The sequence below is a fragment of the Schistocerca americana genome, chromosome 4, assembly GCF_021461395.2.
Source record: "Schistocerca americana isolate TAMUIC-IGC-003095 chromosome 4, iqSchAmer2.1, whole genome shotgun sequence".
Taxonomy (NCBI): Eukaryota; Metazoa; Arthropoda; class Insecta; order Orthoptera; family Acrididae; genus Schistocerca; species Schistocerca americana.
Window position 1 is genome coordinate 149827294 of NC_060122.1, and position 144179 is coordinate 149971472.

The 144179-nt window shown below is 39.9% G+C and overlaps 1 protein-coding gene across 1 annotated transcript; it reads right to left on the minus strand.

The window, feature by feature from the left end:
- Positions 1-11906: 11906 nt before the first annotated feature.
- Positions 11907-87678, minus strand: LOC124613314 (odorant receptor 43a-like). Its single transcript, XM_047142010.1, has 5 exons — positions 86879-87678; positions 52707-52806; positions 43996-44097; positions 18461-18616; positions 11907-11963 (listed from the first exon to the last, which is right to left on the minus strand). Exons 1-5 carry the CDS (start codon positions 87676-87678, stop codon positions 11907-11909), a joined length of 1215 nt encoding a protein of 404 aa, XP_046997966.1.
- Positions 87679-144179: the final 56501 nt, after the last annotated feature.

Consider the following 144179-nt stretch of genomic DNA (forward strand, 5'->3'; position numbering starts at 1 on the left):
ATTTGACGTATTTTGTGAATATTGTTCACCTTCGTTAGAATCATTTATCTGTTCACTGTGTAAATTTTGCAAATCAGGCGTGTCAAACCGGACAGCGTTCATTGTAATGGAACGTGCCGTGTCATCAATTGTTACATTTACGGTGGACATAATTGAATTTGTTTGCTCATCATTAGGATCTATATCATTACTAGTGATCAGCACACACTGATTGTCTGTAATTTGGGGATTATCACTATTACACTGAGTGTCGCAGGTATTATCGGTCAAATTATTCGAGTCGGCTATTTCACTCATTGCACATCGCGATGTACTGTTAACAGTTTTTCGCGGCATTTTTCACAAATCAAAATTAAGCACAAACTGAAACAAAGACGAAGCAAAAATGGAACAAACACAATTACAACAAAGAGCAATAAATTGCCGATGATCTGTGAAAGAAAGAGTGGCAAATTAGTAAATGCGTTGCGCCAGATGCAAACTACATTAAGTAAATAAGAGCAGATATATAACTGACTATCTCTCAGAAATTCGCAAAGAAATACGATCCTGGCCAGTTGTCGCCAAGTGTAACCTCCCCACAAAAATTTATTCACATTTAGTGTAACCCCAAAACAGAAAAATTCCCAAACTTCTCAACAGTAAAAATTATAATTATGTCGTTCACATTCAGTGTAACGTCCCAACAAAAAAATAAATTCAGTAACCTGGTAATAATACAGTATAACTAACCTCTCAATTAAATTGTCGTTGACTTATAACTTTTCAATAGTTGACTGTGAATTTAACCTGGTAAATTTTGGACGTCAGCAGTGCTGCGTCATGGCCCTGAAAGATCATTCTGAATAAAAAAAAGAAAAATTCTTACCTCAATGAAGTCGCCGGATAACGCATATATATCTGCTCTTACAATAAATTTTTCTGGCACAGCCCTGTGCAATGCTGGCCGATAGATTTGTCATTTACGAAAGGAAACAACTGATTTTTCTTTTGTAATAATTGGGAAGATCATGGATTGGAGAAATTAGTAAATTCTTTAAATTGAAATGAATGGTTGTTAAAAGTTACTTTTTATGAGAAAGATTATTATTAGGAGATTTTTAAAACACTTACATGGGACTTGAGATAACAATACTACATATGCGCGAGGCTACTTTTTACTACATATGCTCAGGCTTCAGCATCGCTGCACCACGACCGGCCCAGCCAACACGATACACCAGACCAGACCAGGCTGCTCGCTAGCGACAACTTACTCCTACAGCTACACAGTTCCTACTGCAGTCAACACTGCTCTCTGGTCTGAGATTCTCTTATACCTTACATATCGCAGGCAGCGCGTGAGCAATACATCGAAATTACATCTGCTCGGACCTCTTACAACAGGATTCCCAGTACACAAAGAATCGACATAAGAGCAAAGAAAAGTCAAAAATTACGCTCATAATGTATCCTGTCCGATTACTCTGATACCTTGTTTTAGGAAAGTGTCTTGTAAGGACCAGCAGTAGTCGAACAACATTGCGGTATTTAATAAAACTTTTATGTTTGAGAAATGCTTTAGTGTAACATTTCTCCATGTTCGTTACTAGTGGTGACAAGGGTACCTGGGTAGAAGTCGAAACGATCATTCAAGAAATTTACTTTTTATGACATATTATATCCCATAAGGTGGTCTGATCTGAGTAGTTGTTTCACAATATCACCACAGTTCTCTGCCCTATGGGTTCATAAATATGGAGAGCAGACAGAAATATCATCATTTTATTTTGGTAAAGTGTAGATAACATCGTGTTCAACACTACAAGGTTTTGGTCCCCTATTAGTGAGAAAATATCTGTACCGTTTCGTCTGCTGCCCAGCACCTATGCTGTTGCATGAACATTGAAATCTCTGGGAATTAAATAAGATTGTTAGATTTGTAAGAAGGTTTTCAGCAAGATGGCATTTGATATAAGTGATATCGATGGGGCATTATGTGACACAGTCTTAAATGAGGCACCTGGTAATTAACTTTATGTGCACGACCACGAGCTGTGATGGTAATAGTTACATTCAAAATACAGTGAGTTGCTGGTATGCAGTAGTTTCAGGGAAGGATATTTGAGGAGTGGTACTACGCTTTCCACCATTCCAGTCATCTGGAATTTTAATGTATCTGGAGAATCTAATCTAGGAGATCGGCTTTGACTATTCTTTTTCAGTCATCAAATCGCCGTATGAATGGAATTTATGTTCATCACACTATCTGAGGCAAATAAACATCTCAGTATGAGGAATTATAATTTGCAGAAGTCAGTTGCAAGATGGAGTTACGAAATCGTCTTGCCAGAGATGAGCTGTGGATGGAAGAAATGTGTCCACAAGATTAGTTATAAATATTGTTGAATACTTACTTTAATTTGAAATACCTGAACAATTTCATGTATACACAATAAAAAAACACGAGGACACGTTTTAATAATAGACTTCAATAAATGAATGACTACAGAAGAGACTAATCAACTAAAAATTGGTTCTACTGCTCGTTCTCAATTATTGTTTTGAACATGCAAAATATTCATTTTATTCAAAATGTTCAAAAGTATGTGAAATCTTATGGGACTTAACTGCTAAGGTCATCAGTCCCTAAGTTTACACACTACTTAACCTAAATTATCCTAAGGACAAACACACACACCCATGCCCGAGGGAGGACTCGAACCTTCGCTGGGACCAGCCGCACAGTCCATGACTGCAGCGCCTAAGACCACTCGGCTAATCCAGCGCAGCCCATTTTACTGGTATACAAAGCAAAACTTAATTTTTTATGGTAAGGTTACACGCTTGACATAGATTGTGCAGAATGTATGCTTTTTAAAACGATTTCAGCATTATAATTAACCTAATTAAGAAGAGTGCAATAAAATAAAAAGTTAATTCATAACTGGTTATCTATAGTTTCTCCAAAAGTTTCTAAAGGATACTTATATTCAGTTTTGAACAACAATCGGAATAACATCATCATTAAAGATGCACCTTAATGGGAGTCAAACGTTCCAAAACTTTTGATGAAACTGGAAGACATATGTTGCTCAACTTCACGAACACCTAAGTTCATCAACTTCTCCTTTTGCCATGGTTAGTGGTTTAGGAAACCTAGAATTCAACATAACCTATTTTGTATAGTTCCAATTATTAAAGCCTTATCATACAATTTTCTTATAATTTCCTGGGCAACTCCTTATTTAGGTAGAGAGTTGTGATTGGCTTAAGTTGAGTAGTGAGATTAATAAGTAATGTCCATCCACAGTAACCTTGTAGACACATTTTCAAGCAGTTAAGCTTTCTAATTGCAACTTGACAATATACATATTCACTAAATACATTTGTCAAAAACAATTTGCTAAAAATAGGAAACACTGGAATACCCACAGCTACAACTAGAAGAAGAAATAAATTACATGCACTACTCATAGCTAAAATAGTTAGGAACTCAGAAACTTCAATATGCAATACAAAAACCTTGGGCGTTTCTCTTATAACATAAAATCTCCAACAGGTGGGAAAACACATTTTAAATAAATTTTCAAGTAATTGTTTCTGGGTAATTACTTCTACTCTGTAAACATATGTTTCTTTAATGTATTTCATTCATTGGTAATATGCATAGTACACCAGCAAAATATGTTTGCTTTGTTGTTAAATCTGTTTCACTTGTGATGTGAACAGTGACAAAGACCAGTAATTAAATTGAAACTACAGTGCTGTTTCGTATCCTGTAAATAGCCAGCATGCATCCAGATGTACAAACAAACTGTACACAAATAGCCTACATAATGATTCAGTCCACATAATTCAATACAAATTATGAAACTTATCTATGGAAAATGTAATTAACTGACTACAACATACTTTAATTCAGGAAGAAGCTATGTTGAAAGATATAAGGTACTGATTAAATGAGCAGCCATATGTCCTTTGGACCATGTTGATTTGTGCAGAATTGATGACAGATCTCGTTATTTATGGCGTTTACGTTACACATGGAGTCTCATGTGTACACCATAAAATAAGTGCCACTCTAGCAACAGATGTCCAGTCAGCTTACCAAGGATGCAAACATTTTCAGAAGAGTCATACAAAGTGCTAAATGGTTTGAGACAGGTTAAATCTGACCACCGCATGTAACTTCCAATATTGTGTAGTGTTGGAAAGAACAAAGTACACAAGTAATACAGAACACAATATGCATAAATATTTCTTATTTGTGATTTATCTTTTTAATTCCAACAATGCTTGCTAGATTTTCATCGGTATTTTTTCAGTTTTGATTATTTCTCAGTAATTTTTCTTTTGTTTTCACTTATAATTCAGCAAGCAGAGAAACTAATAATGGCAATCAATAATAAGTATGTGTAAAGCAGTGTTCTGTTATTGCCATTAAATTCACATCGTTTTCAGAAAAAGCCAAGAGTTTAGTACAAGTCATATTTACTGAAATGGTGAACATTCCTATTCTCACATCTTGTGAGCAAGTGTTAAACCGCAAAATAAGTAACAAAAATTTCAAATTGAAAGAAATAAGAGAGGGATCTTTTCTAATTTCTTCTGAACATGAAGTGTTGCTAAAATTGTTACTGTAATTATGTTTGTGTAAAATGTCCAGTGATCTATAGTAGGGACACTTGCAAAATTACTTGGATCTAGTTATGTCGAAAGTTCTAACAAAGTTTAGTTCACTGTCAAAAATTGAGACCACACACATTAGTTCAGAACAGATTTTGGTTGGTAATAGTTATATTTCATAATGCGTTATGATGGTGCAGACTGGATTCGAACTTCTATATAAATCTAAATTGATGAATAGGAAAGCTGTGAACTTATTAGGATGAAATTTTCACTCTACGGCGGAGTGTATGCTGATATGAAACTTACTGGCAGATTGAAACTACTGTATGTGCCGGACCGAGACTCGAGCTCGGGAACTCTGCTTTTGTCAAGTGCTCTACCAACTATTTTTTTTTAATTTTTTATATTTTGGTCGTTGTATCTGTTCGGAGCGGACGTTCCTTGACGCTTGTTTAAATACAGTGTTGGGCCATTCACTCAGTTTTTTTATTGCAGTAGGCAGCTCACCCTCTGACCGAACACACTGAGCTACCATGCTGTCAGCAATTAAGCTAACCACAGAAGTTGTTCTGCGAACCTTGCAGAAGTAGCACTCTTGGAAGAAAGTATATTGCAGAGACATGGCTTAGCCAAAGCCTGGGAGATGTGTCCAGAACGAGTTTTTCACTCTGCAACGGAGTGCATGCTGATATGAAGTTTGGAAGGTGCAAGACGAAGTACTGGCAGAATTGAAGCTGAGAGGAAAGGTCGTCAGCCGTGCTTGCTTGGGGAGCTCTCTTGGTAGAGCACTTACCTACGAAAGGCGAAGGTCTCGGTTTCGAGTCTCGATCCGGCTCACAGTTTTAATCTGTCAGGAAGTTTCAGTGAATTTATTTTTTACACATGGAATGAATAAATAGAAAGATTTGTGAATTCAGATTGAGTTTATTTTTTTCGGTTAAGAACCCTAAAACTGTTTGCTCAAAATGCAAGTTAGGTATTATTTTTATTATTGTTCTAACGGTGATCGTTTCAGCGCACTACTTTCCAAAAAGTCAAAAACGCAGTCCCATGATGTCCTTACACAATAGTTGAATCGTCCGGGGCTGAGAGCAGTGTCGAATTCTTCAGCGTCCCAAGGAAGGGATACTTCATTAACGCATTTTATGCACTTCCTGAGGCGTCTGGTGTCGATTTCGTGTGGCAGTGTCTCTGAAACGCTTTCCTCTGCCATCCATAAGGAAACCGCGTGAACGCTGGGCGTCGCGGTTCTGACTACCTCACAGAGGCGTCAAAAGAAGAGATGAAATGTGGGTGAGAGGGGGTGTGGCTACCTTCCCATCTTGTGATTCGTCCACGATGGAACTGGGCAGAATTGCGATGAAACTTGGTGCCAATGTGACACCACTAACCAACCTTACACCCCACACGAACTTCTGAGCTCTGGCCTTTTTTTTTTCGCCATATTTCGACACTCTGCCTTTTAAAGCGTCGCCGAGCGCGAGGCTGACGTCGCAGAGCTCCACGCTTTTGCACCACTGCAGAGGAAGGCTGCAGGCATCTTGGAGTCGAATTTCAAACTTACGCGTCGCAATGGGAGAAATGCCATAGTATATCGAGAGGTTGTAACAATGTAAAATTGTAATGAAATGAAATGCAGGAGGATTTGCTACGAATTGGCGCATGGTGCAGGGAATGGCAATTGAATCTCAATGTAGACAAGTGTAATGTGCTGCGAATACATAGGAAGAAACATCCTTTATCATTTAGCTACATTATAGTAGGTCAGCAACTGGAAGCAGTTAATTCCATAAATTATGTGGGAGTAGGCATTAGGAGTGATTTAGTATGGAATGACCATATAAAATTTATCGTCAGTAAAGCAGATGCCAGACTGAGATTCATTGGAAGAATCCTAAGGAAATGCAGTCCGAAAACAAAGGAAGTAGGTTACAGTACACTTGTTCGGCCACTGCTTGAATACTGCTCACCGGTGTGGGATCCGTACCAGGTAGTGTTAATAGAAGAGATAGAGAAGATCCAACGGAGAGCAGCGCGCTCCGTTACAGGATGATTTAGTAATCGCGAAAGCGTTACGGAGACGACAGACGAACTCCAGTGGAAGACTCTGCAAGAGAGACGCTCAGTAGCTCGGTACGGGCTTTTGTTGAAGTTTCGAGAACATACCTTCACCGAGGAGTCAAGCAATATATTGCTCCCTCCAATGTATATCTCGTGAAGGGACCATGAGAATAAAGTCAGAGAGATTAGAGCCCACACAGAGGCATATCGACAATCTTTCTTTCCACGAACAATACGAGGGAGAACCGACAGAGGTACTCAAGGTACCCTCCACCACACACCGTCAGGTGGCTTGTGGAGTATGGATGTAGATGTAGATGCAGATTCCCTCAAGGTAACTTTCAGCTATTCATGAAAAATCTTGAGGCATTGTTGAGCTACCTGTCAGACAAAAAGAAGCAGTTAGTGGTTTGTAGTGATTTTAATGTAGATTTCTTCAAAGATACGGATAGGAAAAATGAGCTAGAATCTTTGTTTGGTTGTTTCAATCTAGTATCTGTTGTAAATTTTCCAACTCATGTGCAGCAGAATAGTGGGTCACTTATCGATAACATTTTCATAGACAGTGCTCAGGCAGAAACACTTTATGTGTACCCAGTTGTTAATGGGCTACCTGATCTGATGCACAGTTAATGGAAATAACACATATAGCACCTTACAGGATTCAGGAAGGTTCATACAAGGCAGGAAGGCTTATTAATGCGAACAGGATACAGAGCTTTAAGTGCAGCCTAGAAGAGGTAGAATGGGATGAAGTACACACAGAAAATGATGCTGATGCCGAACTCAATTTATTCCACCGTAAATTTGTCTCAATATTTGAGAGTTGCTTTCCTGAGACGTTATCCAAAAACGCCATTACAAAGTCAAGTAAGCCATGGGTTACTAAGGCAATTAAAATATCATGAAAGAGGAAGAGGAAAATATATGGACAGACCAGAATAAGTCAAGATCCGACGTTACTTGCTAACTACAAAAGATACTGTAATATTTTAAAGAAAGTCATTAAGAAGTTGAGAAGCTTATGTGTTCTGACAGAAATTATAATGTGGATGATAAGATTCAAACTGTATGGAATATTGTCAAATGGGAGACAGGGCAGCCTGACAGTGGACAGCATACCATAGCAATAAAGCTAAATGATTATATTGTGAGTGATAATTCACAAGTTGCAAGTATTTTTAACAATCACTTTCTGAATGTAGTAGCAAAAATAGGGTTAAATGGCTCAATTGAAGAAGTAAAAAAGTGTATTAAAAATGTGATTCCCCAGGGCTTTAGGCCCTTAGAAACAGCACCAACATCCCCCACTGAAATTAAGGGAATTATAGATATACTGAAAAACAAGAGCTCGTGTGGTGTTGATGGAGTCTCTAACACGATTTTGAAGTAGGGTCCTTAGCGATGTATGTAATGCTTTGCTCGCACAGGAAATTTTTCCGGACACATTGCAATACGCAATTGTCAAACCTCTTCATAAGAAAGGGGACAAGAGTGACTTAAATAATTATAGACCAATCTTATTGCTGACTTCATTTTCTAAAATATTGTAAAACGTTATGTATTCAAGGGTTGTCTCACATTTAAGTGAAAATAATTTACTCAGCATGCCACAGTTCTGATTCCAGAAGGGTTACTCTATTGAGAATGCTATCTACACATATACCCATCAAATAGTACAAGCCCTAAATAACAAATTATCGCCAGTTGGTATTTTTTGTGATCTCTCCAAGGCATTTGACTATGTGAATCATGTCACACTCTCAGAAAAACTCAGGTTTTATGGAATTCAAGGCTATACACACATCTGGTTTGAATCATACCTAATGGACAGAAAGCAAAAAGTTGTGCTGAATAGCACAAATAATGATGGGAGGGTGGTAAATTCTACTGAATGGGGAGTTATCACAAAGGGAGTCCCACAGGGTTCAATATTAGGTCCTCGTATGTTCCTTATTCACGTCAATGACCTCCCACTTAACGTTCAGCAAGCTGAACTAGTACTTTTTGCAGATGACACGACTGTTATAATAAATCCCATTCCAGAAAAAGCAGCTGAAGATATTGGTAAGGATGTCTTTCAAAGAATTATTAAGTGGTTCTCAGAAAATGGACGCTCCCTTAATTTGGAAAAAAACTCACTATATGTAGTTCTGTACACTGAATAGAGTGATACTGACAATTGATGTAGCATATGAACAGGGCTCAGTTAACAGGGTAGATTTCTCCAAATTTCTGGGTGTTCACATTGATGACAACTTGAACTGGAAGAAGCATATTACTAAGCTTCTCAAACAACTAAGTTCACCTTCTTTCACTGTTCGTATAATCGCTAGTCTTGGTAACAAACAGATCAGCCTCCTAACGTACTTTGCGTATTTTCACTCAATAATGTCTTACGGAATACTTTTCCAGGGTAACTCACCACTTAGACATAAAGTATTGATTGCACAAAGGAGAGCAGTGAGAATAATTAGTGGTTTTCACCCAAGGACGTCATGTAGGCAAATTTCCAAGGAGTCAGGTATCTTAACTGCACCATCAGAGTACATATATTCGCTAATGAAATTCGTTACAAATAATCCATCTCAATTTGCGAAGAACAGTGATGTTCATACATACAACACTAGAGGGAAAAATGACCTTTCCTATTCGTTATTGAAGCTGTCAGTTGCTCAAAAAGGAGTACATTATTCAGCAACAAAAATCTTTGATCATTTGCCCAACAACACAAAGTGTCTGGCAGGTAGCAGATCAAGTTTTAAATCTAGGTTAAAATCATTTCTTTCGGACAACTCCTTCTACTCCATGGACGAGTTTCTGTTTCAGAAATGGTAAAAAAAAAAAAAATGTACCTCTCAATGTAGTTGCATGTGTAGAACTAAAATTTCAATAATATTAATATTAGCACTATTCATGCGTGTATATGTTCTTGTAATCTGACTTATTCCACATCATATCGATAAAATAATCGGGAAAAAGATCTACGGAACATAACATAACTAAAAGTAAAACTAGTGTCGAGTTGCCGACCAAGAGGAACTGTTTCGATAGATCGATTAAAATCGAACATACCGAAAGCGTCTCCAGCTGTCGTGAACAGCACGTTGACGCCAGCTGATAATGAATTTCAAAGTCGGAAATTATATTTGCTGAACCAGATAGAAATGTACCAAACTCTTTTCTTAAACAGACTTTAGATTTTTAAGCGGTTCGCGTACCCCTGCATCCCTTCTGAAAAAGTGCCCTGATTAAATAATTTCAATTATGTAGTGATTAACGCATAAAGTTGATCTTGGGCACTAACTGGTGACAGCAGGCATGGGAGAAACCGTGCCGTTTTGTGATAACACTAAGGTAAAGCTATCTTCAATTCGATGCTTCGTTTGGACATTGTTGTACTTAACGAGGTAGGTATATAATTTTTTGTCAGAAGTGAAAGAAGCGGCGAGGGCAGACTAAGGATTGAATCATAGATCTTCTGGGTTTGAGTCTTACACTTATCCTCATAGCTGCTGAACCACACTGTCATGAATTGTTTGGAAACATAATTTAATTTCACTTACTTGTAATTTCCGCACATCTGCTACAGAATAACGCTCTACCACCTGTAAACTCCAAATGAACCATTGCTGTGTATTTCGGGGCCACAGTTTGAGTTCGTGAATTGTGGTTTTATTCTTTGATTGGTGTCGATAAAATAAAGTCCGAATCCTCAGTTCAAAATACTGAGTCACAAATGTAGCTCGTGGATTTCATAAATGTAGAATGATGAATTAAATGGCCGCCGTTGATTCCAGTTCAATGGCCCCAAAGTTTACTTGCACTGTCCGGCTTTTCTATGTGCCACGTAAATGTTAATAATCCAAAAGATGTCTGCACAGTCCAGTATTGTCTTCTTAAACAACATACAAAAGACGCTCAAGACTGACATTCAAGTTGTTTATGCACTTTTGGCAACCATCATTTGGTCAGCATACAAAACAATTTAAAATGTTAGAGGTCTATCTGATCTACCACATTAACTCAAAGTAAAGTAAAGCTTTGTTTCTATAAAACGTAAATAAAGACATTCCTCTCCCCACGAGTATAAGGGACGTGATGTAACAAAATGAAGTATAAACATTCATTGAATAATAGACTTAAGCTGTGTAATTTATTTTGTGTTAGTATTAACTTAAAAGTGTTTCGTGTTGCATATTAGATAATAATACATGAGCCCAGTATTATTTCCGGACACTTGTCTCCCATCTCAGCAAACTGAAATAAGTGAAATTTTAACGACATTTAAAATGACTGAGAAATTATGTGTCAGCTTCACATCGTAAAGAAATTTTCATGCTGATTCCAAAATTGGTCTTAGGTTTTTAAGAGACTGTAATATTTCCGATCTTATGTAGAGTTTAATAATATGATGCGTATTCCAGTAATATTAATTCCACTGATCCATTTGAGTTACAGTTTTGTGTCTAAAACATGATATTGTGTCTTCCAGTATCTGCTGAATAAATATTACTTTTCAAAACAGTTTTGCAACTGAATCTGAATATTACACATCAGCTACCTTTGTAAATATGTGATACAATTTGGCATTGGTCTAATAAGTTGGTCCCCCACGAAACTTGTTATCCTATTATGGTCTTCAGTTGTTACAGGGCCACAGTTCATGATAGCAAAAAATGGGATAACGTATTAAAGTGATTACAACATACGAAATATGGATTTCTAGGGTAATCCTAAAATACAGTTTGGGGGGACTGTATGGTACCAGTGCGGTGCTGTTGTCACAAATATGTCTTATGTATAAACCAAAACTGGATTTAACTTAATACAAAGTTTGGGTTGGGTCAGAGAGTGTGTTTATAGGTGTCGTGATCGACTTTCGTTCTACAGTCGATAATCGATTACGACGATATGAATGTTAACTTTTGTTTGCTTATTCATTACAGACAATACTGGAACACTGACTTTATTGTTTTACTCTGTTACAGAATATGTGCAATAAAGAAAATTAAATCTAATTATGTAACGGTGGTGTTCTTGTAGAATTAAATGTAATTTGGTGATGTAGTGCTGCTGCAACAAATGAGTCATCATCGCATTTGCCATAAGAGCCGTGTCCGCTAGTGGAGAGCCGAGAGTGTCGAGCATCTTAAGGCCCCAGGACGAGCAGAGTGACGAACGAGGAAACAAGCGGTCCGTCGCTAGAGGTGATCAACTAGTGTTTTTTCTTCTCAGTGGTTGTTCACATTCTTCAGCACGGTGTAGTACGAGTAAGTCGCATTCACCAACTGTAAAAGAATCATAAAAAGATGTAGAGCTGAGAGTTAAATAACAACAGTTCGCTACAACTTATTTATGTATGATGAAAAAATTCGCGTTCGTAAGGACATTTGTACCTGCATACTTTCATACATACAGACGCATATAGAGTCAAAGCAGGGTCGTAAAGCAAACTCAACATCACATATTGGAAACAATTCCCATACTGAGGAGAGCGTTAGTTTTACACAAGATTCGGCCCATGTTAGTAAAACACTGTTTGGTGATAGCAAAAAAATTGTCCCTCACATTTCGGGAGACGTCGCAAAGCGCTGCAAAGCAGACAAACCAATTTGTTCACGTTTGGAGAACACAGTCATAAACTGAAAGAGCGCAAAAAGATGAATAAAACTCCCAATAGTTTGTATACTATGTTTAACAAAACACCTGCAACAAAACTGGAAAAAAATGCGCCACATTCCAACTTTTTCCGAAGCGAATGTACTAGAAAAAAACTCAGCAATCTGCTCACAATTAGAGAAATGTCCAAATAGATGTTCGAAGAGGTATAAACCCAAACGTTTCAGAAGAATTTTATAGTGAGGTGATTCTACGTGTGAAAGCGAACCGAAAATGTCCTATGAATATCTGTCCTATTTTCGATCATTAGGGAACTGGAAAGGGGGGAAAACTACACACATTCGTGAATGAATATGAAAAGAGGAGCGAATATTACTTACCGAAATGCTATGTAGGCGCTGTGGCGGACAGAATAATGGTGGGACAGATGAAATTGCTGACATGGGCCGCAAAATAACTACAGAAGTTCACAACGTGCGTAGGATAGTAATTACTCTCAAATAATTTTTCAAAAAGCGAGAAGCAAAATCCCAGAATAAAGAAAACTCTTCCTGACAACAGTAGGTCCAGAAGAACCGAAGAACAAAGAAAAATATAAAGAACTGTAAAACACGCGGGGGAAGTAACAAAGGAATACTTCATACGACAACACCCTTACAACATTTGGTGAATACAGTAAGAATAAACGGGTGACAGAACAGATTAGACCAGTGGTTTCCAACCTGATGTTGATTACCTCATGACACATAAAACGAAAATTGCTGAGGGATAAATTGGCTTTCGATCACGAAACTAAATAATCTTTGAAAGCCGTTCTGCTACCGCTAATTCGTGACACTGTAATACTAATTACAGAAGTTACCAAAAATACATTTTTTTTAAATACTAGCATTAACGTGAGACACAGTGCGGTGGAGATTACAGCTTGTGAAACAAATTTATAAACAAAATTTTCCTCACATAGTCATTCCACTACATACTTCTTACTATGCATCTGCAACAGTAAAATGGAAACTTATATATGACATATACTTAAATATCTCATTAAAATGCCTTTTCTGAGTTGTACATAGTACCCGCAACAGACTAGAAATTGCTTCCTTCTTCACTTCGCAACAACAGACAAACTAATTGACAGCGTAACAGAACAGTAGCTACGTAAAGGCTACTCCACTGGTGCAGGGCCAACACTGTATTATTATTATTATTATTATTATTATTAGGGGCAATCTTCAGACACAGGGCTCTCACAGCCGGAAGTTGTCCAATTTCTGCTAATTCAAAAAGAAGGAGTTCAACAATCAAAAGATTTTCAAGCAACAAGTTTAGTGCACGTATTTTAATTCGATTTATTTTAAATGGGAGTGCAGGGTGTGGGCGAAGCAAATGTCGTAGGTAGAGAAGTAGCGCACAGCAAACATATTTCGTAACAAGTGTCTACCCTCATTGGGGACAGTTTCTTTCTTCTCAGAGATGGCACTGTAAGTAGCAATCGCGATGCACTGAAATTTGCTTCATCGTTCTTTACAAAAGCGCTGTTAGGAATAACAAATATCAATTGTCTCATTGACACATTCGTTCGTGTTTTAATGAAACAGCTACAACCACTAAATATCATTTATCTTTCGTCATTGAGAAATGGAACTGCTCAGAGGAAGATTTTGTTGATGGTTGATAGTGGTGGTGGTATAGTGGGCAAGGGGAAGGAAGAGGGGGGGGGGGCGGTTACTAGCTAATATTTGATTGTACTAAGGGGTAATGGTCTCAGAAAGTTTCGGAACCGCTGGATTAGACCGAGCGAGGTGACGCAACGTTGAGAAGAGTGGACTCGCATTCGGGAGGACGACGGTTCATATTCCCGTCCGGTCACCTATGTGGTTTCACCTGATTCCCGAAATCACTCGAGGCAAATGCTGGGACGGTTCCTTTGAAAAAAGCACAGCCGGTTTCCTTCTCCATCCTTCCATAATCCGAGCATGTGTTCTAATAATGATCTCGACATCGAGAGGGCGTTAAATTCTAGTCTTCCTTTTGTTTTTAAATAAGAAGAGGTTTGGTTACCCAGTGGTACTGCACACTATGATAAAACAAGAGGGTACTAAAGCAAAGAAGTGCGAGAATTCAGTTAAGTTTTTTATGCGATCTTTGTTTGAACGCAAACTGTGACACATCGACAAAAGCAACTACAGGAACAGACGTTATGCCGTAAGAGTAAGCCTCTACAGTAATATCTCCCGCTGAAAATGAAATAGCTATGGCAAGACTTCGGGGCCTGGCAGAATACAAGCCCGGATTTCAACAGGTATTGAGAGACATTGTCGGAAAATTCATCACAAAATTTTACAGTGGTTGCCTTCTTCGAGAAAGAATACAAAATTCATAGGAAACGGTTGAGGTCACCATATGGAAGAAGTGTGACGTTGTGGAACTGTCATGAGGCAATTTCTACTTTAAAAAGAAGTGACAGGATGGGGAACTGACAATAGGCAATTCTTACTTTGAAAAGAAGTGAGAGGATGCGGCATTCACAACAGGTAATTTATAGGCTTAATCAGAATAGATTTAGAAAGGAAAAGTCAACGAAGAGCGCTACAAAGAGTGCCTTACGCTTCAGAGCTTCTATAGAGAAGTACATCGAGAGAGATGTGCTCTAACATCTGTAATGATCTCGACGTCAAGATGATGTTAAATTCTAATCTTCCTCTTTTTTAAAAAAAATCGTTGGGGCATTTGATAACATGTGATTGTCCTCCTTGTTATCGAGATGCCGAAGGTTCCTGTTTTTATCGTCTATAGGGTTACTGTTCTGGCAGAAAAGCAAAACGAACAGGCCCTGAAGAATAGTTTTCGAAAGAACTAATCAAAAATGTTTCACAAACCAGGAATGCACCTCATCCTGAACATCAAATTCACTGAACCTCGAATGTTTGATTACTGAGTACCATACACAGAGTTTGTTGCGTAAACATAGAAAATTAAGCAAGGAACACAGAAAAACACCTTTCGTTAGGATTTAATTGTATATCTCACGTAATTATGTACTTACGGCCTTCAATAGCATTAAATGTCCATTCTATATATGTAGAACTGTGTCACTGTAGCAAAATATACAGGTATAAAAATAATTATTGTTAAACGATTCACAGACGACCCTTTTGGCTACAGCAGAATGAAATCATTAGGAAATTGGTGTGCAGTGCTAAGAGACTTCAAGCTGATGGTGACTAGTGCAAGGAATGGCAACTAATCCTAGACTTAAATGAATGAAATATAACGTGAGTAACCAGACGGAAAAATTCGATTTTAGTGGAGTTGGCGATCAGTCACTTGCTCAGTCATACCAGTCAAGCACAGAGTTTCTGTCTCGAGTGACTGAAGGTAAACTTATATAAATCTATTCTTGAGGAAGGCAGGTTACAAGATCACATTTATTGTGCTATCGACTCGCTTGATATGTAGCCTATAGAACTATGCATTTTTGGCCTAAAAACTTGAAGTAATGGAAGAGCAAAAAAGAGGTAAGATACAAACTAAAGTACTGCTCTATTTGTCTCTTTAATTATTGAATCACCCTCGTACTACTACTGTTATTTGTCGATTGAGTAAAAATAATCATTCCGTACAGATTTAAAGCAATTTTTCACCTTAAGATTCCATGATAGGGTCATTTTTAAGAAAGTGATTCCGTCAGGCAATTAAAATTTGACATTGGGTCTTGTGGGGTGTGTGACGGAGCCTGGGCAGTTCCATCATTCCGGTACGATTTCACATCCACACACCGTGGGGTTTTGCAACCTTGCATCCAGTAACTGGCCTAAGACTCCAGGCAGCTGTGTGCTTACCATGGAGGTAAAAATAGGAGGAGTTGTCATGACGTCACAAACGTGAAGCCGACACCAGTGAAGATCCGCCATGTTAGCTACCCCAAAACATTCGCTTCTTCTGATTTGATTCCGTGTAGTCGTGAAGTGTTTTGATAAAAAAATGCCAGTTTGCGTCGCTTACGGGTGCACTAATCGTTCTGATTGTAGTCTAAAATTTAAACAAATCACATTTCATTCGCAAGTGGACTTATTTAAGCGCTATTTTATTATATATACTTGAAACTCTGATGCACTGTAAAGTTTTACAATATGGTTTTATTTCTGTGATTTGACTTTAGATTTCCTATCAATCCAACGCGAAGAGCTCTCTGGAGGTGAGCAATACACTTGGTTTTCATTGTTTGTTTATTCCCAAGTAACTTGAAAGTCCTGGCAAGAAATATCCTGGAAACTTGCACTAATGTTTTAAAATGCAATAATTTAATATAAAAGTAATGTAACTACATGTAGTTAATTAAATCTTCAGTAAAATGTGTAGAACACCTGTTACAGAGGTTAAATTATAAGTATTTAAAGGGTTACATATTTGTTAAAGCAAAGTTCCCTACCTAAGTCCAGGCTATTTAGATCATTACATTAATCACTGTGTTGTCGTGTTAGCCTGCAAATTGCTGTATCGAATACGCATTTAAGAACAGAAAAACGTTTGAAGTTACGTTCCTTATGCTGTGTTGATCACTAAAACAGTGTAACATTTACTACACAAAACAAATATCGCGTGCACACGACAAAAATAACGAACAAGAAGCAATTGTAAACACTCGTCTGCTAATGTTTTGGGGATCCAAGATGGCGGCAGGACCCGCCCACTGGCTTCAAAACAACATACATCCACCCACAGTCTAACATATCAGTCACGCCGCTTCGCCTCGACTTTGTTGCCTACCGCGCCAGCAGCGCCCCAGTCGGCCAGTAACTTAAACTGTGATTTCGGCGCGATCGTGAAAGCGAATAGTGGTTGTTTATTTTGATTTCTACAATGCTTTTTACAAGCGGGAGCGTTTCTAGCGCAATAAATGGCAACAGGAAGAAAACACCAGAGCTGTCTTTTTTTGGTTTCCTAAGGATCATGTTACTAAACTGTATCGTCAGGATTCACTTGCAAACTACATGTGTATTAATGATTAATGTTTCGTTTTAGGAGCAGAAAATGGCTAGTTGATAGCAGACGAGAAGACCTCATGAAAAAAGACCCAGTTTACCTGTATAATAATATTAGGTTTTGTTCGCTACATTTAGAACAAAACCAGTTCATGTACGCAGACAATAATAAACTCGTGTGGAATGCAGTACCCACACTGTTTGACATCCCAAATAAGCCACCTCAACTGACGATGAAGAGGAAACTGCCACAAAGATTCGACAATCCCTCTAAAGCTGTAAAACAGTCCTATGACACAGAAGCAGCCAGTTCAACTCTCCACTATCAGTGCCAAATTCGTGTGAATCGTCAACATAGACTGCTTTCACGATGAAGTGGTTAGATTAAGTGTAGTTAATCGTGTCTTACAAAAGCGTAAGGTTTGGTATGTATTTCATACACTTCTGTTGTTAGTCACTTAATTTTCTTTGCTTCCTTCGTGTAATGACATTATTTTGTTAGCACCTTGTTCACTGACAGATTGTTTGAAAATTATTCAAATATTTGGTTTTGCGTGAAACGTAATGTAACCAGCTCATTGTAATGTTTTCAACATATTTCTCCCACTATTTGGCAGTTGCTTGTCCCACTTAGAATAATATAAAGATGAAGGTCGTACTTGTGGCAACAAGCGACGACAATGACAAACACAGTAGGCCTACAGAACGGTAAATGGGCTTTAGATCGCTGTTGCATGTAGAGGTACATGTCTGTGCTTCTTAGGTGTGAATCTGTGTGTTTACATTCTTTTGATATCAACGTCGTAAGCTGCAGTTCTATCCAACGTCACAAGTATTTCTTCACGAATGTGTTGTAGCTTGCCACTCGATTCACTGTTTTTGTCCATACCTGCGCTTATTTTAGAATCATTTTTAGAAACATATATGCCTTCTGATACTACACAAACCGTTGGAGGCAGGAAAATAACTCAAATATTTCGTAAATTACGGAGGAAATGGATGCAAAAGAAACATTATGCTTACGACGCGTCTGGCGTTCACCTTAGTCACCGCTAGTGTCGCTCCATCTGTCAAACGGTAACAACTTTTACAGCTGTGAGTGTCGCGACTGCTACGTTAGACTGTGGTACAGCGTAAGTCTGTAGCGCCATCTCCCCTTATTCTACCCCCACGGTGCTTACCGACAGGAAGGTGGCCCTGTTGATGGGGAACATGCGGCCGGCGGTGAGCACCAGCGGCCTCTGGGCGCGGCACATTACCAGCAGCAGGGACCGCTGCAGTCGGCAGCCGCTCTCGGGCCACGCACAGCTGTACACCGCACTCGACACTGCCTCCCCCTGCGTACACGAAGCATTACGTGTAAACAGCCGGAAACACGAAGCTCTAGTCAGTGCCTCATTAACTGTCCAACACACCAAGTCCATGGTAAGAGTTTAAGACCCTTCACAGTTACATTTAAAAACGAATAGATTAAATAGATCCTATAGTATCTATTTATGATAAACTACTACATCCACATTTACATCTACATCTACATGACTGCTCTCCAATTCATACTTAAGTGCTTGGCAAAGGGTGCAGCGAACAGTCTTCACACCATTTCTCTACTGATTCACTGTCGAATAGCGAGCGGGAAGAACGAACTCTTAATTTTTTTCCCTGTGAGCTCTGATTTCTCTTGGCTTATTATGATGATCGATTCTCCTTATGTAGGGTGGCGTCAATAAAATGTTGTCGCACTCAGAGGACAAAAATGCCGATTGTAATTTCGTGAAAAGATCTCGGTGCGGCGAAAAACGCCTGTGTTTTGATGGTTGCCACCCCATCTCGCGCATCATATCCGTGAAACTCTCTCCCCTATTTCGCTATAATACATACCTTTTTTTATTAACTTGTCCGAGTTCCTCCGTCAGTTCTATCTGTTACGGATACCACAATGCAGAGTAGTAATCCAGAAGAGGACAGAGTAGTTTAGGCTGTCTCTTTAGCAGACCTGTGCGTCTTCTAAGTGTTCTGCCAATAAAACAAAATCTTTGGTTCGAATTGTCCACTACGTTATCTATGTGATTGTTCCAGTTTAAGTTGTAGGTAACTGTAATTCCTAAGTCTTTAGTTGAATTGACAGCTTTCAGAAATGTGTAATTTTTTGTAACCCAGATTTAACGGATATCTTTTGGCACTCACGTGGATGATCTCACACATTTCATTATTAAAAAGTCATTTGACACTTTTCGCATTCTACAGATATCTTGTCTAAATCATTTTGCAATTGGTTTTGTCCTTCTGATGACAGCACAAAAAATGGTTCAAATGGCTCTGAGCACTATGGGACTTAACTTCTAAGGTCATCAGTCCCCAGAACTTAGAACTACTTAAACCTAACTAACCTAACGACACCACACACATCCATGCCCGCGGCAGGATTCGAACCTGCGACCGTAGTGGTCGCTCGGTTCCAGACTGTAGCGCCTAGAACCGCTCGGTCACCCCGTTCGGCATGACATTACATGACGGTAAATGACAGCATCACCAATAAACAATTTAAGAGGGCTGCTGAGGCTGTCTCATAAATCATTTACGTAGGTAGGAACAACAAAGGCGTTATTAACGCTTTCTTGGGGAACAAAAGATAACAATTTTGCTTCAATCGATGGTTTTTCTCGCTAATTACCAAACGTGACCTTCCTGGCAGGAAATCACGAATTCACTCACGCAACTGAAGTGATACTCCAGAGACATTCAGCGGGTTACTCCTATTTTCTTTCTTGAGTATTGGTGCGATCTGCGCCAATTTCCAGTTTTCATGTACGGATCTTCTATCATGCTATCACTTGTATTTGTTGCTAACTATGGATATCAGTTAGTACAAAAGGAACCTGATCTATGTACAGTCTGGACTGGAAGTCTTATCTTTATTAATTATCAGAGGGACAAATTAGATAATTAATACAATTTGTATTTGAAGTGGAATATTGAAGAAAGTAAATGGGGCAGCCTGCAACATGAGTGGTTTACAAAGGAATGCTGAAATCCTTTTTTACTGATCTCAACATTATTTTCGTTGTCCTCAACTATCGTGAGGCACAGTTTGAATGATTAATTTATTTACTTACGTTCTGCTTTAGATTTAGAAATGTGTGATAGCAGACTCTTGTTGTGATTTGTTAATTTGACTGCCTTCTTTATTTTATGACAAATCAACAAAACTCTGCGCTCTGGTTTTTTTGCATGGTATGTACAATGTTTCTCGTGGAGACAGATATACAGTAAGAGGTATTCTAAAAGGAAAATTTAAAACATATGGTCGTTTTTCGACAGTTTTTCTTCAATAGAAGAAATAGCTTGATGCTGATGGACCAGCAGTATGATCTGTGTCAAAGGGTATATACTTCATTACTTTCAAATTGCAAAAAATAAAATGAAGTTTTAGATCTGACAGGTATTGCTGAGGGGCATTGTGTAGTCATGCAAATGATGATAATGAGAAGTTGGGTCATGAAGGTAACCCGGATCCTGTGTTATGAAGGAAGGAGAATCCATTATAGTCACAGTCATTTCAAATATGAGAATGCAAATTGTGAAAGCTTATCTAATTTTGACCATAATCATTTAGAATCTATTAGAAAGCTTATGTGTTCATAAATACATCAAATACTAGTCATCCTTGTGCTTAGTTAGAGCAATTTGATATTTCACTCCCACTAACATGGCCAGCTGCTCATAAGATTAGATTGATATGTGGTTGCTTGGGAGATAAGCATACCGTTCAAAGCACATTGTGGTTAATAATTATGAATTTTATGAGGAGTTTAGACATTTGTTCTTGTTTGCATATTGGTCTGAGGCAGCACAACGCAGAGTAAAACGCGGTATTCTAATCATACAAATTTTCAATCATTCCGTTGTGAATAAAACTGCATTTTTCTTTGAACATATGTAGCTGAAAAGTCAATTTGTGTACAGTCTCTACTATCCTGTTGTTTCGCATTTGTCTTAAAAAACATCTTTCACATTTACAACGAATTGTTCATGCTGACCGTGTTAAAGATGATGTAGAAGAATTTCATACTGCAAGAGTTAGAACATGATAGCAGTGATGAGAGTAGTCATTGAACGAATGATAATCAGTTGTCTTATCCTCATCTCAGGCTACAAAAGAGTCATAATTAAAATCCCAATTCACGCCATGATGGATGTGGAAGGGGTCGAGATATCAGCACAACATGCCTGATCGTATGAGATAACGGTTTTAGAAGAGGTAGAGATGGCTGGAATGGTAGACGATTTGGTCATAATGAAGGTAATAGTGGAAATGTCAGAGGCGGTCACTGGAATCATAGAAATTCAGGTCCGTATACTACGGAGATGCGTTCTACCGACCCATGGAACGATGTGTGTGCAGAGAGCCTTCAACCATGTGATTGACAAATGCTGTCCACACCTAACTTCGCTGCTGAAAATATGACAAACAGCAGCTGTGAACAAGTGAACATGCTGAACTTTGAAGATCTGAGAGAACTTTTGCTTAGTGAGGGTCAGAAAAATGCAAATTATTTGCTGAGTCCAGTGCTTCGAATATGTGTTAACTGAATTATTTTGACTTGTGTTCTGGATACGAGTAGTCCGGTTTCTGTGTAAGTAGATGAGCATTACAGAAGTGTAAAGGTGACCGGTTCTTCATTTAAGGTAACTAAGCTGAAAGGGGCAATTGTTGGAAAAGTGTACAGGTGAAGAGACATATGGGTACTGAATTTCGTTGTTAGGCGTGAAGACAATGCTAACTGCAAGCGATAATTTTTTTCTTTTCTTTCACTTCTGATTACCCTATGCATATATCTTTGGTGCTTCAGTCCATTTTCTTTTGTTTTATCCTGTAGTGTGAAATATGTCTTGCTTTATTTATGTTACAATACGAAGCTCTTACTAATATGTTTACTCTTATTTTTGAGTATGAAAAATTTCAGTTTTTCTTGACCTTCTTTGGTATATATTTTTTTAAATGCAACATATAAAGTTAAATGTGATGTGTAGAACTATGGTGCAAGAGTGATATCGATAGCTGCAGTCGAACACACAGAGTCAGAGTGTCTGCAGTGGGAAGTGAGCACGTGTATGTGTGTAACGTGTTAGTACCGCAGCCGATAAAAATGACACACAAAATATGCAGCCGAGCTCTTATGTTTCGGATGCGGTTTGTACTAGACATTGACGTGAACTTTATGAAAGAAAATGTTAAACTTTTTGAATACTGCGTGCTTCGTTGTGTTACAAACTGAAGCGACAATACACACGTGAGTGGACGGTGATTGTCGTCATTACAACCAAATTGTTCTGCAGCGAAGCGAGCTGCAGAATCTAATGTACTTTTCAAGGGTCTTGTTCCGCTTGCAACAGAATGGATTTCCGCTAGCATTTAATTGTTAACCGTCGCTACAGAAACCATTAAACTGTTTACTACATGTGAAACTGGTTTGCCAAACTGCGAATTCGCAAACATATTCGCTTGCTGGAAAGTGGATGAACTAAATTCTCGATTGGCGAGTTAAAGTGAATTTTTCACTGTTTCAATCCGTGTGTCATGCTGTTAAAAATTGTAGAGTGTGTGTCAAAAACGTTACTGGTGCGCAGTTTGATTGTAATCCAGACAGCATCAACAATTGCTACCGACCAACATATGCTGAAAGGGAAATGGAAGGATAGCGCTGTCGCCGATTGGATCACGTACCAGGTAAGAAACGGGTACATTTTATCGCCGAGGATCTAATTTAATTACGCTAACGACTTCACTTATCAACGCCTATGCACTGATAAGCTACAACGCAAAGTTTTCTGTCTACAAAGACTCAGAAATCAACTTAAAAACTTTCGATTGTAATTTCTTTCCTTTTGCGACGCACTTTTTCCCACCATTGCTCTTTCTATAAATAAATATATTTACAGGGAGAGTATTCATGAGTTGTTGACATTGTTTATCTTATTATTAGTCATCTCCATTACTATTTACCGTCTCCGATATTTATTTTGGAAGATATTGCCCGTATTTTACGTGTCTTTCGGATGGGTATGATTTTATGTGAGTATGCGTGAGTATGTTTACGCATTTAACAACGGTATATGATAAATTACGAGATTTGCGTCGTCTGGCATTAGCTTGCGGGCTCTAACCAGTTTAAGCAAGGCTTTTCGCTTTCATTTGGGAAAGGCGTGAAATCGGTGGATACTTTAAATCTGACAGTTGACCAACTACGAAAATGACGTTTACAGTCTGTGGATCGTCATATTACAGCATGACGGCGGGTCAACAGAAGCGTCCGATCTTACCCGTCGGCTTTGACCCGTGACGTAAGCGTGTTGTGGTGTGTGACGTCATTACGGCGCGGAGTTTGATTTGCGATTGTGGCGTGTTTGTAGATGTCTTGTTTTTGTTTGTCGTGCTCTCTGGTGGTGTGTTCATGGTTTTCGTTTGTTTCGTTTGTTTCGTGTGGTGGGGTCAGTTTTCTGTTGCTCAGGTGTTGGATTTGAAGCGGAATTTCTATTAGTGAGTTAATGGTTAATTTAATGCTCATTGCGTCCGATCTCACGCGTCGGCTTTGACCCGTGACGTAAGGGACCTACACATTGATCTGTAGCGTAGCCCTGAATACGAGGTTAGGTTGGGAGTTTTTTTTTGGAATGCGGCCGCGGCAGGGGCCGCCTATGATTCGAAAATATTGATTTGACACTAATGAACATGTATACGTAATATGAAGCAATTTGATGAACATATTGATCTGTAGCGTAGCCCACTTGAGGTTAGGTTGGGAGTTTTTTTTTGGAATGCGGCCGCGGCAGCGGCCGCCTATGATTCGAAAATATTGATTTGACACTAATGAAGCCTGTGGGGGGATGGGGGGGCACTGCAGACTTCCCCACCGCATAACGACACATGATGATCAAATTTTGAAAAAAAATGAAAAATTTTTTCCGTACCTGCTAAACTGCATAAGTGCCGATGTATGTAGGTGTAAGGGAAGCTTTCGTTTCTTAGTTTTCTATTGGGGGATGTGATCGGTAGGTTCTGTTGAGCTATATAGGTTAAGGGAAGTGTCCGATTATGGATAGGAATGTGTTTTTTGGTATTTGGTCAGTTTTGTGATGTTGATTTATTTCGTTGTTTTGCGTGGTTTTGAATGGCGGTCGGTGGCTACATTTCTGTATATTTAGTTTCTCCGCACCCAAAAACCCCTAATTTCCCACGCTTGTCCCGTTACAGTCATTAGGCTTTTTGTGAAACTTGTGTATTTCAGTGTTTACAATACGTATGCGATGTTTTTATATACGCCATATTGGAATTGTTTATAGTCGTTTCCGCGGTATTTGTGACGTCATGGGTCAAAGCCGACGGGTAAGATCGGACGCTTCTGTATTTCCAACTTAAAAACTTTCGATTGTAATTTCTTTCCTTTTGCGACGCACTTTTTCCCACCATTGCTCTTTCTATAAATAAATATATTTACAGGGAGAGTATTCATGAGTTGTTGACATTGTTTATCTTATTATTAGTCATCTCCATTACTATTTACCGTCTCCGATATTTATTTTGGAAGATATTGCCCGTATTTTACGTGTCTTTCGGATGGGTATGATTTTATGTGAGTATGCGTGAGTATGTTTACGCATTTAACAACGGTATATGATAAATTACGAGATTTGCGTCGTCTGGCATTAGCTTGCGGGCTCTAACCAGTTTAAGCAAGGCTTTTCGCTTTCATTTGGGAAAGGCGTGAAATCGGTGGATACTTTAAATCTGACAGTTGACCAACTACGAAAATGACGTTTACAGTCTGTGGATCGTCATATTACAGCATGACGGCTTATGAGTTATTTGTTTTTCGTAGTAATAACTGAGCAATATTACAGACTATTCCGCTATTGGTTGCAGTGATTACAGGACTTTGCTATACCCATACTTTTGGGGTTGATTACCAGATTCTGACATAGTTCACTTCAATACTTCGTTAATGAAACGGGTTATTTTGAGCCTAAAATAATCAAAATGCAGTTCATTACGTTTTCCCTAGTTAAATGTTCATATAAATTCACAGGAAAAAGTTCTCAAAGTAGATCTCTTAGAACAGGTTTCTTTATATATAGCTAGGGTTCGTGACAAGACTGGATAACACGTCACCCAGGGTTCGCGTTCGTGAGAACTTTGATGATTGAGGCGATTTTGGAGTTTTAATGAATGTGCATTTAGGGGGAAAAATCGAAACTATTGTCTTAAATTTCTCACCAGACCTTTGGTTTTTTTTTGTTTGTTTTTTGTCAAAGCCTGTTATGAGTGAGGGTAGTGCTAGTGCAATTCTATTACTAGATTGCCAACAAAATGTTTGTACTTTACAAGAAATATGGGAATAGGTTGGCTGAATTGAGAAGCCAGATGAAGAAGTGAAAGAAAATTTGACTAGCGTACTGCAATTCTATTCTCCTGTGTTTTCTGAACATTTGGTACACAGTTAATGAATGCTAAAGATTCTTTGTCAGGTTGTATCCCATACTATGAATTTATAAATCAGGGAATGGACTGAGAAAATGCTGCAGCGTTGTGTGACTGTATTCGTTCTCAGTTTGTATATTAATTGTGTGTTAGTGGTGCCTAAGAAGGGACATTATAGTTGTTTGGTGATTGATTCTAGAGAGATTAAAACAATTACTGTACCTGAGACTGATAGATCATAGGCAACAGATGAATTTTTGCAAAAATTTCACAGTATTAAATTTCTGTCTTTCATTAAATTGAAGCTGTTGGCAGATTGGGTTGCATCCTTTATGGTGAAAATTCACGCGATTCTCATTTTACGGCTTTTGCTATCCATTCAGCAAGTTACCAACCAGGAGAAATGGGACTGGCTGCGTTTATCAGACATTTGATGCTATTCCTCCAGCAGATTTAAGAAAGAAATTAGCCATCTACATTTATGATATGTTAATTGCTGAAGATAGCTGGGAAGCACATAAAGAGGGTTTCGACAGATTATCGAGTACTTTCAAAAATTATGATGTCACTGTGAATCTGGAAAAATCAGAGTTTGGTAGGAGACAAGTCAAATTTCTTGGACACCTTGCGACTGCATCAGGGATTCCACGTGATCGAAAGGAAACTGAGACAGACAAACAGAGACCAGGAAACAGATTACTGCACTCTTGCGATTAATTAACCTTTCTAAAAAATCATGTATTTGAATTCTTAGGCTACACCATGACTATTCGCAATGACTGATAAGATAATTCTTTGGGACTGGGACGTCCAAGCAAGGCAATATTTGAGACTGTGTAGTAGGCTCATTTGGAGTCTCCTCTTCTGTCACATCCTGACATAAGTAAAGATTCATGTCTAAGTTCAGATAATTTTAAGATGGGTCTTGGTATTGAATTTGCCCAAGAATTTGAGGTAGATGTAGTTATAAGGCGTCCTACTGTTGATTTTGTGAGCCAGATGCTCACAAAGTTTGAACTCAAATATTCAGTCACTGAGCTTGAAGCTGTATCTGTTGTATGGCATTTTCTCCAATTCATATGTCAAGTATTTGGTCAGATGACCAAGTTTGTGAGCCCAAAGTTGACTCATGGACGGTTAGCAAGGTGGGCACTACATTTACAAGACTTTAATTTCAGAGTTATGTATATTCCTGGTAAAGGTAACATGATTGGTGACACTCTTTCGAAATCTCCTCTAGGGCTGAGCCACTGACCCGTGGACGATCTTAAGAAAAATAATATCGGTGTCATGCGTTTGCAAAATGTAGCATTTGATCATTTCATTATGCATTCACTTGAGTATATTATAAAGTAGCACGATAAAGGCACATCATGGAAAGGGCGGAAGGAGACGTGGAGAAATCAAGACAGTGTTGTAATTAGGTAAATTTAATTATTTAAAGACGATACTGAGTTTAGGAAAAGAAGTGGAGATCATTCAAACTGTGTTTTTTGCATTCCTGACAAAATAGTCCACAAATTTCGTTGACCCATTCATTTGAGTAATGCACACTTTAAGTAAGGAGAAAAGCATTTGAAAGTTCTTGGCTTCATGCAAGCCTGCTCAAAAGGCAGAAGTGCCAACGGTGTCTCATCATGCAGCTTTATATATGATCATCCTGTCGAGACTGAGAGAACTTGCTGCAGTTGATTTGTTTGTTTGTCTTCCATGAAAAAGTCAAGGTCACTCATATTTTAGTTGCTGTTCAAATGACTCTAAGCACTATGGGACTTAACACCTGAGGTCATCAGTTCCCTAGACTTAGAACTAATTAGACCTAACTAACCTCAGGACATCACACACATCCATCCCCGAGGCAAGATTCTAACCTGCGACTGTAGCAGCAGCGCGGTTCCGGACTGAAGCGCCTAGAACTGCAAGGCTACAGTGGCTAGCTTAGTTGATGTGGATCTGACTTCCACCACTCACGTCACTGTGGAAAGCTACTAGTCAGTCAGTTGTATGAGCATTTCTGAGTGACTTTCTAAGTAAAGTTGATCATGTTAACGAGATAACCAAAGTAAATTTGACGATGTTGATAAAGTAAAAAAGTTAGTTTGAAGGTGTAAATGAACTGCCTGTGCTGGCGTAAGCTGGCCCCAGCACATCAGGCAGCAAAGAGGTTGCGAGAAGATCGATAGAAGCCAACGACAGACTCGCAGGAAACGTGCTGCCAATGCCCTCTCGGCCACCAGTATTTAGATCGCCAGCGCGGACTGGAGGGCCAGTCTGTTGCACCGAGTGAGTTCCAGTCTGTCATCCCGGAGCCACCGAGTTGGAGTTGCAGTTACAGCCTCTAGCTAGAATCAGGCAGCACATAGGGAGCAGAATAGTGTTCATCTCGGACTTGTACTTCACCAGTAGAGAGGCTAGCATGGACTATTGCAGAGAGCTTGTATCACAATGACTTTTAATCCAGTTTACATATGCATGCAGTTTGTGTTATGGAAGGAGGATACTGGTTACCAAACAGCATCCTCACCTTGCTCCCTTGGTACACGTCTATAGAGACAACGAGACAACATAAAACAGGCAACTGATTTGAAGTCTTTACCTCCGGTTTTAGTACTGAACAGTCAGCTTTCATTGGATAAGATATGGTCAAAATATATGGGTATAAGTGTTAATAAGATCACATAACCGATCCAGCAAATGGTACTTACTTGTACACAATTTTTCCTGTGTGTTTAGAACCATATAGAATGGAAAACGTGGTACACCCAAACGCAGTTGAGGCTGACACACTTAAAATAAAGAGTGTAAAGGAATGCTTCATATACATCACATCAGGAAGCTCAGGCAACAACAGAGTTATAGAGAATGATAATTTGTCTTAAATGAAAAGTTTTGAATTTTATTTATTTCCATATGAATTTTGAATAATGTTTTTTGATATTCACATGGCAGTAAGCCCAAAGCCCATGTAAACATTGTACCATGGGTGTTTAATCGCATGAGAATTTTCGTAGAAACTTAAGAAAGTGTTGGAAATGAAACTAGGATGGAAGTAAAGGATGAAAACCACGCAAAGGTGGTAAGATGTAAGTATAAGTAAACATATAAGTAAATAAAGAGAGAGAGAGAGACTGAGAGACAGATAGGTATGACAATGATTAAGATGCTATCATGTGAAGTTTTTCTTACGTACTAAGCAATATGTATGTGCATATATATCATTTTGTCATTTTGTATGTAAAATCTATACTTTTGTCAATAACTATTGTGCTGCGACTTTTTTAAAAATAATACATTACAGAAGAAAATGCTTGTACTAATTACTGGTGCTTTCTGGGAACAGAGAAGAGCTGCAGGATCCAACAATGACAGCTGTAAAAATGTATTCTGATCCAACTTTCGTTATGAGTGAAATGGTAGGTTAAAAGGAGAGTGGATACAATCTAGGCTAGATAGTATCAACTTTTGTGGTGACATCAGGTTTGACTAACATTTCAGATCATTCTACAGGCAGATAGCGATTCATGGGGACGATAGCCACCCAATGAATTAAAACAAGTGGGTTGTATCTGGTGCTGGAATTAGATAGCAGTACACGATTTAGTATTTTTGCAACATTGAAGTAATTGTGATTTATTTAAAATTTGTGTGGTAGTAATGAGCCATGTGTCATGGTTATAGGGTAGTTCAACGTCTCAAGGATCCATGAATTAACCATTTGTAACGTAAACTGTTTTGTGTAACATGATACTTTGAACCTATCATGAGTCTTGTTTATTTTGTTTCAATGTGAGGCTTATCTTAAGAGGTCCAACTTGTGAAATAAAGTGTGTAAATAAAATGTATCTATGTATATTTTCCATATGATGATGTCAAACTATTTCATCTGTGTGCTTTCATTTATCAAAGCAGGGGGTGGATGGCATGACTGAGACACTATCGCACTATGTATGGGCAGACTGACTGATTAGCTGTGGATGATGCCACCAAACTCTTTGGCCTTGCTGTAGAATATGGAGGACACTGAGTCTGCCTGTCAGACCTGAACCCAGTATGTAATGAGGTGCTAGCTGCATTATTAGCCTGAGCTGTGGAGGATATAGTCCTTTGTCCCTCCATAAGACTTCAGAAAGTATGCAGTGTCTACAGCATGTCGAGAACTGTTTCACATACAGAAACACGTACAACCATTACTGCATATCTAAAACAGGTCTGTTGGGAGTTTGTTATTTACATTTCTGGACTTTGTTTAAACTTTGGAAGTCTCAAATACAAGGCGATATTTTGAATCGGTTATTATTCTCGCGCAGTCTTTGGTCAGAGTAGCTGTCTTGTCATCGCTGTTTGGCAGAGAGGAGCGCGGGAGTTCTTTCGTTCGAGGAGAGATGAGTCAGGCGCCGAGAAGAGGACTCTTGGCATTGCAGACGTAAAGTTAAGTGCCTCTGTGTTTAAGTAAAACAGAGGAGAAAGAATCGATTAGCGATTTAGAATGGAATGAGATGTAACGAGATTAGAGGAATGAAGGTAATAGTTTTTTAGTTGTATTGCAGTCGCGCGTAGTTTCGAACCATTGTTGAATGAGATGTTCATATTAGGGAACTTCACATTTTTCGTAAAAGATTGAGTAATTTTCACTGTAAGCTGTTTTTCGTGTTTATTAATTATTTGTCTAACATTTATGGGAGTAAGAGATTGATTTCAGTGTTGCCCTTTGTCACTGTTAATGAGTGTTGTAACATGAATTTCATGCATATAATAATATATCAGCTAATCTGAAAACAATTAGTTAAACAAATATTTCACCTAAGAGCATTGTCCACATCCTTGATCCAAATCATTTTTATTTAAAGAGTGTTTCACTCAATGATGTGTATAAAAATGTTTACTTGTTGTCTGGAGCATTGCACTAAGCCCTCAGCATTATAGTTAGAAATTTGCAGCTGGCGCATGGAGAGAAGCAAGCACCGTGTTTGCAAGCAGTTATGTTATGATGTAAGATATATTCATTTCAGGATCAATTTGCTACAAAAATTATCAACGTATAGGGACCATTTCTTGAATAACATTATTAGACATATCATTAATGCACGGGAACCACTTTGTTTAATGAAAGAGATTAATAGTAAAGTTCAGGATTTAATCAGTTTGCACACTTTTTTTTAGAAAGATTACAATACAGGACCAAATTCACGTTGTATTGTTGCAGGCAGTAGTGGTACAGGGTACCCTCTGCCACATAGTGTACAGTGGCTTCCGGAGTGTCTGTGTATGTGTATATTTGCTTGCTCTCACTGTTGGAAACGCACAAAGTCACAGCAAAGTTACAACCAACCAACCAAACAAGCAAGTAAGAGTTCAAAAAATCAAACAAAAACAACATAACGTTAAAGGAAACTTTCACTTGGTGACAGCTCTGTTCGGTTCGGGCGTCGGGGAATCTTGGTGAATTTTGTGGTCAGACATGTGCACTGCTATGTGTAACATTTTGTTCGTAATAACTTTTTGCGCTTCACTTATAAATTAATCATTTGTGTTTTATTTCCCATATGAGTCAACATACTTACTTTTGACAATTTATCTTCTTGTGACTATTGTTCTTTATCGCGATGACGCGTTAAGATGGTAAACAGTAGTTCTCAGACCAGTAATGTTCAGCCATTAGCTACGTCAACAAAAAATAATACCGCGATTTCCGACGAATTATTGTATCCTATTTTAGAAAGTCAGACAAACTCGGCAATGCAAGATGTAGATTCTACCCTCACAGACGGGCTCGTTCCAACAAATATGCAAATGTTACCGAATTCAGATAGCAATGTGTTTGCAAGACTAAATATTTCTTTCGTGAGTGATGTATCTGTTTCACCTTTACAAGTTTTAGATTCCAGACAGGAGGAATCGGTAACAACACAGACATGCAAAGAAAGGTCACAACAGAAGCAGGCAGTGAGACTACTTATAAACAATACACTCATCACACTATGATTAACGGCAGTGCTTCACAGACCAATGATTTTCGAACTATGCTTGAGATTTTACTCGCAGAAAACAACCAAATTCTAGCGGCTTAACAACAAGAAAGTAATAAAATTTTAGCGACACGTCTTGATGCAAAACAGAAGGAAAGTAACAAAATTATAGCTAGTCAGGTATCAAGTCACATTGTCTAAAAACTACGAAAGCACAGGGAAACACTTGAGAATCAGCTACAAACCACATTGACACAAAATTAAATAACATTTCTCACTATGTGGACGCGTTTACGGAAAATCAGACACAGATGCAGTCTTTATTTTCGCAAGGAGTTGTTGAAGTAGATAATTAGTTAAAACATATTAAAGAAACAACGCACAGAGAGAAAGAGTTGCTTCTCAAGAAGATAAATAAAGTAGTTCCCAGCGCTACAGTCGCAGGCCACAACGTGAAAACAATCAAGCTTTAGGAACAGACAGTCATTTGGAATAGGAAATTAATGAAGTCATCAATGACACTACGACACAACTGCAATCTCTAACAGCACAAATATAAGACATTCCTGAGAAAGCTGAAAAATTAGAACACAGACTTTTCGGATTCGACGAATTCCATATCTCAACGTAATACACCTTGAAACACTCAGTACGAAAGCTTCGAGAGGTCTTCATCACATCACCAATAAAAAACCGTTCATTGATTTTCTTGTTTTCCCAATGATGTCAACATCACACCGATATATAACGGTCACGTTGTGGCCTCAGATATTTCATTTTCTTTTGACATCAACAGGTTGTACGTAGTTAGCAGTTACGTTTTTCTACATTTTTCTTCAATTTACGTGTATGTACACATAATATTAACAGTTCTTTTAGCACCATACAATACTATAAGTGTAAGCCATGTCGTATGTTTATTTTCACTGTGTCATTATTTTAATGAAAAAGATACAATGCTTGTTACAGGGCATATACAATGACCTGTTCTAAGGTAACTGACCCAGTTCTTTACAGTGCATCATTTTACAAGCACAGGCTACGTAAAATAAGACAGCAATGATGTTTTTTCTTTAAAAACAAATGCATCACAGAGGACAAAAGTAACTTGAGAAACAATAACATCGAATTTTGCGCGTCGTAATGCATTTTCGCTTACAGGCTGACGCATAAAAGTACGCAAAAATGGATTCCAGATATAAATCTATTTCTACAGTATAACATATACTGTAAAAAAAAATCGGAGGAGATATTTAATTTCAGCGCCTTACACTGAGATATACTAACACTGTGCCATAACCAGGGTTTCTTCATTGACTGTGAGAGTTTTACTACTGGTGTCGTATGTGAAGGGAAGACTTACAAGGATTTGTTATAGATGAAGTATTTAAAGCGATGATTTATGGCTTTTTATAGTGAGGATATGATGACACAATAAGAAGTAATGATCGTGAACCTTTTATGATTATTATGCAGACATTTATGATTCATGATATGAGATATGGAATATTGATGCTAGAGATTGTGTGATGATTTTACCCTTGGTGTATGCTTTGTTGATTGTGTTTTGGTGTGTTTCTCTGATCAGAAGTATTTCTGATGGTTTGCGATAAGGTGTTATCAAACGATAATGCAAGTCTATGAATTTACAGGAAGATAAATACTTCGTTTCAACAAGATGCATTTTTTTCTCCGTTTATAGCAACGTGAAGGACTGAAGACGCTTATTTCCATGTACTTGCTTGGATGAATTTGTGACTTTGCTTGCGCTAATGGATTTTTCCTCTTTCACAGGTTAACACAATTTTTCATCTTTTTTCAGCTATAGCTAACCGATTTCATTGGAAAGACATAATTTCTTTATTAATTCATTCTGTATGTTTATTACGCCTGTTCGTAGACATTAAGTTCTCTTCTTGATACCATTTGAATTTTGCATTTTGGGTAATTATAAGTAATTGGCACGAGCGTAGGTTAAGGCTGCGTTATAACTTTTTCATTCGCTTTGTATTTTGTGACTGACAGACGACAGACAAATGTAACAATTTTTTTTCGGTAGCAGCAAAATATTATGCACATTCGTTTCTTTTCCTTCCCTTTCCGCTGTATCCTTATACACGTTTACCCGAGCATAAAAAAAAACAGTCTGCAGAAATTGCAACACGAGTAATTCATTTATACCCATGTAAAAAGTAAGAAGACATAACAATGTTTGTTTGCCTGTGGCTATTTTCAGAATGCATCGTACATGTAATGATTAATATATTTTAATGTTTCTTTCCTCTCAAGGTACGTAACAGATTTCGATTATGATTATTCTCTTTGAGATGTCACTACCGACACATATGTACAAACTGTAATCTCGATGTTCATAAGAAATGTTTGTTATTCTTTGTCATGTAATTTGAAAGTTTGCTGTATGTAGTTTTAGATAAACGTCTGATAAACGCCTTATTTTTATTTTCTTTCACTGTATTGTAACAGAATATGTGTACTTTGTAAAAGCAGCACATTCATGAACTCACTTAGAGCAACTCTCTGCACTGTGGGAAAGTTCGGCGTATTTCGAACGTTTTCTTTACCCAGGCAAGCCACATCGATTATCATCATTTTAGATGACTCCACAGACTTTTGGTGAAAATGACGTGGCAGTACCTATTGTGAGTGGCCTGGCTCTGAGTAGACACTGGCTTTATTATGGACGTTTGCTACGTCCACGGAGTTTGTTCTTAGCCGCCCCGCAAACAGTCATGATACAACACTTTCACTTGATGAGTTATTACATCATTACAAGCGCTAAAAGACGCTTCAACATGTGCTAGATTGTGAACTATAATATACACTCAAGTCAACAGCTTCATGTAGAACAACTACGCAAAGACATTGCTTTGACACATTTTTGCTACAACTAAAAGACAGTGCAATCACAGTCAATCTCGCGAACTTTTGTGCAGAATAACTACAGAAATAATAACACCATGAATGTCATTTTTTCCCACAGTTGATGACTTCATAACTAATGCACACAAATGGAATGAAAATTTTCTTTAACTTGTGCATTATTCTTTCAATGGAAACGTAACATATTCTGAGTGCACCTGAGCAGCAATGTAAGCAACAGTTGTAACTGAAATGACTTCAGTTATGACAGCGAACCGATAGTGCTGTACTGACAAGTTACTCTGTAACTGCATTATATGATATGAAGATGGGCAGCTAGCCTGAAACCGGTCATTGAAAATAAAAAAAATAGCGATCAAAGACTGAAATGACTTTAGTTATTACAGCGAACCGATAGGTCTGTACTGACAAGTTACTCTGTAACTGCAATGTATGATCTGAAGATGGGCAGCTAGCCTGAAACCGGTCATTGAAAATAAAAAATAGCGATCAAAGACTGAAATGCCATATTTTTATTTAATTTATGTGCGACTGACCACAAGTTCTAAAAGCAAAAAGCCTTTCATGACTTTTTTCTAGTGCATATATGCATCTCACATGTATGTACTGTATAGTCTGTAATTTTTTTATGTTCCTCTATGATATATTGTACTACTTCCCAGCTTACTACTACTTTTGTGTAATATTGTATAGACGAATTTTGCAGTACAATCTTAGCCGTATGCGAGTAAGAACAGAACTGATTATGAAAACAATAACTGGATTCAAGCAGTGTGCAGTAGTTGGTCTTGACTGAAGTAGGGTTAGGCAATAGCTGATAGTACTGTCGATCTATCGATAATTTAAATCTGTTGACGACCTTATTGACTACGGACAGTGCATATCACTTTTTAATTGTGTGATTGAAAATAAAAAAATCTTCAAATTTTACTACGCGTCAACTAGGTCGTGTGTAGTTTCATTTAGGAAATAGGGAATTTGGGGGGGGGGGGGTCTGGACCTCCTGGACACACACCCCCACACCCCCCGTTTGGCTATGTTCTTACTCGCACTCCATGTGATTTCTGATTTCACCAAGCGAGGTGACGCAATGGTTAGCACATTGTGCCTGCATTCGAGAGGATGACGTTTGCTGCTCGTGAGTGAGAAGGTAGTAATATTCGATGTTCTTGCACCTGTCGTGATTTAGCCTGAAAGTTACATTTTTTATCTATTTACCAGGTTTCACTAGATTTTCCCGTCAGACAACCACGTCACGATTGGTAACAAGCGCCAGTTTCTAACTTCACTTACGCTATTTGGAGCATGTTGCTGTTTATGTCCAGAATCCTCTACCAGTTATTTTAGGATCAGGTATACATTTGACTTTAATGATTATGGCGGGGTGGTTGGAGAAGCTGATAGGGATGACGTCGTAACCATAAATGTCAGATCCAATTCAGCAAGCTGCTGAATCACATCTTACACGTGCAGACCTCCAAAGACAATGGTGTTTCCCCTGTTGCATCAGCTGCTCTTAAAATGCAATTTAGGTGCTTTGCGTCTCGATGCTGAATTTCGGCGCATGGTATATAACTTTGACGAAGTCCTAGATTGAGAATAATATGTTTCCTCGGCTTTAATATAGCACTTAAATGTGTGTGTAATACCGATGTCGTCTATGCTGGCGTCTACGCTAGGCCTGTAAGTTCCCTTTTTTTAATGGAGTATCCTACAGGTTGCGATATGTACAGCTGTCTGCTCACTTATTTTTAGTGGAGTATTGCTGTTTGGTACAGCATCCCTCCATTAGCAAATATTCTCTTAAAAAACTACAACCTTCTGTGACTTGCCCCCCCCCCCCCCATACTGAAATGCAATTTGCATACAGACAATAACCATTACTCTCTCAGAGCCAAGCATTCGTATGTGTAACATAGTTGTCCACCAAGAGATAGTCTAAAATACGGCCGTCCATCAAGGGGGATGGACGGGCGTATTTTAGGCTATCTCTTGGTGGTAACTGCTGTCTGGTATCGCATCCCCTCATTAACTAATGTTCTATTAAGATTATTGTCATCTACAACGTACACCCCCTCCCCCTTTCCTGATTTTGAAATGCAATGTCATTATGAAGAAATTTAAGTGCTCCGGCAGAGAATTGAAATCGAATGTAACATAGATTTTCACCATGAGATCTATAAATGAAATTTAGTACTGAAGAATAACTAGTGATATACTTGAGCAATGGAATCCGTTGCCTAACACAGCTTACATGCAAAATTCTTCGATTCTCTCTTTTCCGGTTTTGTCAGAGTCCATTATTCACTATCATATAATTCTGTGCTCTAGGAGTACATTCTCAGAAATTTCCTCCTGAAACTGTGGCCTATGTTTGATACTAGTAGACTTAGTTCGATCAGGAATGCCCTTATACCTGTGCTAGACTGTTCTTTATGCCATTTTTGCTTCTGCATTTATATATATACTCCATAAGCCACCTTACGGTGTGTGGCGGACAGCACTTTGTGTACCGGTGTCACTTCCCCCTTCTCCTGTTCTTATTTCACAGGAGAAACGATTTCTAATAAGTCTCTGTGTGGGTTCGAATCCCTCTAACTCCGTCATGTGTTGTTTTGCTTCCGTGGCAGCAGACTTACAGTACTTAACTTCAGCTACTCCGTAGTCTCTATGTTTGACGTTAAGTTTACCGTTAATCTCATTTCCGCTACTCCTCGTTACTTTCATTTTTCTCCGGTTGACTTTCAGTCCGTATTGTGCACTCATTGGACTTGTAATTCTTCACTTTCTCTGAGAATAGTTGTGTCGTCCGTTAATGTTACCATTTATATGCTGTTACTCTGAACTTTTGATCCCACTCTTGAACTTTCTAGGCAGATTCAAACCTCTACGAATCCTAAATTTCGCGACATCACCACACTGTTCAGCCCAAACAAAAATCATCTACATTAACCATATATGACAGTAGTATCTGTCAATGGCCGGGAAGCCGTATTTTAACTGTATATGACGGTAGTATCTGTTCCGAAAGAACAGTTACCGTTGATGACCATGCAGCTTTGCTAGAATGAAATGATAATTAAATGGACACCCTAGCTGCCAGTCGTGTTCCGGCACTCGGCCAGTGCACATCGCGCGGTGACGGGCGGTAGCGCGGGCCAGTGTTTACGTCGCGAGCAGTGCTGAGGTGGAGAACTGACCAGCGTGTGCGAGCGCTGTTAACGCTTGTTTCTGTATAACTGTTGTAAGTAAGATGTCGACAATTAATAGAGCGAACAGCGTTCAGTGTGTTTTCGATCGCGCAGCCTTGCGACCGACGGCGTTTGAAATTCATGAGTGGATCTTTGAGGATTTGAAATTGCCTGAATATATAGTCGACACGTTCCAGTTGGACTTTGTGCAGTACTCGTTATTTATCAAATTTATTTCGAGTGACACTTATGAGAAATTCGTTGAGGAGCATGTTGGTGTGAGACCATGCCGTCATAATGATGGCAGTATAAGTAATGTCCAAATCGTGCCTTCGGGATACGGAGTCAGAACCGTCAGTGTATTTAATGTGCCACCTGAGTGCCCTAATGAACTGATTGCACGTTCTCTGTCACTGTACGGCGCTGTTTTGTCAGTTACAAACGAAAAATGGTCGAGTGCATATCGCTACCAAGTTAACAGCGGGGTGCGAAGTGTACGTGTAGACTTAAAAAAGCATATACCTTCGTATGTTGCCATTGGCGGCTGTCGTGCACAGGTAACTTACATTGGACAACCCCCTACCTGTTCGATCTGCCATTCAACAGAAGATCTGCGGATGAACTGTACACGTCGACGTCCATTTCAACTTCCACGGGAACGTCCTGCAGACGGTAGTGAAAAGCTTGTTCCACTATTGAGTGAGGTAGTCGCGGGAACATGATATCGAGGCGGAGATACCAGTTCAGGTGGAATGCAGTGCCAAAGACATTCGCGGTAGGACGGACGTCGATTCGGCACCGTCATCCTCACCGGGGCAGTTACCGCTGGATACCAACGATGCGCAAGCCACCTCTGAAACTAAGCCGTGTGAGGTACAGGAGCGGGTGCAGATCAGTTTGCCTGAACCACCCCTATCGGTAGAGACTGCTGCAGACACGAAGAAAGGCCGCCGAAGGAGAAGCAAAGGGAATAGTAGCAGATGATTTGAGACCCGTACTCATGTCAGAAAGTGGCAGCGAGACTGAACCTCAATCTTCTTGCTCCGTGCGCTGCGAGGACACCGCGAGGCAAGAACGCGTTCGTGAACAAACCAAACACCTGAAGGCACTACTGAGCGCTGAGAGGGAACAGAGCACCGTAACGGCTAAGAGGAAGAGCGAGCAGAGCAGCGAGCAGCTGCAGCAGAGCTCCCACAGGAACTCGCTGACGTCAGTCGCAGCCCCGCGTGGTGGCCAGGCGGATGCGACCACGGTGACAGACTCAGCTGGCGGTGGCGGGCAGAGCGGCGCGCGCACCGCGAAGCACCCCGACAGCAATGAGCCGTGGTGGCAGCAGAACGAGGAGATGCAGCAGTAGCTGCTCTCGCGCATGGCCATCTCGCTGCGACCTTCCCCTCCGTGACCCGTTACTGGTTTTGACATTTCGTTTCGTACTCCAAACGTTACCAACGAGTTTGGTTCAAAGCCGGCGAGAAGGACGATCCAAAACTCAGAGCTCATTGTCCTCTGAACCATCATGTGTGACAGCCAAACCTACAACATTACCACACTTAACGTCAAACGTCAATAGAATTCAAAGTGCGGTGAAACTCCGTTCGCTAACTGATTTCTTGTATGGTACCAGCATTGACATTGCCCTCATACAGGAGATAGTCACAGTCTTAGAAGTGCCCGGTTACGTTCTTATTGATGACATCAATCTCCAGGATGCTGTAGGCATTGCGCGACGGTATACCCTTTACGGATGTGCAGCGGCTGCCCAGTGGTCGTGGCATTTCTCCGAGTGAATGGTGTGCAGATTGTTAACGTGTACGCCCCCTCAGGTAGCACTCATAAGAGAGATCGTTCAAAATTTTATAAAAACGAGGTTCCCATTCTTCTTAGCGCTTATCGTGCACATCTCATCCATGGTGGTGACTTCAATTGTGTGCTTAACGACAGAGACCAAACTCCTAACACGGACAGATGTATCGAACTTGAACATTTAATTCATGGCATGCGTCTTCACGCTACATGGGAACAACTGCACGGTGAACGGGTAGCGTACACCTTCGTAACCAGTCATTCTGCCAGTCGGCTGGATAGGATCTGTGTGTCCGATGCCCTCCAGCGACACACTGTGAACTGTGACATAGCTCCTGTCAACATCTCCGACCATTGTGCATATCAGTGTTACCTTAACCTACAACGTCAGCAAATTTACCGCGGGAAGGGCTACTGGAAATTGAATGTCAGCCTTCTGCAGGTATGGTCTCGCGGTTCTAGGCGCGCAGTCCGGAACCGCGCGACTGCTACGGTCGCAGGTTCGAATCCTGCCTCGGGCATGGGTGTGTGTGATGTCCTTAGGTTAGTTAGGTTTAAGTAGTTCTAAGTTCTAGGGGACTGATGACCACAGCTGTTAAGTCCCATAGTGCTCAGAGCCATTTGAACCATTTGAACCTTCTGCAGGATGCCCAACTTGAAGAGGAGGTGAACATAACGTGGCAACAGCTCCAGCGGCACCGACGTCGTTACTCTAGCGTTCTACAGTGGTGGATTCAGTGTGCTAAGCCTAAATTACGCCTCACCCTCATGAGCTACGCCCGACAAAAAAGCTTTTGGCAGAAACAGAGTATTGAATTTTATTATCGCTGTTTGAGAGAACTGTACAGTCGCACTAACAATCCTTCTCGCGATATCGACGTAAAGATCAAACGATATAAAGCGAAAATCACGGCGATACAACGTCAACGAATGCAAGGCATCATCGTGCGAGCCCACCCCAAGGACGTTGCCACCGAAGAACGGGCCTCTCTGTACCACATCCTGAGAACGATGTAACGGTGTAAAGCCATGTTGATTGAAGCCGTCATTGATGACGCTGAGAATACCATCACGAAGCAACATGACATCATCTCGCACGTCTACGACTATTATAGTCAACTTTACAAGAAGCAACCCGTTGATGAACACTCGTGCGACGATTTTCTTAGGACCTTGAGCTGTCGCTTGTCACAACAGGATAATGCAAAGCTGGAATCTGTTTTCACAGAGGACGAAATCCGACTGGCGGTCCACAGTGCAAAGAAAGGGAAATCACCAGGACCCGATGGTCTCAGCGCTGAGTTTTACCAGCGGTACTGGAACCTCCTCGGTCCGACACTCCTCGAGATAGCGAATGAACTCTGGCACCTGGAAGTCATACCCAAGGCATTTACGGAAGGTATCATCCTGCCCTTACCGAAAAAAGGGAACAGCAGGAAAGTCGAATACATGCGACCCATCACACTCCTGAATGCCGATTTCAAAATCGTCCCCAGATCGATTAAGCTAAGGATGCAAACCGTTATGTACAAGGTTTTAGGCAGTTACCAGTACAGTGCAGTGTCAGGCCGAAGTGCAATCTCAGCTGCCTGCGATTTGAGGGACATCATCTGTTCATATGCTAACACCAATGGACAGGGCGCTCTGATCTTTCTATATTTTGAGAAGGCTTATGACCGTGTACGTCATGATTTCCTCCTTAAAAGCATGAAGAAACTAGGATTTGGACCTCATCTCATAGAATTAATTCGCAAACTTACTACAAACTCCTCTTCACGGATTCTCATTAATGGCCATTTTACAAAAGAAGTTTCCATTGAGCAATTCATCCGCCAAAGATGTCCTCTGTCAATGATTTTGTACGCCATTGCAGTAGAGCCGCTACTGAACAACTTAGTGCATAGTGGGATCGGGCTTAGCGTCGAATCTGTCACTATCCCATGCATTGCGTATGCTGACGATATATGCGTAACTGTGTCATCATCGCAACAACTTCTGTCGGCAGAAACTCTTCTACAAACATTCACGTTTCTTTCAGGAGCATTACTCAATAGAACTAAAACCACAGCTTTGCAGATCGGTGGCGGTATCGGAGACATATCCCATGTTACCTGGTGCAAGGTAAAGGATTATCACACAACCCTCGGTGCTACCTTTGGGGCCAAACCAGACAAATTGCTGACGAAGAACTGGTCACACACGCTTAATAAATTACGTGCTGCTTTGATACTTCACTCCGACCGCGACTTGAACATACTACAGAAAGTTAAGACCATCGAGATCGCCATTACGAGCAAGATGAATTATTTGGCGCAAATTCTTCCAATCTTCGACCATCTAGCCAAGAGTATACAACAAGCGTTATGTTGGTTTCTTTTTAGGGGGCATATTTTTGAAGTTCAATTCGATACCTTAACCTTACCTTCGTCCGAAGGTGGCCTTAACCTCATTAAAGTACACAAAAAATGTGTCACCCTGCCCTTAAATCGCATCAGGAAGGAGTTTCGTACCAGGAGGACCAGTATCATCAGAAACCTTGTTCAGCGGTGGAAGCCTCATAGCTTTGACCCACCCGTTAATATCGCCGGCGTTCCACTTTCTTACCGACATGTGCGACTGTACTACATGGAAATGAGCTACATTCGACACAACATCGTCGATAACGGAAGCCTGACGAACAGGAAGCTTTATGATCTTCTCATGACAACAAATCACAGGAATCGTCTCGAAGAAAAACATCCACATACACATTGAAGTATAGTATGGCAGAATGTGCACAGCGACATGTTACCATCACGCGTCACAGCCGACTAGTATCTCACAGTCAACGATAAAGTAGCAACGAATGAAAAGCTACATAAAATAGGCCTTCATCCAACGCCCAACTGTGACGCATGCGGAAGAGTCGATACGCTTATTCATAGGTTCACGTGCGGACATGCAGAAGAAATTACAACATTTCTTCGTCAACGATTGTCAGTGATAGACCGTACGACGCCCGGTGGTATAGACCTTTAAGAGATCATTCAGCCACAAAAACTGAGATATCCACGAGCAAAAAACAACGCTGCAACGTGGATCATGGGCCACACAGCATCGTTTATTATGCAGATTAGGCATGCTATTTTCCTAGACTATTATTCTTACATAGAAATTGAACACTTTAAAATAAGCCAACATTGTGACTACAGGAGGATATTTGGAAATATGCTGAAAATCATAATTAACGGTTAAATGCTTCAAATACAATATTTTGGATAGCAAAGGTTGCCAGTTACCTGTATGTATGAATCCTATTTGCTTCCTGGGACTTTAGTTCTTGTCAGACTTTTAAGATACTATTCAGATGCTCACCAATGCAGAAGGCATTTATTCTTTCCCATTTTCGTCTTAACATTTTCCTTCTCTCGCAGAGCATCGGAGCAACTTCCCTTCAACAATTAAGTGATAGTCTTTTGAGCACCATAAAATTTCCTGTTTACTACTTCCTTAAAAAAAAAAAAAAAAAAAAAAAAAAAAAAAAAAAAACCTCAAGAAGACATTTCATTTCTTATATTGCGCAACGGCAGCCTAGAAATGATGTGTACTATGTTCATTCTATTCTCATTACAAATCGGAGCAAATGCTTATTTTCCCTTCCTTAAAAGAAAAGAAAAAAAGCTGCAAACAGGCGTTGATAAACTTCATTGGGGACATGGGGAGATCCCGGGTTCGAGTCCCAGTCGGGGCACACATTTTCAACATGTCCCCAATGAAGTATATCAACGCCTGTTTGCAGCTAGGGTGTCCATTTAATTATCACTTCATTCTAGCAAGGCTGCGTGGTCATCAACAGTAACTGTATTTACGGAACAGATACTACCGTCATATATAGTTAAAATACGGCTTCCCGGCCATTGACCTTCTTGTGCGAACGCACACACTATGCCCGAACTCGTACCGAACTTGGTAGATTAATCTGCCACGATTAATGAGTATGATGGGCAAACATCTATTAGGCGCACTACGAATATAGTGGTGTGGACATGTTGGGAGTGTGGGTCTCACGGGGAGCGTGCAAGGGATAAGTCCCTGCAGGCGCTCGATCCTCTGTGCCGTCTGTAGCTCAGATGGATAGAGCGTCTGCCATGTAAGCAGGAGATCCCGGGTTCGAGTCCCGGTCGGGGCACATGTTTTCAACATGTCCCAAATGAAGTGTATCAACGCCTGTTTGCAGCTAGGGTGTCCATTTAATTATCATTTCATCCACATTAAGCTTATACAGTCATACGATGAGATCTAATGTATGCAGGAGGTGTTGATGTTGACAACTGGATTACAACGCTTTTGCCAGAGTGGCCAGTCCCCTCCTGGGAGACTGTGCAGAAAGCCCCACTCACCTGGTCCTTGAGGTGGTGCGCTGTCGAGCAGTAGAGGTACAGCTGGATCCCCAACACTGGAAGAGCTGCCCAGCACTTCATGGCGGCTGCGTTGTCCGTGCTCTGCGGAAACACCAAACACACACTCGCCACACTATTTCTGTGCGAAAATCATTAAGGATTAACTAGGTCCTTCATTTAAAGCACAGCCTTCAGTATTCACTGAGTCCAAGGGCGTAAAAAGCTCTAAAACTGGATGGAGCTGTGAGGGGTACCTAGGGACTGGGAAAAGGCGCAGGTGATTCCCGTTTTCAAGCGTTTTATGATCCCGTGATATGGCGTTATGAATTCTGCAGACAGAGACATTGTGCAACTCAACTGTTCACACATGAGATCCAGAGCCTTTCAGACATGGGTGCCCAGGTTGATGACGTGTTCTTGATTTCAGCAAGGCGTTTGATACAGTTAAACACTACCGTTTACTGAACAAAATACGAGCTTACCGAAAGTCAGACCTGACTTTTGACTGGATCAGAGACTTCCTTGCTCAGAGAACTCAACACGTCGCTCTTAACGGAACGATTTCACAGTCTGTAAAGGTAATTTCAGGAGTACCCCAAGGAAGTGTGATAGGACCGTTACTGTTTAAAATGCATATAACATACGATCTAGTGGACGTCGGGCCTAGTGATCTAGTGGTAAGGCGCATGCTTGGAAACTGAGGGTTCGCGGAATGGAATCCCGGCCAGATCACGGAAATTTTCAGTCTGCCTTTAATTTAGCCTCATCTTACAACGATGTGATTAGTCACCAGGAACGATACGTGCCACAGATTCCATTTTAAACCGCAGGTCCGCTTTCCTCAGGAAAGATGCCAATTGAACTGGACGTCCCTGCCTACAGTCACAATATTCTGCACTGGTTGGACCATCCCAGAGGCAAGTCGCTCCCCTTGGACTCAGATGACGTGATGTAAAATGCTGTCAGTTTATAACAAAATCTTTGTGCCAAACACTTGATATAAATTTTCAGACAAAATTGTACCGAGAGTGATATTACACAGAGCAAATAAAATAAACAACCTTTAGGGATAATGAGGAATGTAAACTAATGATTAATTCACTTAACAAAGAACGTGAAACCTCCCCTTGGAAAAATTTATGAATTACTGTGCTGGTAAACCCCTTACGTTATTTGATTTTCAAACAGCTGAGCAAAACTGAACGTACTCAGACATTTCTCTCTTTACTTGTTCTGATCATCACTAAACTGACACACAACATTTTTAGCGCAACGCAATCTGACTTTCAATAATCCCTACAAAAGAATGGCCCTCACTAACAACAACCTATACCTTTCATGATTCAGGTAGCTCATAAAAATCTTCGTTACTCGAACTACTGCAATACAGCGAGCGCCAATACTGCCAGCTACATAAAAGATGCTAAATACTGAAGGCACTAACTTCTGATAGGCGTAGTTAGCAAATGAAAGATTTTGATAGAGAACAGACAATGTATTTACCTTAATAATATTCAAAAGTCATCACACACACACACACACATATATATATATATATATATCAGTTCATGATATACAGTATTACAAATTTACTCATTCTGATGGACACACGTCCAGATCGTCCGCTCTCAAAATTCTGCCATCTCTCTCCCCACATCCACCACTGCTGGCGGCTCACCTGCAACTGCGCAACGCTACGCACTGTTCACATCCAACTGTCCAACTCTACAATAGCAAATATTCCAACATTGCAAACCAGCCACAGACTTCACACAGCACAGTCAGTGATTTTCAGTTAGAGCGCTATGTGGCGAGTAACGAAGATTTTTGTGAGGTAAGCGATTCATGGAAGGTATAGGTTATTGTTAGTCAGGGCCATTGTTTTGTAGGGATTATTGAAAGTCAGATTGCGTTGCGCTAAAAATATTGTTTGTCAGTTCAGTGTCGATCAGAATAAGTAAAGAAAGAAATGTCTGAGTACGTTCAGTTCTACTCAGCTATTTGAAAATCAACTAACTCCAGAGGTTTATCAGCACAGTTATACATAAGGGGATGTTTCAAACAGAATAGTCATTGTACAAATCATTGACGAAAATAAACGACTCCCGACGTATTGGTCACAGGATACCGTCTCCTCCCTAAGAAGTAACCCAGTCTCCAACCGGAATCATAAAAGGAGTCGAGAACAGTGCTCTTGCGGAGGTATAGAGCCCATGTGTTCTCGTAGAGCTGTCCCAAGTGCTTCCCCAGAGGTGCCAAACCAGAACGCCCTCAACGAGCTGTCACCTCTCTCCACTCGCCACAGTTCGAATAAACTGTCCTTCGCCAATCGCAAGGCTCTGTTAATATCTGGTCAACGAAAATAACAAACTGCCTAACTCCCCTCCTAAGAAATGTTTTATCAACCAGCGAAAGGCTTGTGTTTCCGTAAGCACAGTTGCTAAAAATTAAGTGCAAAATTTCCACCCCCTTAAATATTTTTATTTTAGCCAATACACGATTCTCACACATCTGTAATTCTTAGAAAATGGTAGTTTTTTAGGGGCAGCCAATGGAGCTCTTTTTCTGTATTTTCCACGAGCTGAGAGGTCGTTCTCCCAGTGTAAAGGAGGCGCCTGGCTGACTGCACATCGCCTACACAAGGGGAGAAAATAAATTCTACAGCAAAGTCAGCTATTCATTTCCACGAAAAAATAGAGCTTTTTATCTGTTCTCTAGAAAGACTTCCGACCACAGCAAAAACTGTATAGCTGAACAGCTGTGGCTTGCAAGTTTTCATCGTGGTTCATAAACGTGCACTCAAAGATTGTGCCGACGCACTCTACATCTACATCTACATTGATACTCCGCAAGCCACCCAACGGTGTGTGGCGGAGGGCACTTTACGTGCCACTGTCATTTCCTCCCTTTCCTGTTCCAGTCGCGTATGGTTCGCGGGAAGAACGACTGTCTGAAAGCCTCCGTGCTCTCATGCTGTGCTGTTCACCATAATCGGAGGAAAAGTTTGTAACGGCTAACAACCCGGCATAAACAAAACAGACCGTGGGCTGTCTGCCCTGCACGCAGCACCCAGACCATTGGTGGCTCTTTTCTCAGAAACAGGGACGACCCTTTGAGGACTACAATGGAGTCGCCAAAATTCACCTGCCACTTCCTGGGCTCATTACATGGCTGAGAAATGCTTCTACAGAACAATCCAGCATGAAGTAGCTACCTAGTGTGGAGAGAGTTTTAAAGTGAGAAATGGTGACTTAATTGTTGCAATCACCGAGACTGCTCATAATAATAATTATTAATATATTTAATAGGTAGAAGAACGTCTCAGACGCGAACGCTGAATGAAAGAAATGAAATAAAAATGAGGCATTTCATCACTTCCAATATCGGCGAAAAACTACACAGGTGGTGTCGCACTGAGATAGAATGGTATAGCAACAACAAGGAACTTTTTTATTACAAGCCTCCAAACTTAACAAGAGAAGATGATCAGGAAAAATGGGAAGTAGTTCTTAGCCAAATTAACATTTTAGTTCGTGCACGCTTCACTCACTCAAATATGGCGATCATACACACTCATACCAAATGCTGATATATACTGATGAGTTTATTTCAGTTTGTAGAAATTGAAAAAAAAGGCGAAAACCAGCTCGTATGCTCCGCTCACGCCTTTTAAAAACGTTACTATATTTTTTTCTGAAACATAGCTCTCATTCGTACTTATACTTAACAAATTTGTATTTCTTATTAAGCCGCAAAAACTCTCTCTTTCACTTTAACGGCGGCGAACCTACCTTTAAGTCCATTCACTATTTCAATGATTAACAACCATTGCCACTCATATGTTCATTAAACAATTTAAATTTCTAACTAACATTCACTCTTCAACTCTGTAAAACAACATAATTATTTACGTGTCAGATTCAAAATGGGGAATTGGCAACAAACAACAGTGACTCAACTGCATGCGATCATTCCGCGCGAAACTCGAACGACTCTCTCGTATTCTGGCGCATGGCCTTCAGCGCTTGGCCCTTGTTGTACGAATAGGAAGGTAACTCCTCTGTTGGGAATAGCCGGGCTCAGCTCCGAAAGTTCCAGACAACCAGCGATACGTTAGGAGTATAGTTTACATCATAAAACTATCGATAGTAGTGCCGTTACAGTTCCTCTTACAGTCCATGGCTTTTGCAGTCATGATCTATTATCAATCTTTCCAAAATGAAATGATTTCGTATGCTGCATACTAATTATTGTATCATAAATTCTGGCAGCATTCGGCTCGATTTGCAGCTCGTGACGCACACCAGTGACTGGTTTGTTTAAACAGCGCATGAGCAATGACATTTTGTCGCCGCAGGATTTGAACAAGAAAGAGAAACACGTTTTCAGTCTGAGCGCGAAATTATGTCCATAGTGTTCATATGAATACGGAGAGTTGGGGAAACAACTCACTACCTATAAGGGGTGTAGGAGAAGTATTCCTCCTCTGAATCAGTGCTGACAACATAAACACGTTATTTACTGCTTACATATGTGCTCCGTAATGATCGCAAACGCAGGTAAAACGAAAATTACAGACTTGCGAAATGTGCCATTTCGAACAACGACAGCAGGGATCATAACTTGACGAACAGGGTAGTTTCTAGGCGTCGGTTCATGCACAAAGCTCTGTGGTGGTTGTTTGTTATTTTCATAAATGTGTTTCTGTGTGTACTAAGTTTGTTTGTAAGAAGTCTGGTATTAAAAATAGAATCGTTTCTGGACAACTATTTAAGTATGAAATTTTCACTCTACAGCTGAGGGTGCGCTGATATGAAACTTCCTGGCAGAATAAAACTGTGTGCCGGAACGAGACTCGAACTTCGGACCTTTGCCTTTCACGGGCAGTGCTCTACCAACTGAGACTCCCAAGCACGACTCACGCCCCGTAGAAGACGGGGTACTGGCGGAATTAAAGCTGTGAGGGCGAGGCGTGAGTCGTGCTTGGGGAGCTCAGTTGGTAGAGCACTTGCCCCGAAAGGCAAATGTCGCGAGTGCGAGTCTCGGTCCGGCACACAGTTTTAATCTGCCAGGAAGTTTCAACTATTTATGAATAGTGTTTGTGGATATTAACACGCTAATGACCTGCATGTGACAAAAAATTGCAAAGGTATTCGCACTAATTTGTCGACTGTGATTGCTTATCTCATTTCCTTACTTTATTTTTTCTATTCTTTTTCGTATTAATATTAGTAAATAATTACAGACTTGCGAAATGTTCTACGGATCGGAGCGTGGAATGTCAGATCCCTTAATCCGGCAGGTAGGTTAGAAAATTTAAAAAGGGAAATGGATAGGTTAAAGTTAGATATAGTGGGAATTAGTGCAGTTCGGTGGCAGGACGAACAAGACTTTTGGTCAGGTGAATACAGGGTTATAAATACAAAATCAAATAGGGGTAATGCAGGAGTAGGTTTAATAATGAATAAAAAAATAGGAGTGCGGGTAAGCTATTACCAACAACATAGTGAACGCATTATTGTAGCCAAGAAAGACACGAAGCCCATGCCTACTACAGTAGTAAAAGTTTATATGCCAACTAGCTCCGCAGATGATGAAGAAATTGATGAAATGTATGATGAGATAAAAGAAATTATTCAGGTAGTGAAGGGAGACGAAAATTTAATAGTCATGGGTGACTGGAATTCAAGAGTAGGAAAAGGGAGAGAAGGAAACATAGTGGGTGAATATGGATTGGGGCAGAGAAATGAAAGAGGAAGCCGTCTGGTAGAATTTTGCACAGAGCATAACTTAATCATAGCTAGCACTTGGTTCAAGAATCATAAAAGAAGGTTGTACACATGGGAGAATCCTGGAGATACTAGAAGGTATCAGATAGATTATATAATGGTAAGACAGAGATTTAGGAACCAGGTTTTAAATTGTAAGGCATTTCCAGGGGCAAATGTGGACTCTGACCACAACCTATTGGTTATGAACTGTAGATTACAACTGAAGAAACTGCAAAAAGGTGGGAATTTAAGGAGATGGTACCTGGATAAACTGACTAAACCAGAGGTTGTACAGAGTTTCAGGGAGAGCATAAGGGAACAATTGACAGGAATGGGGGAAAGAAATACAGTAGAAGAAAAATGGGTAGCTCTGAGGGATGAAGTAGTGAAGGCAGCAGAGGATCAAGTAGGTAAACAGACGAGGGCTAATAGAAATCCTTGGGTAACAGAAGAAATACTGAATTTAATTGATGAAAGGAGAAAGTATAAAAACGCATAAATGAAGCAGGCAAAAAGGAATATAAACGTCTCAAAAATGAGATCGACAGGAAGTGCAAAATGGCTAAGCAGGGATGGCTAGAGGACAAATGTAAGGATGTAGAGGCTTATCTCACTAGGGGTAAGATAGATACTGACTACAGGAAAATTAAAGAGACCTTTGGAGAAAAGAGAGCCACTTGTATGAATATCAAGAGCTCAGATGGAAACCCAGTTCTAAGCAAAGAAGAGAAAGCAGAAAGGTGGAAGGAGTATATAGAGGGTCTATATAAGGGCAATGTACTTGAGGACAATATTATGGAAATGGAAGGGGATGTAGAGGAAGATGAAATGGGAGATGCGATACTGCGTGAAGAGTTTGAGAGAGCACTGAAAGACCTGAGTCGAAACGAGGCCCCGGGAGTAGACAACATACCATTAGAACTACTGACGGCCTTGAGAGAGCCAGTCCTGACAAGACTCTACCATATGGTGAGCAAGATGTATGAGACAGGCGAAATACCCTCAGACTTCAAGAAGAATATAATAATTCCAATCCCAAAGAAAGCAGATGTTGACAGATGTGAAAATTACCGAACTATCAGTTTAATAAGTCATGGCTGCAAAATACTAACGCGAATTCTTTACAGACGAATGGACAAACTAGTAGAAGCCGACCTCGGCGAAGATCAGTTTGGATTCCGCAGAAATGTTTGAACACGTGAGGCAATACTGACCCTACGACTTATCTTAGAAGAAAGATTAAGGAAAGGCAAACCTACATTTCTAGCATTTGTAGACTTAGAGCAAGCTTTTGACAATGTTGACTGGAATACTCTCTTTCAAATTCTAAAGGTGGCAGGGGTAAAATACAGGGAGCGAAAGGCTATTTACAATTTGTACAGAAACCAGATGGCAGTTATAAGAGTCGAGGGGCATGAAAGGGAAGCAGCAGTTGGGAAAGGAGTGAGACAGGGTTGTAGCCTGTCCCCGATGTTATTCAATCTGTATATTGAGCAAGCAGAAAAGGAAACAAAAGAAAAATTCGGAGTAGGTATTAAAGTCGATGGAGAAGAAATAAAAACTTTGAGATTCGCCGATGACACTGTAACTCTGTCAGAGACAGCAAAGGACGTGGAAGAGCAGTTGAACGGAATGGACAGTGTCTTGAAAGGAGGGTATAAGATGAACATCAACAAAAGCAAAACGAGGATAATGGAGTTTAGTCGAATTAAGTCTGGTGTTGCTGAGGGAATTAGATTAGGAAATGAGACACTTAAAGTAGTTAAGGAGTTTTGCTATTTGGGGAGCAAAGTAACTGATGATGGTCGAAGTAGAGAGGATATAAAATGTAGACTGGCAATGGCAAGGAAAGCGTTTCTGAAGAAGAGAAATTTGTTAGCATCGAGTATAGATTTGAGTGTCAGGAAGTCGTTTCTGACAGTATTTGTATGGAGTGTAGCCATGTATGGAAGTGAAACATGGACGATAAATAGTTTGGACAAGAAGAGAATAGAAGCTTTCGAAATGTGGTGCTACAGAAGAATGCTGAAGATTAGATGGGTAGATCACATAACTAATGAGGAGGTATTGAATAGAATTGGGGAGAAGAGGAGTTTGTGGCACAATTTGACAAGAAGAAGGGAGCGGTTGGTAGGACACGTTCTGAGGCATCAAGGGATCACAAATTTAGCATTGGATGGCAGCGTGGAGGGTAAAAATCGTAGAGGGAGACCAAGAGATCAATACACTAAGCAGATTCAGAAGGATGTAGGTTGCAGTAAGTACTGGGAGATGAAGAAGCTTGCACAGGATAGAGTAGCATGGAGAGTTGCATCAAACCAGTCTCTGGACTGAAGACAACAACAACAACAAATAATTGTGGACGTATTAGAACGCTAACAATTGTTGAAACTGAAGGTAATTTATCATAATGAATTAGCTGCGACTAGTTGCTTTTATAGGCGTTTATTTTCCCATGGTAAATTTCAAGATGCTGGCGTCCCACTTCCAAATGTTTACATTTATTTACGAGTCGTGACCATTGTTTCTTTATGAACGTAATTGCTGAATTTTGGAACCCCCGGTTTTGTCACGGGCACTGCAGTTTTGACTTTACACACTGGGAGCGCTGCTGTTGCGTCACGTGACGAAACGGTCAGCGACGTTTGGTAAGTTTCTGTCAGGCGTATGGGTCACCAAAGGTTGCCCATGCCTGATTTAGGTAGTTTCACTGAAGTTTTGAACAAGGTATATGAAACTGCAAGTAGGCTACGTCCTGTATGTATTGTTACTTTCTTTCTGCGTTTTTTATTCACTTCTTTAGCCTCCTGTTACATTTTTTTCTTGGCAGTATAAAGACAACTGCTATTACAATCTGTGGTAGATACACGAATTTCAAAGCGTATGAGTAAATACAGTAGGCAGAAAAGTATGGAGACAGGTGGTGTGTTACATACGTACGTATGTGGCTGGGAAGAGCACCATGCAGGAGCTGACGGCGCCGACGGCGAGCTGCAGCATAGCCACGGGGCTCATCACGACGTTGAGGAAGCTCACCAGCCTGCAACAGGCGGGCACACGCGGCTCACCAGGGGCTGTGCTGGGCCACGGGGGGCTAGCAGGCGAGGCTGGACAGCGTCACATGGACACAGGCGCGTGGTACGGTGCGGGACCGCCGTTGACATCCGGTGCCTCTGTCGTTGGGGATGATACCTTTCAATACCGGCTCCTTGACCAGTGTTCAAGCTTTACATCTGAGCTTTTTGCTCTCTATCAGGCTGTTCAGTATATTCGCCGCCATCGTCATTCTCCCTATGAAATCTGCTCTGATTCTTTGAGCGCCATTCAGAGTCTCCGTGACCCATATTCGGACCACTCTCCCGCGCGACGATTTCAACGGTCCCTTCAGTCTCTAGCTGATACCGGCGCTCGTGTCCTTTTTTTGTGGATTTCCTGGCCACGTTGGGTGTACCTGGGAACGAAGCTGCTGATGCTGCGGCCAAGGCTGCTGTCCTCCTGCCTCGGACAGCTTCCTTTTGTGTCCCATCAAGTGATGTTAGTGGGGTTGTTTGTCGGCGCGTTTCATCATTGTGGCATGAGGCTTGGTCCTCTCTCCATGAAAATAAGTTAGGGCCATCAAACCGATCCCGACGGCTTAGACGGCCTCTTCACGGCGAGAGGCGGTCATTTTGGCCAAGTTGCGGATTGGGCATTGCCGATTTAGCCACCGCTACCTGTTGTCCGGTGACCCCTCCCCCCACCCCGCAGTGCACCTGTGGTCATCCATTGACGGTGCGCCATGTTTTATTGTCCTGTCCCCGTTTTATTCACTCTCGTATTGTCGTATGTCTGCCGTCTACCTTACAGGAGCTTTTAGCTAATGACGCTCGAGCAGCTGCTCGTGTCCTTCGTTTTATTACACTGACGGACTTGTCCAACAAGATCTAACTCTTTTATTTTGTTTCTCTGCGTCCTTGTAAGTACTTTCTGATGTTGTCCCCTTGCGTTTTTCTACGCTATTAGTGCACTAACGTTTGTGACTGGGCACTAATGACATTAGTAGTTGAGCGCCCTAAACAAAAGAAAAAAAAGCCGGAACTGAACCGCATAGGTGCTCGAACAGAGCTTGTACCATTCCTAATAAAGAGACCGTCCCTTTTATTGAGAACTTAAGATGCTACACTCTCCAAGGGTGAAAACTATTATTGCCACATCAGAATTATATTAGTTAGTCATTAACAACTCTTTTAGGCTAGTACTGATAGCCCTGTATGACTTTTATTTAGTTCGTGATTTATGTGTGTTGGGATGATCGACAATAGATACCAAACAGTGGTTGGCTGTGTAATGCAAATGTGCATTCACTTCACGTGTTTAAACCAAATATTATGCGTATTTATGCGATCGGAAATTCTCAGTAGCAGCCAGGCTACATGTACATTTAACAATTAAGCGTCAGCAAGGAGCATTAGTGATGAAATCATAGGCGGGAATGTTGTGCAACCTTAGTAGGGACCAGATCCGACTATTCGGAAGTAGGATATTACAATCTGAGACAGTGTTCCGAGACAAACTTCCGTCACAATGTTCGCAAACGTGACGTCAGATCCGCCTAGCAACAACGATCAGCCCATTGGCTGAACTGAAATATATATATATATATATATATATATATATATATATATATATAAAGTCAGAAAACGGGATTAATATGTGTGAAGGGTGGAATATAATGGCGTAGTCCAGAGCCGCCATATATATATATATATATATATATATATATATATATATATATATAGGGAACGAGAGAAGTGTCCCTATTGGCTGAGAGAGAAAGGTGGGGTGGTCTCTCTTGTCCTTCGGGAAGACAGGGAGAGTTAGTCGCGAGGAGCCACTCATAACGCACGGTCGAGTAACCGGGGCAGCTCTAAAAGAACGGTCGCGAGTGCACAATGCAGATGTTAAACAAGATATAAAGTGAAGTTATTAGTTATAAGAACGCCACGTGTCGTGGGCAGGGTCTATCATTATGTAAAGTCAGAAAACGGGATTAATGTGTGTAAAGGGTCGAATATAATGGCGTAGTCCAGAGCTGCCATATTCCAAATGCCTATTCTGTGACGTGTGTGACATAGCAATCTCTGTATTAAAACAAGTATAGTACAAACGTTGTTGACAATTAACAACTGGCATCCCTAAACACTCCAATTGAGCAGGATCACCACCTACATGGGACCTGGCGACTGAGCGCTACTTCTGTGCTACGAGGGACTTACCGAAGCAGCAAGACACCAGGTTAGTGATACCGCCCAGAGAAGCACTTCCTTCTCCCTACAATGCCAATGAGGGTGTTGTAGCTGGCTGATTCGGCGAAGGGGACCCAACAACGAGGTCATTGGTCCCATTGTGTTAGGGAAGGATGGGAAAGGAAGTCGGCCATGCCCTTTCAAAGGAACCATCCCGCCATTTTGCTGAAGCGATTTAGGGAAGTCACGGAAAGCCTAAATCAGGATGGCCGGACGCGGGTTTGAACCTTCGTTCTACCGAATGCGAGTCCACTGTGCTAACCAATGCACCACCTCGCTCGGTACCAAACAGTAATACTGTTCTGGTATAGAGGTATTGTCAATAATTGTCACTATTGGTAAATGCAGTTAATTCAGAAGTCAGAAATTTTTACCAACATGGCATTTTCCTTTGTAAGGGAGCCCTTTGTGGTGAGTTTGAATTCGGTATATGAATACACCACAGAGGCGGCAGAGGAGCGGTTCTGGCCGTTAGAAGAAATCAATCTAACGTAACCAAACAGCCTGCCAAAAGCTGTGCAAGTGGACAAAGTTCGATTGGCTACGAAAAGCAGAGTCCTCTGTGCTGTCATTGGATTTCTTCGAAACACAGCATTTTAACCCTTAACTCAATAACATTCGAAATGTGGTCTCTGGGACCCCTATGTTTAAACCGAGATTTAAGGAATAAGTCATTTGAAAATTTTAATTACATAAATTTATTTTTGTAATTCATTATGTGTTGTTTAAATACTCTTTGATGATTTTATTGCACTAAATAAAGCCAGCAGTATTTTACTTTTCATCACACAAAATTAAATACTTCTCAGTGTTTTTCCAAATATTACACATAAATGGACTGTTAAAGAACTGAATATCATACAGTGAAAAATTGTATAATCTCTGTAGCAAGTATACAGGGTGATTCACGAAGATATAAAAATATTTTAATATGTTATTCTAACAGCAAAACTAAAGGAAAAAGTTCATATAAATATAGGTCCGCAAATGTTTAGTTACGGAGTTACGGCTAATAAAAGTTTTTGCCTGAAATTTAGTCATTTCGCTAATATGAAGGCATCGCAAAACTGTATGAGGTTAAAGTAAAGTACGATTTCCATTTATTTGGTTGTTATTGATCAGGTGAATGTAATAAAATGTGTCCCAGACGCGTATCTGCAGTAGTTTTCCAGAAAATCCAAAGAAGCAAAGACGAGATTTCGTAAAATTTTTAATTTGTTAACTACTTGGCCCAATTTGTTTTTTAAATTCCAGATAATTGCACAAAGTTTTCAACAAAAGTTGTTACCATCACATTTGCCATAAATAAACACCATATCGGAATATTCCTCTGTCGTAAATTTGAAAGGCATCCCTATTTCATAAATAATCTACAAACTAAAACAGTTACTATGTGGTTTCACTTAAATACACTGTTGTTATTATGTTCTTTCACTGAACTATACAGAAAACTAACTTGTATAAAGGTTGTGAAATGACTGAAACAACTCACTAACTGTTGCCAACAATGACATAAACATTTCTATATTCTTAATGGAAAGTAAACAAATTTGCTTGTATAATAATCTTTGCTTCTCTGAATGTTCTGAAAAACTACTGCAGATACACATCTGGGACACGTTTTAGTAGATTTGGCAGACCAATAACAACAAAGTAAATAGGAATAGTGCTTTATTTTAGCCTCGTACAGTTTTGCGTTGGCTTCATATTAACGAAGTTCCTAGATTTCAGGCAAAATCTTTTATTAGCCGTAACTCCGTAACTAAACGTTTGCGGACCTATGTTTGTGAGGACTTTTTTCTTTAGTTTTACTTGTAGAATAACATATTAAAATATTAGCGTATCTTCGTGAATCACCCTGTATTTTCACACAAATTCCAGGCTTTATACATGCGAACAAAATTGCACTCGACAAGTGCAAAACGAAAGTCTGCAAAATTGAATTTCAGTCCTGGGATCTACGTTTCTCTTTACCATCAGGCGGAATGGGTTTGATTTTACCTAACACTAAGCATTTTATTGGCGAAACAGCATTGTCCTGAATTTCTGCCTCTGAATCATCCTCTTGTTCGCTAGCGGAGTTTTGATCTCTGGCTGTTGCAAGATTGTCGTCGTTCTCGTCTATTTCTTGATCTTTATCACTGACATCTTCCTCCATTCACCATCTAACAGTTTCATCAAACTTAGGATCGTCAAAGTCAACAAATTCCTTCAAACACATTTTGCACTATGCTGAAGAAAACAGGTACGCAGTTCGTGGGTGTGCTCTAGGCGATTCCAAAGCATGTCAACAACAAACACAAAAGGTGAAAATGCAACCGAGAGTAGCACTGTAGGGTTGGCAATTTAAGGAGAGCGGGGAGTGATGGTGGTTCAAATGTTCAAGCGTGTGTAAATTCCTAAGGGACCAAACTGCTTAGGTCATCGGTCCCTAGACTTACACACTACTTAAACTAACTTATGCTAAGAACAACACACACATCCAAGCCCGCGGGAGGACTCGAACCTCCGGCGAGAGGGGCCGCGCAATCCGTGACATGGCGCCTCAAACCGCACGGCCACTCAGCGCGGCAGCGGTGGTAGTGGTGGTGGTGGTGGTATGAGGGGGGGGGGGGGGTGTATTCAACTGTTCCTCTGGAACTGATCTTGGAGAGCAACTTTCAAAATTGTCGCACAGTCTGAGACAGGACACCTCTCGAGTTAATGGTTAAGTAACTTTCACAACTGCCTCACTGTGACTCTAATTCTTCTGCCCGAAAGACGTGTTTCCGTGGCTAGTACAGTATAGGCACCATGTTGACGCAGTTAACCGATTCCTACAAGCAACAGAAAGTCGATAAATGATCGGCAGTTAGTCGGAGAAACGATCAACGATATGGATGCCTGCTAATAGCAAGAATCAGATCACCCAGTATTAGGATGGAAATCCGTAGTAAGGATCGCACCTCCTGGCAGCCACTAAGGTAATCTGCCATATGACATCAATAGGCATTATCCCTGTCGCTCGCCCTGAATTACGCGTTTTATTTTTTCATTTTGTGTTCTCTGATTACTTACGTGTGTGGTTTGTTCTGATTGACAAGCGTTTTTCTCCCGGTCGAGTAATAACTATACTTTATCCGGACATTTTTGACACCTATTTCCGTACCTTTCTACCTTCTTCAACCGTGCAAGCGTTATTATTAATGGATTTTTGTGTCTTTATCAAAATACATAATATCTAATTGAGTCTGTTATCGACTCATATTTATGTAGAGCTGTGACACCCTTTTTCAGCGTTATCTATCGCCACTCCTGATCTACTCGACTATAGTAATGGAAATCAGTATAATGGCATGGATGTTTGCAGGAAATTTAATATTGTCGGTTGGAACAGTTGAGCACAATGTATATGCAACAGTCTGAGATCCAGTATACCAACAGATGCATTCAAATGGTGTTGCGTTTAATGTCTTTAATGCAGTACACAACAAGATATCGACGATTCAGCTGGTAGAGGGTGGAACTCCGTATAGAGGCACTCGGCTCTGTGTGGTGTTATTGTGTCTGTACGTGCCTTCCTGCAGATAGGAGAGAGACACCATTAGTGACAGTGCGTATTACGTACAGAATCCTCGATTGTGACACAGCCACGAGGAAAACGGTGTTATCGTATGATGAAAAAGCAAAAATGCGTGCGTAGAAGGAACTGGAACTCTGTAACTGCCAAACCGCCAAAAAGTGGAACCGTTCAAGTATAGTGATTCCTAATTTCGTTACATTCGTGCACCAAATGGACAGAATGAAAAATACGGGCAAAGTAGAAAATTATCTGAGGCATCATAATGGTTACTTTTACTTTTGCACAAAACAAGGACCACAAACCGATATTCTTTTCAGTTGCTGCTGATTTACAGCTGCCAGTAACTGTCAGACGTGTACGACAAATTTTGTCAAATGAAAACATCTTGTATTCAAGAAACGATTGCAGAAACCTGTTCTTACACCCAAAAGTAAACAGGCTAAATTGGAGTTTGCTAAAAATCATGTGTCATAGCTTTGAAAATGGGATAAAGCAGTCTTCGGTGATGAGAAGAAGTTTAATTTAGATGGTATGGATGAGTTTGAACATGATTGGCAGATCTGAGAATAGAGCAGCAGGTAAGATCGAGCAGAAATGTTTCTGGTGGAAGAGTAATGATCTGTGCAGCGTGCTGCACCAAACGTAAATCACATATTGCTTGGGTGAACAGTAGAATGAACTCTGATATGTGCACTGAGGTGATAGAGCGAGAATGGATAAGAATGTATGAGAATCTTGGGGACAAAAGTATAATGTTTCAGCAAGATAATTTATCTGTCCAGGTTTCCGCGCAAAAAAAAGTAGTTTTAAGATAAATACATTGATGGCTTGCACTCTCCTGCACGTAGCCTGGGAGGGCGTGTTTATCGCAATGGGAGGCAATTTTAGGCCTATGTGAGCTGAAAAGAGCGATACGAGCAGAGTATGGGGCAATTTCACTGCAAGAGCTACAAACAATAACGAAACCAATGCCGAAGAGAATTTTTGAAGTAATTAGGAAGAACGGAAGTTGAACAAAATACTAACAATTCAATAACATAACAGGATAGTGAGTGAGTTTATACCAGTTTCCATCCAGGAAATGTAAACGCCTTATTTTGTTTCTCGTGTTATGAAAGAAACTACGTAATTCCGTCATAAGTGTTTATGTCTTACATTCATTTACTACATCCACATCAAATTCGATACACGTTTGCTTATGACGTTGTGTATTACTTTCGTAGGAATCGTGCCTTTGTACTGATTTCCACTACCCTATGATTCTGAAGACATGGTCGAGAATTGCGCGTAGTAGGAGATGAAGTTGAAAACACGGTTTCATCTCTTCGCAGTCACTAACTGGATCAGAATATCTTAATCGTTTTGTCTTTCACATGTCGTTAAGGCCTCAATAATATCTAAATCCGATTATTGTGAAGTCCAGAATAGCTGCGTCATTACATACCCTTGATCATCAAACTGCTGTATGACACTGCTGTTCACCACATGTGTGTGTGTATGTGAGGGGGGTGCGAGAGGGGGGGGGGGGCGGGGGGCATTAGTGGACACCCAAATCCATAACTTCCATGGATGTACTTATGCTTGTAGACGTGTTTTGGCCAGAATTACAAAGCCACGGCTTCATTTGATGTCTGAGGTAATACTGTGGTTCGAGTAGCAAAGAAATACTTTACAAAATGTTTGTTTCTTTTGTTAACTTACAGCAAAAATAGAAACATATGCTTGAATCCCATCAGTGTTGCCATCATACGATTACTTAAAACATAAAGACAATTCCATCTCTGGAGACACACAGTACGTCACTTCCACCATCATGTGAGCCAGCTTCTTTAGTAATGGTAACTGGTTACGGCATTAACCCATATACCATAGTTACAACATATTTTTTAATGCAAATTACCTTCTGTAAAATTTCAGATTACGGTGATGGCCAAGTTTATACAGGATAGAGTGAATCACAACACAATTAGCCCTCGCATATTGTCGGTTCTATTAACATTCTAGACATGTTCATAATACGTCGATTGAACCCGGTTGACATGAGGATAGCAGAGCAACAAATATAAAAAACTAAAGCTTCTACAATAAAAATTTTTGAAAAGCCGGTCAAATGTTTTCTAAAATGATTTCTCTGAAATTCAGAAACAAAATAGATAATAGAAACACTTGACAACCCTTTGAATGACGCGAAATAATGTACAGCAGTTGAGATACTCATACTTTAGTGACGTAAGGGGACCTATAAGTAGAAAATTCCACCAGAAAAATATACTCCAACATTTTAAAATTCGAAGTTCAACGTTGAACTTTAAATTCTCAATCGGCATCTGATTTGCTGTACATGATTTCAAGCGTCAATCAAAGACGCGACAAATGATTCTCCGACTTATATCATGTCTTACTTTTTGACAAATCATTTCACAAAAATCACAGAAGTTTCGGTTTAACCCATGGTTTGATATTTTATGACACTTCATTCACATAGCTAGCAGCAGCTGTTAGTGAAATATTTTTCAAACAATTAAATCTGTTTTTGCAGAACTAGACTTCATGCTGGTCAATTTGATGCTAATTGTCCATTTCCCAACCCTCTTTTGGCCATGATAATTCGGACAAAACTTTATTGTGTTCTATTCCTTCGAAACACCAATTAATTTTTTGTTAACCACTGTGGTTAGTTTCAGCCAGTTCAATATTTTTTTGCAAAACTAGAGCTCAAGCTGGTTAGTTTATTACCCTGTTTGTCCATTTCCCACTCGACGTTTGGCAATGAAAATACGGAGCAAAATCCATTGCGTAATTTCTGGGGAGTCTTGTTTTCACTCCATTTAAACATTTGAACAAAAAGACCTAAGTAAAAGCAGAATAGAATGCTGTCGCTGTGTGTATGAAACTACTACATTTGATTTGGAGAATATAAATCTGAAATTTCACCAAGACAAAGCATCTTGTAGGTGAAACTAGTCGTCTGAATCAAGGTGTTTTTACCTCCTTCGACTGAGGTACATAAATTCCTTCAATAGACTTTTTTTTAATGGTGTCAAGAAATAAAGTCTACAATGATCTCGTATCAAGCTTTCCCACAAGCCCTATTATGTCACAGCGAAAAAGAGGTGGTTCTACATCTACATTTATTCTCCGCAAGCCACCCAACGGTGTGTGGCGGAGGGCACTTTACGTGCCACTGTCATTACCTCCCTTTCCTGTTCCAGTCGCGTATGGTTCGCGGGAAGAACGACTGTCTGAAAGCCTCCGTGCGCGCTCGAATCTCTCTAATTTTACATTCGTGCTCTCCTCGGGAGGTATAAGTAGGGGGAAGCAATATATTCGATACCTCATCCAGAAACGCACCCTCTCGAAACCTAGCGAGCAAGCTACACCGCGATGCAGAGCGCTCTCTTGCAGAGTCTGCCAATTGAGTTTGTTAAACATCTCCGTAACGCTATCACGGTTACCAAATAACCCTGTGACGAAACGCGCCGCACTTCTTTGGATCTTCTCTATCTCCTCCGTCAACCCGATCTGGTACGGATCCCATCCTAATTACAGTAAATGTTAATAATGTCAGTGACACTTCGAGCCCGGATTTTTATGTAATTATATTTCCTTTCCCTCACTCTTAGCACGTGTAAAATGTAACCGTTCAAGAATTACGCTGCCTACGTTGATGTATGTTGTTTTCCCATTACGTATTTTTACATAGGTGATAACTACACATTTTAACATATTATAATTTTGTGGCATAAAAATTTAATTTTATCGCATTTCTATTGTTCATTTTTTTTGGACTCTCTGTAGGCCGCCCCTTAGGTACATATTCGAATGCGACATACCACAAAAGTTGAAGACTAACCATTTCAGAATTAGGGAGTGAGCGCACAAAGAAAAATTTGGCGTGTAGTATTTCTTAAGAGTTCATGACTGTTTGTGTTCAAGATGTCCCTTGTGGCATCAAAATTATCATCTAAATTAAGATACTGGTTTAAGATGGACGTTGCTTGCACTACTGACAGAGAGATTGTCCAGATCGAGAGTACAGTAGGCAAATCTGGTATTAAGTGCCAAATTCGGTAACACACACATAGAACACAGCAGAGTAATCGTCCAAGAAGCAGATGTTATTGATGCTGATCTAAGCTACCCCGAACTCTACAATGAATTTTTCCATATGTGCTCAGCGGGGGGCTATGGTTGCTACCAATATTCTATTGTACAAAATACTCGTACATACTACACGCAACAGATTCCTAATGAATCGATATTAAAGAAATATTATTGAGATTTTTGTTGCTAGGAAGTTCTGAAAAGTGTGCGGCGCTATATAAATTACCACAGCATAGAGATAGCCGACAAAAGAACTGAAGTATGTGGACATTTCATAGGCAGTCTCATTGTTGGCAAACTCGACGGAGAAGAACCCTCGAAGCTGTTACTGATTTCCTGTAAAGTGTTGGAACGTATGAATCACTAATTCGCTTTCTAAATGACAGTCTTATAGTGCTTTCACCTGACTATTCCATGCACTGCGACGTATCGCCGAAGTGCGCAGCAGCTACGCAGAAGTAAATAAAATAAGTTTCCCAAAATCCTCCATCGTGCGTCGCTCTATAGAAAGCTCCTGACGAGCCTAACATTGTCGACTGAGCGTGTCCTAAGGAGGTATATGGTACATAAAGCTGTTGGTTTCAGTAATGAATATTTTCTAGCCAGGAAACGAGTGTTTATTTAATTTCCCAGAGAATCTTCAGTTTCAGTAAGAGAGGCACAAAATTATATCCCAGAACATAAAAATCGAAAATGCTCTGTCGTTTAATCATAGCAGTTTCAATCTCTTGCCAGCAACGTTAAGGAATTAGAATCTACCTGACTGACCATGTAAAAAATCGTTAGAAATTGTTCAGAGTGTGAAATAGAATCTGACATTAGAGATGATATGGAGGGTAATGAATACGTTTGACAATGTTTTGGCAAGAAATCCAGTTTACTCGACTCCTGCTGCTATCGCAAATATTCTCAGAGGGAGAGAAGAAGACGTTACAGTGGACATCTCTGCAGAAATATTTCATCCGATAACGTCTGCACTATCAGTGTGCTGTAATGTAGAGGGATCATTTTCCTCCTACAAAAACATTATTTATGATCAGTGAAATTCTATGACTTTAGAGAATTTGTAGAAGTGCCTGGTTGTTTATTGCGCTTCATAATGAAAGGTAAGGTAGGATACCTTAGTAATTTTATTGAAGATGGACATTTAAGTAAATAGATGGAACCGAAATTAATTTTCTTTTATTAGTGTAGTGTAGACTTCCAAAACAAGCAATAAAGAAACGTAAAACGTACCTTCTTAATGCAGTCTTCGTGTTTCTGATACGTTTAACTGCATATTAAGATCATTTAGTAGACATCTATGTAAGTCAGTTGAACTTTTCGTTTTATATTAAATATTTAATAAAATATTTCAATATATTACGTTTTCTTACATATTTTATGCATTTCATTATATATATATATATAATACTTAAACTTTTGCAACTTGAGATGGCCCCAATGCAAAGCGAGTGGTAATAGGACAATGAGACTTCGTCCAAACTTTTGTATGGACATGTGGAAGGGAAATAAGGAATAAACCATTGAAACACATTTTAATTCCCACACGTAAGAGTAACATTTGTTACTTACGTACCATATGTACATTCCAGATGACAAACGTTGCTCAATGTAACGACCATCTGCATCCACGAAAGTTTGTACGGATAAAGTTTCATTATTGTTCGCATCTCTTTTCGAACGGTGGACAATGGAATGTTTATCTGTCATGACACGGCTCGTGCACAGCACATTACGTCGAGCATTCTCAGCCATGGCAACAGTAACTTTTTCAACAATTAGTGGCGCAGTTGGCCGTTGGCCAATCGCCTGTTAATTCGAACTTCTGAATCACGTTCCTCAACCGTGATGCAGGAAGAGGGCTCTCCGTATTCCTTCAATGTGTCGACACTGGCGAAGAGTAGCAGCATATTGCCGTGGCTTTGACATACCAGATTTAAGACTAAAGCCCTGATCACCTTGCCCTTATTGATTGTTGGCAACTTTAATTCATGCTTACGCTTGTGTTTCACCCATACGGCACCTAACGGGAAGTCATGACACTACCACTTCTAACAACGCCAATCCTGCGGCCTACAGACAGTTTGCCAACCTTACAATTCACGGAAAGGGGTGTGAATGGTACGCTTTCGTTACCCTCCTGAAGTATATGATTCCCTCGCGCACTATGCACTTTTAGTTGAGTTTACTGTAGAAATTTTTAGCACCCTTAAATGCTCAGTATTTATTGCATCAACATATTGCGAAAATGTGCAAGGACAAGACAAAAGTGGATTCTCCGACGGAGCGTTTCCGATCCTTTTGTGGGTTCCACAGGTTTCGTGGCACTTCCGACCAACCAGTTTTGCACCGTTTCACTCGCAGCAGTAATTTAAGCTGTGCCCTTAGGTTCCTGCCTAACCACAAGCTCGGAAATCGCAACATATTTGGAAATAAATAGCGAAATATTTGTGACCAGTAAATATATAAATGTCTCTGCAGATCGCTTCTCTCGCAGAAATTTAAGCTCTCATTTTTAACCAGACCAAAAATAGAAAAAAATATTCAATCGTATTGCATCGTGGCATTTCCGACCAGAGCCTCCTCCCGTTGTTGCGGCTTTCCTTTCACGTGTTCGTGAACATTTTTCCACACAACCGATTTGTCGTTTGGATCCCCACCTCCCCTTTTCCCTCGCACACTTTTACCCGTATGAAATTTGCGCTACTAAAAGTGATGCAAACTGTGTGTAAAGTTTGCATTTGGTCGCACCTGGCGCCCCTCTCAGCTTGGCACCACACACGGCCTCTGCTATAATTCTTATACGTCATTATTAAAAATCTTAAATGGCGCCCCAAGCGGCGGCTTATGTCGCTTGGGCAGTAAACAAGCCCCCGAGAATCAGTTGCTAACAGGATCGGAAGTCACGAAGTCTCGCCACGAACTGCTGTGTACTGAGCGAGATGACCCTTACACAGTACAATATATTCCTCAATATACTGAGCAAGCTACAGTAGTTTTAAAGCTCTGCAGTCTCCTTCAACATATTGCTCAAATAGTCAATACCGCTCTCAGGTGCTCAATATTATTGCGTAATGCTAAGAATCGCTATAAATGTTGAGTCTGCATGGGTCCCTTATGTGTTTGTGGACAGGACGTCGTTTACCTGCAGCAACCCTAACCACGCACACAGACATAGGTACCGTAATAGACATTATCATGTCATTAAATTCATCTGTGTAACAGCCAGTGTTCTTAGTTGAGTACCACTCGAACTTACAACAATTTCTTAGCTACAGAATCCTTTTATGGGGAACAAACACAGAACACAGTTTTACAGCTACAGTACTGGACAGTAAGAATAACAACTAAAAATAATAATCTGATTCTTTATAACGATTTGTTCAAAACACTTGGATTTTAACTAGGTCAAGAGTCAAGAGTTAAGTTATACACACAAGCAATTCTTGTCAGTTACTGCACAAACAGTTCTTTTCTGTCCATAACCCTGGAAGAAGAGCCACACGGAACTTAACATCCATCAGGAAAGAATGAACTAAAACTCTATTTCGTTCTATAGAATAAAATTGTACACTAACTTGCATAAAGAGGTAAGTAAACCAAACGTATTTAAAAAGAATCTGATTGAGGACCTCAGAGTCCTAAAAAGTGACAGTACACACTAAACGTTTAGCGTAGTCTCTTCCAAATCTTACAACATGGGCGATCTACCACATACAAAAACAAAAAAATACAAGGAACTAAAGTTTCGAACGAATACATAATACTATGCAGCAAAATACTGTTTACAACACTTTAAGAACTATACAAAGATACTTCCTCGATGGAAAAATAGTGTATCAAACATATTGGATTATCCAAAGACATCTGCTTCTCAAACACCTCTCCCCCCCCCCCCCCTCTCTCTCAAACACACACGTACGCACACACACACACACACACACAGAGAGAGAGAGAGAGAGAGAGAGAGAGAGAGAAACACATAGGCGCGCGCGCTTTGGCCCGCGCTCAGGTACGCACTCACACACATGCCAAACAGTTAAAAATAGCACCACAGTTGACGGAAACGGGAAAGAAATGAGCGGTGACAACATGGGTCTCTCGACGAGTATGGAGATGTAACTTCCCTTCCATATCTCGTGCTGTGTATGAAAACGTATGATCCCAGGTGTAGTTGAACTGTAGGACGTGTGAACATTGTAATTACCAGAGAAAAAGAAACAAACCGAACATGCACAACAGGACTGAAAACGCAGGTATAAATAAGTCCGTGCGAACTGGAGTACCAGCACGCGAAATGAAAACTTACGTCTATAACCAGCTGCAGCTCTGTAACCAATAAAACTGCAAACTTCTTATATGAAATGTATTATTCGAATTAGTCTCTACTTTTATCACCTATAATATTTGATGTTCCTCACGAAACAGGCCGCATAAGAAAATTAACTTGCAAAATACCAACTTTACTCAATTTACAACGTAGCCTAGCATTTGAAAATGATGTTCTTTGTGATGGATCGCTATTCATTATACTTCAAACGTAATAACTGTAGTTTAAAACACTTTTTTTACAGAAGAGCATAGCATGGAAGAAATCAGGTGTAGGGTTTGCTGTAAACAAGGATATTAATATATCGTACTATCAATATTCATTATATACCAGAGAGAGCAGCACGATATCTTTTAAAAGTAAGTACATTATAAGACATTCCATGAAAAATGTAGTTGGCATCCTAGGGAAGCAGCGTATCTTATATCCTCTTCCTCCTTCCACCTGCTCTGCCCCCCCCCCCTCCACACACACACACACACACACACACACACACACACACACATCACTCAATTTTTTACAAAAAACTGAAATTGTAGGACAATAGGAATTTAACACAGTGTTGGAACTATGGAAAGGTAAGAAACAACACAATGACAACTGATTAATTTTCAAATATTTTTATATGTTTATTTGCGTATTAGTTTCAGGCAAAATCCATTTCATCACATACGATTATGGCACGTAATGGAAGATCCATCCTATTTAGTCATCAAAAAATGTGTCCCGGAGGCACATTTTTTTAGAGAAAATGGCTACACTTCAGACAAATATCTTCGAAAATCTTTCTTAATACTTACGCCTATATTAGATGTCTACAGATTTCTCTCCTTCAGAAACGATTTTCTTTCCATTATAAGTCTATATTTTATATCTTCTCTACTTAGGCCATTATTAGTTATTTTGCGGCCCAAGTAGTAAAACTTATCTGCTACTTTAAGTGTCTCGTTCCCTAGTATAATTCCCCTAGCTTTATCTGATTTAATTTGACTACATTTCATTATCATTGTCTTGTTTTTGTTGATATTCATCTTATATCCTCCTTTCAAGACATTGCCCACTCCGTTCAACCGCTTTTCCAAGTCTTTTGCTGTCTCTGACGGAAATTACAGTGTCATAGGCAAACCCCAAAGTTTTTAGTTCTTCTCCCTGGACTTTAATTCATACTTCAATGACTTTTTTGTTTCCTTTTCTGCTAGCTCAGTGTACAGATTGAATAACATCGTGGACAGGCTATAGCAGAAGATAAATTGGTAGCTTTAAGATACGAAATAGTAAGGCAGCAGAGAATCAGATAGGTAAAATCACAAGGCCTGGAAGAAATCCTTGGATAACACAAGAGGTATAGAATTAAACTGATAAAAATGCAGCAAGTGAAGGAGGCGAAAGCGAATACAAGTGTCTAAGAAATGAGATTGACAGGAATGGTCGAGCAGCAATGGCTGAGGACAAATGTAAGGATATAGGAGCATGTTTCACCAGGGAAAAATACGAGGGTTATTCCAAAAGTAAGGTCCGATTCGCCGTAACTATTGAAATTTGGCGCCAATGACAAAACACGCATGCGCGCCGACTCCCGGCAAGCCTTGCGCGTCAAACGCCGCCATTCGCTTTGTTACTGTTGCTGAGTGTAGTTCACAGTGTCACTTTACAATGTTTAAGACAATTGATCAGCCCGCCGATTGTGAAGTAAGGGCAGTGATATGGTTTTTGTCTGCAAGAAACAATTCAGCGGCGGAAATCCATCGGCAGATTACTGAAGTGTACGGTCCTAACATAATGAGCGACAGTAAAGTGCGCAAGTGGGTGCGAGCTTCTAATGAAGGACGGGATAATGTGCACGATGAACCACGGTGTGGCCGACCATCAGTGATTTCAGACGATTTGGTCAATGCGGTTGACAAAAAAATTCGTGAAGATCGCCGATTCACTATTACAGACGTAGACATGCATTTTCCGAATGTGAGTAGAACAACTTTGTACAGAATTGTGTCTGAACATTTGAAGTTTCACAAATTGTGTGCCCGTTGGGTTCCCAGGCTGCTTACTGAGCCCCAACGAATGAAGAGAATGGCTTTTGCTCTTGATTTTTTGGAGCGATATCATAAGGAAGGTGACAGTCTTTTAGACAATGTTGTCACAGGGGATGAGACATGGGTTTCTCACATCACTCCAGAGTCTAAACGTCAGTCAATGCAATGGCGTCACACGTCATCGCCAGTCAAGGTCAAGGCAAAGCAGACAATCTCAACACGTAAGGTTATGGCGACTGTGTTCTGGGATAGACGTGGAGTATTGTTAGTCGACTTTATGGAGAGAGGAACAACGATTAATAAAGCCGCCTACTGCGCTACCCTGACTAAACTTCGACGTGCAATCCAGAATAAGCGACGTGGTCTTTTGTCGTCTGGAATCTCGTTGTTGCATGACAATGCCAGACCCCACACTGCAAATGAAACGCAAGCTCTGATCAAGAAATTTGGATGGGAACAGATGGACCATCCACCTTACAGTCCGGACCTGGCGCCAAGTGATTTCCACCTGTTCCGTTACTTAAAGGAGTTTCTCGGCGGCAAGCGCTTCGACACAGATGATGAAGTGAAAGTAGCAGTTAAGGACTGGTTATCGTCACAGGCGGCCGATTTCTATAACATGGGCATTCAAAAGCTTGTTGAACGATGTGACAAATGTTTAAATAAGTGTGGAAGTTATGTAGAAAAATAGATAAAGATGTAAGGAATGTAAATAAAACAATTGTTTTGAAAAAACATTTTAGTTTTGATTTTTTTTTATAACCGGACCTTACTTTTGGAATAACCCTCGTACATGCCGCCTACAGGAAAATTAAAGAGACTTTTGGAAAGTAAAGAAGCAGCTATATGAATATCAGGAGCTCAAATGGAAAACCAGTACTATGCAAAGAAAGGAAATACAATTACTATATGACGTATTTCTTGATGACTTTCGACTATGATGTGAAGATGCAGCAGTACGACATGGTACTTGAGCCTGAAAAGAGCGTGGAGCCTCTCGGAAGTAAGATCTCCGCATACTCGTGTACAATTGTTGTTTACCAGGCTCAAGCAGTACCTAACAGGTACCGCGAGAGGCTGTCACTGAACAGAAACAATCACACGCCAGTCACCTCTCCAAACAGCCGCCTTCTAGACGGCGTCCCCTACTCGGGACGACATTCTGCTCCAATGCCACGCCGATCAGTGCGTCGTAGTCGTCTGCCAATACAGTTGCCAAAGAGAGCCCTGTCAAACAGGGATTAATTCGTTTCCCCCTAGTACTGGCGGAGATTGAAACCCTTCTGCTGACAGACAGAAAAGACAACGAGCCACGGACACTCACAGAGAGTTCCGGCCTTAGTCAGATGACTGAACTCAGCGCCTGTAACCAGCTCAGTTCAGTTCCTGCAGTTACTCTACAGGGCACAGTTCTAATGAGCTCCATTCTGAAGACTACAGGGTTATTACAAATGATTGAAGCGATTTCACAGCTCTACAATAACTTTATTATTTGAGATATTTTCACAATGCTTTGCACACACATACAAAAACTCAAAAAGTTTTTTTAGGCATTCACAAATGTTCGATATGTGCCCCTTTAGTGATTCGGCAGACATCAAGCCGATAATCAAGTTCCTCCCACACTCGGCGCAGCATGTCCCCATCAATGAGTTCGAAAGCATCGTTGATGCGAGCTCGCAGTTCTGGCACGTCTCTTGGTAGAGGAGGTTTAAACACTGAATCTTTCACATAACCCCACAGAAAGAAATCGCATGGGGTTAAGTCGGGAGAGCGTGGAGGCCATGACATGAATTGCTGATCATGATCTCCACCACGACCGATCCATCGGTTTTCCTATCTCCTGTTTAAGAAATGCCGAAATCATGATGGAAGTGCGGTGGAGCACCATCCTGTTGAAAGACGAAGTCGGCGCTGTCGGTCTCCAGTTGTGGCATGAGCCAATTTTTCAGCATGTCCAAGTGTCCTGTAACGTTTTTTTCGCAGAAGAAAAAGGGGCCGTAAACTTTAAACCGTGAGATTGCACAAAACACGTTAACTTTTGGTGAATTGCGAATTTGCTACACGAATGCGTGAGGATTCTCTACCGCCCAGATCCGCACATTGTGTCTGTTCACTTCACCATTAAGAAAAAATGTTGCTTCATCACTGAAAACAAGTTTCGCACTGAACTCATCCTCTTCCATGAGCTGTTGCAACCGCGCCGAAAATTCAAAGCGTTTGACTTTGTCATCGGGTGTCAGGGCCTGTAGCAATTGTAAACGGTAAGGCTTCCGCTTTAGCCTTTTCCGTAAGATTTTCCAAACCGTCGGCTGTGGTACGTTTAGCTCCCTGTTTGCTTTATTCGTCGACTTCCGCGGGCTACGCGTCGAACTTGCCCGCACGCGTTCAACCGTTTCTTCGCTCACTGCAGGCCGACCCGTTGATTTCCCCTTACAGAGGCATCCAGAAGCTTTAAAATGCGCATACCATCGCCGAATGGAGTTAGCAGTTGGTGGATCTTTGTTAAACTTCGTCCTGAAGTGTCGTTGCACTGTTATGACTGACTGATGCGAGTGCATTTCAGGCGCGACATACGCTTTCTCGGCTCCTGTCGCCATTTTGTCTCACTGCGCTCTCGAGCGCTATGGCGGCAGAAACCTGAAGTGCGGCTTCAGCCGAACAAAACTTTATGAGTTTTTCTACGTATCTGTAGTGTGTCGTGACCATATGTCAATGAAGGGAGCTACAGTGAATTTATGAAGTCGCTTCAATCATTTGTAGTAGCCCTGTATATTCTAACTTAGCAGTCGCTATATATATATGGAGAACTAGAACAGACAAACGAGTGTCTGCATATCTATGTTCATTCACTCATATGGAAATATCATAGACTATCAGTAAACAGCAAAGTTATTCAGATTTCATTTTATTTGATATAGGACATCAAGCTTACTGTATGAAACTGTTACCAAATTAAAGTTTTGTAACATACTCTTATAAATCTGATTGGTTATTTCTTATTATGTTGCCACATTTCTGTTCTAGTGCTATCAAGTCAAGCAAGTGTTTCATTAATAAGACTAGCCTGCAACAGCCCCTCATTTTAATTAATTACAGGTGAATTAATATTAAGATTCAGTTATAAAAACCCAACAGTAATTATGATGCGAAACTTTTTTAACAGCTTATTTCATTGAATGACATGTATGCACATCAGTGAGCTCGGTTAGTGCCTAATAAAACACATTTAACGGACTTAATATATAGGAATTTTGCCGTTTGTGTTTCCAAGTTTGTGTGTAAGATGTGATGTAGCATCAACAGGGAAGACATGTACGAAGGCATGGTCTCGCGGTGATACAAACTGATAAAATTCTCCTGTGCTTCCAGCCAAGTCAAGTGGTTTAAAATTCATGGGTCTTCAGCTGAGTGCTCTTTGGCCATTATCAGGTTGGCGACTGTCATGTGATTGCTGCTGCCATTCTTGTGGCAGGATCCTTGCTCGCCTCCCTGGTGAAAAACTAGCCAGATCCGAACTCTTGTCGCTTCGGCAACGATACAGGAACAACGACAGTTCTAGCTCTGCCAGAACTGATCTCCACAAACTTGTAATTGTGTGCATCTGACTGAACGGAACCTCAGGATACACATGAAAACGAGGAAGAAATGTATGTGATTTGATTTAAAAAGGTCATGAGTGTGCATGTCATAAAAAGAATTTTGTTAAGTTTGTACACCAGTCGTAGAATTAGGAATACCATCACACTTTCCATTTTGAAAACATAACTACCGCAACTTACTAATGTTTTAGTTTCTGCAATACATGTTTGGTGTGTATATATTCTTCTACAGATCTACTTCTCGTTAGATTGTGGTAGCTGTATGATAAATTATTGTTTATTAGTTCACCATTTATTTAAGAACTAGATTCTAAGGTTTTGTTCTGATATTCATATGAACCTGTCAACATTTTACCTCTTTTCTTAAGTTATTTTAAAAGATTCCATACTGTTCCATGTAGAGTTCCATGAATGTCAAGCTAAATTGCATGTATTATATTCTTGATACTTACTTCATTACTACTTTAAACAATAGTCTGATTTTTTTAATTGCATGCAGTGTAACTGAATATTGTTAGTGTGGATATACAATATAAATTTTATTTGGCATGAGTAACTGAATGAATTCTCTGGAATTCTTAATGTGTGATTGGATGTGTGTATGGTTATTGAAGAACAAGTTGTAAAGTTAAAGTTGTAAAGTTAAAGTTTGAAAGAGTTTTTCTCAATTTCTGGAATGTTTCCTTTCTCTATGTCTCTAAAGTAAAAAAATATCTTGATACTGCCACAATAAATTTGTGATTTGTGATATTTAGGGAATGAATGAGGATTACATACTGTTTTTTTCTTTGACATTGTGATTGACGTTACACACACACACACACACACACACACACACACACACACACACACACACACACACAAACATATAACAGAACTATATGTGTATGAAAATGTGATTGTTGTATAGGGATGAATTACTGGATTTTTTAAAATAAGCAATGTGTAATAAAGAATAAGTGATGTTGCCTGTCCGCACTCCCATTCCCAACAACCTCATTCCCAGTGCCATGAAAACCCAGATGACAGTATATAAAAATTGCTTGGGCATGCCTCACTACCTTTCATTGAGTGAAACATACCCTGCGCATTTTTACCAGTCTCTGAGGCAGTGAAACGCATCTGATGACTGATTTCATGAGATACTGATTTCCAGCACTGACGAAATTAATGTATGTAGAAACTTCAAAAGAGTATCGGAAATAAATGTAAAAGGGATGTAGTTAGCACCTCTCATATCCCATTTTCTTCTATTAATTAATGCGCTCGGTGTAGAGGTAGTGTGCGAGCAATTTTGTCTCTTCTGAGTGATTACAGGTTCCGTCAAGTAGTCGCATTTTTCCGGCGAGAGAGACACCAGTGTGCCGTCGTGCCATACGCCATGGGGGAGGCGACTGAGCGTCTAAGACAACCACTGTCTGTAGATGACTTCCATTCTCACTTTCCGAAAGGCAGTCCCTATCCTTCTTTCCCGAGGACATGTTGGTTACGTTTCTAATTTTCTGAAGTGAGGAATTCTTGAGCACAGTTATATTTCATTTCCGGGGGAGGCATCAGTCTGTCACCTCGGCTAGATAGTTGCCATCTCAAAGACACATTCTTATTGTTTGCGAAGTCGACGTGGCACTAATTTGAAATTGTATTGCCAGAGGAACTCCGCGACATAGCGTTTACCACTAAGCTCGCCTTTTTTTTATTTATACAGATGCTTGATCGTTATTTAGAATTTTCTCTTAGTGAGAGGAATTCTGACAGTAGTTTCCTATCATGTTATTGGCTCACAAGAAGGCTACGACCTCTCATTGGCCAGTACTAGTCTAAGTGCACTCTTTTGTTCGTGGGAACTAGAGAAGGATGGTTAAGCAAAGTTTTTGGTTATTCTGTTTTCTGTTTGGATGCAGATGTTTGTCTCTGGCGGACGCTGGTGTTAGGTCCCAACTCTGGAGATTGGTTTTGATCAGAACAGCTCCGTTTTGGTGGTTTACTTGTGTAGAAACTGAAGAGTATGTAGCTCGATCAAGCATCATGTGATTTTAAGGTCCTCACGATGACTCTTGCACTTTTTCATAGCGCGCTACTCTTGTTGATTCGTGACTTAACTTTGTCTAAGAATAAGTGAATCTTTGTATACATGTTTCCTCGTGACTATTCGTTACAGTGCCAAGTGTATAGCAGTAATTCCTTTGCATGTTGATTAGTACTCCCTCGAACAGCATGGCCAATGGAATTATCTCTGTAGCGCCAGTGAATATAGGTTCCAGCGTGATCCACGGAGACAACATTTTTCGTTACGTTTCTCAGTACCTAGTGACCCACTCACAAGTATCGAAAATAGTAATTTAAGACTTTCACTTGTATATTGATGGTTTGTTCCTGTGTAACTTTTCTTTATATTCAATTTCTCAAGGGTGTTGTTATTAGCAACAATTTAAAAAAGTGTATGACTGGACTCCTTCTATTAATTCAGAAATTAGACAATCCATGCCACTGAGAGTTAATACTTTTGCAGTACCGGCACCCATCAGTTATTTACGAAGGGCCTGTTTCCTTTTAATCCGTTGCGCAAATTCTGAATTGCGTATCTGAATAAATGGGAAAAGCCCAACCGACGTCAGGCATTATACTGACCAGCAAGTTGCACAGTAAAAGATCGTTCACAGTCGGTACTAACCAGGTAAATTGTTATACATATATTTGTACTCCACTGCAGAGATTTTATCAGCGTTTCTTTCAGTTTTAAGTTTCAAGGCATATTCCTGTTGTCACATTTGCAACAAGTATGCTGTCGGGCCCCCAACTGTTTTCGGCTAGGTGTTCGGCTTAGAACGGTGGGCAGAGTATTCTTTAGGAATTCGCTTCCCGGCTTTCGTCCTTTTGCAGAAACGCAGATATCATGAGTTGTTGCGTATATTTCAGAGTGCGTACTCTGAGCGGTTCGCATTTAACTTCGTTTTTGCTCCTAGAGTGCTGAGTACAGCTTGTTATTTCTCTTGCTAATCTGAAAGTGCCAGTTGGCCACATGAGAAACTTTTTTTTCTTCCTTCAGTCTTCCAAATCATTTCACTCAAAGTCCCACTTAATTATTTCCGTTTTTTATTTTAGTTTTCTGTAATTTTGTTTTAAGTGTAACAGTGGCTCTGAGCACTATGGGACCTAACTACTGTGGTCATCAGTCCCCTAGAACTTAGAACTACTTAAACCTAACTACCCTAAGGACATCACACACATCCATGCCCGAGACAGGATTCGAACCTGCGACCGTAGCGGTCACGCAGTTCCAGACTGTAGCGCCTAGAACCGCTCGGCCACTCCGGCTGGCAAGAGTAACAGTCTATATTAATATATAGAAGAATGGAAAAGAAAATTGAGGCTGCGCTGGATGATGATCAGTTTGGCTTTAGGAAAGGTAAAGGCACGAGAGAGGCAACTGCGACGTTGCGGTTGATAATGGAAGCAAGGCTAAAGAAAAATCAAGACGCGCTTTGATAGAATTTGTCGACCTGGAAAAAGTGTTCCACAATGTAAAATGGAGCAAGGTGTTCGAAATTCTGAAAAAAGTAGGGGTGTGCTACAGGGAGAGACGGGTCATATGCAATATGTACAACAGCCAAGAGGGAATAAGAGTGGACGCCCAAGAACGAAGTGCTCCCATTAAAAAGGGTGTAAGACAAGGATGTAACCTTTCGCCTCTACTGTACAATCTGTACATCGAGGAAGCAATGACGGAAGTAAAAGAAAGGTTCAGGAGTCGAATTAAAATACAAGGTGAAAGGATATCAGTGATACAATTCGCTGATGACATTGCTATCCTGAGTGAAAGTGAAGAAGAATTAAATGATCTGCTGAACGCAATGAACAGTCTAATGAGTACACAGTATGGTCTGAGAGTAAATCGGAGAAAGACGAAGGTAATGAGAAGTAGTAGAAATGAGAACAGCGAGAAACTTAACATAAGGATTGATGGTCAGGAAGTAGACGAAGTTAAGGAATTCTGCTACCTAGGCAGTAAAATAACCAATGACGGACGGAGCTAGAAGGACATCAAAAGCAGACTAGTAATGGCAAAAAGGGCATTTCTGGCCAAGAGAAGTCTACTAATATCAAATATCGGCCTTAATTTGAAGAAGAAATTTCTTAGAATGTACATCTGGAGTACAGCATTGTATGGTAGTGAAACATGTACTATGGGAAAATCGAAACAGAAGAGAATCAAAGCGTTTTAGATGTGGTGCTACAGATCAATGTTGAAAATTCGGTGGACTGGTAAGGTAAGGAATGAGGAGGTTCTGCGTAGAATCGGAGAGGAAAGGAACATATGGAAAACACTGATAAGGAGAAGGATAAGAATGATAGGACACCTGTTAAGACATGAGGGAATGACTTCTATGGTACTAGAGGGAGCCGTAGAGGCCAAAACTGTAAAGGAAGACAGATTGGAAGACATCCAGCAAATAATTGAGGACGTAGGTTGCAAGTGCTACTCTGAGATGAAGAGGTTAGTTAGCACGGGAGAGGAATTCGTGGCGGACTGTATGAAACAAGTCAGAAGACAGACTTCATGTTGATTTTTAAATATAAATAAAATTTTGGTAAATGTGAAATAGATTTATTTTTGTGAACGTATGGTGATGAGTGGTGATGAGTCGCTAGGGCTCTCACGTTTCATAACAGACTTCCAAACCAGTTACTAATATAAATTAGATTCATAGAATTACTGCCTGACACTTTCCTTTTAGTGCACAGAGTCTGACAAAAATGAAGTTGTCACCAGACCTGCATAGAACCCATGACGCAGGCCGCTGTGGACGAGCGGTTCTAGGCGCTTCAATCCGGAACCGCGCTGCTGGTATGGTTGCAGGTTCGAATCCTCCCTCGGGAATGGATGTGTGTGATGTCCTTAGGTTAGTTTGATTTAAGTAGTTCTAAGTCTAGGGGACTGATGATGACCTGAGATGTTAAGTCCCGTAGTGCTTAGAGCCATTTGAACCATTTTGAACCCATGACCGCCGGCCGCGGTGGTCTCGCGGTTCTAGGCGCGCAGTCCGGAACCGTGCGACAGCTACGGTCGCAGGTTCGAATCCTGCCTCGGGCATGGATGTGTGTGATGTCCTTAGGTTAGTTAGGTTTAAGTAGTTCTAAGTTCTAGGGGACTGATGACCACAGCTGTTAAGTCCCATAGTGCTCAGAGCCATTTGAACCATTTTTTTTGAACCCATGACCCCTAACATCCCAGTTCATCGCTATACACACTCAATTATTTCTCCATCCCGAAAACCCGTGTCATTTTACTGTAGTGTAACTAAATTTATCTCCTTACGGACGTTGGTATCTCCCGTGGGAAGAACCATCACGATGAACTGTTGTAGTGTGAGATAGCTGATGACACTTTAAACTATATCGTCATTCCGTCCATTCTCCAATACTAATCATCGACACCCGTCCTCTCCTTATGAGAAAGATTGTTATGTCTATGAAAACTATTTTTAAGAGGATCCAGAGTAAACGAGTTTTCATGCACGAACGAGAAATTCAGTATGAAAAACTGGCCGGATGTGAGTAGGACTCGCACACTGAGGGTTCGGTGCAAACTTAAATTGTGTATAGAGAGGGTCCATCCATATCAGAAATTTAGAATCTCGACGATTTTTTCCTGTTATTGAGACTGACGCTGTTTTAATTTCAAGTATGAAGTCCGATAATAAATGACAAAATTCTTTTTGTATAACTGAAGATTAACAATTTTCGGATTTTTTCCTTTGGTTGTAGTATGAAACCTTTCTTCTTGCAAAATTTCATGATTCTAAAATAAGGGGGAGTACCGTGCAGGTTTTTATGAGTGAGCTTTTGAGTATCGAAATATGTGACATAAATGGCCGCATTTTTTGGTTTCATGACTTAGAAGCTTAGATTTATTACAGCAACTGTATACCATAGTATGTGACATAAATTTCAACTTGATACATCTGACCGCTCCTGATAAAAATGGCTCTTAACAGACTGACTGACCGACAGACTGATAACAAACGGCCAAAAAAATTTTTTTTCTTGTGATTTAATGAAGAGTTAACAATTTTCAGATTTTTTTCCTTTTGCTTTAGAATGAAGCCTTGATTCAAGCCACATTTCTTGATTCCTGGTCAACGAGAAGTGACCTGTATATTTTGATGTCTGAGTTTGCGAATATCGAAATATGTGACATAAATGCCGTATCTTTTGACTACTTTGAGTTAGGAGATTCACTTTTCTACATCGCCAAGGGCCCGCAGACATTAATATGCTATATAGATTTCAAATTAATATGTCAACCCGTTTCCGAGAAAAAGGAGTTCTTAAAAGTCGTACTGACAGACAGACCGAAAAACGAACGACGTGATGATACTACAACGGTTGGTCGGCTATCTGAAGCTGTACAGGAAGCTCGGAATAAGGACACCCGGCGTTACCGAGAAGATTTTACATGCAAATATTCCCGAGGGAAAACGATTCATGTCGTATTGCATCGGTTTATGGCATCTGCGGATCCAGTCGTCTCGAGAATCCAGAAAACGACAACTGTAGAGGGTCTTACCTGAGGTAAGAGGTCTGCTTTTCGAATCGTCTACCAGCGGACAACCCGGTGGAGACTCTTCTAAAACCAATAATGACACAAGCGATGAATATCATTTCCACTGACAAATGAAAATACTGAATAAAACATTTCAATTCATTGTCAGTTAGCTCACAATATTGCCGAAGTTTTACTCGAATCCGCTAAATTTATAATTTTTGATCCGCCAAATTGGTTCCGCCATTTTGAATTCCGTGTTTCCGACATCGGTTTCCTATTTAGGGACACAAGGAATCTAAAAAGAAGACAGTTTTGTTGGTTTTATATATCAATTTTTAGGCATTCGTATCACAGCCGATTGAAGTGTAACCATTTTAAGATTGCTTTGTTGTCCGAGTGTCTCTCTGTCTGTCCAGCTGTTAACCCTTTTTCTCAGGAATGGGTTGACTTATCAAATTGAAATTTATATCTATAGTCCCTTGGCGGTATAATAAACATTAGCTTTTAAGTCAGTGCAGTCAAAAGATACCGTCATCTATGTCAAATATTTTGATACTCTCAATCTCTTTCATCGTAACCTATAGGGCACTTCCCTTGATTTAGGATCATGAAATTCGCAGGAAGCAAGGTTTCAAAGCAGAAGTGAATGGGAGAAAATCAGAAAATTGGTAATTTGTAATTAAATCTCACCAACAAAATTTGTTTTGTCATTTGTTTTCCGATGTCAGACTCGAAATTAAAACAACCAGTAGTTCTGTATTCAGGCTGCCTGGGTCGCAATGCTAAAAGTCAAACATCAGGCAAGGAATGACGTTATTGCTCATATGACGCGTTTCAGAATTTATCTATCATCAGATATCCAGGGGCGATTACTGCAAGTAAATGTGCCGTTTACGTTGTATGAGAGACAAACAAGCGCAAACTAATTTGATGTTTGACTTTTACCACTGCGATCCAGTCAGCCAAAGCGGAGAAATCATGTTTGTTATAATAATGGTCGCCTGCCCCCTGCATGACTTCTGTCACATTTATATTACTTAAACTAAAACATTATGGACATTCTTGGAATCGCTGGGACCGATATCTTGCCAGTGTCAGTGCCGATAACAGGCAAAAACAATCGAGATACTCGATTTATGAAATGGATGAACTGTCCATATAAATAATTAAGGTTGTACGGAACACTCAACCGTAAATGGAAAATTTTTCCATTATGTCCAGCTTTTGAAGCGAGTTGGCCCGTGGCGCGTAGTGGTCTTTTATTATGGTTTTATTTTTCTGTTTAACATTTCCTCAGAAGAGAGCACTTTCACGTTTCTGGAAAGTGTTAATTCTGAAGAGTCGTACAACGACGCTAAAATGCAGTGAACCATTAATAAACGAAATTCCGGTCACAGTAGCAAAAATACAGGAGTCGCATTCTCCAGACGTATCACAAGTTACACGAGGTAAGGTTGTGTGAAGTTCATGTAATTGTTATTATCGAGATTGTATCTGGAAATAAGGTTGCTTTGTAGAAACTGAAAATCGCTGCAGCTCCGTTATCAAATGACTAACATAAACAATATAAGCTCTCCAGGTAAAACATTAGCACGCATTAAAAGTACGCAATTAGCACTGTAGACGGTGTTGCACTGAGATTACGAGGGCATGTGGTTCTGCGCCGTTCACATAAGTCTTGACACTGAAATTATGTATATCTACTAGTCAGTTCTATGAAATCAGTGCAGTAAGACAAATCGACTTGTCAGACTGACAGAAAGGAACTTTCTTGTTTGACGTGTCCAAGACAACATCGTAAATGAAATTGCGACATTTGTTGGTGTATCAGCGCGGATTAACAATAAGAAATGGGGTGCCAGTCGCAGCTATGCAGTGCGACGAACAATAGTGGTTGTAGCAAGTTCTTAATCGACAGGGACTAAAGACTAGTGTCGCGCCTTGTCAATGACAAAAAGTTAAAAAGTTTCAAAAACCACAGGAATTGCTGCTGTCAGTGAATGCAGGTCTATCTCAATCAGCTTCAAAGAGAAGACTGCGAAGAGAACTGTTCGCGGTGGGTATTTGGAGCCCGGGACCTATCAAAAGGCGTTGCTCGCAACGGCATATAATGCTGTTCAACGAGTTGTGGATTCTGTCTCTTTTCAATTTGTGATGTAGTATCATGACTTGAGATACACTTTTTTTTACCTTGAACATGAACCAGGATGTTTCTTTCAACATTATCGGTTACCAAGTACAGCTGTTTCGTTATTACCTTCATGACGCTGTGATCACTCCCATCTTCCAAAATGGCAACAACTGTTTTCACGGGGGTAGTGTTATACGTTCTGAGTATGACTACCACAATTTCTTAGAAAAAAAACTCAAACTATTTAAGGATTATATTTACCAGTCCCCAAACATATTACTGCTACAACTTTATAACAGATACGTACTGTCGGGCAAGGTGAATTAAAGACCTCACCAGGATGTCGTCAGAGACGTGTTTACGTTAGAGAAATGAAGAGGGCAGGTCCAGTAGTATCAGCGTACGTTCGAGTATTCTTAATCCTCAGTTCTTCGTAAGAATGTAATTATCTTTGCCTATTTAGGGTTGTGTACCTCAATCGGTAAAACGGAATAGTTTCGATTACGGCATACCCACATAGGAAAACTATGTGAACAATGTCGGCGTTGCAGAATATTGAGCGTCTGGTGAAGCTGTCACCAGACTTTGGAGAAATATACATTTTTTCAGTGCTCTTGATAGATATGGTTAGTTCTTCAATTCATTGTTTAAAATTTGAATAATTCTTCAGCATTTCGCGAAAAAGGCACTATTAAGCGGGGAATTTTAATATCGTAAAAAATCATTTGTCAATTTGCGAAAAAAATTTTTGATCACAATTCGGAATAGCTGCCTAAGAATTCTACAGAAAATCCTAACGATTTTTTTTTGTGCGGACAAGATTTATGAGATAACTGCAATAATGACTGATCCATTTTACCGTGTGGCACTAACGCACGTTAGTAAAATGACCGTCCGCTAAAACGTGCAAATAGGTGCACGCAAAAACATTTGAACTCGTGGTAGGAGAGCCATTTACACAAGTGGTGCCACGTAGAAAAAATTTTGCAGTCAACGATGGGATTATATCGGTGGCAGTTTAGTTTTAATTAGATACACGTTATTACACCAGTTAAAATGTCATAAACATACTTTCTGGAATGTTCCCCATCTTATTTTATCCTGACAGCTAGGCAGGATCGCTGACATATTTAAACAGGATACACAAACAGTATCTGGAAAATGTGTTGTCGTACGATTCACTGTTTACGTCAACTGTCGCGGCACGTGTCATATCTGCATGGGACTGGAAGGCTCTGGGCACTATGGGACTTAACTTCTGAGGTCATCAGTCCCCTAGAACTTAGAACTACTTAAACCTAACTAACCTAAGGACATCACAAACATCCATGCCCGAGGCAGGATTCGAACCTGCGACCGTAGCGGTCGCGCGGTTCCAGACTGTAGCGCCTAGAACCGCTCGGCCACCCCGGCCGGCGGGACTGGAAGGACAGCGCAGCATTGGACAAGTACTCACCAGGCACACATGATTTCGCGGGACTTAAGTCGGAACGCGCACCTTTTTTTTCTATTCTGTCCAGGTTTTGAAGCGAGCTGACCCACTGCGCAACGTTACGATTAGTAAGATACAAAACTCCAGCTATCTCAGAAAAAGGGTGTACATTATCCTGAGTGATGCATTTGTAGAAGCTGAGTGAACCGTGACTCCAGCCGTAAATCTCCATACAAACTATATTTCAAATCATATTTCGAGCAGTTGTAGTTCGAAAGGCTACGGAGTCGTGAGGCGACTGAAGAAGACACGTAGATCCATTGTTTTTCATTGACTATTTGGAAAAGCATGAAACTGTGACATAGTCCTACTAGTTACCCGAACGCCTGCACAGGGTTTTAAACAGAGGCGAGAAAGGTTTCTCATGCTGCAGGCAATACGGCTGACCACTGCTCGGCTGTAAAAGACCTACCCCAAAGTAGACCACCTTGCCCCTGAATAGTTCTCCTTTCATCCTGTTTCCCTAACTCTTTTTTCCTCCTGATTTCAAAAAATTGCACAGAATGAAGGAATTTTAAAAGAATGTAAAGATTTTTTGTACTGTAAACAAGTACTACACAAAGCAACAATTTTTAAAATTTTTGTCCTTGTTTAATTGAAATGTTGCCTGATTGAATCAAATTCGTCAAAAACTCAATGGAGACTATGGTGAGAAATAAAATAATGCGTTTCTTATCAGTCGATTCTTGTATGTACTGTATGAGCCGATATATACAGACGATGATGATTTCGATCAAGCACAGAGATTTTAAGGCGAACACAGCAACGTGGCGGCTGCAAACCAAAATCTTCATCTGTTGTGATCTTCATGCGGAAGACCAGTGACGCAGCTGGCCTCTCTAGTATTTCTTACGCCAGCCTCTTCATCTCTGCATAACTACTACAACCCACATCCATTTGTAGCTGGTCACTATGTTCTTGCCTCGTACTGCCTCTACACGTTTTGCCCCTAAATTTCCATCCATTACTGAACTAAATATCCCTTGATGTCTCAGGATACGTGCTATCAACCGATCCTTCTTTTAGTCGAGTTGTGCCATACATTTCTTATTACCGAACCCTAATTCGTTACAGTACCTCCTCCTCAGTTATTTGGTCTACCAACCCAACCTTCAGCATTATTATGTAGTACTTCATTACAATAACTTCTGTTTTCTTCTCGTCTGAACTGCTTATCTTCGTATGTCCGTCCTAGTAGTAGTTGTTGACACGGACTTCAGCTGTTCGGTATGAATTGAAAACTAAAACACCTGCAGCCACCTCTTTTGCATTTCATTTATTTACGCAATCAGTTTCGGTGTTCCATTACACAATCTTCAGGCCCCTTTACCAACGTAGATTGGGACGCTCTTGTTGAATGTTGTCCTGGCAGTCGTCCGTTGATGAACGATATGATAGTCTCATGCAAACCAGAGATTTACGGACACTGGTTATTTAATGTTGGCAACTGTTATGGCTACACACGAGATTGTATTCCTCCAAATTTAAGTTGGTAAAGGGGCCTGAAACTGGTCCAATGAAACATTGAAACTAGTTGCGTAAATAATGATGAGTTCCCATACTCCGAAGAGCGTAGGGGACGATGCGGGAGACCCGCACCGCTGTACTAGGTAAGGTCCTAGTGGAGGTGCTTTGCCATTGCCTTCCTCCGACCGTCATGAGGATGAATGAAGACCACACAACAACAACCAGTAATCTCGAGGCATGAAAAATCCCTGACCCCGCCGGGAATCGAACCCGGGACCCCGTGCGCGGGAAGCGGGAACGCTACCACAATACCACGAGCTGCGGGCTGCGTAAATAAATGCAAAAGAGATGACTGCAGATGTTTTAGTTTTCATTTCATTTTGAATTGCTTATTGTTCACGTTCACTTCCGTACATAGTTATACTCCAGACAAATACCTTCAGAAGAGACCTCCTAACAATTAAATTGTTATTAATAAATTCCGCTTTTACAGAAATACTTTTCTTGCTATTGACATTCTGCTTTTTATATCCTGTATACTTTGGCCATGGTCAGTTATTTTGCCACCCATATAGCTAAATTCATCTACCGCTTTTAATATGTCTTTTCCTACTGTAATCCCCTCAGTGTCACCCTATTTAATTAGACTACATTCCATTACTGTTGTTTTTCTTTTCTTGATGTTCATCTTATAAAGTCTTTTCAAAACACTATTCATTCCGGTCAGCTGCTCTTCCAAGTTCTTTGCTGCCTCTCACAGAATTACAGTGTCATCGGCAAACATTAAAGTTTTTGTTTATTCTCCCTGAACTTTAATTCCTTCTCCAAAGTTTTCTCAGGTTTCCTTTATCTCTTGCTCAGTGTACAGATTGAATAACACTGGGGGCAGGCTACAAATCTGTCTCACACCCTTACCAACCACTGCTGCACGTTTATGACCGCCAACTCTTATAACTCGTTTGGTTTCGAGAACCACTGGTAAATGTGTGGTAGCGGGTGCTTTTTGTTGTACCACATATTAAGTTTTCTTTTTCCCGTTTTATTCATGTATGGTGTGTGGAGAGTGTGCAGAATGTACGCCGCTGTTAGGTGCCTAATATCATCTCCGTGGCCTCTACGGAATATACGAGTAGAAGTCTCAGCAATATTCGTAGTTTCTGCCTGAACTGCATTTCTTGAAGCTTTCAAAACAGTTTCCCGCGAGGCTTAGGTCGTATTTCTTCGAATGTCAGCCCCTTAGTTTTTTTCTGCATTATACCCTTACGGCAGTCTAGCAATCCTGTGCTCATTCTCATCCCCCTACTCCGCATATACGACACATCCACCGCCAGTCAGCCCTATGTGGCTTCCATACATTTGGTAGGCTATCGCTTTTGTTAATACATTTTCAATGAAATCTGACATTGTCAAATTGGATAAAACTCTATTTAAAATACACTCTTTATTTATATATGTTTTGGTCACGTTTGGCAGACATTTTACAGTTAATAAGTTTCGACTCTAATGAGTCATCAGCAGAACTAAAATTCTGGAAAAAACGAAAATTCAGAATTACTATCCGAGTCAAGAAGTTCTGAAAATATTAAAAAGTGAAAGCAAAAGAAAAAGGTGAAAATATTCCTTGTGTTTTGTACCGACAGCATCAAGCCTTGATCAAGCACTCAAGGTGGCCATGTAAAATCAGGAATGCTTTGTATCTTGAAACTGGAAAAGCTATGTTCGTAGAGGGCGCCTGATCATGATTGGGTTACGTGCGCGATAACATAGTCATTATTTTTCACTTTTTGAGATATTATCAGCTACACCGTAGACTGTTGGAAGGTATACTATAATGAAGTAATACATCGTTTAGTTTTACCAGACATGTGGTGCCCTCTTATCTCAGTTTCTTTCAGTTCTCTATATTTCACTTTTATGTCAAAAAATGAGAAATAAAGAATATGTTATAGTTCTGTACAAATAAATAATTTTTGTAGTGTACTTTTTCGTACATGTAAGCAAAGCATTTGCTCCCTACGAACGTAACTGTTCCAGTTTTGAGGTACCACATGTGAGCAGGCACGGCAATAGATTTTAAGTGACGAGAATGAGTCCTTGTTCACACCTCGACGTGTTACCTACGTTCAAAGACACCGGAAATAGTTTCATTTTTTCTTCAGCTTGCACTTTTTAATATTTTTATAACTGTTCATGTAGAACCAGTATGACCGACCCCCATGTGAAAATGCTAGTTTTACACGCTTTTCAACGTTATGATGTCAAATTACCTGTGATATGTATCCTTCAGTGATACAAATTTGCTGGTACATTTAATGGTATATTTTCATGCCGTTCGCACCAGATCTGATTAATGGAAGGCATCGAAACATTTACAGTTCTAGTATAATATATTTGTCCAATGAATACCCGTTTATCATCTGCATTTCTTCTTGGGGTAGCAGTTTTAATGGGCAGTAATGTATTTTGGGTCATCAGTGTATACTGGAGCTCAGTTTGCAGCAATGGAACTAGTATAAGAGACCAACGTCCATGATATGATTACTTTCTTTTAGTTACCTCAAGAGATTCTGATGAGTCTCGACGCAAGCGCGCAGTTGCTCGTGAATGGCGTCCTTTAGCTTAGAGGCCTGACAGTCCAGTTCGTTTACAGTTTCGTTCTTTCCGGTGCCAACAGTGGCGAAGCGGGATGTTAGGATTCTCAGCTGGACTGTTATGTGGGTCATGACGGCCACAAAGAAGCAGTCCACGTCCACACTGATCAGGGAGAAGAAGACGGTGGAGGCGCACTGCAGCACGTATGAGAGTTCGTAAAAGGGCGACCTCTCCCAAGTGCCCAACGGCATCTGCTGGAAGGGCCAGCGTTTCTCTTTAGAGGCCTGCACCAGGGGTATGAGCGACCACAAGATGTCGGCCACCAAGACGTACCAGTGGAAGAATACGCCCAGCCGACCGGCACGCCTCCGGGCGATCGAGACCACGTGTTGGAGGGTAGGGTCGCCGGTGCAAAACACCTGCTGTTCTACGGTCATCAGGTCCACGCGGCGCGCCAGCGCGTAGAAGAGCGGCCGGCGGCTTACGAACAACAGCGACTTGGAGAGGGCGGTGAAGATGACGAAAACATTGGCTAGCCCGATGGTGACCTCGGCGAGGTCCCCGGGCCGGTACCAGATGCCGACGGCGGCGACGGCGATGTGGGCCACGCCCACCGCCAACACGGCCGCTGTGTAGACGTGGAACAGCGCGGAGTCCGCCGGCTGCCACAGGCCCAGCGTGCACAGTAGCCGGATGTTGGGCCGGAGCACCGAATCTGCGGAGGACCGCCACGTCAGCGGAGCTCCAGCGCTGCGGTCGGCCATCGCTCTCGGGGTGGTCCTGGCTACGATCGCCCGATGGAGAAACGCGTGCGCCAGGGACCTGACGGAACCGCTAGTGATCCGTGCATCTCCGCGGCTCATTTTTATAGCCAACCTTCGTCGATATTATACGCGGCGTGCCCCTTGTAAATCTCACCCCGGTCAGCGGCTGCTCTGTCGCCAAAGAGAATGGTAAATTAACGGCGAGGGCGCTGGTAACTCACCAGTTTCCGTCGCATCTCGGTAGAAGAATAGGGGTACTTAAAGCGAGGAATTCGGATGTAGCCCATGGCGGTGAATTTATACTGTGTTGCCGTTAATATTACAAATGAAAGCAAGTCAATAAGGAGAGTAAATATTCCATCAGGCAGGTATGTCTGTAGTGGGGCGGTAAATTATACACCCCACCCTCGGGCTGGGGGGGAACAGTCCTCAGGCGATAGAGTCAGCAGATGCAACGGCCGAAATCCACCAACGGGTCTTGCTTTATATAGGCACTGTGCGCAATTACGTCGCCTGTTGTTTTGTTACATTTTTTGAGATATGCGAAACGTGTGCTGGTAGTATTCAGTTTGGGAGTTTTGCGGTACAGTATTTCAGTAGATCTGACGCCTATCCGTGACCTGCACAGTGTAAAGCAACTAATTTTCCTCAGAAAAGGTCATCCTATTTTAGAGGCAAAAAGTTTTCGTACCTTCTCCTAATATCCTAAAAAGTACGACCTGCCTGCGTATTCTGGATATTAAAAGTCATTATAAAGCGCGTGATCTAATTAGACACATTCACACAGTAATGAGCTGCTCAAATTTTCCACTGGTTATAATGAGTTGCTGTGTGGGGCCGGCTGCTGTGGCCGAGCGGTTCTAGGTACTTCAGTCTCGAACCGCGCGACTGCTACGGACGCAGGTTGGAAGTCTGCCTCGGGCATGGATGTGATGTTGTCCTTAGGTTAGTTAGGTTTAAGTAGTTCTAAGTTCTAGGGGACTGATGACCTCAGATGTTAAGCCCCATAGTGCTCAGAGCAATTTTTTGAGTTGCTGTGTGGAATGTGTCAATTGAACAATAGTTTTTTCAATACATCCAGAAATATATTTTATGACAGTGTGCAGGCCATTCACAGGTGTATAATTAATTGCATTTCGAGAATGAGATTTTCACTCTGCAGCGGAGTGTGCGCTGATATGAAACTTCCTGGCAGATTAAAACTGTGTGCCGGACCGAGACTCGAACTCGGGACCTTTGCCTTTCGCGGGCGTGAGTCGTGCTTGGGTAGCTCAGTTGGTAGAGCACTTACCCGCGAAAGGAAAAGGTCCCGAGTTCGAGTCTCGGTCCGGCACACAGTTTTAATCTGCCAGGAAGTTTCAATTACATTTAGGATGTTCTCGTTCTTTTAACTTCTGCACTCCTAAATTGCGCGCTATAAAACACGTGAATAATTAATTTTCTTTCACCTGTACAGAAGGTCATACCTATGCTCAGTTGCGTTTTACGTATTTTAATGTCTCCACCCTCGGGCTGGGGGGGAACAGTCCTCAGGCGATAGAGTCAGCAGATGCAACGGCCGAAAGCCACCAACGGGTCTTGCTTTATATAGGCACTGTGCGCAATTACGTCGCCTACAATGTATGGATAGTATTTCAGAATATGAACTTCGTCAGCTCGATACGGGTTTTCAGTTTTTTATCCTATTTAAAAAAGTTAATAGTTTATGAGAAAGAATATTAAGCTCAAGGTACTGAGTTTAACTCTCAAAGATATGTGTCAATGTTTCTTAATGCAAAATTTAAAAAAAGGTTTTGAATCATGTCTTGTGCTATCGTAGTTACTCTTTTCAACAGACTGCTTGTTTCTGCTTCAACTATTGTTCCATTGCACAGCAAGAGTTACCAAAAAGGAACTACTTTAAAATACGTTTAGAATCACAGATTTTATTTTTAGATTAATTGCTAAACGGTTATGTAGCTAAGTATTTCGCTTTTCTCTGTGGTAAAGTTATATTTGCTGGTAGACGCTGTTGAGCAACTTTCATTCTACTACTGTAATTGTGAATACTTCGCTGATGATTAAATGTAGCTTTGAAACTGTACTTAATACTTGCAACCAATTAGAAGATGGCACCTTCACAACAAACTCTATCCGAGCAGACATTGATTACACTGCATGCCATTAAAATCCTGTGCAGGACAATATGTAAGTATCTTGTATTTCGGTGCATAATATTTCTTGGCAAAATAATATAAATTTCCAGGTGCTGGGTCCTAAAACCAAGCCAAAGAACAAAAGATAACTCCCAATTTTAAACGCATTTTTACTTCGTTATTTTCTGTGAGATTCCCGAAGTAATTATAGCACCAAGTATAAATCTGTGTACGTCAACATAACACATAATTTTTTCTACTTCCTCCGATAAACAAGTTTTCTGTAAGGGAGGAGTTAGCGCAAAATGTTATCCTAGGGGATATCAATGAAAAAACATAAATAATACGCAAATTCACTGATATCTACGACCCCCAGTTGACAGTTATTCTCATACCAATAGCAAATGGTTTGATTCAGTGTACAGTTCTGTGTAATTTGGCAATATTTTCATGTGCTGCGTGTTAAACAGCAATTGCTACCCGTGAATCAAGCGTTCAATCGGACGACAGCTGCTGTTCTTCTACTAATCCACGTCTACAGCGGTAGTACCGCAATCTTCTACCAGCTTTCGGTTTTAGAAGACATTTCTCACAGTCAGTTTAAATGGTGAATATTTTTAATCACGTATCCGAGATTTAAAAGTTGCTGTCTGTATACTATTTCGTAGTTAACTGTTGAATTCAGATCCAACAATCGGAGATCATTTGTCAGTTAAGTCCACATTTAAGCGTGTCTTCTGGCCCGTTCAGCTGATGAGTTACTATGTCACGGATTTTAGTGCGTGTAGCTGTTCATTATTTTTGCCCTTATTTTCCAAGTTTGGTTTGTTTCTTTGTGTTATTCCTCAGTTTGGTTTTATTGCGCAAAATGTTAGTTGTGTGTAATTTGGGCTCAATATGAAGTAGAGAAGGCATTTCCCGAGAGCCTTATATGTGGAAAAAGTCAGAAATCACAATAAAATTTAATTTATTTCTTCTCTTAAAGAACTTTGTTCGGAAGTAGTTGAACAAACAACAGCTTTATTACTTTTAACATAATTATTAACACTGCTACACTAACTTTAATAATGCAGTCTCTCAGCCTTCACCATAGTGACGAGGCGTAAAACGTTGACGAAAATCTCAATTTTAATTCCACTGCTGAGGTCAGTCTTACCTCAATAAAATCTGGAGAAAATACTTTCAGTTTAATATAGACAAACTGTTTGAACTCATTACTGGTATTTTATGGGATTTGACCTGTTTCTACTTCAATCCTTTTATTATTTTCGTCTGGAGGCTGTGTCTCACGATTAAATGCATGGACTATTTTCCTTTTCGTTTTTGGCGTCCAGCTAGGACTACGGATGGTCAAGTTGATAGAACATGAGACAGAGACTATAAATGAGTGGTAAATTTTTGTAAATGGGTGTTAGAAGTATCACCAACGACAACCTAATATTCATAAGGTTTTTGAAACAATAATGAAATCAAAATATGATGCTTTGGCTTCAGAATTGGCACAGAGGCTTCGGAATAGACTCTACAAATATAACAAATAATACCCTTTTCTTATGGGCGTAAGTCAAATTTATCACGAACATACAAAATTTCAAGCGATAAATAGCTTTCCCCTATCCACACATGGTGATGTGTAGCTCCTGGAGCACTAAAAGATACTCCATGAGTTCAATCTCTAACTTTTAAGTTACAGTGAATGTTTCTTTGACGACTTTTGCCACATTTTCATCCTCTGAAATTGCTTAAAGTTATCAGCATTGAACGATAAGCCTATTTTTCTTTTATTTTATTTTCAAATAACGTTTAAAATTCATATTATTAAGTAGGATTAGGATAAACCATAAGTTATTAAATTACTAAATTAAACATGGCTTGACTCTCGTCTCTTCACGACTGCCTATGATTGCTCAGCTCTCTTCCACAGATAAGTTGTTCTGTTCCATGTGTGAACCTTGATCCTCCTTTCAAATCTTTTTGACCAAAAGCGTTTTCCTTATAATGACCTTCAAAAGATTAGAACGTCTATGTCCACGTGGTTTTGAGAAAAAAAGTTTTTTTAATCTCGTTTATGAAACATGGAAACATCTTCCAGCGTATTTTCGTAATTGCCTTCGTTGTCAAAGGAAAAGATCTCGTTTTTGTGCAGTTTCAGTCTGCACGATCAGTTCTGTGGTGAATGTTGTTGATGAGCATCGTTAAAATTCCGTGAACAAGGCTGATCTTCTCAACCTACTGTGAAAGTCACTTGATTGAACCACGCATGATCTCCGAGCCCAGACGACAGGCACCGTTCGCTTCCACGAGAGACCACAATCTATTCCCTCAGCAGCCATTCGGACAGCCCCTCCAGAATTTTGAAAAAGGGCTGCAGGCATACAGCTGGGTGCATATTGCTCCCATTTTGCTTTTGCATTGTTAAGAAGTCATGTCTCTATATATCAAATTCTTTCTTCTTATGACTGAATGCAGTTATTGTTATAAAACAACGGTGCTGATTTTATATTATTAAAATGATATGTCTTTATTTTATAAAATTTTCTGATGGTGAATCAACACAGCTGGAGGGTTTTTGACACTGAGATACGAAGCTAATGAGATGTTAGACGTCAAAGGTTGGAGACGTAAATCACCCCTCTAAGGAATACTAACAATATTTCCGGGTACTGTTATCGTATACAAATCGTCCAACTTCACTATTTAACCTCGAATAGTATTTGTCAAGGTGTACTTACCGTAATGGTCAACATGTATTCTCAGCATTATAAACCTTCTACAACTGTTTACATATATCATATTTGTCATGGAATATATAGAAGAACATTTATAACACTTGTTTTTATTTTTAAACATTTATTTTGGCCATCAGTTATTAATTAGCATATATTTTGAAGGTGTAGAAAGATTTTTAAAATTGAATACTTTGTTTATAAATAATTTCATGAAAATGTAGGTAACGTAGCATAACAGTATGCACATTGGTTGATAGGTATATGCTGCTAAGTGCTTCAGGAAACAAGTCGTCTTGGCCCAAGGAAAAGCATTTGAAGTAAGTTTACCAATGAAGAAACAGGTTTTTAGACTGTTGTAATAATTCAAAGAGGCTTAGTGTTAAGAAAACAGTCTTAATCGCGTTTTTTATTTATTAAGACTGTTTTATGAATACTAAGTTAATTTATACTAATCGCTGTTACTCCATAACCATGTTGTCCAAACATTTAATTCAAAGAGGGGCTGGTACTAGTCAAAGAAATGCTTTGCGTGTTCTTCATATTCCTAGCTGTCATAGCAGTATGTTATGAGTTCTGCGGCAGTGAGTTTGATAATCTACACCTATATTCATATTCTGCAAGTCACTGTGAAATGCATGGCAGAGGGTACTCTGATCATTCACGCCGTCCTTCCTTGTATACATTTAGTATGCCCTTTTAGTCTTATTTAGTATGGGTGTCGCACAACTGAGATATATCATTTGAAATACTGTCATATGCATTCTATAGCAAGGCACTTATTTTCTGAAAAGTATCAGTTTCGGTTTACTTCACGACTAACTCTATCGGAATAGTCAGTGGCTGCACTAGATTCCATTAAAATCCTGCATGGGGCAATACATAACTTTCAAAGTACCTCATACTTTGGCACTTTGTATTTCTTTGCTGAGTGGTATTAAATTTCAAGCCTGGAGCCTTGTAACTAGGCCCAAGAACAACAGGTAAATGCAAATTTTAAAAGTATTTCTACTTCATTATTTTATGTAGGATTTAGGAAATAGATATATCACCAAATACACATTACCTAGAAGAGCTGTCGAAGAATCAGAAAGCAGCATAGTGCTGCTTCAGCATAACAAATTTTACGTCTTTACTTCAGGCCGTAAAACTTGTTGGTCATTATTTTCTGGGAGCTTTATAACAAATCAGCTACATGAAAGCAAATCATTTATACCTTTATTGCCCTTTATTGCGCTAAAGGATGTTTGAACAGAAATCATTAACTGGGACATCCTATAATTTATCCTTTTTTGTATCTGCATTCTTATTTTCTGTATACCATCCCTAAAATAATACAGTTTACTTGGCTGTATTAGCGCATGATGTTGCGTGCTATCAACAATTTCACGCATAATATTCTTGTAAGACACAGGTGATGCATTATGGAATAACATTAACTGGGACTTTTACATTGGTAATTTCCTGCATATACCTTCTTATAAACAATTATTAACACATTACAAGAATAAATAGCTTTGGCTTGTGTGGTATTGAGAACAAAATCCGTTATATTTTGTATGCCACCCTGTATTAGAATGTACTTTCCAATGAGGAAGAGAGAAAATGCATACATCGAGATGAAGACGAGATGATAGTATCCCATTGTGAAAAGTATTCATGGATATTATCATGTTGATCTTTCCTTTTCTCACGTATTTTCAAGTGATTAACCCTTCTCTGTCTCGCTGTGCGAAATTGACAGTTTTATGAAAATTGTCCCACGTGTTTATCATCTTTCATTCCTTCGGGTTTTGTCACAGTCTAAGAGCATGTCCCAGTTTTAATTTTGTACATTACAACAGCATAGCCTATGAAAATATTCTCTTAAATTCATTCCTCAAAGATTTCACTCAGAAGCGCGAAGATGTCAAAATTTCGTCTAGAGTAATTTTAGAATCTCCTGCTGTTCTCACTTCATTTACGGACGTGCTAATAGACGAGACACTCCATATTTGTAGCTGTAATCTGCTTAAACATAACACGAGGAGTGCAAGGTAGATTTCTGAGTCAATAGATATGTTAGAGCTGTCCCTGTATGTTCAGTTGCTTCAGTTTTGATAACAAGATGTATAATGAAACTGATGGTATCACTACGGGCAGTAGTCTTTCGAGCATAATGGATGAAATCTTTATGAATAATTTAGAAAATATATTCTTGAGTCAATACACAATTAAAATAAAAAAGAGTAATATTATAGACATGTCAGTGACACAGTCATATGTAGGGACATAGGCGAGTTATCAGAGGATACTGCGAAGTTGTATGCATTTTACTTCAAAATGAAATTTTTAGATTTTGCCGTAAGTAATCAGTATAAAACCACACTTTCGCCGTCTACCAGACGCTCACCTGTTCAGTGCTTCCATTAATCAGAAGTCAACGTATCCCCTGCAATATAAGTAGATGTATTTCCAGTCTATGATAAACAAATTACGCAGTGTATCTTTAAATCAGAACGATTACGATCTTGAACTTGATATATTAAAACCATTGACTGTGCCTAACGGTTATGAAGCTAAGGACGTCACAATAAGAAATTAATTAAGAAGCGGACGAGTAATTTAAATTATTAAAGCGAAATACAAAAATAGGGAAAAAATAAATTCGTTATATTGACTTAGAGTGGAAAAAGTATATGAACAGTTTGGTCGTTGTTTCACTAAGCATAAAACGAGAGTATACTCAGTACTGACAGTCACCTCCAACTTGAAATGCTGCAAAAGAAAGAGAAGTTAATAATAAATACTCATGGTCAGGTGTGTATGAGATAAATTTACAGGCTTGTCTGAAATTTGACGTAGGCCAAATGGGCAGATCTATTGATGTCCACTTTCTTTTGATGTTCGCTTTGGAGAACATTGTAAAACGGTTTTCATTATTTTAAAAAAATGTGGACGTAAGGTGGCATGCATAGACCAACATCTTGAAATAAGTCATTATGTTTGTAAGAGATTCCATTTGGATGCATCGGAAGAGCTCGACGTTGTTACTGATTTATGGAAATACCTATAGCAATTGTTAAATGAACAAAATGATTTCCGCAATAAATTTTTTCGATGTATTTTCTGATCTGTTTTGAAAGGGCTACCACACGTCCAGGTTTCACCGGGTTTCTCCTACTTTTGAAAGCGTTCGATGGCATTCTGGGATTTTAATATTCAACTTTTTGGGGTAGTCCCGGACCTTTCTTGCGTTTGCAGCAATTTGATTGGTTGGAAACAAAATAGATTTTAATAAATATTAGTTAAAATTCAGTAAATATGGACTAGCGTAGGTAGTTCGTTCGTTTCGTTTTAGAAAACCAGCGTAAAGCACGCTTAGACGCTTACTTATACACTTGTTTTCCATATTTCATTACTGATAACAATGAGACGCCGGCGGCAATCGAGATTGGCATATACCGCGCCGCCGCACGTCCGGCCAGAGAGTTATGCAGTAGTTGTGCAAGCGTACGTTTCATTCACACGTCAACGCCGCAAACATAATATCTCGGTCCTGTAGGACACCGACTAACATAAGTTTGGATCATTTATTTTAGTTAAAATGTTTTAACCTCAAATAGTTTTATTCGTATCATTGCTGCTGATCTGTATGAGGCGCGCGCACGTTCGTGTTTTCAACACTGAAAGACAAACGAGGAGAGGTTTCTCAATAGAACAGAAACATCTGTCTAGCGAGCGTTGCATTCTGTGCATGTTGTCAACATTAAGCTGGAATTTTCACATGATCTCCGGATGACACTGTTTGTTTAAAGCCAACGCATGTTGGCCATCATTTCACGTCACATCAAAACATTCCAGAATGCGTTTTATATAGAGGATTTCGCACATGTCATGGAACCGTCACGTCATGTCATGGCACTGCTTGTCAAGGTTTCACGGGAAGAAAGATTTGACTGTATCGTGGTCTGAAGTTAACCAATTATCGCCGCTACCACTCGTGTTACAGTAGTGAAATTTGTGCTTTTTTGTATTCATAACCTTTATTTTATTGTTCTTGCTTTGTTTTTGAGGCAACTGCAAATGTTCCATGACGACTTGGATATTTTTTCGATTGCGTGTTCTTAGACAAACGAGGTCAGATATGCGAAAGCGAAAAATTATTTAGGTTCCACAATAACAGGACAGAGCCGACACCCACAATGTTTATAAATAAGAACATAAATTGATGAAACAGTTTCCATTACATAATATTTTAAGTGAAAAGTTGAGCTTTAATGAAGGAGAAAAACACAGTTGTTTATAAATGACATTATTAGTTATGTAAGAAAAGAAATATAATGGATAAGGTAAACAGGTTTCATTTATTCCTTGATAGCTATTGTCTGACGTCTTTGTACATATTTATTTTCACTAGAAATTAAATATCGATGTTTGTTTCACTTCTCAGCATTGTAACAAAAGTAGTCAAGAAAATACGCTATGAAATTAACTCTGGCCATTAATGAACATTTTCTTTGTCAGTTCCTCAATTCTGACACTATACTCTAGCTTTTTGTATCACGGATGATGACTCTTAACCTCACTTTCATCGTTCTGTAGTGGGCTAAGAGAACAGACGTGACCTGAGGTGACGGAAAGTATAAATACAGGCCAGTTTATTCTAGGCATCAAATGCAAATTGTTATGGTGTCTAAAAAACGCGTGCACGAAATCCACAGCTCTTACGAAGGGAATCTACCTGTATTAGCAATACAAAGACATTCAAAGTTTGTGGTTTATGGGACACAATACACTCAAACATCGGCGTCCTGATATCACGTCACCATGGTGGCAGTGTTTGTTGATAACACAAAATTAGTTCTGCGCAAATGAATGGTCATTCCAGTGATATTTCTACTCTATGGATTTCCTCACTCATGTCTCCTCTCCCCACAGGACACTATGGCAATTGGCCAACTTATGGTTGACCCAAATGTCTGAGGCTTTCGATGTCGTTGCCTGGAGATGGCAGTTTAAGTGATGCCAGGCCTGATTGTGATGGCTCTTGTCCCTTTTTTTAGCCTTTCATTGATGGGGATTCCATTTTCCTCCTGCACACTCAGATCTAATAATCGGTTTAACAGTTGTTTCTTTCTGACTGTTTATGTATACTTGCGATCGTCAGCTACTAGTTCGCAAAACGCGGACTGCTTCTGCATTTGGGCGTTATCTATCCTGTTCCTAATGCACATCTAGTTTACCGACACCAATAGTTAAGTAAGTGTTTAGTATTTTCCACTTTGGGAAAGATTTATCTCATCATCAATTTTATACAGTGCATAGCTTTGATCTCATATTTACTATTTAAGTGTTACCAGATTTTCTCGCTTCCCGCGCCCGGTTCCTGGGTTCGATTCTCGGCGGGGTCAGGGATTTTCTCTGCCTCGTGATGACTGGGTCTTGTGTGATGTCCTTAGGTTACTTAGGTTTAAGTAGTTCTAAGTTCTAGGGGACTGATGACCATAGATGTTAAGTCCCATAGTGCTCAGAGCCATTTGAACCATTTTTGGCCCAGATTTACACTGTTATATAGTTAACTGTCGCCTTCAGTTCGAATAATTAAAGTGCAGATATGTTGACAATGTGAACTTATCTACAGAATTGTTCAGTTGAAGAGTCACTTTGTAACATTATCAGTTAAATATTATTATCTGTAGAAGTTATTTTGATTTGGAACTTAATTTCCTAGCATTTTACTGTTCCTATTTTTCTCGTTTTGTAAGCATTTGATTATGACTTGGTAATAATTCGAAACTGATAATGACACTATTTGAGTGACCTGAGATTGAAATGTATAACAAAAAATTAGATATTTGTTGTAAGTTGTAAGTGTATATGCAGTAGGGAGCAATTTATTTTTCCTAATGTGTTATCCCTAATTGTTGAGGAAGTAAATGACAATCAGTACCCTGTCAATGGAGTAGAGTTCCCATTGTTATGGAAGTAGCTGTCCGGCTATACGACAAGAATGAAATGTAATTGAGAGTACAACGATTTTTGTAAACTCCAAGAGTTCTTCGATTACAAAGTTATTGTAGCAACAGTGAAATTCCTTATTAGAAATCCGTTAAATTTTGATGGTCAGGAATCTTGAAAGCAGAAAATAGATGTATTAGGAAATAGCATGATGATATGATAGTTTTCCCACTAGTCCCTAATAATCTCACCTAAAATTACGAACAGAAACTGTATTTTTCTCATGTTTTTTCCATTTCTGAACGTCTTTTCCGGGAATACTTTGTCATGCATGAAAAGAGCAGCAGATAAAAAGTTTTGTTGGAGTCTTCCTGAATTTTACGATGCTCCAGCATGGGCAATTCTTTTGTAATCTAGTCAGAGTTTCAGCAGAATACACGCACGTGTGTTTACTCTTGTTTAGGCTACTGTCGCGTTCAATCTCTGCAACATTAGAACACGTGCATCTCATGTGTGTTTCATTTTCGTCAAATGTCATAAATTGAGGACAGTCAATGGTTATCTTCTGTGAGAAGAGTGCCTTAACGGAGGTATTCCAATGCGAATTTGGAAGTTTCTGTAGTTGGTCGTTTGTTCAATTACGATGGGTCAAACAAGCACTGCAAATGCCAAATTGTTGCAAACCGATTATTATGTATGACAAGTAGTGCACAATTTGTGAAATGTCCACTGTCAATTCTGAAACGTTCATAACTATAGGAATGAAATTGATAACTTTTCAGTGTAAATTATTAAATATTGTTGAGGGGCAAACAATAGCGTGAACACAATAAACTTAAGGGAATTTCACTATATAAGAGTAAGAGGAAATTGTTGAAATACTCTTGATCAGAAACTGTCGATTCTTTCCTCTCTGAAAAAAATAACTGATGAAAAAGGGCCTTGGGGGCCTCTACTTTGATGAAAATTATTCCTAGGCTCGTGTAGAGAAGAGTGGGAAATCCTTCTCTCAGCATTTGTATGATTTTCTGTTAAGAGTATTTGTATGATGCTGAATGAGATGGAGAACTGACTAGAACGAGTTCATGATGTCAGAAATGTTTGAATGCGGAAAAGTGGAACACACATGAAATCGTTTGATTATCTTCTGGAGGAATTTATCTAAAAGATAACCAATCTGGACTATAGAAGTTAATATGAGGTGAGCATATTGTTACGAATGCAGCACAAATTTCTGTTTGTTTCTTTATAAATTGCAGTGACAACGCAGTTACAGAAACTGTATGCAAAGATTCAGAAGATAGTAATCGTTGTATGAATTTAATGCTGTCTTGACCCTCTCCCGTGTCAACATTTTACTTCTACGGAATTATTTCCTTGTTTCAGGAGATGAGTCTTTGTATTCGTGAGACATATTTAATTTTATCGAGAGAAATTGGTAAATGTACCCTTACACGACAAAATTTAAACAACGCTGACTTGAGATGCTTTCGCCCACCAAGGATACTTTTGCTGGGTTGGAGGCTAGTTGGAGATAATAGCGCACACCATATTTGGAAGACAGGAAATTTAAACTCTAAAAATAATTCAAGACAGACAACTGTATGACGTTCATTCTCAAGAGTGCGGAATTACAGACTATTTCCAAGTTATATGTCATCAACTAATAAAGTGACCGTAACCATTTTTATTAACGACTTACTCTTTGCAAGTAATCGTTGATTTAGAACAGAAATAGTGAGCACTGGCTTCCTGTGTGCTAGTATCTTGTGAGTCACTTATTCCAAATGTAGCTTCCCCCTAGCAACAATGGCTTCAGTTTAGTGTTTGAAGAATCTACTGATACAGGCACTTAATGTCTAGTATCTAGTTTGCTGAGTCGGTACGATACGTATACGTTGGAGAAACCAGTTAGTAACGCTAAACGTAATGATACAAAGAGCAGCTAAATAAGATTTCCGCAGTCTCACTTTAAGTGTGAAGACGTATGGCACACATAACTTTCAGATTGGTAGAGCAGGATCAATAGCACTTACTAGTGGTATACCACTACCTCGAATTAAGCTTGATTCTGTGATAAATTACAATTATTTATTTGCCATTTTGTCAGTCGTTGAGCACTTCACACTGAACAACAGAATTTATTACATCTCTACCGAGCGAGGTGGCGCAGTGGTTAGGACAATGGACTCGCATTCGGGAGGACGACGGTTCAATCCCGCGTCTGGCCATCCTGATTTAGGTTTTCCGTGATTTCCCTAAATCGCTCCAGGCAAATGCCGGGATGGCTCCTTTGAAAGGGCACGGCCGACTTCCTTCCCCGTCCTTCCTTAATCCAATGAGACCGATGAGCTCGCTGTTTGGTCTCTTCCCCCAAACAATCCTATCCAATCCAATTATTACATCTCAAAATGTGGCTACACGGCTTTCGACGTGACAATCATTCAAGGAATCTTCGTCGAAGATTGTGTCGCAAGAGGACTGTCATCCTGCAATCATAACGTAGATTAGGAATATATACTGTGTGAGTGTTCAAACGTACAGAACAGATTTTTTGTCACCAACGTAACATTTGCCAACGCTCACATGACTATGGTGCGGTCTAAGGATTATCCGTAAGCACAGTGCAGGTTTTCAATGTCATTACATCTCTGTTACAGAGATATCTTGTCCTAAAGTACAGCGGATTTTGTACAAGCTTTTCATAGACATCTTAATAATTTGCATTGGAATGAACTTGGCTTAAAACTTTGAAGAGATTCACAAATGCAAAGGTATTTTGCTTGTATGCGGCAACTGTCACCACAATTCGTCTTGACCCCCATACATCGCGAACGCACGGTTCCATGTACGGCCCACAGGAAATCAATGTCAATGAAAAGGTACCCACAGAAGGTCATAATCTTGTCGTGTGTTATCGAGAGCTAGCAGTATTTAAACTCGCAGTTAATAATGATTAAACTCGTCTGAAATACATTGACGGAAAAAAAAATCACAGCTCCAAGAAGAGTTGTGGGACAGAAATATAAATTGGTAGGCGTATTTCTACGTCTGAAAGATGATTTGCTTTAAATACACACTGTAACAGTCGTCAGCGTTAGTCGCGTGGTCTGGGGGAAAGCCGCAGATGCTCACATAGTCACTCTGCAGCGGATACAGAACTGCGCCCTGAAGACTGCCATGCATCTTCAGAGGCGCCTCTCGACGCGCCAACTCCACGAGGACACCGGGATCCTGCCTCTCCGAGACAGGCTTCGCACCATCGCCGAGAAGTTCTACGAGAAAGCGGGGCACTCCCGCATCCGGCTCATCCGTGGACTGGGCCAACAACCTCATCACAGGCCAACCACGCGTTGGCCTGACCTGCTGAGGGATTAAGTTTTACTAATCCCCCATCAGAGGGTGTCTTTCTCTTTTTCAGGCTACACCATCAAGGACAAATCAACAAGAGTGATAAGATATTTTTCTGTCTCCCACAGGAACCAAAGGAATGACAAATTTTGTCCAAATTGCACTATCTCGAGCCAAGGATAGGCTTGTCTTTTCAGCGCCAGCGTTAGCTACATTTGAGACTGGATGTGTTGAGTTAATGTTAGTTAAAATGCGTTTAAGGCAACAAAGACACCATATAAAACACCTCACTGAGTTTGAATGGGAGGAGGGTGATAGGGCTACGAAAAACTGCGAGTTCCTTCTGGGATAGCTCAGAAACACGTGTCAGGAATGTTGCCACTGTAAATCATTGCTGACAGCGGTGGTCGCGAGAATGTACGATCGCAAGAAGACCGGCCTCCGGACGGCCACGTGGCACTACCGAGAAGAAAGACCATTGTCGTCGGCAAATGGCTCTGGCGCATCGTACTGCATATTTAGCAGCAATCTGAGCAATAGTTGGTATCACAGTGACACAACGAAGTGTTACAAATCGGTTACTTCAAGGAAGCTCTGATGCACATGACCTTTAGCGTCTATTTCACTGAACCACCACCATTTGCAACTTCAGTGGTGTCAACCGAGAGCTCATTGGAGGGTAGGGTGGAAGTCTGTTGAGTTTCCTGATGAAAACTGGTTCTGCCTCGGTGCCAGTGATAGCCGTGTGTTGTTAAGGAGGAGGCGAGTTGAGGGCCCGCGACCAACCTGATTGTGTGCTCGACACACTGGAACAACAACTGGAGTTATGGTCTGGGGTGCGATTTTGTATGACAGTAGGAGCACTCTCGTGGTTATTCCACGTACCCTGACTGCAAATCTATATATCAATCTGATGATTCGACCCTTTTGTGCTGCCATTCATGAACTGAATTATAGGGGTATCTTCCTACACGATAACGCTCACCCGGATACCGCTGTTGTAAACCAACATACTCCACAGAGTGTCGACATTTGCCTTGGCCTGCTCGATCACCAGATCTGTCTCCAGTCGAACACATGTTGTACACCAACGGACGACAATTCCAGAGTCATCCACAACCAGCATTAATCGTCCCTGTGTTGACCGACAAAGCGGAACAGGCGTGGAACTCCATCCCAAAAACTGACATCCGGCACCTGTACGAAACAATGCATGCACGTTTGCATTCTGGCGATTACACCAGGTATTAGTGTACCAGCATTTCACATTTGCAATGACATATCTGTGATCTTGCAGTGTTAATAACTTAAATATGTTACCTATACAAATGTATTTCCGAAAGTTGATAGCCGGCCGGTGTGGCCGAGCAGTTCTAGACGATTCAGTCTGGAACCGCGCGACCGCTACGGTCGCAGGTTCGAATCCTGCCTCGGGCATGGATGTGTGTGATGTTCTTAGGTTAGTTACGTTTAAGTAGTTCTAAGTTCTAGGGGACTGATGACTTCGGATGTTAAGTCCCATAGTGCTCAGAGCCATTTGAACCATTTGAAAGTTCATAACTCTACATGAATTATGTTTTGGTGTTGCGATTTTTTTCCGTCAGTGTAGTAACTTTCTCCCCACCGGAGAAGGCCGCTGGCACACGTAATATCTGTCGTGTCATGTGATGTGACGCAGGCCACAGCGCCAGAAAATCTTGTTGGTGCTACCGTCAAAGCTCTAACGTAGCTACCTTTTGTCATAGGAGAAGAAGCCATAGTAATATCTATTTGTTGGATTCTGTACTGCACTTTCACGTGTTGCCGAGCTTCTTAGAGAAACTAAAATATTAACTGCACATACTCATTTTCCACGTCGTAAGTACTAGTACTATTGTATCCTATTATTACCACTTTAAAATGAACGTAATGATTTGGATCTGTATAATCCAGGAGTGATGACTGAGATTGTCATATACAAATCTGATCAGCAAATAAAAGTTTTGGAAATGTGTATATACTGAAAAATTGGACTGGCAGCACACTTTCCACACTAGCAGAATTTATTTAGCACTTGCCTCGTTAACTTAGGGCTGTAGTCACATAAATTAGCCCTACCGTTTTATTCATTCATGCACTGTATCCGAAGATCAATTACATCATAAAGCAACTTTTATTTATACGGTATCTGTAACTAGACGTTTGTGGTACTTACCTATGAAAAGTAGCTTTTCCTCCTCCGACGAATTTCGATTTTAATCCACAGCAGCGCTTCCCACGCCCGGGATCCCGGGTTCGATTCCCGGCGGGGTCAGTGATTTTCTCTGCCTCGTGATGGCTGGGTGTTGTGTGATGTCCTTAGGTTAGTTAGGTTTAAGTAGTTCTAAGTTCTAGGGGACTGATGACCTAAGATGTTAAGTCCCATAGTGCTCAGAGCCATTTGAACCATTTTCCACAGCAGCTACAGTTCAGCAGCACTGCTGTTACTAATAAATAAGTGTGTGAAAACTGGGTAAATACGTGTCAAAATAAAGTTTCGGACTGAGGAAGCACTCACGTCTTCAACTAACGACACTTTCTGCTCAAGAATCATAACGCGTAGCGCGGTAGCTTGAGAAACTAGGAGAAGTGGCCGACCCGGATTGAATTCGTGCGGCCGATTAACCGCCGTGTGCTGCTATACTAGACCGCCTTGGTGTGGTTTTTAGACGGTCTCCCACGATCTTTTAGGTAAATGCTGGTCTGATTTCCAAATTCCACCTCGGAGAATACGATTCACAAACAGTCAAAATACGATAACATGCAGAACAAAGTTCACACGATTCACTGACAGATAGCACACGCGACCTTTCCCCCCCCCCCCCTCCTCCCCACCGCCCCCTGCTTAGGTTAAATTGATAACAGTGGCGTCAGGTATAGCATCCGACCACAAAGTTAAAAAATAAAATTTATCAAATCGTGAAAAAGTGATTTCCGTATTAGAAAAGAGAAGGGGAAAAGAAGATAAAATAAAGACAGTGACACTGTCATTTTAGGAACCTGTGACAGCGATGAGAGTTTTGTCAGTCACAAAAAATATGCACAGGCCGATTCCCTTGAATGTGTGATTGAAGCACCTGCACAAAAAATTATATTTTCGTATGTTTAATGAGGCTATAACACCAGCTGAGTCCGAATGGTCTTAGGAATTGAGGCTCGGTCACACTAAATAAATCTCTTTCATTGTTTGCAGTATTATTGCTACGATACTAAGGTAGTGCATTTAGCTTCGCTATTCTTCTTTATTCGACACCGGCAAATTTTCACACCTCGATTAAGAGATACTTCTGCTATGTTACAAAAAGAATAAAAGTTTGATCGGAATGCACTGAGGTGACAGAAGTGATGGGACAGCGATTGTCCATGTATGGATGGGGGTAGTATTGCGTACACAAGGTATAAAAGAGGGGTGCATTGGCAGAGCTGCCATAGGTAGTAAGGTGATTGATGTGATAGGGTTTCTGACGTGCTTATGGTCGCACGATAAGTATTGACGGACTAGTTGGAGCTAGATGTATCGAACATTTCAATTCTGAAATCGTTATGGAATTCAATATTCCGATGCCCACAGTGCCCAGCATGTGCTGAGAAAACCAAATTTAAGGCATTTTATCTCACCACGGACTACGTACTGGCCGACGGCTTTCACATAAAGACCGAAACGACCGAGAACAGTGGCGTTCACGTAGAAATCAATGTGGGACGTACGACGAAAGCATCTGTTAGGACAGTACGGCGAAATTTGGAGTTAACGCGCTATGGCAACAGACAGTCGACACGAGTGCCTTTGCTAACAGCACAACATCGCTTGCAGCGCCTCTCCCGGGCTCATGACCACATCGGTTCGACCCTGGACGACTGGAAACCCATGGCCTGATTCGATGAGTCCCGGCTTCAGTCGGTAAGAGCTGACGGTTGGGATTGGTTGTTGCGGGCATCAGACGAAGCCATGGATCCAAGTTGTCAACTAGGCGCTGTGCAAGCTGGTGGTAGCTCCGTAATGGTGTGGAGTGTGTTTACATAGAATGGACTGGTCCTCCTGTCGAGCTGAACCAATTATTGACTCGAAACGCTTATGTTCGGCTACTTGGAGACCATTTGCAGTTATTCATCCACTCATGGACTTCATGCAGCCAAACAACGATGTCAAGCCACTGGACCACGGTTTTTCGCGATTGGTTTGAAGAACATTCTGGACAATTCGAGTGAATGATTTGGCCACCCAGGTCGTCCGACATGAATGCCATCGAACATTTTTGGGACGTAAGCGAGAGGTCACTTCGTGCACAAAATACTGCACCGCAAACACTTTCACAATTATGGACGGCTATAGAGGTGGCAGGACACAATGTCTCTGCTGGGGACTTCCAAGGCTTTTTTGAGTCCATGCCACGTCAAGTTGCTGCAGTACTCTGTGCAAAAGGAGGTTCGACGATGTTAGGGGGTACCCCATGACTTTTGTCACCTTAGCGTACCTCTTAATGATTATAAATACAGCGGTCACTTTTCTGGTAATGAAACTAAACAGGCGATCACTTAACTTTTCACTTCAGAGCAAAGTATTACGCATCACATTTAACCTAAATGACATCGAGTTAGAGATCTCTGACGGAGTTCCGGTTTGGACCAGATGAAAATATGGTGTTCTTAAGGTTTATTTCACATAAATTCGAGAACAACAACTTTACTGCCTATCGAAAATTCGGGGACGTGATGAGGTAAAGCATTTTGGAAAATTTTCCGTGAATCGCCTTAAAAATGTGCGGCTCTTAATAAACATAAGATTAAAACAAAACGCAGTTCTTACAGAACACGATCATGCCAGTTCCACCTTTGTGTACTGAATAGTCTGCGAGTTCTAACGAGGTGAACAAACGTAAAATGACGCATGGATTCAGTATCAACATCTTTGCTCTGCGCCTCCACGTGCTCTTGCCGAAATAAAATTAAATGTGTGTATGGCATTGTTGGCCGGGAGTCCTTTTATGGGGAGTTCGGCCGCCTAATGCAAGTTTTTTTACTTGAGGGCACTTCGGCAACTCGTGCGTAGATGTTGGTCAAATTATGGCAAGAACAACACAAAAAACAGTCCCGGACGAAGCAAATCCGCGACCAAGCCGGGAATCGAAGCCAGAGCCCTGTGATCATACTTGCTGTTCATCAGTCCGTGCAAAAATAAAAACTACTTACGTCTTTGGTGTAAACCTTTTTTATTTTTTGACATAGTCTCCTTTTAGACTTATAAAATTCGTCCAACGCTGTTCTAATTTGTTGATCCTTTCCGAATAATAGGAATTGTCCAAGTCTGCAAAATAGCTACTAGTTGCTGCAATCGCCTCCTCGTTTGAATAAAAGCTTTGTCCCACCAGCCATTTCTTCAAACTGGGGAACAAATAGTAGTCCGAGGGAGCCGAGTCTGGAGAATAGGGGTGATGTGAAACGACTTGGAATCCTATTTCCACTAATTTTGCGACCACAATTGCTGAGGTGTGTGCTGGCGCATTGTCGTGATGAAAAAGGACATTTTTGCGGTCCAAGCGCCGGCATTTTCTTGCAGCTTGGTTTTCAAATAGTCCAATAACGATGAATAATATGCACCTGTAATAGTTTTACCCATTTCTAGGAAGTCGATGAGGATTATCCCTTGCGAATCCCAAAAGACAGTCGCCATAACCTTTCCGGCCAAAGGAATCGTCTTCGCCTTTTTTGGTGCAGATTCTCCCTTGTTAATCCATTGTTTAGATTGTTGTTTGGTCTCAGGAGTGTAGTAACGTATCCATGTTTCATCCACAGTGACGAAACGGCGCTTAAAGTCCTGCAGATTCTTCCTGAACAGCTGCAAACCATCCTTGCAACCCTCACACAGGGTGAGCAATCGCGGAACCCATCTTGCAGATAGCTTTCTCATGTCCAAATATTTATGCAAAATATTATGTACCCATTCATTCGAGATGCCCATAGCACTAGCAATCTCACGCACCTTCACTCTTCTGTCATCCATCACCAAATCATGGATTTTATCAATGATTTCTGGAATCGTAACCTCCACCGGGTGTCCAGAACGTTCAGCATCACTTGTGCCCATATGTCCACTCCGAAAATTTTGAAACCACTTATAAACTGCTCTAATCGAAGTTGCGGAGTCACCGTAATGTTTATCAAGCTACTTTTTGGTCTCCTGAGGCGTTTTGCCTTTCATAAAGCAATGTTTAATCACCACACGAAATTCTTCTTCGTCCATTTTTTGACAATCACTTGACTGCCTTGATTCACACGAATGCCAGACACAAAGAAATGACCAATATGGCTGAAACTTGGTGTGCGTTCTTTCCAAAGATCCTACTAACTAAACATGACCTCGATACTCGCCGGTGGTGCCATCTCTCGGACTTTGCACGGGCTTTTCAAACGCCCCTCGTACATACAATGCCGGAAAAAATTAATGCATCTGGGAAGATGAAGTCGATTTTGATACTGTGGTGGCATACGGCTCCTTAGGGACAGTAGATGTACTGATAATGGATTCAATGTCGTCCGCCAACAGATAGTATAGTGGCATAGCTACCAGAGCACCCACCATCTAACCTTTAACACGGAATGCTCACAGCCAGAAGGTTAGTGTGGTGCAGACGTATAAAGCAAGCAGGCAACCATTCCACGTAAACGCACCCGTGCCTGCTACAGCCAACTGAGCCAGTTTGAAACGGGTGAAATTGAAGACTTCCGAGTGGATTGCCTCACAAGTGGACTAGCTGCATCAGTTACTCGTTGATCAGTGACCACGTGAACATTCTTACACCTATAGACGAGGTCCTGGAAGTCCATGTAGCATAGAGAGCCGCTAGTATGGTCGTATTGTAGGGGCAGCAGTGTTAGGAAGTACAGCCACCACAGCACAGATAAGAGGGCTTGTGAGTCAATGCGAGTCGACGCGAACTGTTGCGGACCGGTTATTAGCAGTGGGGTACGGGGACGCACACCCCTAGTCCGCCTTACACTCACACCACAGCATCCAGGTGCACAGCTCTCCTGGTACCGTCAGAGGACCACTTGGAAGATGGAATGTTGCGCCATGTTCTTCAGTAATGAGATTATATTCTCCCGTATGCGTACGACGTAGCCCTGGTGAGCACTGTCTCGTAGAGCGCATTCGTCCACGACATACTGGCCCCTCCCCAGGTCTTATGATCTGGGGTCAGATAAGCTACAAACCTCGTTCACATTTGGTGTTTCTGGAGGGAACGCTGATCAGTGCAAAATGTTTTAGACCCGTTATTTTGCCGTTCTTGCAATAGGAATGTGATGTGTTGCTCCAATAGGATGCTGCTTGCCCACATACTGCCCGTGAAACTTAGCGTCCTCTGAAAGACGTGCAGCAACTTCCCTGGCCAACACGATCTCCGGACTAAAATCTACATCTACATCCATACTCCGCAAGCCACCTGACGGTGTGTGGCGGAGAATACCTTGAGTAGGTCTATCGGTTCTCCCTTCTATTCCAGTCTCGTACTGTTCGTGGAAAGAAAGATCGTTGGTATGCCTCTGTGTGGGCTCTAATCTCTCTGATTTTATCCTGATGGTCTCTTCGCGAGATATACGTAGGAGGGAGCAATATACTGCTTTACTCCTCGGTGAAGGTATGTTCTCGAAACTTCAACAAAAGCCCGTACCGAGCGTCTCTCTTGCAGAGTCTTCCACTGGAGTTTATCTGTCATCTCCGTAACGCTTTCGCGATTACTAAATGATGCTGTAACGAAGCGCGCCGCTCTCCGTTGGATCTTCTCTCTCTCTTCTATCAACCCTATCTGGTACAGATCCCACACTGCTGAGCAGTATTCAAGCAGTGGGCGAACAAGCGTACTGTAACCTACTTCCTTTGTTTTCGGACTGCATTTCGTTAGGATTCTTCCAATGAATCTGTCTGGCATCTGCTTTACCAACGATTAATTTTATATGGTCATTCCATTTTAAATCACTCCTAATGCCTACTTCCAGATAATTTATGGAATTAACTGCTTCTAGTTGCTGACCTGCTATATTGTAGCTAAATGATAAATGATCTTCTTTCTATGTATTTGCAGCACATTACACTTGTCTACATTGAGATTCAATTGCCATTCCCTGCACCATGCGTCAATTCGTTGCAGATCCTCCTGCATTTCAGCACAATTTTCCAATTGAGCACATGCGGGATATGACGGGACGAGAAGTGATGCGAGCAACTCGTCAATCAACAACTCTTACAGACCTACGTGAACACGTCGAGTAGGCGTGACATAACGTTTTGCCAGGACAGTATTCATCATCTGTACTATCGATTGGATGCCGAGTGCATGTCTAGTTAAGATATGTACTCGGTAGCGGAGCCGTCACACGGTAGACAGATAGACTGACGTGATCACAGAGTAGTTCCATCGGTTGACCTAAAAGAAGGCCACTGTAACAGTGGCCGAAACGTTTTCTCCACTGCAGTTCTTTACATTATGACGCAATACAATACTTTCGTGTCAAATGGCTCTGGTCGCGGAATTCTATGCAGTAGTATAAAATTTAATTCTGTTAGTCCATTGGACTGAAAAAAAAACCGGCTGACCAATGAAACAAACGGCTGACCAATCGGATAAAACCAGTCAGTTGTCCCATCACTAACTGCGAGAGGGAGATAATGCTAGTTCTCTCACTCCACGCCCCACCCCCTAGGGTAGTCTAAATTTTCGTGGCAGACTGCTACACCTTAATGTCGGCACTTCAGCGGCTCATTTCCTTTAAGTTGACACTAAGCCTGACAGGTTATAGCTATTTTCCAGACCAGAACTCGAAACTGAGAACTTTGCCTGTCACGTGCAAGTGCTGTCTCAACTGAGCTATCCAAGCACGACTAATGGCCACCCTCGCACGTTCACTTCTGCCAGTACTTCATGTCATATCTTCCCAGTTTCACAGAAGTTCTCCTGTATATCTTGTGGGACCATCACTCCTGTAAGAAAGGATATTGAGCCAGTCCATGTGAAATAACGTATGACCTGGTCCTCGATATACCAGATTTTGATAATTTTTTCGTCCATTGATAGTAGTAGCTTTTTGCATGAAAAATTTCCAAGTAATGTTTTTTGGACATTTCAATTTTGAATTATGAATTTAAAAAATAAAATTATGCAATTTTTGTTACATTTTGAAACCTTAAAATCGTAATAGCTCAAAAACTATTCGACTTACAGACCTAAGATTTGTATCATTTTATTCAGTTTCTTATAAGCTTTACAAGTCTGCGCTACTTGACGATATTTGTAACAATGCTGAATTTTCTTAGTTCAAATATTTTTAATTTCGAATATTTCAAAATCGGACTTTTTTGTTTTGAAACAAAAAAATGTCGCTTTATATTATTTGTTAATGTGTATGTTAAATTACATGATGGTGCTCCGATGGCAACATAATAAAATACATTTTATATTATTGTTAAGTGCAGCATGTAGTGTGTACTCTGAAGCATTTTGGACTTATTACCAAGTTGTAAGGCAAACGTTAAATGTCAGAAACCAAATGCAGCTGTCAAGTCATTATTATTTTTTATTTAGTGGCTATTGGTGTATTACATTATTATAACAAAAGTGCTTTTAAAATTAGTTACGACTTTGACGTTTGGCTGACCAGAGGGGAACGTGATGCCTTTGCCCAGGTAACATCAATGGCGAGCAGACCTTCCCTACCACACGGCCAGTGGTTCGGCTGGTAAAGCGCCCCTGTTGCCGCAACGTGAATAAACAGTACTACGTGGCGTCATGTATTAGCTGTGTCAACGTTCGTCAACACTCTTTGTAAAGCCATATTTTTTGGCATTTAAATGTTTTGTAGCCGTCAGGTATTGTGAAGAAATATTTCGTGTTTGTGTTGCATTAATAGCAGCAGCGCAGCACATCTGAATAAGAGATTTGTGCAAATGGCTTTGAGCACTATGGGACTTAATATCTGAGGTCATCAGTCCCCTAGAACTTAGAACTACTTAAACCTAACTAACCTAAGGACATCACACACATCCATGCCCGAGGCAGGATTCGAACCTGCGACCGTAGCGGTCGCTCCGTTCCAGACTGAAGCGCCTAGAACCGCTCGGCCACCCCGGCCGGAAAGAGATTTGCAATGAAAGTATCGTCCAGGATAACCGTTTACCGGCTGGGAAGATAATGTTCTGCTGCAAAACATTCCTCGGAATTCGACGTTAGTAATGGACAAAACGCCGTACCACTCTGTTGTGATGCATAAATCTCCAACAATGCGGTGGAGTAAAGCGGATATTTTGCTCTGGGTACAAAAAATGTGCCCTGAGATAAAGTTGAACCTAGCATGTACAAGGCAAAGTTAATGGAACTTGTAGTGCTGTATAACCAAAACTTCATGCTACCAGGTTGACGAACTGGCTAAGGGCATAGCTTAATCAGGCTTCCTCCATATCATGCTCATTTCAATCCGACAGAGCAGGAAGTTTACGCTCACTGAGATTGAAATACTGGCAAAAGAAGCCACTGCAAATGTTACATGAAAGGACTGGTCTTGAGTTGTCAGCCATAACGTGAAGGTAGTTGAGGAGACATTAATTGATGAAGAACTGTGACCAGTCTTGAGGATAGTTAACTTACCTTGTTGCCAAGCTAAAATCTCCTTCTTTTGTCGAAACACAGCACAGTTTAGAAATATTCATCTCACGAGGGAACCTCCCCATCGCACCCCCCTCAGATTTAGTTATAAGTTGGCACAGTGGATAGGCCTTGAGAAACTGAAACAAACCATTCTAAGTATAAAGATAAACGTAACTTCTTCACTTATATTGCTGCAAATCCCACAGCAATTCTTGTTTCACCAGCTATTGATTGACTGAACAAATCTGTAGTCGCTTGAATACCACGGTAGGTATCGAAGTTTCGCGTGTTAATCATGTGGCAAAACAGTCTTGTCTTTGTGCACTATCTTTTGCCAAAATCTTGTTTCGATATTTCAAACCATTTATTAGATATGAGGAATTTATGAGTAATTCACCTACGCACGAGTTCGTGACGGAGCGCTTTACATACACTCAGTGTTCTCGAGATTGGAAAACAGCGATCCTTCCAAGTTAGGGAATAATCCAGTGTATTGTCTACATGTAAGACGCAGCAACATGCAACCTAACACACACAAAACACAGATTCATAGCGACACCTTTTTTTCTGTGCTAAGGATTTCTTGCAGTAGCTGACCTACTATCGAAATATCACAATAACTAACCATTAACGAAATGATAGGCGATTCATTATGAAGCTGACTAATTAAACTATATTACGTGCAAGTATGAGAGTTTATTACAGAACTGTTTATTTAAAATCGTTTGAGAAAGGTCGCAGATGGGCCGGCTTTCGCGACTTGCTGTTCACACAGTCAAGCGAGCCTGCCATGTTCCGTGTCGAATAAGCCCGACTTTGTAATGTGGTCACGTGCTGACGCGCCCAGCACACGCTGGCAACTACGCTTCCCTCCACTCGCTCCGTACTGAACCGTCAAAAGTCGCAACTTATTTTAAAAGCGCTATAGAACTGCGTGCATAAATTTAAATTCACATTTGGCTTTTCCGTGTTGACTGTGAAAATACTTTGATCTACACTACAACACATGCTAAACAAACATTATGAGTCATTCACTTAACTATACCTTCATTTTACAAATACATTAATATTAATCAACATTATTAAACACTGGTGTAGGTCTTATTGTTTGACAGTGCGTTATTTGAGCAACAAACTTTTTACTACGCGAAGTAACAACATGTTATTTTCCAATATAAACTGTGAGGTTTTTCACAGCAATTCGCCTTACAGTCTATAAGTTTTTCGAATGATAGTTGTTGGATTTAATTTTGAAGGTTTTGCAATTACAAACAATTAATCTGGTCTTCTTGGTTGCGAAAAATAAAGAGCTGGTCCACGGGAATGTGTAAATAAAAGGTTTACTTCCTTCATCTCTTAACAGCACACAAGCAATAGAACGTTTGTTATCATAGACACAAGCAATGATCCCTGTAATGTGTTCAAAAGCATGGCCCATCTGGACCCACTTCAATTTTATGAACAGTAAACCTCTTAAAGTCAAAGACAATTTTTTCTCTACCTTTAGCTTTGGTTGTAGGAATAAATGTACGATACTTCTGAGTCCCTTTGACTGCTGTGTTGTCATGCAATCTTTTTGACAAGTTCCTTTTTTTTGCTGCAGGATCATTTGTCACGCAGAAAAGAGCGACTGAACGCATATATACATTACCCCACTTAAACACTGGAGGAAAGTTAATATTGATCATGTGTTGCTTCTCCATCTGATTCATATGAATTTTGAAGAAACCACTTCGACTTTTATTTTAGATGCTTTTATTAAGCCACTGGCTTCATTCTTTATGAACATCCTTATGTGTTAAAGTGGCACTAATGTGGCAATGTCTGGGTTTAAAATGCTTCAACTGCACATATACAATACAATATTCCACTTTATTGACTGTGCTTTGTACTTGTCGAATTCTAACATATGCCCTTCAACATTTTATTAGGTGTTAATCATTTTCAGTCATGATACCAGCAGTTTTCAGCCATTTTCTCCCCTGGGCACCTGTGCTTAATGAGATGTAGACATGCACAGGAACCTCGACCTCTATGTCTTAACAGTACTTTATTAATTATATCTCTAGAATTCATCTCTAATTAAATGAATTACTCTCAACGCAAGTCAATATTTTTGTCTTATATTAGGAATATGTACTTCTGTAGTTCTGTAAATATTAACTACAATTAGTGTAAATTAAAAGTCATATAAAATGGAATAGATATACTATCCCTAATATTATTTATGTTATTGTTATATGACATGATGTAGTACAGTTTTAAAACGATAAAAAAAGTGTGCTTAATTATTACGCAATAATTTGATTTTCACTGCAGATTTATGAACCAATTTGCAAGCTAAGGGCAGTTAAGTTACAGTTGGCAATACGAGTTGAAATAAAATAAAATTTATTTCTGTATTTTCCCTTCAGAACACCATCATGAAATTTGGGACACACATTAATGAATATTGTACCACTCACATACATTTGCCCAAAGCAAAAAATCCGATTTTGTAATTTTCAGAATTTCAAGAACCTTTATTTGCGAAAATTTAGCTTTTATCAATAAAGTCAAGTAGCAAATGTGTTGAACCCTACAATAAACCGAATAAAAAGGTCTAAATTTCAGGTCTGTGTGTCAAATCGTTTTTCAAGCATGGTAATTTTAAAATTTCACTTACTTTATGAACTCATTAATATTTCCTTTCTTTGCACTCATTACCTATATACACACACGACCTGTATTACCGTAATTTATAATACAATGTGGCTGTAGATGTTTCTTTTTGAGAGAGATTTATCTTTATTAGTACAATTTATGACCTACCGTCAGACATGGCTGCTCAAGGTAAGTCCAAACTATGACATTACAGTGGATATCTGCAAATGGTGGGAAATTAAAATATCCACTTATCATAAGTTGAACAATGATGAATGATGAAAAGCTGTCTGATGCTATCTACATGGTCTGTTTACGTAGAACATGTATATGCTACTATTACACTAAAAACATAGTTTAGATCACATGCATGACATGATTAAATTACACTGTCAATATCCATAAACAAATTACACTGAAATTCCATGATCCCATGTTTAACAGTTTTCACAAGGCCTTATTTATAAAGTTACATTGTACTGCCAGGTACAGTAGGATGTGATGGGTACAACTGAATGTTTATTTTAAATAAATACAGTACCACATTCTCCACACCTCACCAGCTCAAACACTTCTCTTGTAAACAACCTCTGGACTCACAATGCTTCCCTGAGACCCACGGCCGAGCTGCTAAACTCCTGCTGCGCATTGGGTAGGTAACACGACACCACCAGACCATTGCCCCTATACTGAGAGACCCAAAAATACAAGCTTTGGAACTCCAATATACGGGTTAAATGGACAGATGTAGTCATAATTTCAAGTCAGACGATTGTTATAGAATTGTTACTGTCTACACTATATAATACCAACATCTCCTTAGAGTGTGGTGGGAAGTACCTCTATTGTTTCCATAGTAGCTCTATTTTCCCACTGTAATCATTTCGTGAGACTTGTGTGAGGAATGTGCTGCCCAAAATGTACTCTCTCGGATTTTTGTTTCAACAGTAAACATCTCTGTGATATGTAAAACCTTTTATGTAGCATCTAATACCACTGGAGTTTGTTTAGCATCTCGTGCTGTCTAAATGATTGTGTATTTGTTGCTATATATTGTAGCTTATACACCTATTCCCTTAGAGTGACCTGCTAAAACTGCCTATGACCTGGGTTACTACAGTTTTCTTTCTACAGAGTTAAACATCGATAAGTTTGCTACAGAATTATAAATAGTGTTTAGTTTATGTAATCGATTTCCACATTAAATAATTAAAATGACAGGCAGACATTTCCCACACATTCTCGTGTACAGAAATAGAGTTTCTAGAATTTTAGCAAACAATAGGCAGTTTTAAAGTTCAAATTCCTATAGAATCACATAACAGGGGAGTTATTGTAAATACCAGTTGCTAGTATGAAAAATGCCTAGTACCACCATATAATTACAAACAGCAGCTTAATATCATGTTCTATCATGAGGAATCCCTATGTACTTTTTTATTGCCATGTAGCATGTTAGAACAGTAGTGGTATATACCTGTTTTATACTCGAAATATTACGTATTTTCATAAATAATGCATACAGATTTATTTTTACTGACACAGAATTTAATATTTCGTACAAAACCATGGACTGGAATGATACCTTTCTCTTAGGACAAGCAATATGTATGTGTTTCATAGGTATACCGTTACTCTGTACAACACCTACTTAAGGAGGAAACTCCAATGTATGACCACATTCCTTTGCTATCTACAGTAAATGCAGATATCATGTATTTCCCTGCTGTATCCGATTTTTTTAATACACTGTTTTCAAAGTAATTTGCAAGATTTGCTTGCACATCTACAACGGCCTGCTCTTTCTGCAGTACCACTTTATAGCGTCCTTCGCAGTAAATGCTTCGCCAAACACATTACATATTCCTTTATTTGACTTAGATCTCGATTTCGAGTTTTCCACATTAACTATACTTAAACGAGTAATTTGTTTAGCAGAGTCTGGCTATGTCCGTTCTATACATAGATTCTCTTTACTAAAACCTAAGCTTTAGCTGTTATGGATTGTAAAGTATGCAGAATATCCAAAAAGTCTACTTATTTGCCACATCCAAAATATCATGTAAACTAGTATGTCATAGAACTACAGCAAGTCATTACCATGGCACTTAGAAGATGTATCAGTTCTACTAATGAGACTGATTACACTGCACTTTCAGTTGTTACACACTACCCCAGCACTGCAAATGTGTGAATGCAGATCCATAAAACAATACTTTTTATGTATTACGAACATACACTGAAAGGCGTCAAGTGTCAAAATAATTAAAGTGAAACAAACGCAAATACTTTGAGGAGGGCAGATAAGGCTTATCAAAACCAAGTCATTTATTTTGGTAGAAAATTTTAGCATTGTATATACACTCCTGGAAATTGAAATAAGAACACCGTGAATTCATTGTCCCAGGAAGGGGAAACTTTATTGACACATTCCTGGGGTCAGATACATCACATGATCACATTGACAGAACCACAGGCACATAGACACAGGCAACAGAGCATGCACAATGTCGGCACTAGTACAGTGTATATCCACCTTTCGCAGCAATGCAGGCTGCTATTCTCCCATGGAGACGATCGCAGAGATGCTGGATGTAGTCCTGTGGAACGGCTTGCCATGCCATTTCCACCTGGCGCCTCAGTTGGACCAGCGTTCGTGCTGGCCGTGCAGACCGCGTGAGACGACGCTTCATCCAGTCCCAAACATGCTCAATGGGGGACAGATCCGGAGATCTTGCTGGCCAGGGTAGTTGACTTACACCTTCTAGAGCACGTTGGGTGGCACGGGATACATGCGGACGTGCATTGTCCTGTTGGAACAGCAAGTTCCCTTGCCGGTCTAGGAATGGTAGAACGATGGGTTCGATGACGGTTTGGATGTACCGTGCACTATTCAGTGTCCCCTCGACGATCACCAGTGGTGTACGGCCAGTGTAGGAGATCGCTCCCCACACCATGATGCCGGGTGTTGGCCCTGTGTGCCTCGGTCGTATGCAGTCCTGATTGTGGCGCTCACCTGCACGGCGCCAAACACGCATACGACCATCATTGGCACCAAGGCAGAAGCGACTCTCATCGCTGAAGACGACACGTCTCCATTCGTCCCTCCATTCACGCCTGTCGCGACACCACTGGAGGCGGGCTGCACGATGTTGGGGCGTGAGCGGAAGACGGCCTAACAGTGTGCGGGACCGTAGCCCAGCTTCATGGAGACGGTTGCGAATGGTCCTCGCCGATACCCCAGGAGCAACAGTGTCCCTAATTTGCTGGGAAGTGGCGGTGCGGTCCCCCACGGCACTGCGTAGGATCCTACGGTCTTGGCGTGCATCCGTGCGTCGCTGCGGTCCGGTTCCAGGTCGACGGGCACGTGCACCTTCCGCCGACCACTGGCGACAACATCGATGTACTGTGGAGACCTCACGCCCCACGTGTTGAGCAATTCGGCGGTACGTCCACCCGGCCTCCCGCATGCCCACTATACGCCCTCGCTCAAAGTCTGTCAACTGCATATACGGTTCACGTCCACGCTGTCGCGGCATGCTACCAGTGTTAAAGACTGCGATGGAGCTCCGTATGCCACAGCAAACTGGCTGACACTGACGGCGGCGGTGCACAAATGCTGCGCAGCTAGCGCCATTCGACGGCCAACACCGCGGTTCCTGGTGTGTCCGCTGTGCCGTGCGTGTGATCATTGCTTGTACAGCCCTCTCGCAGTGTCCGGAGCAAGTATGGTGGGTCTGACACACCGGTGTCAATGTGTTCTTTTTTCCATTTCCAGGAGTGTATCTTAAAGTGACACTTATATTGCAGCTGAGAATCAAAGTGAAAAACGATCCTATTCTATTATTTGTAGAGCATCACCAAGCTGGAATGATTTCTTTGTTTATAAAAGCAATTCATGACCCACTTTCAATCCTATTTTTTAGCTCATCTGCTAGGTCATAAGCTTTCTTCCATTAGAAGACCCACGACCAGGAAATTAAAAATATAGCAGCCACTAGAGCCTCCCTCCCACTTCAGACTGACATAGGCTATCATGACTGATAGTCCGCAACTAGGAAGGGGAGAGACGATGAGTACAGAAACCCACCACTTCACACATCTAGTAATCTGTCAAAGCTGTGCTGGTGTTCACAAGAACGCTTTATTGACCACTTTCAGATGAAAATGCGTCGATGGTGGAGTAGTGCCAGACCTTGAGTTTGCCATTGTAATTGAACTAGAGAGTGTGCAACAACACAGAAATCGTCATTTCGATCAAACATAGCGCTTGTCTGAAAATCCTATGTGTGTCGAAAGTCAATTCACTACAGAATATAACCCATACTAGATGGACATGAACGTTTTCTCCAGCAGAGGCATCAATACCAGTAGCAGTCATGTTATCTCGTCAACAGTAATCGTGTTCAGCGGTACAGCACTGAAATTATTGGATTGTGTTACTACACATAGTGTAAGTTTAAAAAAAAGAAGTGTTTCAAATGTATGAAGTGTATATGTTGTTGTGTTTATTCTACCATATATGGAATATGCGAATTAACGAATTATGTAAATGCATGCATGTCCAAAGGAAGGTGGTGGGAAATCTGGGGCCAAGTCCTGGTCTGGCAGAAATTTTCCTTGTTGCCATTGCCTTATACACCTGATGGTTGTTCATATTTGTAACTGTGAATACTTTTCATGTATTTCATAATGGCTGCAGTCACTGCATTGCCTGTTACTTCGCACATGCATGCATATCCAGATGAACGTTGCATCATTCTCCGTAACAACAAAGGCACTGCTATATTATAAGAAATAATTTACTTGGCATATCAATATTTAGTTTCCAGAAGGGTTACTCTTCTGGGAATACTAGTCACACATTCAGCCACCAAATATTACAAGCATTATATAACAAGATATCGCTAGTTGGTGGATTTTGTGATCTTTCAAAGGCGTTTTATTGTGTAGACCATGTTACACTCTTAGAAAAACTTAAGTTTTGTGGAACTGATGGCTTTATACACAACTGGTTCGACTCTTGATTAACAGAATTCAAGAAATTGTGTTGAATAGTTCTAGTGATGTTGAAAAGGTAGAAAATTTTATTGACTGGATAGATATCACCAAGGGAGTTCTACAGGATTCACTTTTCGGTCCACTTCTATTCCTTATATATGTGAAAGACTTGGTTCTCTTTACAGATGATACTGGTGTTGTTATAAACGGTAATAAACAGAAAACAACAGAAGTGACTGTTAAAGGTGTTTTACAAAGAGTTATACAATGGTTCTCTGAAAATAGACTGTCCCTAAATTTTGAGAAAACACACTATATTCAGTTCTGTACCAGAAATAGAGTCATACTGACAACTGATATAATATACCAACAGGAGTCAGTAAAAAGAGTAGAATGCTCCAGTTTTTTGGGTGTAGATACTGGTGAAAACTTGAACTGGAAGAAGATATTACTGAGCTTTCCAAACAATTAAGTTCAGCTACTTTTGCTCTTTGTACAATTTTTAGTCTTGAAAACAAATGAATCAGCCTCCTGATATGCAGTTCTCCATTCAGTAATGTCTTATAGAATAATTTTCTGGCGTAGCTCAACTCTTAGAAATAAAGTGTAGATTGCATAAAAGCGAGCAGTAATGAATAATATGTGGAGTTCACACACAGTCATCATGTAGGTACCTCTTCAAGGAGATCTGCATTTTAACTGCACCATCACAATACATATATTCGCTCAAGAAATCAGTCACAAATAATCCAGCACCATTTGAGAAGATTAGTGATATCCATACCTTCAACACTAGAGGAGAAAGTGGCCTTTATTACCCATTATTAAATCAGTCAGTGGCTCATAAAGGAGCTCAGTATGAAGAACAAAAATTTTTGAGCGTTTGCCCAATAACATAAAATGTTAGCATGTGGCAAAGTAAGTTTTAAATCTAGCGTCAAATTATTTCTCCTCGACTACTCCTTCTATTCCGTGGAAAAATTTCAATTTAAAAAGAGGTAGCCTGTAAAAAAAGCTAGTTTTTAAGTTTAGTGGCGTAAGGACTAAAAAATAATGTGTTCATTAATATTAACAATTGTCACATATACATATCCTGTAAAATGACTTATTATAAACCATTTCGATAAAAGAATCATTCAAATGATCTATGGAATATATAACTAACTAACTATATGGAAGAGTTCTTATTAAACGTAAAGTATACTCTGATCTCTTAACAAAACTGGGCAAAACGTTTAAAAAAAATAAAATAATTTTTCATTTAGACAGAGGACAGCACTTCCTTATATTCCATCTACAATTACATCTACACCTATACATTCCTAATAGCATCGTTTGCATCATGGGATTTAGGGTTGTACACAAGATAACTCATGGTCATCATACACATCCATATGTGCATCAACCAGACATACCACACATAAGAGATACTTCTATTCTTTAGTACACGAGCTTAAAAATGTTACAATGCATGGGACAGAGATGTAAAAACTTTGTTTCAAGAGAGGTGCTGAGGTCGCAGTGTCAGGGATGCGCGGTTGGACATGAGTCAAACACAAAAAGGTAAGCATTTCAATTCGCAGTTATGTAAGAACAGAATTTTACGGACATGTTAAATAGTTGAGACACTTAAGAGCAACTTCAACTCAAACTACATGACCTCTGCACTACCTAAGCAACTATGGGAGTTGCCACAAAGGCACATCTATCCAAGTTCTTTAAATCGCAAATATCGTAAATTCAGAAGCTGTGTTAAATGCATTTACTTATCTTTGTATTATTGTGCTCATTAGCAATGGAGGTACTTTAAGAAACAACCAGAGAAGGCATGGTTCCTTTGTATGACCCCAAGCACATGGCCACTTGGCAGGAACATAAATCAGTCCGGTGAAAATCACAAGCACACACTTTTTTTTAGTGAATAAGAACCAGTAATCACGTTCTAGCGCTCAAAGGACTAGTGTCAGCGTATAATCTCACTTAAACAACACTCTGATACCTTCATTGTATCCACTGCAGAGGGAAATGCAACCACTTCTATCTTACTCAGAGTCCACAAGAAGAGTAACACAAAAAGGCTTTCTTCCGTTAGTTTGCCCACTTAAAGCGGAGGTGGGGAGGGAAGCAGAACACCAAAGGTACTTCGTACATCCCCACCAAACATGCAGACCTACCTTGACGAAAGCACCTGTAGTAATCTCTCTGTGCCTGTGTCAGTATCCCTAAGATTGATACACCTGAGTTTACAGGCTACAAACTCTGTCGCCCACAAGCGAATATGTTCAGCTCGATTTATCGTATATATAGACTCACACAGCGGATTGAGATGAAAGGAAAGACACTGATACTCCTCATCCAAAGATAAAAATGAAAAAAAACTCATTTCCTTCCTCAAGGTTAGCTGCTGTCACAAACATTTAACAAGAGGATGAGACAGCACAGCAGCAAGGTTAATTATTATGAAACAGATCAAACAAATCCTTTTCATCCTTGAGAAAAGAAAATGAGTTAGAAGTTGCCTTGCAGTCGAAGGCCTTTCTATAGAACATATATTTTAATTGTATAGATACCAATGGGAGTCATCAAAAACATAATACATGATTAGTACACATTGTTTTGGAACAACACCAACATACATTATTGTATGTGTGGGGAACCACAATTAATTAATTTCAAATCATCATCACAAGTAAAGACGGGAAAACACATCATCTCTCATATGGACATGTAAGAATATATTACATGCAGCCTGATGCATGGCTGGATTAATACACATGTATCAGTGGAGGACATCTTCAGTTGCAGCAGCATAGATAAAACATTACAAAAATCTGCAGATCAGCAAATAGAATTATTACATTTTGTCAAACTCATTAGCATAAAATGTTTTAGTTCCATCCCATTCTAAAGGAGTATCATTGTCAAATGATTTTCCACAAGGTAATAACAAGAAGCATTAAATATGTGATAGACACACAATGAAATTTTATCAGCCCTTTTCAAAATGTTGAAAGAGAAAAGAAAAAGAACAGAAAACAAACACGTTGCACACATTCACTGGAATCTACTGGTGGTAAGTCTTCACACAACACAGTCACACACTAGGATCTGGAGGCATGTTGTCGCGACTTTTATGGAGGAGGGTTACGTCTTCGTGAAGCAAAACTTGGAGAATATGGTGACTGGTTGTTGTCACATTTCTTGCAGCAAATGTAGGTCTATTCTCCAATGTCCATGACCATTTCATCCTTGCATAATAATTCTATAATGACTTCGCTGCTTAGATAAGATTGTCCGAAAGCCATTTATCTCCACCAGCGTTCTCGCTGGAGCATCTACATACAGTACTGAATTCGTGTTGATAATCCGCATCTCAGTGACTGGGATAATCATGCTGTGCAGGCAGTTATTAAAGCAATATGTCGCTTTACTTCATATCAACATCGACCAGAGTTCAGGTCTTCAGTAATGATCATCAGAATACAATTGGAGGGTATGTGTACATTCATTTGACATGATTATGGACGACCTCTTAGGAAAGTACACTGTTCTTGCAGATTCCAATTCCAATTCCACTTTTTCGTATAACAAGCGTAAAGACACATTATAATGGAGTCTCATGCCACCTATACATCAGGGTCTTCTTCTTATGGTAGTTGCACTACTGAAGAGTTGCCACCATCAAGACGCATGCAGGAAGGCAGTTTTAAAGACATCTTCCAGTGAACTGCCCATCATTGAGCAGAGTTTGCTTGTGCATCGCTCTGCTTTGAGTGTTTCTTACATTGATTCTGCAGTCAGTTTCATGACATTGGAAATTTCTGCTCTTAACTCAGAATATGACCTCACTTGTAAGTTATGAATTTTTTACAATGTTACACAATCTACTCAAACTTGAATTTATTACTTGTATTTCCTTCTTGAATACTAAAGTTCCTTCAACACAAAAGCACAACAAAAATGACATAAGCAATCCACTTCTTAACTTTGCAGATACATGAGTACTTAACTATCAATGACTGTTACTTAGCAAATGAATTTACGCACAGCACCACAAAAATATAAAAACATAGATCCATGATGGACTTCTCATATTACTGGCCTCAGTCCTTATGTCCTGGACCATCTATAATCTTACTTTATCTGCATCTTCCACAAAATTAAAGGATACAACAGACCACTAATCATTCGAATGTAGCATGCATGGTCCCAATTGAACACTGAGTCCCAGTATGTCAGTCCAACTACCTGCACGAATCAGCAAGTTATCAGATGCTTTTATGAATACAACTGCCAAATACCAAGTTAATGGATCACCCAAAAATCCTTCTATCACTCTCTAATTCCTACATCGTTCTAACTGTTGTACATCCAAACACTATTCGTTCTTCACATGTGATCATACAACTACCCAAGAATATACATCAAGACTGCTCAACATCCTTCATAACCTAATGTACAACTACCTTCCAATACTCGATACAGAATACTCAGTATCTACATGAATCGAAGAATAACTACTTTAGCTACAAAACACTCACATTAAACTTAACATCTTACCTCTGTTATTATTAGTATGGCATACTGCCCCTCAATGAAATGATCATAATACTTATCCTTAGTAAGCACTTGTAATGACTCTTTCCCTTACAACTTGCATCTTACCTTCTGTTTCATTGTATCGACTCCTTTGAAGACCAGAACTCACAATCTTACATTTGTTTTCGTCTTGTATATTTGCTTTGATAATTTACCAGGCTAATCATTCGTATCTTTCGACTCGCCTCAATGGTTCCTTTATCTCCAGTGCCATACTCATTGGATTCCACTCTCAATAGCTCTCCATCAACAATTCATTCACATGTTTCTGTAATCAAATCTGTTCCTGCAACCTACATAGGTATTAGAATGTACTGTATTAAATAGATAATATGTATGACACCAAGACAACCATACAGTTCAGCATTTAAAAGAAGAAACGATATTATATAAACATCATTAATGCAGACACACAAATATTCATCATCAAGTCATTCCCAAATCACATGCATACACACAGCTTGACATGTTCATTAACATCACGCATGTTGATACGATATATCACTTTGAGGAGAGAAAAATCATTTTAAATTATTAAATTTAGTGCTCACGAATTACCATCACTTCTATAACTTGGGTTAAAGGACTAACTCACCAATACAAGGGGATAAATAGGTATAAGTTTCACATCATTATTCATATCCTTGTTTTCATGTCCAGTTTTCTCTGTCATACCTCTTTAACTCATTCCTAGTGATTTCAGTAGTAGCTACGCTTCAACCTTCTCCATTCCTCTGCAGCTATCATACTGAATATAATGTGGCTTCACCCTTGTAGATCTCAGTTAGCTTTCTTCCAAACATATAGTTGCAAACAAGCTTTGACTAGTGTTGGGGCTTAAATGGTAGAAACGGGTTTTTATTTGTTACGTAATTTATGATACTCTCCATGTGTTCTCCTTTTCACATAAACGCTAGGATGTCATATATGACGCAAATGAAATATTATAACAACTCTGGGTATGGCCCTATTTCGTTTCAGGTGCTAGCATAGTCAAAATCATCCTAATTCCATAAACAAGCAAAAATATTCCTGACACCAGTGAAATACTTCACAATCCATCCTTCATAATCTCAAGAATAGAGTTAACTACTATATATATGTATTCTTTCAGACTGTTCAGTCAACTTCAAACACAAATCACAATAAAAACACTTTACCTGACACAACCTTCATTCATGGAAAATCAACAACCCCCCCCCCCATTCTCCTTGTTAATCCATAACCCAGCACACAAAACTATCAACATATGAGCCTCTGCTTTAGAGGGAATGCACAACTGCGGACTAATGTAAATATCAGGTAACCTCATATTGACAGAACTTAGCACAGCCATGGACAAAGCAATCACACAACCTGTGTCAGATAGTATCCATTTTTCACCACAGTTTGGCGCCATCATTAATCATCAGACATGGTTACCTTTTACTGGACAGGCCACAACTCATTATCTCATTCAATAATATTCATACCTTGGCAACTACTAATGGTTTCCAGCCTGAAGCACAACCAATTTTCTTTCATGAGCCATAGATACACTCAAATTCATTAATTAATTCATTTCTCACAAGACATTTCGCAATAGATGGCATCAACTCAAGCTTTCTCAGAACCTTCATGATCAAATCTTTCTCATTAAATATCGACCAACTCTCACTTTCATCTCATATACACAATCACCCTCACAGTGAATTCCTAATAATTCATTAATGATGACACTCGCAAACCACCTTTCTCACATACACAACACATTCAGTTACAAAGACCTGAATTGACTCAACACACAAGAACAGAAGCCTCACTTCATCTAAACAGCTGAACCAACACTCATTCAGAGTAATAGTTTAGCAAACCTTAATGTTATATCAATCCACTCACATAAATCATTCACACAAGTTAATAAGTCTAATTACATAAAAAAATATATTCACTCATGACCACATGCCATGGCTCAAAATACACAAGCAATCAAAACCATACTTCATAACTTCGCTAAATCATCCAGCATTCACAATCATTCATTTCCATTGTATTAAACCATCTGGAAAAATGTTATGTGACTCAACAGAACCATTCTCCACTATCATTCCACTAAGTTCCCATAATATTCACACTTCCCCTATATCGTATCAGAAACAATAATCACAGAAGACATGCAAAGAGACATCCTGAAGTTAATTGGCTGCATCTATCGCTGTATGAAAGGCATTACTTAGCCCCCACTCCCTCATGCATATACAGCGAAGAAAAAAGAGACATCATTCAGAAAATTAACTCACAAAGGTAATAAACTCTAATATGGAAAATACAAAAAATATCTGTGAAACCACTTTCATGTTCAATAGCAATACCTAACCATCATCTGAAAATGATTATGTAGCCTGACTTGTGTGGTCCTCAGTAAAATTAACATTAAATACAGGATCGATGTCTCATCCTTTCATAAAATACTGCCACTACATAAAACATGCAATAATGAACATGGATAATTGCCTGGTTCGTTAAAAATGTAGATGAAAAGTTAATTAAAACACAAACCAAGAGCTGTAAGGTTGCAAAACGCTACGACACTGAACCTTGATTTACCTGCAGGATGAGAAACGTGATTTTTGTGCCTTACGTTCTGCCAATTTAGTTCCACACATTCACGCAGATACCTGCTCAAGAATACAAGGGAACTTAGTTGTCAAATGCATTAGAACTTCACTGCTCTCTTCACCTTCACCACAAATAAATTTGTTCACATCTCCACAATCATCTGGGAATAGGAACAGACATATGTTAGACATAAGTAATGAGATGAGCTAATGCTAACAGAATCCCACTTAGTGTTTACTAGAAACTGAGTCACAGCAGTTCCGAATTTACTGCCCTTCACTGTGTTCTTTTTGATTATTCCCCTTCTCTAATTTCACCCGAGAAACATTCCTGCCTTTTGCTGGCTATGGTTCCATATTCTCAACAGCTACCACATTCTCAGGCTCTTTCTCTGGGAACGGATTAAAAGTCATAAGCGATACAGTCTCCTCTTAAACAGCTGTAACCTTCCCTAATTTACAAACGCTGGCTGGCAATGCCCCTTGTGGGTTCTGCTCAGCCTCAATAGTCAGCTGTGCTGTTAGAAGCAGATTCGAGTTCTGTAGTAACCTTCTACGCCTCAGTATGCTCCTAGGTTTGGTTTTCAACTTCCTTAATAGCTCCTACTTTAGTCTGTTCTCTTTCACAAACACTAGCTTTCTGTTCTTTCACAACTTTCAGCATTGCATGGCAAATTCTTTAAATCCTCCTTTAATTCATTTTGCACCCAAGCAATTTTAACTGTCAGTCTGTCATCCTGGTCTTCCAAGTTTCTGCTTAAATCTTTGAATTCTTCTTTCACGCTTTTGTTCAAGTCGTGTTTAAATCCTCAGTACTGTCAGCGAACTGCTTGAGACATTGCAAGAAGTATGCGTGGCTACCAGAAACTCTAATCTGTACATATTGCTCAATCATCTCTGTATTCGTTATAGTGGTGGCCATAACTGGAAAATCTAACCCATCCGTTAAAATACTTTCACATTTCAGGGAAGCAACTTATGTTCGATGAAGTTGTAAAGGGTGACGATTATCAAGAGATCTAAAATCCTAAACAATAGTCATAGTTCATGGATCACCAATCGGACTCGTGATACCTTGCCCTCTGCATATCGTCTCAAATCTGACATTTATATTTTCCAGCAATTCATTGCCTACATTACCCTCATGTTATGCTTCTACACCAATGTTCTCTCCTACATCAACTGCTCTCACCCTCGTAGAAGTGCTCTTTAAGCTATGACAAGAAGACATCTTGAACACTTTTATTTTAGGCAATGAAAAATTGTCATCCACTGAACGCACAGAAGCAGTGACAGCAAAAGCTCTTAACATTATTAATGCAGAGGAACCCTCAAAATCTCCACTTGGTCTTAGATGAAAGATAAAACCTCACATTTTTCTGCAAGTTCGTCATGTACAATACATTTCCCACTATCAAAAATAACGCACAACATCCCAGAAAACTTCAGCGCACACTAAGACACACAAAAATATTCTTTAAAAGAAGACAGAACAGCATTCAAGCAACACAGCAAATCAACAACACATCTGACAACTGAAAAGAAATTCATTCACTAGACATGATACACGCAACTATAAATGTGTGTATGTGTACCTGGCTGCTAAACAGAAATCTCTACTGACATTTCATAGATCCTTGCCAGCTATTTAATATGAAACATATCTATTAATTGGAGAGACTGTGTGCCAAGACAGTAAGAACCTAACAGGGTAAAGTACTATAAAACGTCCCCGTTAATGATAATTTAGTCCTGGACAGGGTGTCCAATATAAAATGTACAGGTTCTGAATAAAATAATGTATTTCCTGGCAGGATACAGGAATATATAATGTACCTACTCAAGTGGGTAAGGGATACTGATAGGGAAACCTAATTATAAAAACCATTAGCTACAGAACTAGCAGTTCAGGAGAGACCTGACTCCTTATCAAGAGGAAACCCTCACAATGACAGTGAGTGCTGTGCTGCTAAAGGTAATAAATGTAAAATTACTGATACAACAATAGGAGGAGAGGACATCCTCACCACACTGATGAAACAACTGAATTTAATTATTGATTAACAGGTAACAACTTTTAAATATCTCATAAAAAACCATTGGTAGGACTATAATATTAATTTCTTTATTTACAATCATCATCAACTGCTTTTTTCTGGTGTAAAATCCACTTCAAACAACAAATTATAGTTGAAATTAATAAATTTGAGCGGAAGTATGATAGGGATATGTGAAATAGTAGTCATGGACTGCTAATAAAGTCCCCATTGGATTTACTGGACAGTAAAAGGAACAGTTCTTATTAAACATAAGGTAACCACAAATTATGCAACAAAACTGGTCACTTCGTTTTTAAAAAAGTGACTTAGCATTTACATAGAGGACAGCACTTTCTCATATGTACATGGTAATAAGAATATTATTTTCCTCGCAGGATGTGGGGTGAATTTAGGAAACCACACTGTCGTCATATGCATTTGGATGCATCTGACATACGACTCAAACAAGGTACTTCTCTTCTACATGGAAGAGCATGCAAACTGTACGGCATGCGGGACGGAAGCAAAAACTGTGTTGCAAGACAAGGGCCAAAGGCAGGTGGAAATTAAAAATTCAAGAAGCATAAAATTTTGCGAAATTTAGGACATTAATCAGCGTTAGATACATTCAAAGAACTGGATTCTAATCATTCATTGTGACTATAGGGGCCTACGGACTGCCTGATGGACATGTGCCCCAACATAAGTGAAACATCAAAGCTTAAGTTAAAATACAGATTTCTGAAGATAACAAAATTAATTGAATGCATAGATATTGGTTAGATTAATGAAATTGTATTCTATTCAAACATTTGATGCACATGTGGCTAGACATGAGTAAAACATGAAAAGTTAATCATGCACTTTACCTCAGAATTATGTAAGAATAGGATTTTGCATATCCATTAAATAATCGAGCCACTTATTAGCGATTCAAGCTCAGGCTACATGACTTCTACACTACCTATGTAAACATGCGGGTTGACACAGAGGCAGATTCATCCAAGTCCGTTAACTTGCAAAATATTGCAAATGCTATAACTACATTAAGAGCATTTACTTTCCTTGGCATTACTATACTAAATAGCAATAAATTTACTTTATGAAACAATCAAACAAGACACGAGTCCTTTGTATGATCACAAAGACATGGCCATTTGGCGAGAAAACAAAACATTCTAACAAAATTCACAAGTACTCGCCAAATACAATATCTCACTCATTCCAACAAATAAAAATAACTGATCACGACCTAAACCTCAAAGAACTAGCGTCAGTGTATTAGCTCACTTAAATAACATTCTGATAACTTTATTATATCTATTGCAGGGTGAAATGCAGTTACTTCTGTCTTACTCAGAGCCAACAGAAAGAGTATCACACAAAGGCTCCCCTCCATTAGTTCGTTCATTTAAAGTGGTGGTGGGGAGGGAAGCAATGCACCGAAGACACTCCGCATATCCCTACCAAACTTGTGGACCTATCCTGACTAAACTACCTGTCGTGCCATTGCAGTTAACCTCTCTGTGTCCTTGCCAGTATCCTGAAGACTGGAGAAACCTGAGCTTGCAGGCCATGAACTTCATCACCCACAGGAGAATACGTTCAAATCAATTTATCTTGTATTTAGGCCCACACAGAGGATTGGGATGAAAGGAAAATGCTAATACTTCATATACTATGATGAGAATGAAGAACAAGACACATTTCCTTCCTCGAGGTCAGCTGCTATCACAAACATGCAGCCAGAGAAAGAGACAACATAGCAGGAAGATTAATTATTATGGAAGAAATCAAACAGATCCCTTTCATCCTTGAGAAAAGAAAATGAGTCAGAAGTTCTACTGCAAACGAAGGTATTTCTATAGAATATATACTTTCACTGTGTAGATACCAATAGGGTGCCTGAGGAATATAATGCATGATTATTATATAATTGTTTTAGAGAAACACCAATATACATTATTTAACGTGTGGGGAACCAGAAGTAACGAATTTCATATCATCATCACAAGTAAACATAGGAAAACTTGTCATCTCTCGATTGGAAATGCAAAACTAAACTATATACAACTTGATGCATGAATGGCTTAATATAGATATAATGTAGGACATCTCCAATTTTGATAGCATAAATGTTAACTGTGATAATTAATATTGTTGACATTTGCAAAGTGAGTTCATAATGAAAGACAATTCAAGTGAATATATTGCCAATGATAACGAAATTAATTTGAAACAAATGTTGTCAGTTGTATAAAGTTCCCTGATACATGACTATGAGGAGGTCTTCCTTGGCTAAAAAACCTGCTACTACCCGATTAATGCTAAAGTTATAACTACAGAATGTACATGGTAACAGATGAAACAGGTAAAAACTTTTTATTATATTCTACTTTCATCATTTTAACTTAGCCTCAGGTGGTGGCGTGAGCAGTTACATAAACTACTTTGCAGTACTTGTGGCTAGCCCCCACGCTATTATGTTGAGCTATGGACGCCACCACAGTATTGCTGAGTGAGAGACGCCAGTTTTCTGCCACAAACCCATCAATGGGAGGACCAGGTGCTGTCACGTGAGATGCCCAAGTGGAGCGGCGATGTAGCAGCCGCAACAGTGGGTCGCTCTCTTGCCCGCCAGCTTCCAGCTACCTTACCCTATGGACATGTCCATCTGTTCTTCCTATTGAGGGCGAAATGCTCTTTCTGTACCATGTGGGGTTCACTCTGTGGCTGTAGCCAGTTGTCACAAACATTGTATCCCTTAGTGGTAGTTCTTGGGAAAAATATCCATTTTTCCCTGAATCCTGGCATTTATTATTTTAAGTGTAGGGAAAACACCCTGGATGCCCACCTGCCACCACCCTGACGTGCACAGAATTAATGGTGTGTTTGACTCAGTGGAAGACTGTCTAAATGTATTAAATGCCACCAAACAGAAGTTAGAAAATGTTTTGCCATACTCTGCGCCAATGACTGACTTATGGTGTATGTTCTCAGACAACTTTCAAAGGAGCTACTGTGTTACATTTAACATTGTTCTGGAATTTGATTCCTGGGGTAATGAGAACACCTGAAAGTTGACAGGCATTCAAGTACAACCCCCAGACATTCAAAACAAGAATAATTTATATAAAGTAGACTCTGGCTGCCTACAGTTTTAATTATCTGCCTGTGAACTATGTGGAGATCTTTAACAGAGACTACGCCAAAGATGAAATAAATGCTATTCAGAAATATTTCATTAAAGTCTGAGAAGCGTATATTTTTCTCAATTCAGAACATTATTTCCACAATACCATCATATAAACATACTCTGAACTCAGGACTGTTTCCTAAAAAAGGATGCTCTTCTACAGATCTTAAAGAAAGAACCAACACCTCAAATTGACTTACACCTTTCGCTATTAAAGAAATTACAGGTTCATGCGCAGTTAATGTGTTATGAATACGCAAAAGAAAACTGGAAATAGAATTGAAAGAAATAAAAAAAGAAAGGAAAAGTAGAATGTATGCCAAAAATATTGGCCATGAGGGAAGAATATAAACTGCTGCTAGAAAAAGAGCAGGCCATTGTAGATGAGCAAGCAAAGCTTACTAATTGCGGTAAACATAGTGTCTGGAAAAATCAGGATACTGGTCGAGAATACAAAATATCAGCATATACTGTAAATAGCAATGGAAAGTAGTCATATGTTGTAGTTCCTTTCCTAAGTAGTTCTTTTGGTTTGTGAGTAACAGTATGCAGAAAAAGTAAAACAATTCATGTTACTTGCTGTAATAGGCAAATAGATCTCTAATTGCAATCTGGAAAATTCAGTCCTGTGTACAAAAATAAAAATTCTCTTTATTATTTATCAAAAATATATACATAATATTTCAAGAATAAAACACATGTAGCACTACTGCTGGAACTTATTTATGCTGTAGCAGTAAGTAAGTAATTTCCAATGCTACAGCAGTAGGACCGATGGACCAAGCAGTTTGGTCCCTCTCCACCCCTCCCCCTTCCTCCCTAAACCAATCAACTTATAGCAGTAAGAAAAACATATATTTCGCATATTGACACTACTGGTACTGGTGTAACTTACTGTTTAATCGACACTCACTGAAAACCTTAGTTTGATATTTTTACCACGCATTGCAGTTAATACTGAATACAGCCACTCTCATGCTTCACATCAGAATACTTTTATGCATCTCTTCCACTGTGATAATAGTAATGTGGAGCCTTATGTATAAAATTAATATGGAAATATAGTAATATGCATCATCACAAAATAAAATATATGTTGTAAGTTTTTAAAAAATATTACTTCTGTTACTCATATTTTTAGCAAATAATTGTCCTTTGTACATGTTAAATTCTGCATATATGTGATCATGTTCACATGTAACCATGTAATCATCCACTTCAAAGCCCAGACGAAGTTTATGTCACATTATCCATTCCACCAAATTGTCATAGGCTTTTTTTACACAGCTGGTTTATTCACATATTCTTTCTATGGCAAAATACATAGCATCATATCCAGTTTATGAGTTTGAAACACATTTTTAAAACATACACTATGTGTAGACTCAGGATCCAGTAACTCCACTTTAATAAAACTATTGGGGTGGTAACAACCACTACTGCTGTTGGTCTGTCGCCTCTGCTGGAGAAAACATTTGTGTCCACATCATGTGGGTTAAATTCTGTCGTGAACTGACTTATGACGTGTGGCAAATTTTAACAGAAACACTTCCAACTAGTTTTGACCAAACTGAAGACTTCTACATTGTTGTGTTGAGTTCAGTTATAATGGAAAACTCAAGGCCTGGGGCTATTGCAACATCGATGCTTTTCTATGCACTAATGATCGATTAAAGTGTACTTGTGAACACCAAAATCGAGTTTGACAGCTTATTAGATGGGTGAACTGGTGGGTTTCCATATAGACAGCCCCACGCCACTACATGCATTTGCAGTCTGCAATAACGATAGCCCATGTCAGTCTCAAGTGGTGTTCATCTGGAGTAATGGGGCTACAGATTTTTTTTTAATTTCCTGGATGTAGGTCTTGTTGTCAGAGAAAAAGTAGGCCATTCGCTAAAAAAAATAGGATTGAAAGTATGTTATGAACTGGTCTTAGAACCAAAGGAGTCAGGAGCAGGATGGTAATGCTCTGTAAATAATTTAGTAGGAACGGATTTTTCTTCGACTCTCAGCTACAGTGTAAGTCTCACTTTAATACATATACAATGCTAAAATTTCCTACTGAAATAGGTGGCTTGGTTTTGTTAAGCGTGGTCTGTCCTCACGGTACTGACATTCGTTTCATGATTAATTATCCTCTGTTTTCGTATTATATGCCTTTCAGTATGTTAATCATACATAAAAGGTATTGGTTTATCGTCTGTGTTCACAGATGTTGCAGTACTATGAATGACAGTATGCATACAAACGAAAGTACGGTGTATGCAGTCTCTTTAGTAGATTTGTTATGTCTTATAAGTGTTCTGGCATTAACATGTGGTAGTATTGTGACATATATCAATATGTACCAGCTTACATGATACTTCAGACCTGTGAGACTTGGAAGATAAGAAGACATTTTGGATATTCTGGATAGTGTGTGTTGTATTAGAGATAACCAGTCAAAGATCCTATGGTGAAGTTAGCAAAAGCTCCTGAATAATCCATTTGTTTGAGAATGGAATGGTAGAGAGGCAGCTTGAAGGTTGATCACTGAACTCCCTGCCAGGCACTTTACTGTGAATAGCAGAGTAATCATGTAGATGTAGATGAAGTCGTTTTCTACAAATAATCTCATACAATAAGTCTTGAGAAAAATAATCAATGTATTGTACAGTCTGAGGCTGGACTCTTATTTCACAAAGTGCACTTAATATGAAAAACTCCAAATTGAGGAGGTCTAAGTTAAATAAACCAAACACTAATGTATTGAAATTGGTGAAAAAGTTTCCATGATGGAGAATATGAACTACCATGGGAAAAAGAGGAGGCCACTATAGGTGTGTAAGCATGGCTTACTAACTGCATTAAACATAGTGTATTGTAAAAAGACTAGCTACAAGAGCGAAATGCAAGCTAGCTTTACTTTTCAAATTCTTCCCTAGTAGGTTTTTCGCTGAGTAGAGAAATGATGTGTTCAAAATACATGTGCATCGATTGTCTTATAGCACAGGTATCCTTAGAATCCCTGATTGATGGAATACATAGCAGCGTGAACACAGTAGTTTAGAAGACGCAGGATGCTAAACAAACTCCAGTGGTATTAGATGCTACACGAGAGATTTTGCGTGTTACAGAGAGGTTTACAGTTGTTAAAGAATCCGAAGTATGTTCAGGGCAGCATATTCCTCTCACATATGTCTCACAAAACGATCACAAGAAAATACAGCTAATATGGAAACGATAGAGATATCCTCCACCACAGTCTGTAAGGAGATTCCAGCATTATCTAATATAACCGATAGTGGCCCTACAATAATCCAGTGCCTCGAGATTATGACTACGTCTGTCGATTTTGTACACGTGTTGGAGTTCCGAAGGTAGTATTTCTCAACACCAAACGTCTGTTTGCTGAACGACCCAGAGCTGGCATGCATGTGCATGTGGGAGAAGATTCTCATTCCAAGTCGCGCCTTTCCATGGTACTCCCACCATTATTTCGGGATAAGCTGCCCTTCATTCAACTTTTTTCGTTGTCATCCATCAATGTTCTCTGGTAAGAATCCCATACAGTGCTACAATGCTGCAGAAGAGTAGGAACAAGCATTCTGCAGGTAGCCTCTTTTTGTAGATCTGTTGCAGCGTCTAAGTGCTCTACTATGAAAAACCCAGTCCTTGGCTCACCCTTCCACAAGACATAAACACAGTTACAGGATGTAATCATGTTATTTCACTCTCTTCTCAGTGAATCTAAATATGTTATTTAGAACACAAAACGCACTCAATAGTGCATGATTATTACCTAGTTAAATGAGGGAGGTTACTATACAGTGCTGTGATGAATAATAAAATGCAATATTTTTGTGAAACATAGCAATGTACATTAGCTTAAATGATACTTTGGACAGGAGGGACATAGAATATAAATAGACATTTTGGATATAATACATAGGTTACTTTGCTTTAGAATACCTGTATTACACACATGGATATTTCTCTTTCAGTTCCGATTTCTCTCTGCATTGTGCTGCCGTCTCGCGGGAATGGAGTATATGCCATGGATATACAAATCTAGGCAAAAGACGGTATTGGACTGTGCTGAGTTGTATCATTTAAACCAGCGGGCTTTCGTGGGTTACGGGAAGGTTAGCTGTGTGGTACAGTCCTTACCTTACAAGGAAATAATCTGTAGTGCTGAAGACGGCAGTTTGCAAAGGATGCGAGTACCAGCAATCACAGAGCCTCAGCTGTTGTTCATGTCCAGTGGTCGCTAGCGACAGGTAAGACACTATAATAACATCGTTGTAATTGTTTCCTTCCTTCGTTCCTACTAGACAGGGCGATAACTGCTTTGCTGTGCATTGTGTTTCGAAGTATCAGCATTCATTGCTTTTCAGGTGAGTGGTGATGGCACACATGATGAAAGCATTGCCTGGGGTCAAGCTGCATGGATGCAGCTGCAGGTAATATATCAACATCCCTCTCAACTCTGCCCACACTCCACTCTACTGCCATAAAGCAGAGTGGCCACAGAGCAGTGGATCTCTCAGTCAGTATAGGGGCTGTGACCTGGGATGTGGTGTTAGCCTGTCAGTGAACAGTGTCGGGCAATCGTTTAGTGGCTCAGCTGTGAGTATCAGTCAAGAATTGTGAGTCAGGTAGCTGCTTGCAAGGGTGGAGTCAGTGTATGGGGCAGTGAGGTGCGGTGGATGTGGTACTGTATTTGTTTAAAATAAACATGCACTCATAACTATCACATCATACTACACCTAGTGGTGTAAATACGCACTTGTAATTATTAAACATGGAGTCATGGGATAGCAGTGTCCCACATTGTGTTTTTAAGATAATACTCATATATACATGTTCTTCACAAATGGACCATGTAGGTTGCATCACAAGGATTTTCTTTTATTAAAAGTGCTGTGTTAGTTTGCCATCATTTGTATACATCCACAGTAATGTCATAGTTTGGACCAAGGCAGGTTTGATATTCGGTCATAAATTATACCAATCAAGACAAGACCACTTCGAAAAACTGTTTGGCAACCATAGCATATAACAATAAAGATAATAATGTTATGTGTGTACCAGGTGATCAAAAAGTCAGAATAATTTGAAGACTTAATAAACAACGGAATAATGTCGATAGAGAGGTAAAAATTGACACACGTGCTTGGAATGACATGGGGTTTTATTAGAACCAAAAAAACCAAAGTATTGCTAGACGCGTGAAAGATGTCTTGTGCGCTTCGTTTGGTGATGATCGTGTGCTCAGCCGCCACTTTCGTCATACTTGGCCTCCCAGCGCCGGCCGCGGTGGCCGTGCGGTTCTAGGCGCTTCAGTCTGGAACTGTGTGACTGCTATGGTCACAGGTTCGAATCCTGCCTCGGGCATGGAAGTGTGTGATGTGCTTAGGTTAGTTAGGTTTAAGAGGTTCTAAGTTCTAGGGGACTGATGACCTCAGATGTTAAGTCCCATAGTGCTCAGAGCCATTTGAGCCATTTGGCCTCCCAGGTCCCCAGACCTCAGTCTGTGCGATTGTTGGCTTTGGGGTTACCTGAAGTCGCAAGTGTATCGCGATCGACCGACATCTCTAGGGATGCTGAAAGACAACATCCTAGGCCAATGCCTCACCATAACTCCGGACATGCTTTACAGTGCTGTTCACAGCATTATTCCTCGACTACAGCTATTATTGAGGAATGATGGTGGACATATTGAGCATTTCCTGTACAGAACATAATTTTTGCTTTGTCTTACTTTCTTATGCTAATTATAGCTATTCTGATCAGATAAAGCGCCATCTGTCGAACATTTTTTGAACGTTTGTATTTTTTTGGTTCTAATAAAACCCCATGTCATTCCAAGAATGTGTGTTAATTTGTACCTCTCTATCTACATTATTCCATGATTTATTCAGTTTTCAAATTTTTATTGACTTCTTGATCACCCTGTGTATACGACATGAGTGCAAAGAAAGGAGATGTGACTCAGTTAACACGATAAATGTAATTGGGTGGAAAATGCTTGGCACCAATTCTTTGTTTAGAAATTATAGTGGGAATAACAGATCGTAAATTACACTGATCGGTAATAAATTTTAGGGAAGGGGAATGGCAGGTCATAAATTCGATCGACTATCTTATATACGTCTGGAAACCATGCAGGGTGCATCAGATTTTTAGACTAAATAGACGACACGGCTTTGAATTTCCCAGCGTTTATATCTTACCCAGTTGGTCTGGAGGAGAGGAGGTGCAGGAGCATCGTCATCTTTAACTTGACCTTCGAGGAACTTGACAACAATGAATACAGCATGAGATCTCTCCCAGTTTCATTACTCATAATATCCATTCTTCCAGATGTGCTGCTCACAAAAGCATGCTTTAGAACTTCTTTGAAATTGGGAACTGAAGACTGAGGTATTGGTGGTGTGACACTGTATGATGAGGGGGGGGGGGGCAGTTGTGAGCTGTACTTGGGTAGGTCATTCTGTAGAGAGCTTCCCAGCGAAATACAAAAGTCCATGGTTTGAGTCCCGGTCTGCCACAGTCTTTTAATCTGCCCAGAAGTATAATATCATTGCAAACTCTGCCACTGAGTGAAAATGTGTATTGGAAACAATTCTGTGGGCTGTGCCTGACCTGTGTCTCTGCAATATTGTTTTTTCCAAGAATACTAGTCCTGCAAGGTATACAGGAGAACTTCCATGAAGTTGGATTGGTAGGACATTAAGTACCTGGAGTAGTAAATCTGTGTGGACAGGCCATGAGTCAGGCTTGGAGAGCTTAGTCTGTAGAGCACTTGCACGCAAAAGGCAAAGCCCCCAGGTACAAGTGTGGCACACAGTCTTAATCTACAAAGAAGTTTCAAATCAGTGCAGACTCCGCTGCAGAGTGAAAATTCAATTTGGAGTTTAACACTGAGTTGCAGCATGCAGTATTGTCTTGCTTGTTGTGAATCTAACATTATGTCAGTGAGAAAGAAGGTGGCAGTGTGCCTGAAAAAAAAGTGATATTTTGTAGAATAGAATGAAATGCAAGGAAATTGTTGATATTTGTTGCTGTTGAATTTGATGCTGGAACAATGAAGGGTAAGGAAATTGTTGATATTTATTGCTGTTGAATTTGGTGCTGGAACATAATCATTGTCAAATTTTAATAATAACCGAAAAGAAATTGAGGATTTTTTTTTCAAAAATGGTGGTTTCTAACGACAAAATTGTCACCGTTGGTTGAGTGTAGATGCTCGTGCCCATTATTGAGACATTATGACACATAAAGAGAGTACAGTGAAGCTGTGGAAAGTAATGTTCTGTTTGGAATGCCAGATGGAAACAACTTTGTCTCAACTTTTGCCAATGAAAAGCCTAAATGGTCAGTTTAACCCCAAATAATCCTTCAGTTTCACTGGATGACTTTTCCTCGTTTATTATAAAGTGTGTCTATTCTGCCAGGAAATAATGAATTCAGTCGCATAACTGAGACGATACTTGCAGGAATGGCTATGGTGAGTTTGGGCCACATTCACTTCCTTTGAGCCCTGGTGATGTCATGCCTAGTCACTTGTGGTGTCACAAGCCAGGTTCCTTTTCTATGATGTAATCATAGCATCAGAAACTATGCAGTCCCTTTACATGACAACACAGAATCGAGAAATTTAAAATGACGAGATGGTGTAAATTGATGCTGTCTTTAAAAGTATCTGAACTATCTGAATTTTATGCCTAGTTCAGAAGCATTCGATTATTTATCAAAAATATGTAAACAAATAGAATATACTGGTGTAAGCTGCCACAAGAAATAGAACCTACAAGATAAGCAGGACTTAATGAGCTTAGTTCAACCTCAGTATCATGCTTTGTTTAAGGCACAATGGGACCCCTAAGTTAAATATTTCCGTATCACACACACACACACACACACACACACACACACACACACACACTTATACTGACACAGTGGCTATGTCGTCATATTGTTAATTACATGTCTAAAATATATGTAAAAAATAAGGCACCAACATACACAGATGAAATATCTATCTCATAGGTCCCAACATTATATCTGCACCTAAAATACATAGAGGGCGGAACATACAGTAATTCATTTCCAAATCTATAATGAACAGCAAAAATGTCAGCAAATCATGTTCATTTCCATGTCACAATGTGATTTTCATGTGTAAAGTGTATATAATATTTGTCAAAATACATAAATATGTTGGCATTTAGATCTTGTGCTTAGATGAGGCAATGTTACTGGTGTTAGAAACATCGACCTCCCACTATCTAATTTCTCAGAAATTTTTCAGTAATGCTTCACTTCACCAAGCACTATTTTAGAGGGAGAAGAATATAAGGCATCATGTTCTGTACTATACAAATACAATCGATGTTGGTGACTGGCTGACTGTCAGTCTCAGGTCTCCTTGAGATTATATTTCACTGGCAGGACAAAAACAAAGTTTCAAGGAAGGCTGCGACATTTTCCAATCAGAATTATGTTACCAAGGGTCTCTAAAACGTTTAAAGATTGTAATTCCTCTCCCAGTGATAAAGGGCTGCTAAACAATACCAAGATCTAATTATAATGCGACAAATACAAAAAGTAGGAGATTGTGGTAGGATGTTTGACAACCAAAGTTACATTTTCCGACACTTTAGTGCAATAAACTGTGCTAAAAATGAGGCTTTTGACAAGAACATTAATGTGTTTTATCACTTAAACTTCAAATTTAGTAACATGCATGTAACTACATAATGTAACAAATACGATGTATAAACACAGCACAACTCTACCAAAGACAATGATGGACATGGTCCATCAAGGAGACAAAAGTTCTATACCAAAAGTTATGATCATTGCACCAAAAAAAAATTTAACAAATACCTAAAGATTTTGAGTACAACCACATGCAGATTGCTTATTGTAAAATGATCCCAGACTGTGAACAAAACTGTCTGTGTTATTTATCAAAACACACGAAAAGACTATAAAATAAGGTGGCACTTGTAATACAGCTTAATTGTTCTATAAGATTTAAAAAATACTCATGGCTTACGTATTGGCACTACTGATGTGGCATACAGGTTAAGCTGCACTCGCCAATGAGATTAGTTCAGTCTTTCTACCATACTTTAAAGGAACCAAAAATTGTGTTTATTATTTATCAACATACATGAAGATTTGTTCCATGACATTACAAAACACACTTGGCTGTTCTGCTCATCTAACTGACAGCTTAATGTGCACTTGTCGCCGAGAATAGTTTGTACTTGTACCAAAGTAAAAAATTCACATATAAATTGTCTATTCTTTGTCAAAAACTCATCGTAGGCTGGCTAAAAACAGTATCAGTCTGCCAGACATTATAGTGACCCCCCACATAGTAGGGCATTAACTTCATCTTGCAGCACCAAACATTTGCGATTTTGTGCTAATAATGCCAACTAATGCTGTCACAGAGCGAAACTGTATATGAGAATCCGATGAAATAGCATACTGAACAGTAGTAATACACATTTGCATATATAAGAAACAAGGGTTTTTATGCTTTCAAATCCCAATTCCAACTACTTTTCGAAGTAAGCAAAACATTATAGTGGCTCCATGCAAGGGTAATAACTTTATCTTGCAATATAAAATTATTGTCATCTTGTACAGATGACAGATCCTATCAGGCAGCAGACACTAGACGACACTTTTCCCACCATACGACGTCATTTTAGAGCAAAACTGTAACAAATTATCCCCATAGATCGGCATGTTACAGCAAAATCGTAACAAACTGACCAATACATTGACTATTTGCAGCAAAATTGTAACAAATTGCCCTGAACATGGACATGTTGCACCAAAGTTGTGACAAATTTCCCAATACATACTACAGTGAAACTGTAATAAATTTTGCCATACATCCCCATTTTACAGCAAAATTGTAACAAATTACCTCATAAATAACTATCTTACAGGAAAAGTGTAACAAATTATACCTTAGATCGCATGTTACAACAAAATTTTCAAATTTCCAGAAAATGTCCCATATATTGTATAAATATATTGTACAGTATTGGAACAATAATTGTCACCATTACACCTATTCTAGTGACACCATTACCCTGAACACATGGTGGATACTATTATGGGGCAAGTATGGTCAGTGGAAATGGTGATTGTCATTATCCCTATCATTCTGACTACGATTACTCTGAACACATGGTAGATGTTATTGTGGGGCAATGATGGTTAATTGACACAGAGACTGCCACTACCCTGTCATGGTGACTGTTATTACTCTGAATGCAACTGGGTAAAGCATTGTCAGTTGACATGTGCTGACTGCCATTACTCTGATCATGGTGGGTACTATTACTCCAGACTCATTGTGGACACTACTGTGTGGCAATGGTGGTCAGATGACATGGTGACTGCTATTAATCTGATCATGGATGACTACTGTTAACCCAAAACACATGGTGACATTGTATGTACCATAATTTAATACAGGGCATCAGCTACTGGATCACAAAACTGTGTTGTAACACCAGAAGCTGACCTTGTGTGTGCCCCATATACCACTGTCTTACAGCAAAACAGTAAATTTCCAGATTCATAGCCAACTAAGCAAACTGAAACGTGTTCTGACAGGCTGCAATGTGTTTCGATAAGCAAAAGCGATAAGTCAGAAAGTTGATTCTTGTCACTGCCATCAAGCCAAGACCTTTTCCAACAAGGAAAACAGCAAGTTAAGACTCTTGACTAAGCTTACAAACATATCTTAGTACAGCCTACCTTACGTCACACACGTGTGGCCCCGTTTTCAAAACTGTATTTTAACACCAGAAGCTGATGTATGTTGCCCCATACGTGATCATGTTACAGCAAAATCGTAACATAGCTCGCTAAGCAAGCTGAGACTTGTGCTGACAAGCTATGACTTATTACACCAAGTGATAGAGATTATCCAGCAAGTTGAGAGTTGCTGAGGCCAGTGAGTCAAAACTTGTTCCAAGTTCCAAGAAGTATAACGTTTAGTCAACAATTTGAGATTGTTGAGTTAGTTAGTTAGTTGGTTGCGTGTTCTATTGATCAATTGTATGGCACGGTAGCTGTTATGATGTGAAATGTGTCAAGTGCACAAGCAATGCATATATGAAACAAGATTTTTTAATATATATATATATATATATATATATATACATACATCATATATACATACATCAGCTTCTGGTGTTAAAATACAGTTTTGAAAACGGGGCCACACGTGTGTGACGTAAGGTAGGCTGTACTAAGATATGTTTGTAAGCTTAGTCAAGAGTCTATATATATATATATATATATATATATATATATATATATATATATATAATACAGAGTTAAAGATTAATATTTCTATTATTTACCCATTCCCTTAAATGTCACAAAATGCATATACTATATTTATAGATTTATTTATTCCTATTCAAGAATTCATCTATGGTATAGAAGGAGTTGTCAGGGAGGATATGGTTTCAATTTATTTTTGAAGCTATTACTGCTGTCTGTCAGACATTTTATTTCATCTGGTAATTTGTCGAAAATTTTTATAGCAGCATATTTTGCCCCTTTCTGTGCCAATGGTAGGTTGAGTAA

Bases quoted from the DNA above. Each gene is read 5' to 3' on its own strand.
- LOC124613314 (XM_047142010.1), bottom strand. From the start codon at position 87,678: ATGGCCGACCGCAGCGCTGGAGCTCCGCTGACGTGGCGGTCCTCCGCA. The intron at 44,098-52,706 runs GTACGTATGTAA...GTGTTTCCGCAG, and splicing joins TGCTCTTCCCAGCCACATAC to AGCACGGACAACGCAGCCGC. The intron at 11,964-18,460 runs GTAAGCACCGTG...ATTCTTTTACAG, and splicing joins ACAGGGCCACCTTCCTGTCG to TTGGTGAATGCGACTTACTC.